Below are 144,179 nucleotides of genomic sequence, written 5' to 3'. Positions count from 1 at the left end.
TAGTCAACAAGGCTGCTTTGACAGAAAAGGAAGGCCCTATACAGTATTAGTAATTTTCCTAATTTGTTACTTGTGAATATACAAAGTAATTCATAAAAAACAATGAATCATATGTACAGGTATTTATTATAACTACATGATGATGTTTATCCATTTCCGTATTGATGTTTAGCTAAAAGAAATGATCAAGAAACCTGTTTCAAAAAGCAATAGGGGTGGGTTAATATTATACCTTAAAGTTGAATTTCTTTACAGACCCTTCTGTTCCTTTTGGGCTACAATTTTGCTTTCAAACTGATTTCTTCATAGGCAACAAAATTTCACTAGTAATGTGAACCATTCTGTGCTCAGTGTCAAATGCTTTCTGAGTGATGATCGGTTTGTGTTGGTTTTGTGGTGTCATTTTGTGCTGGCTGGATTTGCAATAGCAACTTAACTAAGCCAGTTTTGCCACTGGGGGGATGGTGGAGCTTTATAACTGTGGGTTTCTTATAAAGGCCAGCCTTTAAAAATTGTTCCATTTTTTGGCCTCAAAGAATTGGCTGTTTTGAGTGTTATTTGTTAAATTTCAATGCTTAAAATGCTTCCAATCTTGGTGTTATAAGATGTTTATTCTTGATTTCTCACATGAATGTTAGTTCCTGTACTCTGTTTGAGAAAAATCACGTTTTAGCTTTTGGGCCAAGACTTTGGTGTTTTTTCCATTCGTAACAACTAAAGTGATATTTTTTTGTTCTGCTATTTGTTCTTAATATGTCTTTTCTATGTTACACTTATTGATATTCGTCTTAGATACAGCATCTAATACAGTAGTGCCTTGTACTGCAAATTTAATTCATTTCAGGAGGCCATTTTAACTTGGCATTGTTTGAAGTTTGAATCGGTTTTCCCCATTACAAATAATTTAAAGTGAATTAATCCAATCCCAGACCTTAAACAATACCAATTTCAATAAACCTAAATAGTAAATGCACATAATTTAAGGTAAAAATAACTAATTTAAATGCCCCAAATTATAAATTAAAACTTGAAAACAGTAAATAAGTAAATACTGTATAATAAAATTAAAATTGCATTTACTGTACCTTCATGCTGCATAAGTTCCTTTTTCACCTCAATCGATACTTCCTTTCAGGCTTCATTTCTTCAACACTCTTCTTGGATATTATGGTTAATAGATAGGGTTTTTTATATTTTATATATATATATATATATATATATATATATACACACACAGTGGTGTGAAAAACTGTTTGCCCCCTTCCTTATTTCTTATTCTTTTGCATGTTTGTCACACAAAATGTTTCTGATCATCAAACACATTTAACCATTAGTCAAATATAACACAAGTAAACACAAAATGCAGTTTTTAAATGATGGTTTTATTATTTAGGGAGAAAAAAATCCAAACCTACATGGCCCTGTGTGAAAAAGTAATTGCCCCCTGAATCTAATAACTGGTTGGGCCACCCTTAGCAGCAATAACTGCAATCAAGCGTTTGCGATAACTTGCAATGAGTTTTTTACAGCGCTCTGGATGAATTTTGGCCCACTCATCTTTGCAGAATTGTTGTAATTCAGCTTTCTTTAAGGGTTTTCTAGCATGAACCGCCTTTTTAAGGTCCTGCCATAGCATCTCAATTGGATTCAGGTCAGGACTTTGACTAGGCCACTCCAAAGTCTTCATTTTGTTTTTCTTCAGCCATTCAGAGGTGGATTTGCTGGTGTGTTTTGGGTCATTGTCCTGTTGCAGCACCCAAGATCGCTTCAGCTTGAGTTGACGAACAGATGGCCGGACATTCTCCTTCAGGATTTTTTGGTAGAAAGTAGAATTCATGGTTCCATCTATCACAGCAAGCCTTCCAGGTCCTGAAGCAGCAAAACAACCCCAGACCATCACACTACCACCACCATATTTTACTGTTGGTATGATGTTCTTTTTCTGAAATGCTGTGTTCCTTTTACGCCAGATGTAACGGGACATTTGCCTTCCAAAAAGTTCAACTTTTGTCTCATCAGTCCACAAGGTATTTTCCCAAAAGTCTTGGTAATCATTGAGATGTTTCTTAGCAAAATTGAGACGAGCCCTAATGTTCTTTTGCTTAACAGTGTTTTGCGTCTTGGAAATCTGCCATGCAGGCCGTTTTTGCCCAGTCTCTTTCTTATGGTGGAGTCGTGAACACTGACCTTAATTGAGGCAAGTGAGGCCTGCAGTTCTTTAGACGTTGTCCTGGGGTCTTTTGTGACCTCTTGGATAAATCGTCTCTGCACTCTTGGGGTAATTTTGGTCGGCCGGCCACTCCTGGGAAGGTTCACCACTGTTCCATGTTTTTGCCATTTGTGGATAATGGCTCTCACTGTGGTTCGCTGGAGTCCCAAAGCTTTAGAAATGGCTTTATAACCTTTACCAGACTGATAGATCTCAATTACTTCTGTTCTCATTTGTTCCTGAATTTCTTTGGATCTTGGCATGATGTCTAGCTTTTGAGGTGCTTTTGGTCTACTTCTCTGTGTCAGGCAGCTCCTAGTTAAGTGATTTCTTGATTGAAACAGGTGTGGCAGTAATCAGGCCTGGGGGTGGCTACGGAAATTGAACTCAGGTGTGATACACCACAGTTAGGTTATTTTTAACAAGGGGCAATTACTTTTCACACAGGGCCATGTAAGTTTGGATTTTTTTTCTCCCTAAATAATAAAAACTATCATTTAAAAACTGCCTTTTGTGTTTACTTGTGTTATATTTGACTAATGGTTAAATGTGTTTGATGATCAGAAACATTTTGTGTGACAAACATGCAAAAGAATAAGAAATCAGGAAGGGGGCAAATAGTTTTTCACACCACTGTATATATGTACACACCAGAAATAAAGAGAAAAAAGCACTGAAAACACAAGCAAGAGATGACTTGGGTGTACAACAGATGGTGTTTGGCATTTATGCTTGCTGCGTAAACTTCATCTGTTGCTATATTTTTTTACTACGCACATAGTTCGAATGTAGAAGCATTGTTCGAACTCTTGATGAAATTTCTCTCGAATTTACCGTTTGGACTATGGAAAGTTAGAATCGTTAAAAGTACGAATCAACTGTACTTCTGTCTTCCATTCAAGAAAGTGTTTATTATGAACTGGACTCAAGTCTATACTTTTTTTTTTTTCATTATAAAGAAAATTCATGTTGGTTCACAAATATCTGTTGTGGAATGGCAGTAAATAAAGTAATTGGAAGTGTGTGTGCATTGTTCAGTAGCATATGTATTTATTTGCTTCTTATAACTTTATTTTTAAATATTTTATTCAGTGTGTCTAACATAAAAGTAAGAGGTTTAAAGGCCATTACTATAAAATAAGTAATGACTAGAAGCAATGGATCAATAGTCTTGTTGAAAATATTTTGAAAACCACATCACAGGGGCAGAGTATAATGTAGGATAATGTTTTCCAAAGAGAATATAAATATTGAACAATACTAAAGGAGTGTTTCACATACTGGCATTTTTCTGCAGGCAGCTTCCTTGATAAATAATATTAATGTTTGCTGCAATTTACATACATTTTTGCAAGTACAATACAAGAATGCATGTGACGTTATTTCTTTCGTTTACAACAAATGCATTGCCTTGATCTAATACTAAGCATTGGTAACATACTGATTAACTAAGACCCTAGTAAGACAAAGAGGAGAATACTAACAGATGTATAGTTACAAAATTTGGGACCAGTTTTTACTTTTACAGAGTTGCCAAATACTGATCCATAAGCTGAACAGTAAAGACATCTAAATAGCACATGGGTAATTACCAATGTCTTTAGCAAAAGAAAGCTTAAGTCTTAAGCTTCCAGATGGGTATCATCCTTCACCTCGGGCAACCCCCCCGAAGCCCATGAAACCTGTTACATATTTGTACTTTCCTTTTGTAATCATCATTTAGCAGTGGTGTTGTGTTGAACATGCATCCTCTATCACATAACTGGCATAATGGATCCTATTCCATAAGCATCACAGCACAGATGTCAGCTTAAGCTGAAATTATGCATACAGCTTATACAGTTATTTTTTAAATTTTAGCAAATGTTATAAAATGGCATATACAATAAATGACATACAGAATTCATAATATAATATTTATGGATTATATAAGTCTTTTATAATATGAAATATGGAGAAAGGAATATTTTAATACTGGTGCCAAAGGAAACTTGTAAATTTGTAAATTGCTAAATGAATAAGGAGTTGCCCATAGGAAAGGATAATGCAGTTATCAAATGATTTTAAAACTAAAAAAAAGAAATCTAGTCTTTAATTTGACAGTATGTTGCTGATTCAAAATTTGACAGGAGCGAATGAATATCAGTTACAATATCCTGTTCCACTGCCACCTAAGTTTATATATATATATATATATATATATATATATATATATATATATGTTAATTTTTTTTATATTGGTGTCATGGTATCCTGCCAAATTCAAAGCCATTTTGTTGTATATGTCTGACTTTTTTTTTTCTTTTTGTTTAATCAGCTTCTGAATCATTCCTTTGTAGTCCCGCTCATTATAAATTATCATTTCAAAGACAGAAAAAAGAAAAACCAAAAAGCCATTGTTTCTCTTGTAGTACCCTGTAGGCACAAAGCCTGAGTAATTATTATTGTGAAGGATAGCAAGACTTTGATGTTTCAGTTGTGGTAACAGATTCCTTTGCAGAAATATTTTATATTTACTTTGAGTTTATGAAAAGGAAAAAGTACAGAAGCTGTTAATTGTCTCTTGGTAGGCTTATACCTTTCAGGCCACAAGAGATGGCTTCTTTGGCATTGTATTAGACATCATAACATTGTTTTCTTACATGGATAATTGCCTATTTTAATGTTTCTTTTTCAGGTGGTAGCTAATAAACTACCTTTATGCTACATTTCTATGTCACCCTGGGAGAAAAGACTAAAGAATAGGTACATACATTTCTGAAAGTCTTTAAAAATGTTTAGAACCCCAGTCCAGTATTGTAAACTATCTGGAGATAGATCATTTTTACTCAAACAAGCATTTTTGTATATTGACATGTCAAGGCTAAGACCAGCCAGGTTGCTTAGCAGAAATCAATCTATTCCGACTAAATTTGCAACAAGGTCTGAATAAATGTGCATGAAGGGGGCTAACACAGTGCCTCCTTCATTGACCACTAAGGTAGTAGCCTCAAATTGTATGCTTTTTTTAATATACTTAAGTAAAGACTAACAGAGAGGTTTCAACTACTAGTATTACTAAAATCTAACTGTTGTATGAATATAGTCACAAGAATGAAAAAAGGTCTTTATGCCCTGTAAAGTTTAGAGTTTCTGATTTTTAAGGACATATACTAAATGTTATTTGAATTGAAGAAGAATAGTTTTTCCTTTGTGTGCTTTTTCCAAAATTTAAAACGTATTTACAATAACCTCCCCTAGTTTTTGAACTAATGTCGTCACTTGATACTGCTTGTACAACACAAGGATTTTATACTTATGTTTTGTTGCTGCCTTCTTACTTGTCCCTGTTAGGGGTCATCATATGAGAAAACCTGCAAGTATCAGTCAAATCTTAATATTTTTTATTTTTAATCTTTGTGCTATTCTGTTTCTAACACTGAGCAGAATTTCTCTTAATTTTCTTTGATATTTTACATATCATTCAGACCGATCTAATATCTTCCAGATGGAGTACTGAGAAACTCGGTTAGCACATTTAATAATTCCAGAGGTTTTGTTGTAACACTTAATTATTTATTCTCTTCTGAAAGTCCTGAGAGGTTTGAACTGCAAAGGTGGATTTTCTAATAGAGTAATTAGTCCAGCTTGTACAAAGGAATGCCTGTTGCTCATTCTGTGCAGGCTAATACAAATGTATGGTCATGTTTCTGTTGTTTCATAAGAAACTTTCATTGCTTTGAAATGTACTGTACTTAATGAATACATTTATTTTTTCTCCTTAGACACGCTGAGAGTCCAGTTTCCCTAGGTCAGTTACACTTTTTCGTTGTATATGAATTAAAGAGCCCTATTTCCCAAAATCTTTTTCTTTTCTTTCTTCTACAGCCTTGTTTCCTTGAGGTTTGTTTTTTTCTCCTCTTTTCCCAACTGACAATGTCTTAGATTAAGTTAGAATTATTTTCTTGCTACCTGTAAGGAATTCCTATAACTTTTGGAATGTATTTCTAAATACCCTGAGTATTTTGATAGATGTGCATGTATATTTTAGTTTTCCATCTTCATTTTATCTTACATTCACATACTGTATTTCTCCATTAATCTAGTAACAGCAGTAGTATTGTCATATAAATTACCATCCATCCATCCATTATTCAACCCACTATATCCTAACTACTGGGTCACAGGGGTCTGCTGGAGCCAATCCCAGCCAACACAGGGCACAAGGCAGGAAACCAACCCTGGGCAGGGCGCCAGCCCACCGCAGGGCAAACACACACACCCACACTCTAGGGACAATTTAGGATCGGCAATGCACCTCACCTGCATGTCTTTGGGCTGTGGGAGGAAACCGGAGCACCCGGAGGAAACCCACACAGACACGGGGAGAACATGCAAACTCCATGCAGGAAGGACACGGGATGCGAACCCGGGTCTCCTAACTGCGAGGCAGCAGCGCTACCACTGTGCCACCCATATAAGTTACCTGTAGTTTTTTGTTTTAATAAAGCATTTTGAACTCTATTCAAAAGACAAGCGATATCTAAGTAAATTATCCCTTTCATGTTATCACAATAATTGGCATTGCTGCTGTCCTCCTCCTGGAGACAGGATTTGAATCTCAGCCTGGCAGTTCATAGTGTAGATTCTGCCAATGCCTTCCTAATCTGTTTGAGTATTTAAGATTTCCAGCATAAAATTATACCATGCAGAGCTACCTTCCCCTGGTGACAAAACTAACCCAGAAAAGGACAGGAACACTTTTTATGCACTATGAGCCCCCAGTGAATTCACGAACGAACTGCATAAATTCTACTACATGCTGGGTTTTATACCTGACCAGCCACATGTTCATGAACCCAATCCCCCTGACGCCCTCAGATGGCATTAAAAAGCAAGCTCTGTGCCTTGCAGAGTCAGCAGATTTGAATGTAGGTCTTAATGGGGAGTTCCAGGAGCTTGGAATGCAACTCGGAGAAAAAAGATATCACGTTTCACTAAATTTAACATGAAAACACCTCAGCACTCTCTGCATGGCTGTGGCCTGTCACAACGCTGTGTGTCGCCAAGCATTAAGGATTTTCCAAAACCATTACCAGGGAATATCTTGAATGCTGAACGGTTTTCTTTTTAATAGAGGTCAGTACAAATGTTACTCAGGAAGACACTGCACAATAAATGGCCATTTATTCTCTGTTCTTTCAGGTTCTTGTGAAGGACAGTTCCCCAGAGTGCATGTCCAACAGATCATTAATGATTTCAAAGCCTTTAAATAACATATTTGGTCTTATGATATATTATGAACACTAAGACAGATCTAGGGAAGCTCACACGCGTTTTGTTAAGCAGCACCAGCGAACTGCTTATTCCCAAACAGTGTCTGCTTCAGTTGACATCATGCAGAATTTAAGGCCCCTCTGCCAAATTTCCTTGGAAAGTCTCTGGACTGCTGACATTAGCAGAAGCCTGACCTGTGGAGTCTGATGCCAAACAATGTTTGCAATTTCTTTAATGCCGGGGTGCTGTTAACCTCATCATTCCTTTTGGACTCCGAGCTGTCTTACCTGTTCCTCTGACCAGATTCACAGGTATAGCTCAGATAACTAAAATCAGTACTAGTGGTGCTTTGGTGGTGATCTTACAATCATTTTCAATAATCATGTAAGATTTGGAAACAGGAGGGGAAAATTCTGGTAGTACAATGAACTTGCAGTTTAGAGTCAATATGAGACAGTTTTGTAAAGCTTAAATCTGTCAAAACTGTGTTGGTTTGATACAGAATGAGGAAATCAGTTTTCTACCATTAACCACCCATTCATTTTCTATATCTACTTCATCCCAGTGGGCCTAGCTCATCCTGACAGTAATATAACTTGATTTAATTTGACTTAATTTAAAAAAATAAGGAACAAACATAAGTTTATAAACTATCTTCACAATGCTTATTTAATACTCGAGTAATACTCTCAGTTTTGGACAATGAACAGATTGCTTAACCTCACCTAATCTATTGAAAATTGAATTACTATATAGTCTGAGTTATGTATATTGTAATCTGTTACTTTAATATTTTAATAATGACTTTTTGAAATGTAAAGTTTGAAATTAAATATTTCTGGAAAATACTAACAAAGTGTAACACTTAAGTGTTATATTGTAATTTAAATTTTCTATGGTTTATTTCCTTTTTTAAAGAGATTCTTATGGTGAATCAGTGGTGGGGACTGACCTAGCAACCATATACTGTAGGTGTTGTTGCCTGTAGTGTAGCCACAGATGCAGTTCCTGCCTGTTCTTTTTACTGTATCTCGCTTCACTAGATTGCACTCCACTCAGGAGTCTGTGCAGGGCAGCAGCCTTCTTAGGCGATGTGCATTTCCTGAATCTTCTGTAGGTTACTGCAAAGTCATATGTAAAATGTATATTCAGTTTACACTTCTACAAAAGAGATTTCACTTTTATAATCTGGCATGCAGTGCTACAGGCTTAAATAGTAATTTGAATATTCATTAACCTTCCACAGCCACTTATTTCGATAAAGTGTCATGGGGATGGAACCTACCAAGAGCATACACACCCTGAATAGAGTGCCAGTATGTCACACGGCACAGTCACTCGCACCCACTTTACAGTTATACTTTTGTGTCCATTATACAATTCCTGTTTCATTAAAATAGCTTGAAAAGTAAAAAGAGAGGGTGTGAGAAATATCAATCTGCACTAGTCTATGGAACATTATGAAATTGTCACTTCTGTATGGTTTGACAGAATGTGAACACTAACAAACCCTTAGACTTACATAAAATGTTTAATTAACACCAAGAACGGACACCTAATTAAGTTGTAGGTGGAAGCAAAAATGGTGACCCTCTAGGAGTATGAGACCCTCAGATATCTGTTCATCTGCTGGTTCACTTTGTATGTCATTGTTTAGGTGCTGGTTATGGGGAAAAAGAATAAGAGTCCTGAATCTTAAAAACCAAGTTAAATCAAGGTAAAAGATGTGTGTTCCATTAGCAGTAGTAACTGGTTGCATATTAAGCAAGTAGCTACTAACTATAATAAAAACCTGCAGCCACTCGTGCCCTATAGGACTTCACCCGCTGTGTAACCTGGACTTTTCAGGAAGCCCTACGCCCTGTTCTAGGAGCGGAATCTCTATGCCCCAAACATTTCACACCATGGTTATATATTCACTAACATTTTTTTAATGTAAATATTTAACTTTGTATGGCTCCATATAAGTGATACTTTTATTATAACACAGGTATAACACTATATAAATGTCATAATACAGTAATAATGCCTCCTTAAAGGGTGGCGCAGTGGTAGCGCTGCTGCCTCGCAGTTAGGAGACCCGAGTTCACTTCCCGGGTCCTCCCTGCGTGGGTTTCCTCCGGGCGACATGCAGACATGCAGGCTGTGCTTGGTGTGTGGGTGTATTTGTGTATGTCCTGCAGTGGGTTGGCACCTTGCCCGGGATTGGTTCCTGCCTTGTGCCCTGTGTTGGCTGGGATTGGCTCCAGCAGACCCCTGTGACCCTTTGTTTGGATTCAGCGGGTTGGAAAATGGATGGATGGATGGATGCCTCCTTAAACTGAAATATAAGTTCCTAGGAGTTTAGTCTAGTATTACTAAACCAGAATAAAGACAAAGCAAGGAGCTTAGGAGGAGCAAAGCAAATGAATAAAGAAAAAGTGTCTCAGAACTAAGTTAGAAGAAGTTTGGAGGTCCTTCAGTACCTCAAAAGTGCCACGGTGGTTCTTTAAACCACAGAGGCAGATAAGTCAAGTTTGTGTAAGTCTTTTCAGCTTATTGCACTTTTGGCATAAGTTGCTGTTTTCTTTGTTTTGAGTTATAAGTATAGACATATTATGTACAGTATTTCAAAAGTTTGACTTCTTGCATATTAAATATTGTTTACTAAGAGAATGGAGAACAGAATCTCATGATTAATGAGTCATTCTGTAATGAGATTGTATGTCTTAAGACATAAGGATGTTTAGCTCACAAGGCAGCTGACAGAGCTTTTAAGAACCCACCAGCTAACTCTTTGGGCCCTTCTGAACAGCCATTATTTGGGTTTAATTCCTCCTACATTCAATGTAAGAACTTGTATTAATGCAGTCAGTATAGTCTTGAGGTTTTAAAAATCCACAAACTGCTGGCTCAGTTCATGCCACCTAAGCATCTCCCTTAACCTGTTTGCAGCCTAGCTGTCAAAAGGATTATTGACTTGTGGCACCACACCAAAGGAAGGAACCTACCTATTCATCCCGTGCACACTCATTTGCACATCTACTGTCACTCATGCATGGCTAATATATAGTAACCTTACATGAACAATATATCTTTGGGATGAAAATTGAAGTGTCTCCAGAAAAATCTCACACAGATATGGTGAGTAATTAACCAGCTCAACCCCAACAGTGTCCTATTAAATGTGTGATTCTAAGATTCTAAACTTCACCACTGTGCTGCCTTTCCGGTTGAGTAAAATACTACATATGGAACTAACCTGTACTTGTAAAGACACTTGGAGTGGTTTCCTGTATAGGGTGATAGTGACATAACATTTTCAAACCTGCTTAACATAATTTAGGATTGTGAGAGGCAGGACTGAATCCTTGGCACAAGTAGAAATTCCTGGATGGGATGTTGGTCCATCTAAGGGTCCACTCATACACACACAGAGCCAAAACCTAAATCTCATCTTTGGGTTTGTGGGAAGGAATGCCACACAGAGCTGGGGAGCACTGACAAACTCCGCTCAGAAATGAAAAGAGCATGGGTTTCAAATCCACGAGACAGTACCACTAACCAATGTGCTACTGCAGTGTGCATTAAAAAGATATAAGCAAATTCTCCTTTGAGATTTCTGTCAAACTCACTTGTTTGTTCAGCTGATGAGTATTACACAAGTATACCTGATTGAGTTTGGGAGCAGTAAAAGTTCCCTTAAGTTTTGGTAGTCTAAACCCTGTCTGATTATCAGATTTTTTTGGTGAGACCAATGCACTGTCTTTTAGTGTAATCATGAGCATGGTGGCCATCAAAATCTGGTCATACCAATCCCCAACCCCTATTCACATGCATAACCACTGCTTTTGGGTACAACTAATATTTTGGAACCGAATACATAAGTGTTTTGCAGACTGTGAAAGCTAGTTTGTTGGCATCTGCCAAATTACATGTCAAATAGACTTGTTTAGACGCCAAAGTAAATTAAGCTGCAAACTTGTGGGTCTTACACCCTGTGGAAGAAAATTAGGAAAAAAATGTCTTCTGGCTTAGTCACCTAGGGTGCTACATTTACAATACCATTTCCTATGTATCGGTGTGACACAACCTGGTTAGACACTGAAACTGATGTCATGTATTTAGAGGAGTTAAGGGCACAATGAGATATTAAAGCAGTTTGCTGTACTTTAGCTCTTGTCTTGGAAAATAATGTCTGATCTTTTTTTTATATGCTCTTAGAATTTCTTGTGACATATACCCTTATGCTTCCTAATTCAGAGATTTGTTTGTGATAATCACTCAGTAATAACCTAAAAACACTCATATTTTGTCCTCTTTCCTGCAGTGACTGCCGTGATTTAGAAATAATTATTCGTACATCTTTGAGTGTTTACTGGGTCACTGGAGTGTTATACTGTGGCATCACGCACAAAGGCTGGAGTCGGCCCTGTATGGCTTGTCGTTCCATTGCAGGGTTCAGTCTTCCTCTCATGGACAATTAGATTTTTTTCAATCTTTGTACCTCAAACTGTTCCAGTGTGGTGCTTAGGTGTCACTTGCTGCATTCGGGTCCTAATCCAGGTTGTTCATGGTGTGGTGGGTGCAGCAACGAGCTATCTGCGCACTAGCACACGGACTAGGAGAGAACATCTACACTCCATAGGGACAGTAACCAGGCAGGTTTTTAAACCTAAAGGTCTGGCACTGTGAGGTCAGCATACCACCCCAGAAGGACTTAACATTCTTGAAATTACCTTGGGAATTAAGTGTACATTATACGTGTTTGCACAAGGATATATGATGGCAAATTGTCATGTAAGTGTGAAGCTTTCGTGCTGTTGTCATTTTGACCTAAGTACAGTTCATTACAAAACCGAGCAAAATGGTGTGATAACGTTACTATTTTAAGTTCCTGGCAGAAAAACACAAAAATCTCTGCTGCAGACCCTCTTTAGGGAACGACGGCATCAACAACCTATGGCTTACATTGTAACAGCCATGCAAGTCTGCCATATTTCAAAAGCTTTTGACATTTAACACTCTTTGCCTAGTTTCTGTGATGCAATGTTCACATGTCAGGCTGGTCACCCCAGCTTCTGTTTGGTAAACATAGCTGGCTAGACAGTCCCTTTGCTGAAGGGTAACGTATCATGTTTCTGAGAAAATGAATCAAGATACTTCAACAAACAAGTACATGGAGAGCTATCAAAAACCTGAATCTTTCAAGTCCTGCTAATGCTTTTTTAGAATGTGTTTTTTTTTTTTGAAATCATACTTTTTAAATGTGATGTAAGAAAAATAAATGTTTTCCGAGAAATATAGCATCATTCTCACACCTTTTCAGTCCAGTTTAGAGGTGCAAGGAGCTAGAGACTATTACAGCATCACTAGGTACAAATTACGCTGAGTGGTGTGCCATTATACAGTGCATAGCTCTTAAAATGTCAGTCGGAGCAGAGCTGTGTGCAAAGTAATTGTACAGTACAAGGTTCTGAAACTAAAACACAATCCAGTAGCAGAATATTAATGTATAAAGCTGATAATGTTATACATTACAATTTTTACAATGTTTATATAGATTCACATGTTTACAAATTATTTATTTATGCCTTATACAGTTTTAATAGGACATACAGTATGTGCACATTCAGTACATTTTGTTATGTACTTTATATTTAATGTGGTCTGCTACTGTTTTAGGAGGTTAAAAGAATACAGACTTTGTATAAATAGTCCTCTGTTTCCATTGAAGTAGCCAAAGTGGACTTGCCTATCCTCCACTAACTCTTGTGAAGGAGTGTGAACTTCAAATGGCCAATATAGCTGTGGTTCATGAAGTTGAAATCAACCAGATGGCTGAGATTTCTGATATTCAGTCAAACCAATAATGCCAGGACTGCCTGTCTGGTGATATGACATGTAAAGTGTTAATGGAAGCACATAATACTAAAACAGTATAGTAAATTGCTGATAAACAGCAAACAGCCAAATTTCTGTCATTCATTTGGGTTTTTGAAGGCTAAATAATGTTTATTAGTATAACGATTAAAATGTTATACGCAAACACCGGCCACTCAACTGCTTGTTAACGTAATTATCTAATCGGCCAATCACATGACAGCATTTCATTGCATTTCGGCATGTAGACATTGTCAAGACGACCTGCAGAAATTCAAAATGAGTATTGAAATGGGGACAAATGGTGATTTTAAGTGACTTTGAACTTGGCATGGTTGTTGGTGCCAGACGGGCTGGTCTGAGTATTTCGGAAACTGTTGATCTACTGGGATTTTCACACACAGCATTCTCTAGGGTTTACAGAGAGTGATCCAAAAAAGAGATAATATCTAGTGAGTGGCAGTTCTCTGGGTTAAAATGCTTTGTTGATGCCAAAGGTCAGAGGAGAATGGCCAGACTGGTTTGAGCGGATAGAAAGGCAACAGTTACTCAAATAACCCGCTTGTTACAACTGAGGTATGAAGAAGAGCATTTCTGAACATACAAGCAGGTGGGCTACAACAGTCAGAGACCAAACCAGTTGCCATTCCTCTCAGCTAAGAACAGGCAACTGAAGCTATATTTCACCCAGGCGTGACAAAATTGGACAATAGAAGATTGGAAAAATGTTGCCTGGTCTGCTGCAACATTCAGATACTAAGGTCAGAATTTGGCATCAACAACATGAAAGCATTGATCCATCATACCTTGTATCAGTGGTTCAGTCTGCTGGTGGTGGTGTAATAGTGTAGGGCAGGGGTGGCGAACTCCAGGCTTAGAGTGCCACAGTGGCTACAGGTTTTCATTCTGACCCTTTTCCTAATCAGTGACCAGTTTTCATTGCTAACTAACTTTTCCCCCATCTCTTTAATAGCCCTTTTAGAAGAGATCAGAAATGAGATGTGAAACGAGCTAACAGCTTCAAACGCCAACCAATTTTGCTCTAATCACTTTCTTAATGAGAAGCCAGTTCTTGCTGTTAATTAAACCCATTATTTAATTCCTTGGCTTGTTGCTGCTCTCATTCTGCCACAACACACATTTTGAAAACTGTTGTTTTTCTGTTCTTTGTAAGAGCACCGTCAAAATGTTCTGGTGACCTGAGAGATCGAACTTACCAAGACCATCACCTCTCTTTAATTTCAGATATTGTGTAATGGGCACAGGGAAGCTGGTCAAGTGGTGGCTTGTTTTGTGTCTTATTATTGTTTGGCTGCTAATTAAAGAAAAAGAAACAACTATGGGGCCCGAGTCAAGTTAATTAAAATCAGCAGAAAAATCTGATCACTAATTAAGAAGATGGTAAGAATAAAAACCACAGCCAGCCACTGCAGCACTCTAGGCCTGGAGTTCGCCACCCCTGGTGTAGGGGATATTTTCTTGGCACACTTTGGGCCCCTTAGTACGAACTGAGCCTCGTTCAAATGCCACAGCCTTCCTGAGTATTGTTGCTGACCATGTCCATCCCTTTATTCCTGCAGTATACTCATCTTCTGATGGATTCTTCCAGCAGGATGATGTGCCATGTCACAAAGCTCAGATCAACTCAGACTGGTTTCTTCATCATGAATATGAGTTCACTGTGCTCAAATGTCCTCCAGAGTCACCATATCTTAATCCAATAGAGCACCTTTGGGATATGGTGGAACGGAATCCTGGTTGTGGAGCCGAGAAATCTGCAGCAACTGCTTGATGCCATCATGTCAATATGAATCAGAATCCCTGAGGAATGTTTCCTGCACCTTGTTGAGTCTGTGCCAGAAGCAATTTCAGCAGTTCTGAAGGCAAAATGGGGTCTAACCTGGTTCTAGCAAGGTATACCTAATAAAGTGACCGGTGAGTGTATATCCAGCATATATTTGAATGGTACAGTGGTGAATGAGATGGTGTTTCTAATTAGGAGTTATTACTGCTCGTAATATTCACTTCAGTGGTTAATTTGAGATTAGCACACAGACATAATCAATAGAAAAGTCTGATCTCATGTCCGGGAGCTTGAATGCCACAGAAATCTGAAAGAATAATAATCCTAAATTGACGTTTGAAAGTGAGTCCCAATATAAAAAAGGTCTGACTGATTTGGAAAATTAAAGCATCAGATCTATGATACCATAAATGTGATTTAATTTTACTTTATACATTCGATATTACCCTTCAGAAGTTTTATTATCCAGCTAATGTCTTCCCTAAATATTGTTGCAAACATAAATCTTTCAACAGTAAATGTCACAAACCTGACAAAGTGATTTTCTAGGAAATCTGATTGTTAAAATGTGTTGCTAGAGAAGAGTTTGTGTAAATGAAAATATCCCGAATGAGCTTGGTCCTCAGTGACACATGTAGCAATGATATAACAATGTTATAATTTTTTTATTATTTTTAGCACTTTAGCATTTTAAGCAGTATTTATTAGTTACTGGAGAAAATATTTCAGTGAATAATTTTTAAGAACACACGTTAATATTAATCAGGTAGCCCATAATAGTCATAGCATTCTTTATAAACCATATGCTAAAATCCCCCTGAAGCCAATACATTTCTCCCTAAATATTTAGGTACATCAGGGGGTGGATTTAAGCCTTGAGACAATCATTTTGTTGGATAAATCTTAAAAGTACAAACCTACCTGTAGTGATGTGAATTCACTGGGGATTCTCCATCACTGCATTCATATTTAAGAGTATATATTTGTATCTCTCTATTATTTTAAAAAAAAAAAAATCCTGGGAGGGAGACTAGGGAGACGAGACGTGACAGTCTCAGAAGACAATCTGACGTTCCACAAGACAAGGCAGTGAGACAACATTTAAAACAAGTTCATGGACATGTGCAATGCTTTTGGCAGACAGACATCATGTGCTCCCAGCTCAACGACAAGCAGAATACGCAGGAAGCCAGCAGATGATCTGACTGCAACTCCTTACCATGCGTTCAGCCAGCCCCCTTCACAACATGAGTGGCAGAGAAACGTAGTGGCAAAAGGACAGGTGCTGTACAGGCTTTTAAATGATTGATGTGCAGCGCGACAAAAAGAACACACAGCTAACCAGCAGCAGAAAGACAGCAGATGATCTGATGGCATCTCCTTAGCGTGCATTCAGCCACATCCCCTTCACAACACGAGCAGCATTATACATCCTGCAAGAAAGATTTAACCACGCCCGGGGCCAGAAATAAAGGACAAGTGTTGTTTATACAAAGGTTTTAAAGTAAAAGTGAAAATAATGCATATGTAACAGTTCCCATGAAAATAACAATCTCTTTAAATTGTTTATCCGGTAAACCAAACCCTGGGGTGGGCGAGCAAAGCAAGCAGGGGTCGGAGCCCCCTAGTAGTATATAATATTATACTTTTTTTGTTACATCTTTTGCACTGCCTGGCTTCATTCAAAGGGTATTCCCAAATAAATATGTTTCTCTTGAATCCACACAGACACGAGTCTCATGTAGATTCCCGCCATTTACAATTTAACTAGTCCCACTATAGCAGAAGAAAAAGAACAAGTGGCTCAGCTTTATGGCAGTCATGTTGTCAGTCGTGCTGTTGTCAGTCGTGCCTAGTTTATACTGTATATGAACTGTGTTACTTTTTATTATCCCTCGCAAATTCCAGTAATGCTGGAATGTTATATTATTAATATTATTATACTCCGTTGATTACCTGAAAACTTCTGTTTCAGATGGGAACATTTTAATGTTAATTTTATAAGCGCCATTTCTTAAAGGAGGAGCTCAGAGGACTTGACATTAAAGTTTTTTGTTTCAGTCACTTTCCAACTTATATTTGAAAATTGGCTCACTATTTATATTGCATATTTTTTGCATTTTTACCCTGCAGCAGAGAACAGACTCACTTTTAAAATTTGGTTAAAGGCCATGTCTTTAATTATTTGTCATTTTTCATTTGAGGTGTAACCTGTAGGAGACGTTGTAGCACCCAAAACCCCCAGACACAACTTCACAACACAGTCCTGGGTTTGAGTAAAAGGCGTTTATTTCGATAATACCTTCACAGGGTTTCAGTTTCCTTTCTTCTATAGCACACAGCAAACTTTAAACCTCTCCTCCTACCAGCCCCATGCAGTCTCAGCCTCCTTCTCCCTACTCTGGCTCCTCAGTGGACAGAGGTGCCACCCCTTTGTGCCGGACCCTGGAATACTTACAGTGTCAAGGAGGCCAAATACAAGCCCCTGAAAGTACAGACAGCCCTCTCTTGCAGCTCCCCCTGTCAGTGCCAAGGGAACCCAGCAGGGCTGCCAGATGGGACCACAATTCCCAACATTCCTTGCAGATACAGAAATGGGCATAATGGCCTAGGAATGCTGCCATCCAGTGTACTGGGGGAGCTTGTGCCCTTCGGAGGCAATCACCCTGTGTCCATCCATTACAGTGGCCTCCCTGCCAGGTAAAGATATGGAGTTTTGCTAGGCCCTGCCATACACCACAAAGGAAATTAAAATTTTACTTTACTTTGTTATACTACACCACAAATACAACAAGGTACAGAAAATTTCTCATAAAACTTTAGTTCCAAAACTACCACCATGAGTGGCTCATGGGTTACAGTGAACTTTACAGAGACACACCGATTTTGTGTGTGTTTCTAGATACAACGGAGCTGTTTTTTGTATCATGTACATACAAGGATTATATTTATTTATACAGTAGGTAGCTTAGCGTTCTCAGTCTCTGAGTGGAGTTTGCATGTTCACTGTAAGTGCTCTGGTTTCTTCTGACATTCTTCCTACACATTTGCCCTAGTGTGTTAGAGGTATGTGTGGACGTGAGTGTGCCTACAGATAGACTGGCATCCCATCCGGGGTTGATTTCTGATACTCCTAACATAGGCTTTGACCCTAACATCCTGCACCGAAATAAGCTGGTCTGGAAAATGAATGAAAGAATATCTTGAAGTCTTGATGGATACTGTATATTACCTCACACCACTTTTGAGCATTTGGAAATTATTTTATTTCTACCTTTAGGAACATTTCAGTTTAATCTCATTTTTTACTTAAGTGAATAATCTTTTGATTTTGTAATGGTTACAGATTAACATCTAGTGCAGCTGTTCTAACTACTTTCTTACAAACACAGTGTGAACCTGTCACTAGTAAATCAGTTATTGGTGTCCTCAATTTTACATGTATTACCTTGTAACTCGGTAAAACCACCTTTTAAAATGACAGAGCTATACTATTCCTTAGCATAAAAACAAATATTGTGCTGTTGTGTGCTCCTGTGCTTTGATCAGACCAGATCAGACGGTTAGTAGCAGTGTACACATTATAGCACTGTGGTCATGAGAAAAGCGAATCTTCCCAGATATTTATGTACTTGAAATTAAGAGTTATTTGAGGTGTACTTAACCCAGAACGTGAGATGCTTCTCATGTGTCTTGAGGCAAATTGGAGATTACTAGCAAGCCATGACGCCTATTACACCCCACTTAATGACAATCTTGAGATGCAGGTTGTCTGTGCATGTTGTACTGCTGCAAACTTGGCAGGGATTGTCTTTCTTGAGATTCATATAATTTAAAGCAGGCATTTACAAATGGCTGTCACTAAATTAAACTAATGATGAGTTTAATATGCATTGTAAAATGTGTGTTCAGACCAGAGTATGGTGTGTATAATTGTTTATCTATTGATTTACTTACTTAACTTATCAACCTATTTCTGTGTTTTGGTATTTTACAGAAGCTCTTTAAATAAATAATTTCCCCCTGGGGACAAATAAAGCTCCATCTATCTAAAATAACTCAGTTGGGAAGTGAAGATTTATAGATTAACCAATTGTTAATGTGGCATTGCTCGCTTTCGTTAATCAGAAACCTAACCTGTGCTCAAGTGAGATGAAGTTTTAGAACCACTACCACATGACTCTGTAAATCTCACACTTGCTTCACTTTCCTTAATCATTTTAGTACAAAGGACTAACACTGATGCGTAGAACTGAAAACAAATGCCAACTGGCAATCATGGAACCGTCCAAAGAGAGTGGGATTCTGCAGATTTCCCTTGTAGTAACTTGTACACATAATATGATAGATGCATGTGAATAAAATGGAGGATTGGTAGTTTGTGTTGAAGCGTAATTATTTGGTGAGTGCATCTTTAAACATAAAGACAGTTAACAGTAGAAGTGCTGCCTTATGATGTCTTTACCTGTGTAGTAATCTAAATTATTGTGTGATTCAAAGCTAAAATTAGTGATTTGAAAGTGTACATCTGTGAGGCAATAATTCTCACAGCCAGTTAATCCAACTTGCAGAAGGGATGGAGCCACACTGAGCACCTGAGGGAAAGTCTGATCAATTTTAGGGATCACTAACCATCACCTTTTAACTTAACACACACGTTTTTGGAGATGTGGAAGGACAATATGTCCACTGGAGACAGTAAAAGAGCATACAAACTCAACACAGACTTCAAGTAAGTGTGAGATTCCAATCCAGGACACTGATTACACTGACACTGGTTTCAGAATGTTCAGTTCTTATCTTTCACCTATTTTCTGAACTTGCTTTTCCTACTTACAGGGTCGCAAGGAGGAAAAAAAACTATTCTGGCAGGAATCAACTCTGGTCTGAGCCAGCAGCCTTAATGTTTTAAAGTCCAGTTCTTCTGCCAGTACACAACACTGCCCGCTGCTAGGCCATACTGTTCCTCTGCATTGAGGGAGAGGGTGTGGAAAGTGGTTGGGAGTGTAGTAATAATACATTTTCTTTATAAAGTGATTTTCCACTTTTCAAGATGGTTCACGGATAATTTAACTGAGAATAATAAAAAGCTTCACTGCAAGGCAGCAAATGAGATCAGTCCTGTCCTACTGAAACAGCATAATGGCATACAGACTTCACTGAGGCCTCTTTTGTGCCAGGATCAATGCAGCCAAGATCATTCAATACCTTCTGTAGGTGACAAAATTTGGACTTTAATACAATTTTAAAACGCATTATGTTACAGACATTTTTATAAGTATAAAGCATTACTTGAACAATATACAGTACAAAAATACAAATAATTACATAGAATCTCCTTCACCTGCTCCCACAATCCTTAGTTCCAACATAATGAAGCCATAAAGCCATGCAATATGAAAGAGAGGAAATCCTCACGTCCTGAGCTAATGTCTTGAGTTCCTGAAGGCATTAACCATAAACTCTTTTTTCATTGCCAGCCCAGCTTCTGAGCTACTCGGCATAGATACAGGACAAAGACCGTATGCTTCAACCAAACCGTTTTCCCTGAGAGGTATCCTGAAGAACAAAGGAACTGAAATCTGAGACGTCCTTCTGATTGTGATTCAGACCTTCCATCTAACTACTTGCAGACGACATCTAAACTGTGAGTGTCCTGAGCGCAATTAGCCTGTTTCATTTAATTTTTATTAGATACACCCCACCATCATAAGGAAATGTACTACTGACCAGGTGTGCAAACTGCTATAACAATACTTTACAAATTGGCCCAGTTGTTGCGCTGCTGCCTAACAGTAAAGGGTCCTGGTTCCTTCCTTCGCAATGCTTGCATGTTCTCCCTGTGTCTGGGTGGGTTTCCCCCCCACCATCCAAAGACATGCAGGATAGATGAATGGACAGATTGAGAGAAGTTTATTTGTCCCCAGGGAAAAAGTTGGCTTTTTTTTTTTTTGCAGAAGCTCTTTAAATAAATACATACATAAATAGGTAGATAAGTAAGTAAATAAATAAATGTACACACACCAGAATGACTATAAAGCAAAAAAATGAAAAAGAAAGAGATGCTCCGACATGGCTGTTACAGTCAAAGTGAGGCACCATGCTGCCGTGTTGCTGTTGGAGCCCTGTAGTGTTTCTTGACACAACTCTGCTGAACAAGTCTTTGGCTAAAAGTCCTCAGTGTTGGTGTGTCAGAACGAGGATGTGCAGCATTGTTCATAATGGCACTCGGTTTTATCTTCATTTTCTTCTCTTCTACTATCTCCAGGGGTCCCAGAGTGTATCCCATAACTGAGACTGTCCTTTTAATTAGCTTGTTGATTTGGTAGGCTTCTCTTGAAATGATGTTACCAGCCCAGCACACCACATTGTAAAAGATCACACTGGCCATCACAGAGTTGTTGCAGATGTGTAGGATGTCACTATGCACAATAAAAGAACACAGTCTCCTAAGGAAAAAGAGTCTACTCTTCCCCTGCTTCTATAGTTCTTCTGTGTTCTGAGACCAGTCCAACCTGTCATTAATGTGAACCCCCAAGTACTTGTAGGAGTAGACCACCTCTACATTAACTGGCGTTGAGACTTTCTGGTGGGGTGAAAGACAATAAGCAATTTCTTGGTTTTGCTGATGTTAACATGCAGTCAATTCTCTTTGAACCAAGAAATAAAGTTCTCCACCTGACTCCTCTCCTCTGTCTCATCCCTATTGTCAATAGACCCCATAAGTGCAGAGTCATCTGAGAATTTCTGCAAGTGACATGAACTGTACAGAGTGAAGAGAAATGGAGACAAGATTGTTCCTTGTGTTGCTCACATCCACACCAGAGACATTTTTACAAACTAAGGTATGCCTGACAAATAGTTCCTTATCCTGGACACCACAGACTCATCCACCTGCATATCTTTGAGTTTACTCCTTTGCAGGGATGGCTGGCTGGTATTGAAGGCACTGGAGAAAGCAAAATCCTTACAATGCTGCCAGCTTTGTGGCGCAAATAGACAATTGCATCCTCTACTCCAATCTTTGTCTGGTAGGCAAACTGCAGTGGGTCCAGGTGGTCTACCACAATTGGACTCATATAGTCTAGGATGAGCCTCTCAAAGGTCTTCATGATGTGGGACACAAGCGCCTCTGTTCTGTATTGGAGGTGAATTGGTGTGTGTGGGTGTTTGTTCACTCTGTGGCGCCCTGTCCAGGGTTTGTTCCTGCCCTATACTAGGTGGGATAGGGTCCAAACCCCACAACCTTGGTCTGTATGAAGCAGGTTCGAAAATAAGATAAACAATTGAAAAGTCATACATGGAAGGAATATTTGAGATTTCAAAAGCAGTGAACACTATAACCACATTTCTAGATATCAATCCATTTTTCTAAACTTCAATTCCTTTTACCGGATTGTTGGGAGCTGGAGCCTGTCCCAGCAGCCTTATGTGCAGGGCAAGAGCCAAACATGGACTGAAACACCAGAACAGACAAAGTAATGAAAGAAGAAAGGTTAAGAAAGACTAGTGTGTGTTATGTTGTGTTTAGGACAGGGTTTTTAAGGCTTTTGAGTGAATGGAATCCAGCAACTTCAATGCCTTTTAGGGTGTGTTTCATAAAGTCATTTCATAACTGTCTGATTTGAATGCCCTATCACAAATGGAAAAGAGGATTATTTGAGGGTGCAATAAAAGTCCCTGGACTAATCCCTGGATAAGCAAAGGAGTGTGATGAAAGATTTCACTAATATAATCAGTTATAATTCATTATAATGTTTTGCAAGCTGAAATGTGGATTTTCTACTGAATCAGAAACTTCTGTAGTAATTCCTGCTTGCTTTGCCTCTGCTATTTCACTGCTTTTCTTTTTTGCAAAACTTTCATGTTCCTTTTGAGGTTTTAACAGGTCCTATAAGTGGCCAGTTTTTTTTTCTTAGAAACTGTGTGTACTAACTCTGGACAGTGAACAGGGAGAGAACATGAAATCAAACCCAAAGACCTCCCAAGCTGAATGGTCACCCTCTTCCCCAATTCAGAAACTTCCTTTAATTAATAAGACTGTGTTTTAAGGATTAACATCTGCAATAAATCATGTTCAGGCTGGCAAGAGAGGCAGAGACCGCTGCCTCACCCAGACAGAGAGAATTTTTTCCTCTGCCCTACTTAGACAATGGAACATTAACTTATTAATGGGGCTCGGAGGGCTCCTGAGGTCCTCAGCCCTCAGATGTATGTACAAACTACCAGGCCAAGGTGAGCAGAGCTCCCATGTTTGCTACAAGAGACACGGACAACAGCAAATTAATGAAAAACGGCTGTTCTTTTCCACAAAGAATGAAGGTCTCCCCAAAGCAAGCCTCTCTAAGAGTCACAGCAGCTTTTAATTCATTCTTTGGCTTCTTCTTTAAATAATGTGAATATAAGTAGCCATTTGCAGTACGACTCATATCTCCTGTTTGTTTGCCTCTGCTATTTCAGCATCAACCAGGAGCGTCAGCCAGTAAGGACAGCTGTGTGTGGAATCTGGGCAATAAATTAACCTTCGCTCGTCCTCGCCCTTTAGGAACAGCCTGCTCACTGATCACAACTGAATACAATGGTATTTTTGTTACATACAACTTTTCCTTTAGCCCGTGACATAAAAAAGTCCTAATATTGCTTACTGTGCTTGATCTTCATTACCAGAAAATTACTTTCTGCTTTCCTGTCCGGTCCATTATTCAAACACATGCCTGGTTTTGAAATGTAACATCCTCCGTGTCCTTTAGATGAAGCACAGTAAGACAAACTGAGTCTTAAACATGTAGTCAAAGTTCCTCTTCATTATCACATTCTCTCACCTGCTGAGTCTTAGGATCTGTAGATACCTTTTTAATGTTCATTCTCAGCCTTTCTTGAAGATAAGATAAACTCTTGCCCAGTTGGTGGGGGGAAATTACAGGCAGGCGTAGTATCTCAACAGTAAACCACAGCTGTTTTTCCCATTAATTTGCTTTAATGAGATTTTTGCATGTTGTTGCACCTTCTGACCACTGGAGAGCAGACTAAAGCTGTTGCTGCATAAAAAGTTGTTGTAGGGGAAGCTGTTATTTTTCATGGAGTTAGTTTACTCACTTTGCGTGCATTTGGGGTTTTTTTTTTCAGGTAATTAATTTTATGCCAGCAGTCTAAATCAAGCAGTTTAGGTTAACTGAAAACTGTAAATCAGCTGAATGTGAACGGGCTTGTGGTCTGCAACAGCCTGGTACTCTTAAGGGCTGGTCTCAGATTTGTTGCCATCCTTGCTGGACTATGCCTCATCTTCCCACACATTATATATATATATATATATATATATATATATATATATTGTGAACGCTGGCCCCGGCACAGACAGACGGACAGCATATTTTGCCCAACACACTGTTTATTTACAATTATTATTATGTACAAAAGTCACGTGCACTCACAACCCCAGCGCCCTTGGCACTGATTCCCCCAAGTCCAGGGCCCACAGTCCTGTGCCTTGCTTCCTGGCCGCCTCCTGTCCTCGCTCTCCAGCTCAGTCCTTCTGCCTCCCGACTTCCACCAATCACTGGAGGGAGGCGGCCCCTTAAATAAGGCTCCCGGATGAGCCCCAGGTGCTTCCGCCATCTGTTCCTTGGCCACGCCCCAGCGTGGCGGAAGTGTCGGCTGCCTTCCTGGCAGCTCTCCGGCGCCACACAAAGTCTTCCCCGGCACTTCCTGGTGTGGCGGAAGTGCCGGGCTCCCGGATAATCAGGCACCGGGCGCCGCCTGGCGGTGGCCACGGGTCCCTACAGGGCTGGGCTTCAAAGCCCTGTACCCGAGGCCCCTTGCCTAACCAGGACGGACGCCCCACTCTGTCTGGAGGAGGCACTCGCCCTCCTCCGGTCCTCCAAGGCGTCCCGGCCGGGCTCCTGCCCGACCGGCAACCGCACGGGATAAACCGGCATCGGGGCGCCGCCTGGCGGTGACCACGGGCCCCTACAGGGAAGGGCTTCCATGCCCTCAACCCGTGGCCCCCAACAGAACCAGGACGGACGCCCCTCGCGGTCTGGAGGAGGCACAAGCCCTCCTCACGTCCTCCTGGCGTCCGGCGGGCTCCGCCCCAGCCGGGGGCCACAGTGCCCCACCGCTAGCGAGGACACGTGGGTCCGAACGGCACAACCGAAAGGGCAGCACGTCCCCAGCGAGGGTCCTACTATGTCCCCAGGGTCCAACACGGCACCCTGGGACATCTGTCTTCGGCACCCTCGCCGGCGCAACGTCCCCTGTGGTCTGCGCGCTCTACTTCGCTGTTCCCCAGCGGGTCACTGTAGGCCTCCCGGCGTGGAGCACTCCAGCGGGCGCCCGTTCCAGCGGGCAGGTCCCGTCGGCGTCGGCCTCAGCTCGCCGGGGCTTCGGGCCTGTAAAATAAAGGAAAAGAGGGCCAGAAGCACAGCCAGGACACTCATCCCGAGCGCCCCGCCGGTCTCCGTATCGACCGTGCTCCTGCCCACCTCCGACAGCCCCCAACTTGCCTGCTGAAGTCCTCCGCGCAGGTTCCATGCCCGTCCGCTCGGCGGCCTCGGCACCGCTCGCAGGCAGCTCGCCCAGCCGCCCAGGGGATCTCCTCTGTCCATCCAGAGGGCGGCCCTTCTCCGGACGCGCACCCAGCGCGCGCCCTCTCCCTATCGGAGGAACCGGCATTCACCCTTCGGTTCCTCCTTCTTTCTTGGACGCACTGACGGTCTGGGTCTGAGCACAGCAAAAGCTCAAATCCAGCCCGTCTGCGTCCAGGCAAGCGACAGGAGACAGCTGCAGGCTTGAAGCGCAGGGCGCTAGGACCCAGGGCACTCAACAGCCCCGATCCTACCAGCCCTTGCGTGTTCGAGCTCCTCGCCTCGCTAGCTGTCTGCACCGCCGCATCCGCTGTTGGGAGGTTGCCTACCGAGCCGGTCGTCCCGTAATCGGTCACGCCATGTTCGCGAACCCCCACTTGCTCTACGGGAACGGCAACACTCACCACTCCCGCCGTGTTCTGCCTGCCTCGGTTCCAGCGCCGCGCCCGATCCTCCGTCTCACTCGGTGGCTTTCTCGCGACCGCCATCTCCATCAGCTGCTCACACTGAGCGGCGAGAACACGTAGCAGCTCCTCTAAAGGCGGCTTGGCGGGCGAAGGGACTCCTCCGACACACGCCGAGCCGCTGGTGGAGAGAGAGAGACGTCGGTGGGCTTACCTGTCCATCAGCTCCACGCGACGCCTGCCTCCTCTGGGCCACTCCCTCTGGCCCAATCGGGTCTCGGTTTGGCACGAGACTGGCATTCCTTGGGCCCGCCTCTATCCAATCATCGGCGGCACGCAAGACACACCGCCAATCCCGTGCCTGTCAGCGGGCGGGACATCCGGCCCGCGGCCATCTTGCCTTCCCAGCTCCGAGTGCGGAGCCTTGCCTCCTCGCCGCGTTGTGGCTGCGGCGATTCCTTGAGCCGCAGCGGCTCCGTTTCCGCAGCCTTCTTTGCTGCCGCCGACGCGGATCCGGTTCGTCCCTCCCTGTAGAAATGAAGGTAAGACCGACCCCGAGGGGCCGATGAATGCAGGGCAGGGCACTTATCTCCGGATCCCGTCATGCGAGGCCCCGCCGGTGTGGCCTTCTGTGCTGCCACGCCGCCTGGCTGTCTGTCTCGACAGCGCGACTGGAGCCCGCTGCGCTCGGCGATGTCTGGTTCTCCTCCGCACCCGGGGAAAGCAATTCCGCTGTCCGGCGGCGGTTTCTTAGGTGAAACGCTCCGCTGGTTGTGCACGGCGCTCCGCGCCAGTGTGGGTCCGCTGCTGCGCCGGGCCGTTCACAGAAATATTTTGATTGAACTCAGGTCCCCGCCTTGAACCAGGCGGAGTATCCTGCCGACTACGCCACTGTGAACGCTGGCCCCGGCACAGACAGACGGACAGCATATTTTGCCCAACACACTGTTTATTTACAATTATTATTATGTACAAAAGTCACGTGCACTCACAACCCCAGCGCCCTTGGCACTGATTCCCCCAAGTCCAGGGCCCCCAGTCCTGTGCCTTGCTTCCTGGCCGCCTCCTGTCCTCGCTCTCCAGCTCAGTCCTTCTGCCTCCCGACTTCCACCAATCACTGGAGGGAGGCGGCCCTTAAATAAGGCTCCCGGATGAGCCCCAGGTGCTTCCGCCATCTGTTCCTTGGCCACGCCCAGCGTGGCGGAAGTGTCGGCTGCCTTCCTGGCAGCTCTCCGGGCTCCACACAAAGTCTTCCCCCCGGCACTTCCTGGTGTGGCGGAAGTGCCGGGCTCCCGGGATAATCAGGCACCGGGGCGCCGCCTGGCGGTGGCCACGGGTCCCTACAGGGCTGGGCTTCAAAGCCCTGTACCCGAGGCCCCTTGCCTAACCAGGACGGACGCCCCACTCTGTCTGGAGGAGGCACTCGCCCTCCTCCGGTCCTCAAGCGTCCCGGCGGGCTCCTGCCCGACCGGCAACCGCCGGGATAAACCGGCATCGGCGCCGCCTGGCGGTGACCACGGGCCCCTACAGGAAGGGCTTCCATGCCCTCAACCCGTGGCCCCCAACAGAACCAGGACGGACGCCCTGCGGTCTGGAGGAGGCACAAGCCCTCCTCACGTCCTCCTGGCGTCCGGCGGGCTCCCGCCCAGCCGGGGCCACATATATATATATATATATATATATATATATATATATACACACTGCTCAAAAACATTAAAGGAACACTTTTTAATCCGAGTATAGCATCAAGTCAATGAAACTTGTGGGCTATTGATCTGGTCAGTTACATAGCAGAGGGGGTTGTTAATCAGTTTCAGCTGCTTTGGTGTTAATGAAATTAAGAACCGGTGCACTAGAGGGGAAATAATGAGACGACCCCCAAAACAGGAATGGTTTAACAGGTGGAGGCCACTGACATTTTTCCCTCCTCATCTTTTCTGGCTGTTTGTTCACTAGTTTTGCATTTGGCTACAGTCAGTGTCACTACTGGCAGCATGAGGTGATGCATGGGCCCTACAGAGGTTGCAGAGACAGTCCAACTTCTCTAGGATTGCACATCAATACGTGCCATTGCCAGAAGGTTTGCTGTGTCTCCCAGCACAGTCTAAGGGGCATGGAGATGATTCCAGGAGACAGGCAGTTACTCTAGGAGAGCTGGACAGGGCCGTAGAAGGTCCTTAACCCATCAGCATCACCAGTATCTGCTCCTTTGGGCAAGGAGGGACAGGATGAGCACTGCCAGAGCCCTACAAAATTACCTCCAGCAGGCAGGCCACTGTTGTGAATGTCTCTGACCAAACAATCAGAAACAGACTTCATGAGGGTGGCCTGGAGGACGTTGGGCCCTGTGTGCATTGCCTGGCACTGTGGAGCTCAATTGGCATTTGCCATAGAATACCAGAATTGGCAGGTCCACCACTGGTGCCCTATACTTTTCACAGTTGAGAGCAGGTTCACCCTGAGCACATGTGACAGACGTGAAAAGGTCTGGAGAAGCTGTGGAGAACGTTATGCTGCCTGTAGCATTGTTCAGCATGATCGCTTTGGTGGTGGGTCAGTGATGGTCTGGGGAGGCATATCCATGGAGGGACGCACAGACCTCTACAGAATAGACATTGACACCTTGACACCATTAGGTATCAAGATGAAATCCTTGGACCCATTGTCAGACCCTATGCTGGTGCAGTGGCTCCTGGGTTCCTCCTGGTGCACGACAATGCCTGGCCTCATGTGACGAAAGTATGCAAGCAGTTCCTGGAGGATGAAGGAATTGATCCCATTGACTGGCCCCCACACTCGCCTGACATCAATCCAATAGAACACCTCTGAGACATTGTTTTGGTCCTTCCGACGCCGCAAGGTTGCACGTCAGACTGTCCAATTGTATTGCTCAGTGATGTCCTGTTCCACATCTGGGGGGGAGATCCCCCAGGACACCATCCGTCATCTCATTAGGAGCATGCACCCCCTCTGATGTTGTCAGGCATGCATACAAGCACGGGGGGTGTGGGGGCCATACAAACTACTGAGTACGATTTGGAGTTGCTGCAATTTCGGCAAAATGGACAAGCCTGCTGCATCATTTTTTCACTTTGATTTTTGGGGTGTCTTAGAATTCAGCCCTCTGTAGGTTGATCATTTTCATTTCCATCAAACAATGTGGCATCCTTTCATTGCCAACACATTTCCATATCAGTCCATCGCAGTAGAGATATCCAGGAGGATTTTTTCCCCATTGAGATCTGATGTGTTTTCAAAGTGTTCCTTTATTTTATTTTATTTTTTATAGATATGTAGTTGTCACAAGGAAAGAAAAATGGGCAGGCGTAGTGTGTTATTTACCATGAATATTTTAAATATTTATTCTGCATGGTGCTGCATTATAGGTTGCTTCCCATATTGTGTCCAGGGCTGCTGGGATAGGCAGCAGCTTTCTGTGCCCTTCAACTTGATAAGCAGATTGAAAGTAGATGGACGACATGCTGTACCTCCAGAAACTATAATAATAAAAATAATAATAGTAATCTTAAGCCCACTTAATTCAGTTCATATAATAATATAAATAATAAATGGGTTCCTATTGGTCACAGATGTGCTATGGTTTCCTTGAATTACATGCTGCTAGTTTCTTTTAAAATGGCAAAATGCTTTTAATTACATGTGCAGATTTTTCAGTATGCTTTTGTTTGTTAATAGTTTTTAATAGAAATAACATCCATTTGTGTCTAGTGTTCATTTACCGTATGTGCTTTCTGTGACTCTTATGCAGGGGTCTCCCAACTTTTAAATATTATTACACATCTATGCATCCATTTTCACACTTTATGGCAGAGGTCTCCAACTCCAGTCCTGGAGGACTACCGTTGCTGCAGATTTTCAGACCTTTTCTTAATTAGTGACCAGTTTTTTCTTTCCCCTTCATTTCAATTGTATTGTTTTTTGAGATTCAGTCCTCTGAATTGCTTCATTTTTTCCCTTAAACAGAAATGAGATGTGAAGCGAGCCAGTAGATGACCAGCTAAGCCAGGGCCTCAAACTCTGACCACTTTCACCATAACCAGTTTCTCAATTAGAAGCCATCTCCTGCTGTTAATTCAACTCATTCTTTAATTCCATGGCTTGCTGGTGCCGTCGTTCTGCCACAGCAGACATTTCCAAAACTGTTGGTATAGTTCTGATTGATTGACTGCTTTGATTGATGTAGGTTTGATTGTTTGATTTGATTTATATAGTTTTGATTTTCTTTTTTCTAAGAACATCATCAAAATGTATTGTGAACCTGAGCACATAACCATTACTGAGACCTTCACCATTCTTTATTTTCAGATATTTACAGGTGGTACAATGGTAGTGCTACTGCCTTGCAATAAAGAGATCATGGGATTGTGTCCCGGGTCTTCCCTGTGTGGTAGCACTTTGAATAGTGAGAAAAGTGCTATATAAACGTAATGAAATATTATTATTATTAGGGACACAGGTTGCTGTCCATGTCTTGGCTTGTTTTGTATCTCATTATTGCTTGGCTGCTAATTAAGACAAAAGAACTAGCTAACAGGGTCTGAGTCTTAAATAGCAAGTCAAGTAAAATGAAAGGTACAAGAGGTAATGATCAGCAAAACTGGGCACTAATTAAGAATAGAGTTAGAATGAAAACCAGTAACCACTGTGGCCCTCCAATATCGATGGATTAGGATACCCCTGCTATATTGAGTGAAAATATAATAGTGTGTATTATTTAAGAGGTTAGGAAAAGTTTCTAGCCAGTGCCAATAAACAAATAAATCAATCAAGGAGGTTTCTAGCCTACAGCAAATTTCATAGGTCCAATATATGAGGAGGCAACACTGGTGACATGGGGCTGGATCATTTTTAGTTATGTTTAAGATGTATACACTCCATTAATAAATGATGATAAATCCTGCTGTTTTAAGCAATACATAGTCACAGTAGTTGTAAATCATCTTTAAAATGATTTAAGCATTAATGATCACAAACTTAAGGTAGTGAGCCTTGCAGTAGAGGAAGCTGCAGCACCCTCAGGTTACAATGAATGGCAGCTCTAAATCGGCTCTGTATGGCAATGTGTGTGTGTGTGTGTGTTTCTGTCTGCGTGCTCAGTAATGGACCATCCTGAGTGTGTGTGGCTGTGTGCTCAGTAATGGACCATCCTGAGTGTGTGTGTGTCTGTGTGCTCAGTAATGGACCATCCATAGCTGCTTCTGGTCTGGTGCTCAAAGCTGCCAGGGAGAGCTTTGTGTCCCAAGATTAGAATAGCAGTCATAGGAAAAAAATAGTTTTAGTTTTTCAGAATTTTCAGTCCAAACAAAGATGAAGTACTGTATGTCTTTTTATCATTCTGAATTCTCCTTACAGTAGCCTTCCACATTAATTGAGTATGATCAATTCATTGACTCCTGAGCTAATCTCCTTAACTAATCAGAAAAACAGGAGAAACGACTTACTTGTGAAGCTCAAAAAATTACCACCAAGTCTAAAAGTATATCTGAGAATTCCCATGTGATGTGAGAATGACAAGTAGGGCGATACCTTAGTTAAAACTTTCTTTGTACATACCCATCAGCAAAAAGAAACTTCATGTAGGTAAAGTGCACTGGTCATCTTTGTAAAAACATGCAGACAGACTCAACCTTTGTTTCCCTTAGGGCCCTGTTATAATTCCCAGCTTCCTGGTTTTATCGGTTCTTCTCTTTACCATGAGCGTATTTATTGTTCCTTTATGTTTGTTCAAGTAAAAATGTTAAGTTTAAGCCTTCTTGATGGTGCTCACCTATGCCAGTTGTTGCCAGCAGCATTACCACATCCTAGTTTATATTGTTTATTCAGTCTGGCTATAAAACAAACAAAATGGCCACGGGCACACTCTATGTGTTTAAGCCTCCAGGTGTTGTCTAAATGCTTGTTTTTAGCTGGGAACTGATCAGATCTTCATTCTCTCTCACGGGTTAAAGAAAAGCAGTAAGCGCTGAAAGTGATCACTGGATCAGCATATGGATATCAGCTTTACAAAGAAAGGTAGGGTGAAAACAAAAGTGCCGAAAAAGGCGTGGCAGCCAAATCCTGGCATCCATATGGCATTCAGAGGGTGTTTGTTAACTGCTTCAAGCAGAAAGGCAACATTTGTTTCTTGTCATTTAAGAAGCCAATTGAGTATAACAGGGAAAAGAGAATTGCTATTTATTAATATGTAACTTTTTTGAAGCATAGGCTTTCTGACTGTTTGACAAATTTATCTCCAGGCTAATGGAGTCTCATCTCTTTTTTAGTGTTGGATTCTGTATTCTCATGCAAAAATGTCAAACTTTCACTTTTCCCTGTCTCTGCCTTCCACTCCTAATAGATTACTGTACTGTAGGTCTACCAAAGGTGTTAAGATAGAGCTGTTTTTCTATATCATATCACAGCTTTTTTTTTTGATGGAAGCAAAATTGGTGCTGCTGATGGAAGATAATGGAGTAGCATAGCATATTGAAAAAATGTGCACAGCAAATGCAGTCATTTTATGACACCTTATGACTTATGTGCTCAATAACTTCTATGCCCGGCCTTTTCAAATGGCAGCCACATACAGCCCAGAAGCAACCTCCTGGAAGCCCAGCCTGTGGTCCTGTCAGAAACATGGAGGAAAAAACAAGAAAAACACATCTTGGGAGCCTTCCTGCAATAGTTCAGTGCATGAATGCAGTACTTTGCATAGCCTAGTAACATTCAACCCACAATGCAGTGTGTTGTTGTGTGTCTAGAAGTGATGGTAGTAGTCTGTGATACAGTGATTAACCACCCCAAAAAACGTTACATGCATTGTACCGGCACCTTGGCTGTGACAAATGGTCATGGCATCGACTACATATTAAAAATTCTATAATCAATTGTGTGCTGAGTCTTAGTTGTATTCCAGTTTCATCAAATGAGTGGAATCATTGGTTTTTGCAAATGAATCTGAATTGTTACTCCAATGAGAGCCTCGTTAACGACAAGCACCATCTCTGCACTTCTCTTCATACGATTGGTTGGCCCTCCACTCACACACTTCGATCCTACAGATTCATGGATATTACAAGGACGACGATCAACCATTTACACTCAAAGCAAAGAACAAATTAGAAAGACTGCATTTGATGAAAACTTGCAAAAAGTTTGGAATTCTTTTTAAAACTCAATCAAATTAAGCACCGATTGCTTTGCGGGACTCCATAACAACTTTTTTGTAGAATGTAGGGCCCATTATTAATCTGCATTTGATATTCTTTGATTTTGGAAATTCTCTGTTTGTAATTTTAAATTATCAAACACAATATTATCTAGTACATCAAACTTATACAGGTGGCGCAATGGAAGTGCCTCTGCCTTGCAATAAGGAGATCATGGGTTTGCGTCCCAGGTCTTTCCTGTGTGGAGTTTGTAAAGTGTTTAGTGCTGTGTAGATGTTAAGAATTATTATTATATTTGATGATTTCTCAATTTCCAATTTTAAACGTTATGTTTTTTTCATCAGATAAACAAAACATGTAGTTCTAGGATGCTGAGCCTCTATATATCTTCACAGTACCTCAAACTTGATCTAAATGCAACATATGCCTACTGCCACCTTTTTTATTTACAAAAATGGCACTGCTAATCACACGTGTGGTGATTTAAAACTAACTTATGTTCCTTCAGTGTGCGGAAGATTCTCATGTGTGTTACTGTTATCATATCCAACCCGCCATATCCTAACTACAGGGTAATGGGGGTGTACTGGGGCCAATCCCAGCCAACACAGGGCGCAAGGCAGGAACAAACCCCGGGCAGGGCGTAAGCCCAACTGTTTTCACTTACTATGGATTTTTACACTGATAGCTTTGATAGTATTGATAGTATGTGATGTGATTCAATCAGGTTTTAAAAAGCTTCATAGTACTGAACCAGCCCTGCTGAAGGTGACAAATGATATTCTGTTACATTTGGACTCAGGCTCTTCTCCAATCTTAGTCTTACTGGATCTCAGTGCAGCATTTGACACAGTGGACTGTTTCTGTTAAAACGGCTTGAGGATGAAGTAGGCATACAAGGGTGTGCATTGAAATGGTTCAAGTACTACCATAAAGGTAGATCTATGTCTGGTAACATAGACGGGAATTTCTCGCACAAGGCTCTGTCCTGGCTCCCCTTTTATTTTCCCTTTATCTGCTCCCCTTGAGGACCATCTTTCACAAACATGATGTTTTGTATCATTGTTATGCTGATGATACACAGCTGTACCTCAAAGTTAGTCCTGACATCACTTCATCTGTAAAAAAGCTGTTGGAATGCTTTGAGATATTAAATATTGGATGGGAAAATTTCTTACAATTAAACGAAAATAAAACCAAGGTCATTTTTTTTGCTCCTACCACATCCGCAGTTGAAATCAGCACTCAGCAATGATTCATAATGACGTCAGAAACTTAGGTATCATCTTCAAGTTGTCACTGAGTTTTGAAAAACAAATCTCCATGGTAGTAAATTCCAGTTTTTACTAACTGAAGCAAATTTCTAAATTAAAATCCTTTCTTTCACAGAAGGACTTGGAAACAGTCATTCATGCCTTTATTACATCTCAGCTAGATTATTGTAATTGCTTATATATGGGACTGCCAAAATCTGCTCTGTCGCGCCTTCAGCTGGTTCAAAATTCAGCAGCAACTGATTCTTAATGGGGTTGAGAAAAAAGGATCACATCTCCCCCATTTTAGCCTCTCTGCACTGGCTACCTACCGGTGAGGTGTCACATTGATTTTAAAATAATCTTGTTGTTTGTTTTTAAAGCCTTGCATGGTGTCACTCCAAAATACATCTGTGACCACCTTCACCCCCTATGTGACACCAAGAGCACTGAGGTCTTCTGGACGACTGCTCCTTGTAGTTCCAAGATCTCAGCTGAAGTCCAGGGGAGACGGAGCTTTCTCAGTTATTGCTCCTAGGCTTTGGAATGACTTGCCTTTTCACATTGGGTCTTCATCCTCTATCGAGGTTTTTAACAGTCGGCTTAAGACCTCCTTGTTTTCTTCCGCCTTTCACTATTTATAATGGCATTGTGGAGGATGTTATAATTGGTTGTTTTATTAATCTGCTTTTGCATGATTGTTTGCATTGTATTTATTTTAATGCTTCTTTGTACAGCACTTTGGTACAACCTCTTTTGTTTTAAATGTGCTCTTATACAGTGGTGTGAAAAACTATTTGCCCCCTTCCTGATTTCTTATTCTTTTGCATGTTTGTCACACAAAATGTTTCTGATCATCAAACACATTTAACCATTAGTCAAATATAACACAAGTAAACGCAAAATGCAGTTTTTAAATGATGGTTTTATTATTTAGGGAGAAAAAATCCAAACCTACATGGCCCTGTGTGAAAAAGTAATTGCCCCCTTGTTAAAAAATAACCTAACTGTGGTGTATCACACCTGAGTTCAATTTCCGTAGCCACCCCAGGCCTGATTACTGTCACACCTGTTTCAATCAAGAAATCACTTAAATAGGAGCTGCCTGACACAGAGAAGTAGACCAAAAGCACCTCAAAAGCTAGACATCATGCCAAGATCCAAAGAAATTCAGGAACAAATGAGAACAGAAGTAATTGAGATCTATCAGTCTGGTAAAGGTTATAAAGCCATTTCTAAAGCTTTGGGACTCCAGCGAACCACAGTGAGAGCCATTATCCACAAATGGCAAAAACATGGAACAGTGGTGAACCTTCCCAGGAGTGGCCGGCCGACCAAAATTACCCCAAGAGCGCAGAGACGACTCACCCGAGAGGTCACAAAAGACCCCAGGACAACGTCTAAAGAACTGCAGGCCTCACTTGCCTCAATTAAGGTCAGTGTTCACGACTCCACCATAAGAGAGAGACTGGGCAAAAACGACCTGCATGGCAGATTTCCAAGACGCAAACAACTGTTAAGCAAAAAGAACATTAGGGCTCGTCTCAATTTTGCTAAGAAACATCTAAATGATTGCCAAGACTTTTGGGAAAATACCTTGTGGACTGATGAGACAAAAGTTGAACTTTTTGGAAGGCAAATGTCCCGTTACATCTGGCGTAAAAGGAACACAGCATTTCAGGAAAAGAACATCATACCAACAGTAAAATATGGTGGTGGTACTGTGATGGTCTGGGGTTGTTTTGCTGCTTCAGGACCTGGAAGGCTTGCTGTGATAGATGGAACCATGAATTCTACTGTCTACCAAAAAATCCTGAAGGAGAATGTCCGGCCATCTGTTCGTCAACTCAAGCTGAAGCGATCTTGGGTGCTGCAACAGGACAATGACCCAAAACACACCAGCAAATCCACCTCTGAATGGCTGAAGAAAAACAAAATGAAGACTTTGGAGTGGCCTAGTCAAAGTCCTGACCTGAATCCAATTGAGATGCTATGGCATGACCTTAAAAAGGCGGTTCATGCTAGAAAACCCTCAAATAAAGCTGAATTACAACAATTCTGCAAAGATGAGTGGGCCAAAATTCCTCCAGAGCTCTGTAAAAGACTCATTGCAAGTTATCGCAAACGCTTGATTGCAGTTATTGCTGCTAAGGGTGGCCCAACCAGTTATTAGGTTCAGGGGGCAATTACTTTTTCACACAGGGCCATGTAGGTTTGGATTTTTTCTCCCTAAATAATAAAACCATCATTTAAAAACTGCATTTTGTGTTTACTTGTGTTATATTTGACTAATGGTTAAATGTGTTTGATGATCAGAAACATTTTGTGTGACAAACATGCAAAAGAATAAGAAATCAGGAAGGGGGCAAATAGTTTTTCACACCACTGTAAATAAATAATCTAATCTAATAGTTATTTTTGGTTCTGTTAAATCCACCTTGTGATGTGCCTAGGCAGATGTGAGTAAATTGTTAATTATATTTCAAAAGGGAAACAAATATTTCTAACTAGCCATGTGCACCCAACTACGGTGCGCGCGTTAAAGTTGTCTGTGTAGGGCTCCCTGTTTAAACGCGGCTGCCAGTCGTGAACTGGGCCCTTCATTGAACAGCATTATGATTTTTTATAAGGTAAACAAAGTTACAAAAGAAAACCCTTGGGCATTGATTCGATAGGAACGGCCTACTCGGAATCGCTGTCCGAATAGTAATTATGTGGTGGTATAGGAGCATTTCTGTTTCTGTCCGTTCACAGTCCATTTCGTTTTCACGACGCTATCGTTTCCTCTTACGATGTCTTCTCAACCTTTCTCCAATCTCGCAGGTTGGTTTGTGGCAATCCAAAGAGTAAGGCAATATACACGGAGCAATGGTTATAAAAGGGGGACACATACGAGTAGGTATCCAGGCTCTTTAAAGCATAAATAAAGATCACTTCACTGACATGTGAGCAAGCCACGGTACAACTGTGAGACACGCAGCACTCGCCGGCTACAATGTAACAATAATAATTTCCAGAACGTGCTGTTACGTTGTCATTCATTTTACCCACTGTCTTTCTTTCATCCATATGTTACATAGGCACGTACCTTTTATCTTCGGCAATCTCATTCTCTAACCGGGCCTCAGGAGCTAACCAGCGTAACACTGTTCACCACCCCTTTCGTTATTCCAGCACATTGTTGACATCCGTGAGTAACAACAAAGTACTAAATTGGTAGGTAGTCTACGCATGCATGGAATTCGCGGACAAAGATCAAGATCTAGATGAAGATCTCTTTAGTTAATTTAAAAGCACAACAATTTGTTTATTTTGAATGTCTGTGTTTTGAGGTGTGACTGGAGTACTACAGTCTTCAGTAGTATAAGCCTGGAGGAGATTCTTAATGCAATGCCTATGTTTTAGCTGTCTCTCTACTGCCATCTAGTGCTTCTTCTTCTAATTCATTCGCGGGCAAACAAAGATCAAGATCCAAATGAAGATTATATATAGAGATACTGTGCACTATTTTGTTTTTATGCACATTGGGATGTGCCTAGGTCAGATATGACCAAAATGTTTATTTTTTTATTTCAAAAGTGAAAAGAAGTATTGCTACTACCTCAGATTCTGTTCATTTTCAGCTTTTTATTGTTTTTGTAAACACTGTTTGATGTGACTCTGTCAGATGTGACCAAAGTTAAAAGAGAAACAATGAACAAAAATTGCTTCTTTTTCAACACATTCAATTGTGTTGGTTTAATATTTGTTTGTACCTGCTGCTTACTGCCCACTGAGAATGTCTGGCCCAGCTGAATTCCTTGGTTTGAAAATCTGGCCCAACTGAATTTGTAATTGAATGGACCTGTCTACACCCTCACTTTCACAGAACCATTGTGTTCTCCCTGCTGTGATATGATGAAGATGTCCCAGGTTCAAATACCACACCCAACTAATCTGGTAGAGTTTGCATCTTCTTTTCCGTGTGTCTGCATGTGTTTTCCTTTCACATCCCAAATATTTAAGGAATATGTCTTTAACTAAATAGAAAATCAGCCCTATAGGTTTATTGGGTCCTTATTGTCACATGTACAGAATACAATGAAATTCTTACTTACCACTTACATATGGCACCATGATTAGTAAGTCTGACAACCTTATCTCAAAACGTTTGTCTTCCTTACCTGATAAATCCCAAAGCAAATTAGACATAATCAAACAGCAACAAATTATATACCAAATTGTGGTAATTACATTCCTCCCTTCAATAATGGCAATACTGAACTACTTTAGAGTGGCAAAAAAAAAAAACTAAGATGTGCCTTATCAGGATATTATTTGTACCCAGAGCAAACTCACTAACGCTAGAAGAGTGTTAAAAAGTTAGGTCCAAAAAATTCAACTCAGAGTTTCAGAGTCTGTGAGACAAAAGTGGTGATAAAGAAACCAACATACTGCAAACTAAATTGTGTAATATATGACTGAGTCATCATGAGATAGTCAGTTGGGCTCATCCAGGAAGAACTGGTCTCAGATGAGGGTGACACCCAAGCTCTGGTCGTCAGCTTCAAGAAAGCAAAAGAAAAAAAATGGCAATTTCAGGAGTTTTAAGAATAGAAGTAGACTAGTACAAAATCAAGGCAATTAGGCAACATCAGCAGGGTCGCTGGACAGACTGAGAGGGGTTAGTCAACAGAGCCTTGTGTTGGAGTGATGCGTGAAAGATACCACTGGACAGAATGGACTGTATGATTAGAGCTACCTATGATGTTTCTCTAAGTCCCAGTAATGTGACCAAGTGCTATGGCTTTAAAACAAAGTGCACCCTCCCTCTGCTATGCCTCAACATACCTTTTGATAGTACAGTCTGTGAAGTTTCAAGACTGTGCTATCAAAAGGTGTGGGAGAATAACTTCAGGGTAACAATAGTTATATATTTTGGTATGTTTTCCATATTAAAATATAGCATCTATCTTAGAAGTACAAATGGGTCAATAATTGTTAGAATCCTGTTCAAGTATATCAGGAAACCAAGTAAAGGGCAAGAGAACAACAAAACCCAAGGATATACCAGAGGAAGGTTGATGGCGTACACAAAATGCACCAAAGATGAATAAGAGATCAGCAGATGTCCTGTAAACGACAAGAATGGACAGCCAACTCCCAAGTTTTCCTTTCTTTAATTAATTTGTTGGATTTCTAGCACAGTTTTGGCGTCTAACATGTGGGGTGGCCCACTTCCTCCAGTGAGGAAGATTATTAATTTATATCTACCACAAAGATCAGTGGTGGTGTTGGTGGCACGATCAAGTTATATGGAACCTAGCAGAGGATCTGGAGTTATCAGCAATAGAGGCAATGAAGGATTATCCTTATCTACAAAAATAGCTAATTCACTTTGTCAAGCAAGAAGGGACAGGACAATGAAGTCTGTGCTGACCTGCTTGGCCTGCTGTCACCTGTGACCCTTGCCAGAAAAAGCGGTTTCAGAAGATGAGATCAGGAGGGAGAGTGAAAGAAACAGTCTTTGTTCCCGCAAATAACTGGTTAAAGAGAGTAGACTTGAATGACAAAATGACTTGAACCATGTTAAGGCCGGACATCATGGTGCTTTCTGCATCAGCCAAAATGGTCATTATGACTGAGCTAACTATCCCATGGGAAGAAGGAGTGGGGGAGGGCCATAAGAAGAAAATCCAGAAATATTTAGAGCTTGCAGCTAAGTATAGGGAAGAAGGATGGAAAGCGTAATGGAGGTGTGCTGAGAACATTCATTTACCATCTACGGAGGGGTGTTGGAGTGTGTCAGGAGCAAAGCAAAGGAAGATCATCTGCAATGGAGGCAGACAAAGAGTGTTTCTGGCTTTGATTAAGGAAAGAGAGATAAGAAGTGGGGCGCACAAGATTTAATAAGTAGTGTTAGAGAGCCAAGTGGTGGGTGCAGGGCAGGATTAACATCTGGAAGAAATAGATCTGGAGGCCATTAGCGGGGGGTGGCAAGGTTTACATCCCTGCCACTGCCTCACCACTAGGAGATGATTAAAGGGGCAAAATATCAATGAGAGGGGGTTCCTGTCTCATGACACTGAAGATGGCCAGAGGTACAAAAAGCAATAATGCCCAGCGGGTAAGTATGCCTATCTGTACATCAAGTAGGGGTTGGGCTCTGCCATAGACCGAGTGTTTTTTTTTTTTTATTTTCCACCAGCCAAAGGCACCTGTTCAGTTGTTCAAAAATGTTTTTTTAAATTCATACATAAACTGAGATTGAATTTTGTGGTTTAAAATCCGTTCCTTTAGCCTTTGGGCTACACTTGGTGATTTATATATTAACATCCATCCCTTCATAATTCCTATTTGTTCTTGTTTCAGCGTGTATGTGAGTGGGCCATGTGATAGATTGGCACCCTGGACAGGTGTGCTTCTTGTTTTGTGTCCACATCTGCTTTGGCCAATGTCACATTATGTGACTTCTAGTCGTGGGATATGTCAGAATAGCTGATAGTCTCACCAGACTATGTGAATTTAAACTACTGAATATCATGGCTATGTTACATTTAGCAATCTTGTTCCAACCATCTAGCACAGTTATGCACACCCCTTTTTCTGACAACCAATAGTGTGCTGCCACACAAATCAATGTTGTGCCAAATTACCTCCCTCCCATGTGTGCACAGGTGTCACCCAAGCAAAAATTGATCATTTTATCATTCTTAAGGTAAGTATGCAAGTGCTATTCATTGATCCTGTCGTAATATGGTGATCATAAGATGACATTTATTTGGCACTGTACAAAAGGTTTATAGTTGTGGCAACTACTATAGAGAATATAAATTTATGTGTCAATGTAATCTCAATCAAATTAAAGTAAAACATGTTGTGATAGCTACCTTTAGGTCATGTAAGAGTTAATTATTAAAGGCTCATGCCTGCACTTTTTTACTCTTCTAAATAACTACAAAACCACAAATATTTATGAGCCCAAGGGTAGCAATGTGAAAAGTAATTATGTGAACATGGAGAGGTGATTAGATGATGGTCACTTCCTGGGCCAGATGACAAGTGTGTCTTTCAATTCAAGATAATAGTGGCAATAAACGGAAAGAAAGCAATTATGCCTAATGAGTATAAGAAAATATTGGTGCAGTTAGCAAACCAAAAGGATGAGGGAGTTGTGTCTTAGGAGTCAGATAGTAATGAAGAATGCTCAAAGCAAGGTAGTTTTGTGATAAGAATTGTAATAAATATGAGGCTCACCCAAACTAAGGAGCTCACTTCATTGAAATGAAATGGCTGTGTGCTCTAAAGTCTTATTATGATTGCTCATCCACAGACTCTGGTGTTTTTTCTGAAGTGAGAATAAGCTTTTTCACCACAACACTTCAGCCACAGTCTTGGCCCATTTTTCTTTTTTTACAGTACTTTCAGTTTTAGTATGGAAAACACAAGACATCATACACACAAACCTCTCTGTTTGTGAGACCCTAAACACCCGTGTTAATTATTCATCATTGTTGCATTTTATTCATTGTACTTCCAGATGAGCATTCATTACTTGTCAGCTGTCGTGCGCACAAGCCTGTCACTCAAAGTCAAGCTTGTTTGATTTTATGATGGCGAACTGCAGATCAGTTGTAGTGAGTCAATGGGTATGTCACATTAGGCGATCTGCTTCACAGGAGTGTACCTCTAAGATACAGTGGAACTTCGGGTCACGACCGTAATTCGTTCCAAAACTCTGATCGTAACCCCATTTGGTTGTGACCCGAAGTCATTTCCCCCATAGGATTGTATGTAAATACAATTAATCCACTCCAGACCGTGCCAACTGTATGTATATATATTTTTAAAGATTTTTAAGCACAAATATTGTTAATTGTACCATAGAATGCACAGCATAATAGTAAACTAAATGTAAAAACATTGAATAACACTGAGAAAACCTTGAACAACAGAGAAAACTAACACTGCAAGAGTTCGTGCTGTAGCACTACGAACCACTCGCTAAAAACACTTTTTTTAATGAGTTTTAAGTACAAGGGAACAAAACGAACATTTGAAAAATCTGTAGTTTAATAAATCACCAAGAAAAGTAACATTGCAACAATGCACGCTACAAACTGATCGCTGTAAACAGAAGTGAAGTGGAGGTTAAAATCCAATAGAAAAAAGTCTTCATTAAATACGAGGTTAAAACAATGCTCGAATCTGTCTCTTTAAAAACAAGCCTGGTGCATTCTTTAACTGCCTTCTTAGCCTTATGCAGCCAGCCCCCTCTCTCTCTCTCTCTCGCTCGCTCACGTGTGTGTGTGCTTGTGTGTGTGTGTGTGTGTGTGTCGGTCTCTCGCTCTCTCTCGCTCACTGCACAGGGAATGCACAAAGAGAGACTGAACACGTGCAGAAATCATCGGCGCACAAACCGAAAGGGAAACTGGCTTGTTCGTATACCGAGTGTGTGGTCGTGAACAGATGCAAAAAATTGGCGAACTTTTTGGTCGTAACCCCGATTTGTACGTGTTCAGAGACGTTCATGATCCGAGGTTCCACTGTATGCAAATGAAGGCTGCAACTTTAAATCACTGGAAAAGTTGTATAATGTGACATAGACTTTATGATAGGCTCCAGCCTCCCTGAAGACCTGAATTACAGTGCCCTTCATAATATTTAGGGCAAAGCCGTTTTTCCTTGAGATTTCCTCTACAATTCAAACCCTACAGACATGATAATACTCTACAAAGCCAACGTGGCAGTTTTCAGGTATGAAGATAATTCTGATGAAACTCCTGAGTTTACAAAGACTACACAAAGTAGTTGTTTTTTTTTCAGTGTACTTGAAATAATTCAAAGGAAAGGTAAGTCTTTTCTTTTTTCTTGACGTAAATTGGGAAACAGTTTCACCCAGGTAAAACTCCTTAACTGTATTTAATTTATCTTTTTATTTCAGCATTCCATTATTATTTGTAAATTGGCCAATTGATATAAGATATACAGCGCCCTCCATAATGTTTTAAAATTACAAATCGATCCACTCAGAAGTGATTAAAGTACACATTGTTGACTTTAATTTAAGGGCATTTGCTTACATATCGGTCACAGTACTGTATATAGAAATGACACAACTGTTTCTACGTGGTCCCCCGATTTCCATGCACCATAATGTTTTGGACACAGCAATGGCACGCCTATTAAAGTCGTCAAAGTTAGCACTTATCCCTTGTCGTCCTCATATTTAACACATATCCCTTGCATGCAATGACTGCTTGAAGCCATGCCATAACACTCCCAGCACCATGTTTAACAGATGAGGTGGTCTGCTTTGGAACTTGGCCAGTTCCTTTATGTCTCCACACTTTGCTCCTGTCATCACTGTTTCATCTTTTTCTTGTCTGTCCACAAGACCTTTTCCCACAATTCTGCAGGCTCTTTTAAGTTCTTTTCACAAACTGTATTCTGACCATCCTGTTTTTGTGGTTTGCATCTTACAGTGTGGCGTTCTGTATTTCTGTTCATGAAGTCTTCTACTGATAGTCGTCTCTGACACTTCCACTTTGGCCCCCTAAAGACTGACTGATCTGTCGAATAGGTGATTGGGGCTTTGTCCTTAACATAGTAAGGATTCTTCTGTCATCAGCAGTGGAGGTCTTCCTTGGCCTACCAGTCCTTTTGTGATTACTGAGCTTACTAGTGTGTTCTTTCTTCTTTGTGATAGTCCAGACAGTTGATTTAGATAATCCTAAGGTTTTACTGATGTCTCAAATAGTTTCATTCTTGGTTTTCAGCTTCATAATGGCTTCTTTGGCGCAGCTCATGTCCTCATGTTGAACAATGGCAACTACAGACTCCAAAGGGTAGAAGCAAGATGAGATATCTAATGAAGTAATGAAACCCACCTCAGGAATCCCAAACACCTGTGATGCCAATTGTCCAAACATTATGGTGCTCTTAAATGGGAGAACCATGTAGAAAACATGTGACTGAAATGTATGCAGATCCCCTTAAATGAAAGTCTGCAATGTGCACTTTAATATCCATCCATTATCCAACCCACTGTATCCTAACTACTGGGTCACGGGGTTCTGCTGGAGCCAATTCCAGCCAACGCAGGGTGCAAGGCAGGAAACAAACCCTGGGCAGGGCACCAGCCCACCGCAGGGCACACACACACACACACTAGGGACAATTTAGAATCACCATTGCATCTAACATGCATGTCTTTGGACTGTGGGAGGAAACCGACGCACACACGGGGGGAGAACATGCCAACTCCACGCAGGGAGGACCTGGGAAGAGAACCCAGGTCTCCTAACTGCGAGGCAGCAGCGCAACCCACTGTGCCACCATGCCGCCTGCACTTTAATATCAATTTCTGAATGTTTTGATTTACTAATAGGGGGGAATCAAGGAAAAATGCATCTTTGCCCTCAAACATTATGGAGGGCACTGTAAATTAAGCATGTTTGAAAATGCTGTGTTGTGCATTCACCCATTTTGTGAGTCAGCGGAAGTGAATCAGGTCAATGAAGCATTTCTTATTTATTGCAAATTTTATTGACTTTTTTCAATCAGCACAAAAAATCTTTCATCTAGTTGCCCATAAACTTTGTGGCAAATTTAGGGGCAGTTCTGAGCTGACACATGTGCATACATGCACTCTTCTAAGCCGCCAGCTGTGTCTATATTTCTCACCAATGCCCACACCTTTTTTCTATTTTTTTTTTTCCTATCAGTGCAGCAACTTGCCTTCTTTGTGAGCAACTAAGGGAGTCAGAGTAGGTGACAAAAAATGCAAATCCTCCATAAAGTTACTTTTGTTCTTTAACATGGTCTTTTAACTTCATTGCCAATTTCAGAGTTTCAAGGAGTCAGAGTGTTGGTTACAAGGAAGAAAGCAACACTGAACAAGGCCACTAGTCCATCATAGGGACATCAACTAACCTAACATGAGTATCCTAGGGATGTGAGAGGAGAAAGACTTCAGTCAGACATGTGGAGAACATGCAAGATCCACACAGTAAGTGAGTGAGTAAGTCAGGATTTAAAGTAAGAGATGTGAAGCTACATGCCACCATTCTGTCTTTTAACAGATTAAAGTGATGGATTATGATATAATAACATTTATTTATATAGCACATTTTCATACAAGAATGTAGTGGTTTACAAAATGACAAAAAGATGGTTATATGAAATGAAGAAAAAAAAAATTTTAGACAATAGTATTAAAGAATAAGAAACAAAATAAAACAAGATAAGGCCAGGAGGACAGAAAAACAAAAAAAAACTCCAGTTAGGCTGGAGATTAAAAAAAAATCTGCAGGGGTTCCAAGGCCAAAAGACCCCGCATCCCACACTGGGCATTCAAACTAACATAAACGGTTGTAAATAAGTCTTCTTGGTTTTCAGGCTTTACACGATAGTATTTGATGAGCTTCGTCTTGTAGACTGATGAGACACCCACCTTCATTCCATCAACGCAGGGGGCTGCATGGTGCCTTGATCAGGTAGTAGTGGCCACAGCATAAGAACCAGAAAAGAAAGCAGAGAATAGTAGAAATATGTAAAGATTTCTGAACCTTAAAGAATATTATAATTCCATGCCCATATAGTCTATCAGGAAATGTAATTAAAATGTAGCTACGAAAAAGCCCTATTAAAATAATGGGGTTTTAGCAGTTTTATTAAAATGATCCATATGTCAATGTCAATTTATTTATATAGCACATTTAAAACAACATAGTAATGCTGTGGCCAAAGTGCTTTACAGTAATAGAATAAAAGAAAAAACAAAAACAATAAAACATAAATAGTAATAAAATATATGAACATAAAATAAGAGAGATAATAAATAGAAATAATGTTATATGATCACAAAGAGGAAACCATCAGTATTACTGAAGGTCACTGAATGCAAGAGGTGAGTCTTTAATCTTGTTTTGAACAGTTAAATTGTAGACGACTCCTTTATGTGACGAGGTAAAGAGTTCCACAGGCGAGGGGCAGCAGCTGCAAAGGCCCTGTCCCCCTTGGTTTTACACTTGGTACGAGGGACAACAAGAGACAACTGACTAGAAGATCTAAACACTCTGGATGGCTAGTGTAAAACACACAGTTCAGATAAATTGAGAGGAGCAAGTCCATGTGAAGATTTAAAAACTAGCAGCAAGATTTTAAAATCAATTCGAAAACTGACAGGCAGCCAGTGTAAAGAAGCTAAACTAGGAGAAACAGAGTCATACTTCCTTGCCCTAACCAGAAAGCGAGCTGCAGCATTTTAGACCAGCTGTAACCTGTGTATCAGAGATTTGTTAATCCCAGAATACAGCGAATTGCAATAATTGAGGCGAGAAAAAATAAAAGCTTGAGTTACTTTCTCAAGATCTTTAGAAGGTAAAATAGGCTTGATCTTACCTAATAGACGAAGTTGGAAAATGCAACTCTTGACTACAGAATTTACTTGTTTCTCAAAAGAGAGGTTACTGTCAAAGGTAACACCAAGATTGCGGACATGAGGTTTGCAAAAGACAGAGAAAGAGCCGAGAAGTCCAAGAGCAATTTGGGCTTTAGCTGGTGGATCCACTATAAGCACCTCTGTTTTATTTTGATTTAGATCAAGAAAATTATTAGCCATCCAGGATCTTAGTTCAGACAGACAGTTGTGCAGTTGATTCATTATAGAGTTGCAGACGGGAATATAAACCTGAGTATCATGAGCATAGCAGTGAAAAGAAATGTTTAATTTCCTAAAATTCGCTCCAATAGGGTGAAGGTATTTCAATTGGTAAAGTATTCCAGATTTTGCAAAAGTCCAACTCACCACTTCTTTTATGTTTGGCTCTTAGAATTATAAGCAGACCTCCATATGAAGATCTAAGGTTAAATAGACACGCAAAGTGGCCATTCAAGTCATGTCATATTTTATTTATTGAGTACATTTAAAAACAACAGAAGTCAAAGTTCTGCACAGCTTCAATAAATACACCAAATACATTCTCTCTCTCTCTCTCTATATATATATATATATATATATATATATATATGCCAAATACCACTGACTCAATCATCACGAAATCTCCCGAACCATGAGGACTTGAGACTTGAAATTTGGCCCATAGGTGCTCGCTAAGAAACAGTTTTAAAAATTTCGTGGTCCAAAAGCAAAATTTCTTAAAGTTTTTTAGACTCTTTTGTCTGTCTGTCGACTTTTCACGAAAGAACTACTTAACGGATTTAGATTGGGTTTTTTTCTATAATTTGCTTGAACGTTCTGTTGATTTTGCAACTTTCTCATCACGCTAAGTGTCATCGTTCGCTTGCGGTACCGATTTATTAACGCTAATCTGAGACAGACTCATCAGACTGCAGGGAGGGGGCGGGGACCTCCTCACTCACACGTCTGTCTCAGGGCGTAACCTTAACTCCGCTTAGTTAGCGAATGAGAGAACTACTTAACGGATTTAGATCTTTTTTTATATAATTTGCTTGAACGCTCTGGTTGATTTTGTGACTTCTCTCATTGTGCTGAGAATCATAGTTTGCTTGCAGGAGTGATATACAGTATTTGCACTAATCCAAGACAATCACTGTGGGCCGAGGGGAGGGGGAAGAGTGACATCAGGAGTAGAGAGCTGGGGTGGGGTCCTCCTCACTGCCCTGTTTCACTAATACGCGGGCGAAGCCACAGGGGATGGCTAGTATATATATCTTATATCTAAATGTCTATGCCTGGAGGTGCGTGTGTCTGTCCAGCCTGGAGGTTAGAGGTGGAGTTGGGGTAAGGGCTCCACCTCCGAGGAAACAGAAAACTTGCTTTCCCACTAATAACACGAACAAGGCCAGCACATTAGCCAAACAAAACTCCCAAAGAAAGACAAAGTCGCTTAGCTGCTAACATCGGCAAAATGGATCCTACCAAGATAGAGACGCCCAGAGTATTTCCTGTCAATTACTAGATATCTCTACATTTCAATTTTTTTTTTATAACGATTTCAATAGTTTCTAGGACCCTGGGCTTTTTACATCATGGGCTTACACAGATAGTATAAAATGTGATGAACAGCAATTGCCATTACCTGGCTGGGACACCAGCTGAATGGAAGGACTTGGGGAGAGAGCATCCACAAGACAGAAGACCTCAGTGATCATGAAGGAAAAGTAAAGGTGTAAGAGGTCAGTTAGATAAAAGGTGCCTAAACTATTTAGGGACTTAAAACATCAGTAAAAGTTTAAACTCAATCCTGTCATGAATGGGAAACAAGTGATGAGAAGCTAAGACTGGTGTGATGTGATTCTGTTTTCTTGTGCCTGTTAGAAGCCTAACTGCAGTGTTCTGGACAAGCAAGGGATGACTGAATAACTCCAATGTATAATTAATTACAATAGTCAAGCTGAGAAGAGACAAAACACATGAATTGGTGGTTCATGTACAGAAAGAAAGAGCCTGACCTTAGCCAATACTTTGAGCTGATAGAAATCGGCTTTAACAGTGGAGTTGATTTGTTTGTCAAATTTGAGGGTAAATCGCCCAAGATTTTTTGCAAAGGATTTACAGTAGGTTGTCAAGGGGCCAAGATAAATTTTCGTAGCACAAGTATGATCGGAAGGTCCAAAATACTGCTTCTTTAATATGCATGCAGTTACACCCATTCATTGTTTTTCAGGCTGGAGTTCATTTTAGATTTCAGTTGTGTCATTTGTCAGATTTCTAACAGTCTGGATTATCAGTTTGGTGCTTTGAATTTTGAGGTGCATAGTCTGCACACACTTATGGATCGGATTTTGGCAGCAGTAGGATGACCACACTATGTGAGTGTAAAACTGATAGGGGCTGCCTGACGTCACAGGAGGTTGAACTCAGGATTTAGGTCCCAACTGTCTATAATGACTTTTTGTTATTGTGCCCTGTGAATTCTATATGTACCTTGGAAAGATGATGCATTTTATTCTTGACATTTTTTTGGAGGAAATGATGACAGGCACAATTCTGATTACTCTTCACTGGGGCCTCCAAAGAGACAGTCTTGATATTATTTACACCTCCGAGGTAATCTGTTAAAATGTTTACCTCAAACAAAGGAAACATGCCAAGAAGCCGGTACCTTATATCTTTGTCATTTCTGGTGTGGGACAGCAATGTTTAAATGCCTTAGGCTGTTGTTTGGTTGCCTGGCTTGCTAAAATGCACTGCTGGCCACATGCTTGACAGTTGCTGAGAATTCCTTTACTAAATTAAGATCCCAATTCATCAAAAACATCCTCTTCTCTCTCCCATACAGGATGTATTAAGTTATGTCGAGGTAAGCGACCTGCTTGTCACATTGAAATATCTGCAGCTTGCCAAAGAACTGTCTGAGGTTTGCTTCCCCACAGCTGTTCCACTGTAGCAGAGCCCCTTGAATGCTACACCACAATACGTCAGTGTGAAAGAAAAATCGCTTGTAGTCAGGGAGGGATGCAGAAGTGGTGCAGTTGAACTGTGGGAAGTGGGCCTGGCCTCAAGAGGTTCCAGTAAGGATAAACTTAACCTTATGTTGGCAGCCACCCGCTTTGCAAACTCCATTAGAGAGCACGGGGTGAGACACACTGGGCTTGCCAGCCTGAGATTGGTGCTAGGAGTGCCAGTGGCTTTATTGCTGATTACTGTGTGTGGCAGACCCACTTGTCCTGTTCTTTTCGCCTCCAAGAGGTTCGTCTGGACACGAAACTTTGTTCACTTACATATAATAGCTACTTAACACTTAATATAAAGACCTCAATTAAAAAAAGAAAAAAAAAAAGCTGAACACTAAATGTTTTGTAATTTTATCGTGGCAAACAACATATTAAAGTTTACAAATGGGCTACCAAGGCCTTTGAGAAGGAACCAGCAGGCTGGAATTAGCAACACAGTAGTATATCATATGCGTCCATGGACATGCCACATGTCGCTCACACTCTCTGAGCCAGTTGCTTGGATTTTGCATTGCTGAGAATATTTATCGCTTCACCTTGGACCTGTGTGGCCCTGCTGAGTGGACATTTTCACCAGCTTCAAATTCACTCGGGGGCTCTCAAACACAGCAATGTGAAACCTGCCTCTCGCTCCCCAAAAATAGAAACTGGCTCCATTGCATCTAAGACTTTCTCTTTACCCTGCCATGCCAGCAGATCTAGCACACTTCCTCACCTTGCGCTGCCGACTGAACAAAAAAAAAAAAAATCAGCCCTCCATCTGGATGCATTTTCTTTATTTAACTGTGTTTTAATTACATAAGAATGTTGGTTGGCATGCTAATATTCAGAAAAGGAAAACAAAATGTATCAGCATATTGAAAGCAAAAAGTAAAAAGTAACCTCCTGTTACAAAAATACAGAGTTCACTGCTTTGCTTTAATTATTCCCCACCATACTAAATGAAACTTTCCTGAAATGGATCATCTTAACCATAGACACTTAATGCCCGCCTTAAAGTGGCTCCCGTGTGCCCAGCTAATCTCCACTTCATCAGCCCTAGACAATTTCAGCTGTGCCAACTTCCATCAGTTTCCAGGATCAACCACTCTGCCAAAATCTAACTGACCCGTGGGAGTCTTTGCTTGTTGTTTCGGTCTCCACCAGATGAACCCCTCTCAATCCTGGTTGGTCTCAATTATGCCAGCTTCCATCAATTCCAAGCAGTTTCCAGTGTGCCAAATCTGATTCTCCTTTACAAATCAATGATCTTGCCAGCTTCCCCACACTAACAGTTAGTCTCATCTGTGCCAGCATCTGTCAACCCAAGTAGTCTGAAGAATGTCAAATCCAACAAGCCTCCATTGACCTTTCAATGCTCCACTTTGCTAATTCTAGTCAGCCTTGCCAGTTCCAATAAGCCCCCATTGACCTTTCAGTGCTCCACCATGCTACATCTAGTCAAACTTTCCAGTTTCTATTAATCCCAAGTAGCTTTTGCTGTGCCTAATCCAACTGACCTACCGTTTTTTGATGTTTTCATCAATCTTTACTCTGCTAATTGCTTGTTTCTGCTTTGCCAGCTTCCATCAATATCAATCAGCTGCTGCTATGCCAAATCCAACTGACCCAGAGAAGTCTCTTCTGATCTCAGTGGTCTCTACTATACTGGTTCAAATCAGCCTTTCCAGTTTCTGCTGTCAAACAGCTTCCACTCTGCCAAATTCAAAGCCCCTTACAGGTCTCCTCTGGCTCCAGTGCCCAAAATCTGTCCATTGACTTTGCCAGGGTGCGTTATGCCAGCGTTCTAGGTAGCCTCCCATTTTGTCAGTTATTAGGCCGATCCAGCTTCCCCTGTCCTAGGTTTATTAAGACTCCGTTCCAATCCGTTCTACTTAGTCGCCACTGTGCCAGCTCCCCCCGACCCCTACCAGTTTCCACTGACCACACTAGTCACCTCTGTTTAACATCTCCAGTCAACCTAAGCCAGTCTTAATCTTTTTTATGCAGAATGTTTGGTTAATCCAACTATCAGTTTTCCTAAATATATGTGAAACAAGTTGCCAAGCAATGCAGTTCCATTTGATTCCATGAACTCCACCATCTTGGGTCCTTTGGATGTCCACATGTGATGGATATTTCAGGATTTGGTTCTTCGTCACTGGCTGCTTTGATGCTACTATACCATTTGCCAAAAAAAACTTACAAGATAAAACTTGTTTTATTTGTTACAATATTAGCTCCCTTCAGGAGATGCAGCCTGGCAGCCAGCATTGCATTGCATTCGAGTCCGGCCTGAGGCTTAGTTATAAAAGATGATGATCCATCATTTTTTGAAACTTTATTTACCCAACTTTTAAAAAACCATATTCACGTATTACCTGAAGCATGTTGCTAGACTGTGACAGAAGCTCAGGTGTACAAACTGCCTGAAGCTGTAAGGCTCGTAAGATGTGTACTCTGAAGGTTTCTCAACACTGTCAGGAGACTGGGCTTTGCTTTGAATTTGTTTGACACACTAGCGTGGTATCCCCTGTGCACACAGCATTTTTCTCGACCATCAATGTTGGCCTGGCTACCATAACAGAGAAACACAGATCCAAAGTCAGGAGCAGACTGGGCAGGCCTGAGCCACATGGCCCGATTTAATATCTAAAATCAGAAGGTATACTCCTGGAGGCCCCTGTTTGGACCACAGCATATCCAAGATCATATACACATACATGTGTGCACACACATACACATACACACACACTTTTTATGAATTCTTGACTGACAGCCAGCTCCCATTTCATTTCTGTCAGCAAATCCAGCAGCCTCAGTCTTGGACACTAAAACCAAAAGAAAGTGAGTTAGAAAGCCGATGCGGGCGCCTGCCCATTCTCTGATCCAGGGTGAGTAATTGCAGCGTCCTCCCTGTGTGTGCGGCTGTAGAGCACTGCTGACTCATTCGCCGCCCAGCTTCCCAGCCTCAACGTTAGTAACTCCGTCCGGGAGGAAACTTTTAACACAGCCAGTGAGTCATCTGGGAAGAAATCATGTAGAAAGTTAATCTATTGGCATTTCCCTTTGATTGTAGTATGCCTGCCAACAGCTAGAAATATTGGCGCAATGACCGGCAGAGAGGCATCACGGAAGCCGTCTTAACAAGTTCAGCAACTAATAAAAGAAAAACAAGAAAGACGTTAAAATCTCCAGAAGACAAGCCAGTTTGGCCATACTTGCAGCATGGGGAAGATTGCAAAAGAGGGATTTAGACTTCACCTACAATCAATCTATCTATCTCCCTCTATTATATAGCACCTTTCCTATCTATCTATATATCCATCTCCCTCTACTATATAGCACCTTTCCTATCTATTTATCTATCAATCATGTAGTGCCTTTCATATCTATCTATCACATTTCTTATCTAACTTTCTATTATATACTGCTTTTCCTATCTAGCTATCTATCTTATAGTGCCCTACATCTATCTGTCTATCTATTATATAGCACCTTTCATATTTATCTATCTATCTAGTGCATTGCCTATATATCTATTTATTACAGGGCTTTCAAACTCGGTCCAGGGGACCCCCTATGGCTGCAGGTTTTGTTCCAACCAGCTTCTGTTTTTAATTGGACTCCTGGGCTAATAAAGTGAACTGTTATTTCTCAGATTCTGTGTTTTGGGAACAATATAGAAATTAGAAAACAAGTTTTGTAAAAAACAAACATTTATTAACCAGTTATATGGAAAAATCTTTTTTTTTTTTTTTCTTTTTAACAATATTTTCATCTTGATTTTCCTTCTACTTTTCTAGGTTTTCTAATTGTTTAATGAATTCACTATTTACTGGGTTAATGGGTCTGACGCTGAAGTATTTGCAGCCTTTCATGATTCAGTGATGTTTGCAGTGTCTGCTCTGCTCGTTTTTGTCATTTTTAAGATGCAATGAAGGGAGGAAACTGCACAAGGAAAGGTGAAAATATAATAAAATCAACAAAACAGAGTTAAGCATTTCAAAAACAGAAATATTTGTAAATGTCTTATAAATGTAAAAATATATGCTGCTATGCTTTTCTGAATGCAGAATAAGAGAAGAGAAAAAAAATACCAGCTAATTAATTGAGATTAGTGTTATCACTTGTCGACACTGATTATGAATCTGACTGGAACAAAAACCTGCAGCCTCAGTGGGTCACCAGGACTGAGATAGATGTAGGGCACTATAAGATAGATTGATAGGAAAGGCACTATATAATAGATCAGGGGTTTTCAATCTATCTATCTATTATATACTGCATTTCCCATTTATCTTATCTATCGATCTTTCTATCTATCATATAGTGCCTTTCCTATCTATCTTATAGTGCCCTACATCTATCTATCACATTAAATCTATCTTCCTCATAATTGAACTGCGTCTTTTTTCTCAGATATGTAAGGAACATAAATGTCGGACTTTGCCTATAGACCACGGACCCCTCTTCAGCAGCCAGACATTTCCTCAGTGAACAGAATCCTAGAAGCCCTCTGTTTCTGAGGAACTGGAGGGGTATGGTGCTTCAGTGCTTACAATACCACTTTGACAAAAAACTTCTAATCACCTCATAACGCTATATGCACCGCTTCTTTGTATGGAAGGCAGTTTGGCCTTGCCACTCTGGATGCACTGTCTGCTGCTGCTTCTTCCTATTATGTTTCACATGTCCTTGTCTAGCCACCTGTTATTTCCTTTCATCTTTGCATTTTTGTTAATCTGTATGAAGTTTGTCTTTCCATGGTGAGGTCACTGCTGACCCCTGTGTCAAGCAAACTTCCAGATGGCATCCTTCCCATGACGTGACCACGGTCTTTGACATTGGACTGGACAGTTTCAGACTGTATTGGGTTACTGCAGTTTGACCAAGGAGGAGATGAAATTTGACTTTGGACCCCCAGAGGTTTATTTTCTCCAAAATTAGCATCATGTTAGAATTTTTGCTACTTCAATTGCTTTTTGCCCTTGTCAATTGGCATTTGTTGTTAACTGTTTATTTGTGTGCTATTCTGCATCTTTATAATCAATACTATTTATTTAGCCTGCTATCTAAAATAATAATAAATTCAGAAATTTGCTATTCAGGATTTTAGGAGTGAGTGAATGCAGGAAACAGCACTGGATAGGGGAAATGTTGAAATATAATGCAACATGACACTGTCGTCAGATCTGTCCAGTTCATATCAGACTTGAGAGAAGCAGAGCCTGTCCCAACAGCACTGGGCACTAAGTAGGAATCAACCTTGAAGGGCTGCCACACCATCACCAGACCCACTCACACCCACACAGGGCAGACTTAGAAGTGGCAATTAACCGTAATGTGCACATCTTTAAGAATGTTTAGAGAAAAAACTTGCATAGACAAGTAAAGAAGATGTGTATTCTACATAAGGCACAAGAAGTAAAACCAGGACACCAGAGCCCATGAGGCAGCAGCGCTAACTTCTGTCCCACCAATTCTTTAACTCTTTTTAATGTTCTGCAATTTCCGTGACTTTAAAGCCGCTCCTATCATTTGGTTATCTTTCACTTCCATCACATTTTTCTCTTAGGTTACCAACTAGACACGACACAAAGTCCATTATACAATTAGGTCTGCTGACTTTTTCCAACACCACCACCACTCTGCCATACTTCACATTTCCCAGTCTCTCTACTTTTGGGCTTTTCCTCCGTCAGTATTGTTACTCTCAGTGGTTCATGTTAATTCTTTCCATGTGGAAATTTCACCTCTGTAATTTCCAAATATTCTCTTGCTTTCGTCCAATTATAACCTCTGTGATGTTTCACTACATGATCTCTAATTTCATTAATGCATGCTTTTTTTAAGTTAAATCCAGTCATTTCAGCCTTGTAATGTACCAGTTTCTTTCTCACCCACCATAAGGCTGTCTTCCCAGAATTTATAACCATCTTTGATCTTTGTCGCTTTTTTCTTATTCCATACATTACCACATCCTTTGTCTTCGTCCATTAGCCTTTTTTAATCCTTAGCCACCCTCTTTCATAATTCTTGAGCTACTCTACACCTCCATAACGCAGTGTGTGTGCCACAGCTTCTTTAGAACATTAGAAAATGTTTGACGAGAGCAGGCCCTTCAGCCCAGCAAAGTTTGCCAATCCAATCAACCTAATTTCCCCCAAAGTAACATCAAGTTGAGTTTTTTTTATCTCATCTTATCTTATTATACTTTTTTGATGGTCTCTAAAGTTCTACTCTCTACCACATGGCTTGGTCATTTACTCCATGTCTATGATTATCTGTGTAAAGATAAACTTTCTAACATTGGTACGAGTGATGCCAATGGAAACGAACCAACAATACCAAGATTCGCATCTTCTGGACCCTAATCCTGCTGGTCCTCCTCTATGAATCTGTAACTTAAACCCTTCTGAAATCAGACCAGACCAAACTAGAGGTCTTCAAATGGGCTAAAAATCTCGCTTCAAGACTGCCTTTGAAATGATGATATTCAACACCAGCCGACAATCGAGGAGTAGATTCAGAAACGACATATACAATGGTTCGGCCATGTTTGTACAATGAATAACAACTGGCTACCACACTTACTCCTCTGGTGAAAGTGACCCACACAGTGGGTTCGACGAACAGCACCAAAGAAAACGTGGATGAAAACAGGTCGAAGAACACAAAGTATCGATGTATCACTTTTAATGAGGCCAGAACTGCGGCCATGGACTACTAGGCATGGAAACGCCTCATTAAAAAAATCTGCCATTCACAGCAGTGTATGGCCTTAGGAAACAGCCTAAACCAAGCACCAGCTAGGGATCAAAGTAGGAGAACATTTGCATGAAATTTACCTGTAACAGTGTCCCCGTGTTCTTGTTGGAATCATAATAAAATAAGTCTCAATCCATCCATCCATCCTCTTCCGCTTATCCGAGATCGGGTCGCAGGGGCAGCAGCTTGAGCAGAGATGCCCAGACTTCCCTCACCCTGGCCACTTCTTCTAGCCCTTCCGGGGGAATCCCAAATTGTTTCCAGGCCAGCCAGGAATCATAGTCACTCCAGCATGTCCCGGGTCTTCCCCGGGGCCTCCTCCCAGTTAGACGTGCCCAGAACACCTCACCAGGGTGAATTTCAGTCATCCCACCTCTTTGTCTCCATTTGTGTCTTCTTGAAGGTTGTGCAGTCTTTGCCAGCCTTTTCTTGGGTAGTGTTAAACGTGTTGAAATCTGCTCACGTGCTGCCATCCACCCTGTCTTTCTTTTTGTACATTTCTATTAACTCTGCTTTGGCGTACAATTTTTTGTGAGTCACGTGAATAATTTACCCATATTCTTTAATCCTCCTCGTCCAGTGTTCTTTTTATCTCTTCCCAACTTCCTCTTAATTCTTTCTTTTGTTTACCCCTTCCATAAATCCTGAACTTATATACCGTATTAGTCCAATCATTTAGTGGCTACTGGTTTGTTTCTTGGTAAGCTACATAGCTTTCATCTCCTGACACCCAAAGATGGTCTAAGTGAAAGTAAAAGTGGTAAACGCATCCAATGAAGAGATTTTACTTTTACAGTTCAGGATGCACTGTTTCAGACAAATAAATAAATGTATTGTGAAATGTGACAAGTTCAAAATATAAATAAAAACACAATGATATGTGAGCAGACATTTGTCATGAAATATGTTTTTTGTTGCTTATTTATGTTTTTGTTATATTATTTATTTCAGCAGAACCGCACCCAACATGAAATGCATCTTAAAATGAAAACTGCCTTTCCCACCCATCAAAGTTGAGAAGGTAGGCTTTAATGAGTTTTGTTTTTTGATTGGTGAATCATCAGTACAGAGCATCTTCAATCATCAAGTACTGCATCTATGATAGATGCTTCACATGCAGACTCATGAGAGGATGATGAATTCAGGGCTTTCTGTATTAATGTAACTTTCTTTGTGCAGTAACTGTGAACAACTTTTTTTTGCACTCATATCCACTATAGACGCACACACTCATAATTCTGAGCATGCGCTTTGCTTGCCATGGGAAACCTCAGGCTCATAGACATTTGCAAAGTTTCAAATGTGTATGCCCCTTCTACTGACAAATCCGTAATCAAAATACAGTGCAGAACTTGATGGTTGAAGATTAATGTGCACTCTACTGACAATTCACCAATCAAAATACAGCATTTGATGATCGAACGTGCACTCTACCGACAGTTCACCAATCAAAATACAGCATTTGACGGTCGAATGTGCACTCTACCGACAATTCACCAATCAAAATACAGCATTTGATGGTCGAACGTGCACTCTACTGACAATTCACCAATCAGAATGCAGTACTCACTAGAGCCCAGCCACTCAACTTTGATGGGTGAAAATAACAATTTCCATTCCAAGGCATATTTCATATTGTGTGTGGTGTTTCCAAAATAAATAAATTAAGTTACAGTTACATAGATAACCAACAAAAATATATTTATTGAAACATTGAATTATTTATGCTCACGTATCATTGTTTTTTAATTTATTTATTGTCATATTTGAACAATTATTTATTTTGGTTCAAAACATTCCTCTATAGCTCTGTGCCAGTAACAGTGCACAAGAAAAGGGATTACAGAATATTACAGTTACTATTTCATACATTATTTTAAAATTAAGCAATGCTCTCGCGTGGCTTGCGTGTTTACGGCCCAGCCCTGCTTTCTGTCCAAGTGCACCCCAGATACCTATATACTGAATACCTGAATCACCCCAACTTCTGCTTTCTGAACAGACATTTAAATCTTTGCTATTTCTTGACTTGTCACACTTGCTAATTACGATACAGCAGCATGGTGACATGTTACATACTGGTTAGAAGTGCAAGTTAGAATTTTACAGTGCTGTGTCTAGGCTTTTGCTGAATTTGGGATGCTATAAAATGGCGTAATGATTTTTAACTTTGGAGATGGGGCATCCAGGATAAACTAAACAATATGTGTGAGATGGCCCTTGTCATTTATGTATGAAAAGTTGCCAGCAAATATGATTAGAAAAGCAGCACAAATTTTATTGAAATATAGTAGATGTGATCTTTCAAAATCCTACGAGACATAAATAGTATAAGCAATATAAAAACAGCAGAACAATAAGAATACAGTAAAATAGTGTAGAGGGTCAGGTGGCTGGCAAAGCTTTGCCAAGCAGAGATGGCACAAAGAGGGTGCAAGTCAACACTCATGGACAACAGCAAGAATAACAGTCAATTCTGTAGCATGTTTTAATACAAATGATGTAGCACAAAGTGCTTTACAAGAAGTCAAAGGAGTAATTAAATGCAAAGAAAAACAAATTAAAATTAGATAAGAAAAATAATGTACACTTACATATGAGAGGCAGCAGAACCCACTGACGTTCTTAGAGTAAATGTGTGCAGATCGATGTGGAAGTGAAAAGGGGTGGTGAAAAAATAAATATACACTGCTCAGTTTTTTCCAGTTTTTCTTCATATTTAATCAGTTGACCTAAAGTGGTAAAAAGGTAAGCAGTAAACTTGGCCTTCTTCAGGGAACAACTAATAGTTTACAACCTACTGATGTTCTGCAGCAATTAAAGTACATGAAGGCTTGCAAGGTGAAGCAAGCAATTTGCACAGGTGTCCCAACTTCTGTTGATTACTTAAAAACCCTCAGTCTGTCTTAAATCAGAGTTGAAACAGACTGTGTTCCCTCTGCAGTACTACCTGGGCAATATTCCAGTGATAATGACAAGAAAACGGTAATTAACAAATAAAATGAGACAGAGCATTGGTACCCTTAGATGTGTAGGCCTTTTATTTATGGAAATTGGGAAAAAAAATCAGAGTGTGACTGAGTCCAGTGGTGCCAAACACAATCCAAAAGCAACTGGAAGAAACTGGTAGGAAGAGATCTGGCAGAGCCAAAGTCACAACCCAATCAGAAGACATGTTTCTGAGGATCACAGGCACCTCACAGCACAAGAGCTTCAAGCACAGCTTAATGGTGCTGGTCAAAAAAAGCAAGGTGTCAGTTTCTACTGTGAAGAGGAGGACTTTCTGCTGCAGGTTTGACAGGGCAAGTTGCAGTAAGAAAGATATTCCTTAAAGTACAAAGTATGGCCTTGAAATTCCAGCTGTGGACTACTGTAGACTGGACAAAGTAATCAACAGACGTTGGGACACCAGTGCAAATTGTTTGCTTCAACGTGCAAGGCTTCATTGACTTTAATTGCTGCAGAACATCTGTAGGTTGTAACCTATTTGTTGTTCCCTGAAGAAGGCCCATTTTATAATATTTTGATAATTCCTTTTTTTTAAGTGTATGCTAACCTAAACTTTAAATTTTAACCCCAGGCAGTTTTCTACTTACTTTTTCAGCATTTTAGGTCATTCATTGCATTTCGGCTAATTAAATTTGAAGAAAAACTGAGGTGTTCTGAAACGTATGGCCGGTAGTGTAACTGCCGTAGGTGTCCCAAGATTATCATCCAACCCGCTATATCCTAACACAAGGTCACTGAGGTCTGCTGGAGGCAATCTCAGCCAGCACAGGGTGCAAGGCAGGAACAAACCTTGGGCAGGGCGCCAGCCCACCACAGGGCACACACACACACCAGGGACAATTTTGGATCCCCAATGCACCTGACCTGCATGTCTTTGGACTGTAGGAGGAAACCCACACAGAAACAGGGAGAACATGCAAACTCCACACAGGGAGGACCCGGGATCTCCTTACTGCGAGGCAGCAGCGCCACCACCCCGCCCAGAGAATATCAGTCGTAACAAAACATTTTGAAGAACCAGGAGTCTGGCCAACCTATTCCAGGCCACTCTGAGGCTGCCTATTATCCTTTCCCATTTTACAGTAGAGAACAGAGAGTTTAGCATGTGGTTTTTAGACTTGACTTTCTTCAGACCGAGTAAAACTTAGGGGCTGAAAGAAGGCACTTTGTCGAGGTGCCCCCAGCATTTCACAGACTCAGCCGTAATGCCAGAAGAGGCTTGGCTCAGGATAGAGTTTAGAAACCATCTCTTACTGGTGTGAGTTGGGTGATGAGCTGTTAGTGCCAGAGATGTGGGGAATAAACATATATGTTTAGACTCTTAACAACATTATTTTGGAGTTGCCCTTCTTATTTCACAACTAAAAGGACTGTCATGTTTAAAATTGAAACAATATTAATTTACCAAGCAGACCTAGAAAGTCTAGTCTTGTAACCCAAGTGAGGCACATCCACATCATCTCCATTTAAAAATGACTCTTGTGCTAGACTTTTTTTTTGGTTCACCCCCTGACTCCCACCATCCCTCCAAGGAGTGTTTGTCTATGCAGGAAGGAAAGAGCTTGAGAAAATGTTTGCATCTCCTTGATTTGCTGGATTCTTACATTTTAATGTCAACCAAGCACTTATTTTTTTTATTAAACTAGGGGGCTGTGCCCCCTGCTCGCTTCGCTCACTAACCCCTGGGGGCAGGCACTGGTTGCCCGGTATTTCGCAGCTGAACCACTTGAAGGGAGTCTGGGCGCTCCTCCGTTACAAAAAGCGATTTTATTTAAAGTGATGGTATATAGAAGAGTATGCGGGGCGTCGGAGGAAGACTGTTTGCTCCTTAGTTATTATAAATAGGAAATCAGTAACTTGAGTATTTAAATAGAACTGTCTATTTTAAATTCCAATAAATAATAAAACGGTAAAAAGTAGAAGTAAAAAAGACGTAAAAAAAATATAAAAAAAAGTAAATAAAAAATTAAATTACTTTAATGCATCAAAAAAATATGAATAACTTATATTCTATAAACGTTGCTTTTTTGCATTTCTGTTCACATATTGTTTGGGATATTTTTCTCTTTCTTGTTTATTGGATGATTCTCTTTGTTCTTGAATTTTATTATTTGCAGCTCTTTTTTGTTTTTCTTTTTTTTTCAACGTTCTTAATCAGCTCTTCTCGCTCTTCTATTGCGATCTAAAATTCAACATTCTTGAATAGATCATTTGGTTTTCTGCCTTGCCATAATAACTGACTGCATTGAAGGGCGACTCAGCGATGAGAATGTCACGGGGTGGGATGAAGAGAGGATGTGCGCAGTAGGGAGTAACGATTGGGTGAGCGGTGGGGAGGGGAGTGGTCAAGGCTGAATAACGCAGACACGATGGAAAATTGGGAGATAAATAAGCTTTCAATCCTCATCCTAAATTATAATAAAATATTTCTTTCATCCTCTGAACGATGTACATGGGTACAGTCATTAGCGTCATTTCTATTCACAGTGGAAAGGGCATACGTGAACAGACATTTATGAAAAAAATAGCCAGCATTTCAGGGGTTAAAAAGTTCAAACCATATTGGATGTGGAAAAAGTTCTAAAGTTTATTACTGTTCATTATTTAGTTAGTTAGCAATCCAGTACCACTCATACTAAAATGTGTAAAATGCTGTAGAAGGATCAGCAGTCCATGCACTCCCACTTTTGGGTACCCTCTGGTGTATCCCACTCCAGGGAAAGCAAGTGAGAAGGCAAGAAGCAAACACAAAAATTGTGCTCACTTCGAGAACTTTTAAAGTATGACAGTAAGTCTCGAGATTTTTTCTTTCCCCCAACTACTCTATTAAGATAACTGAGATCTGTTTCGTATTAAAAAGAGACATTTTAAAGTCTCAGCCATCTTTTTTCAGCGACACTACACTTGTGCTGCCAAACAGTGCAGTCTACCCTTATATTTATACTGTATGTCTGTTTAAAAGTCAAGATAAAAATGAACATCAACTAAATGCATCAGATGTCCTCAGATCCACACCATCCTCGTGATCAGATTTAACATAACATTCTCAAAGCAGCGAAGCTTCAGAGCATCTTCTGGACCATAATCCTGCTGGTCCTCCTCTATGGATCTGTAAGTTGAACCCTTCTGAAATCAGACCAGACCAAACTAGAGGTCTTCAAATGCACTACAAATCTCGTTCCACGACTGCCTTTGAAATGACGATATTCAACACCAGCCAACGATCGAGGAGTAGATTCAGAAACGACATATACAATGGTTCGGCCACGTTTGTACAATGAATAACAACTGGCTACCACACTTACTCCTCTGGTGAAAGTGACCCACACAGTGGGTTTGATGAACAGCACCAAAGGAAATGTGAATGAAAACAGGTCGCAGAACACAAAGTATCGATGTATCACTTTTAATGATGCCAGAACTGCGGCCATAGACTACTAGGCATGGAAACGCCTCATGAAAAAAATCTGGCATTCACAGCAGTGTGCGGCCTTAGGAAACGGCCTAAACCAAGCACCAGCTAGGGATCAAAGTAGGAGAACATTTGCATGAAATTTACCTGTAACCGTGTCCCCGTGTTCTTGTTGGACTCATAATAAAATAAGTCTCGTGTTAGGCTCCCAGGAAAGGAATGAAAGTGCAGTACATGGAGAAGAATGTCACTCGGACACGGTGAGAACATGCAGACTCCAAACTCAGAAACCACAGAAGCCAGAGGTAGTGCAGCAACAGTGAATCTACTGCATGACACCCTGTACAACCGTACTTTTGTATTTATTGATTTATTCATTTACCTTCCTACACACCTCTTGTGGCATTGTTACAAACAAAATAAAAAGCAATTACAAATTTGAATGCACTGATAACACGTGGCAAATAAAGTTTTAATTTAGTTAACACTGAAAAGAGTATCTTCACACTCGAATCATTCACATAAAGAGTCTAAGTTCTCCAGTTTGTTGTGCTGGCTCACAGTTTATGAAGTGTGTGTTTCTTCTTCCTTGTTATAGATTATTAGATTAGATTAGAAATATTTTATTACTAGACAATTCATCTAATTAGAAAAAGAAATTCCTGAGTGAAACTACTTGCAATTAATTATTAGATGACCATTGCAAGAGCAATAAGGATTTTTAGGGGCATTATGACTGAGTTAGTGAAACACAGCTGCCCCTAAAAGCCCCTCATTTTTCTTGCTGCCTTTCAGGATCTTTTCCATTATTATTATTTTTTTTTTTATTTTGCTATTATACTACCTTATATCTCATAATAAAAAATACATTTGCACAACCTCATAAGCTATTTTCTCCCATTATTTAAAGATGCAATCCATTCATTTTGTGATCTTGCTTTTTCATTATAGGGTTTCGGACAACAGAAGCTTATCCCAGAGCGCATCAGACAAAAGGCAGAAATCCTCCAAATCCCCACCCTGGGCACACTGACCTTGGCTCATACAGTATCAACACTGACTCAATATACAGTCACCAGGTAAACCAAAAACCTTTTAGGTTGTTAGGACACGTGAGATCAAATCAGCAGATGCACAGGGAGAACAATCAGTCTGCGCACACAATGTCTGGGTTTGAATCTCCCAAAAATATTTGCATGTATATAGATAGGCTAATTCAGAAGTAAAGGTATAAAACGTTCAGTTGATATTAATTAGAAACAGCTGCAGAAGTAAATGCTTTGCTTGTATAAAACAAAAGAGAGCTCTTTGACAGTTGGAGGGAGGCCATTACTGATGCTCAAGAGGTTCACAGACAGCTAAAACAACTGTAATAAAAGCCAAGAAGCTGCCTGAGCCCACAGATCACTTATTGGTCAGCTGTGGTGTCATTTACTTTCATTTTATTCTCCTGATTTTACTGATCATTCATAAGCTTAATCTTGTCTTTTATTTCCTGCTTTCATCCTACCTGATACTTAAAAAAAAAAAAAAAAAACTTTGTACAAAAGTAATAGCATATATTCGGAAGCCTTGTACCCAAACATTTTCTTAACTTGCTTATTCCATTTTGGGGTTGTGGGCAAAATTAAATGAAAGGCAAGAACCAGACCTTAACCGGGCATAATCATAGGCACACCAACACCCAAGTAATTCAGAATTCCCAGTTATGAGGCATTATACATCTTTGGAATTTCAAAGGAAACATAGAGAGAGAGGACTCTAAGGCAAACTATACAGATTTGGGGAAGGTGGGGAGAATCCACACAGACAGTGTGACCAGACCACAGTGTGGACCGAGGGCTGTGAAGCAGCAGTGCTAAGCATTACAACACTGTGCCGTCCCTGTATGTAGGAGGACTCGGTCTTCAGGTCATTCTCACAATCAAGTTATTTGATCGACTGCTAACAATGTGCTAATGAAGACATGGCAATGTGAAGCCCTAATCTGAATTTTGTATCTTTCCATAAAAGGAAAAGGTGTGCTCCTATTATGATGTTAAATTAATCAAATAAGTAGATGGATAGATAGATAGATAGATAGATAATGGAAGGCACTATAAAAAGTAGATTAACTTTTTTTTTTCTTACATTTCACTCTGAAAGGATTTCATATGAGTCACAAGCAAAGTTCCCCTAAAGTCATAATCCTGTTTAAAGCTTTTGGAACGCTGAACTTTTTTTTTTTGGATGATTTAAGTCACTATTTCTAGTTGGCACAGATTCATGAAAACCACAATTAATAGAAGTACTTTATCACTTAAAAATAAATCTTTTTTGTTTTTAATCAGCAGTGCAGATTTAACTGTATTACAATAAAACAGAATAACCTTTTCACAGTCCAAGTGGGACCATAAAGAGTAAGGAATATACGTAACACTAGCAGAGTGAATGCTTGTTCACGCTGAAAGCTTTTCTTTCACCATTACATGCCATTTGTTTTGCTACTCATAAAGTTGCATGCGTTTATAACTTCCTTGCATCTAATATTTTCTTTTATTTATATTTTTTAAAATGTGCAGAAGCAATTTTGTGCTCTATAAAGAATATCCTTATTAGATCTTGAGACAATTAGTGCTACCTATCTGTCTGTTACTGTAGTACCATTTCAATATCTTAGAGGGCTTTCTTATACATGGCGGACTTCCAAAAAACAAAAATAGTTATGAGAGAATCCCATGCTTATAGAAGAGGGCAGGCTAAGGGATGCAGTGTATGGTCAAGGGATTCTGTACATTGTCCCCTGAGACATTTATTCTGGAGAATGTCTTTTAAGGCCTAGGTTTAAAGCCAGGCTTAAAATGGCTGCTATGTATCTGTCTATTAATTATACTGTATAGTGTCTTTCATATCTATCTATCAATCTATCAATTATATAGTGTCTTTTATATCTATCTATCTATCAATTATATAGTGTTTTTCATATCTATCTATCTATTAATTATATAGTGTCTTTCATATCTATCTATCTACTGCATCTCTCTATCTATTAATTATATAGTGCCTTACACATCTATCAATTATATAGTGTCTTTCATATCTATCTGTCTAGCAAGCTAGCTATCTATCTTATCGATTTATATAGTCTCCTTCATATCTATCTGTCTAGCAAGCTAGCTATCTAGGTAAGGAAAACACTATATAATCAATAACTATCTATCTATCTATAGTGTCTTTCATATCTATCTATCTATCTATCTATAGTGTGTCTTTCACGTCTATCTATCTATCTGTCTAGCTAGCTACCTAGTTATTGATTATATAGTGTTTTCCTTATCTATCTTTCCATCTTTCTTTATATCTACATATTTATCAATTATCTTTAAAAAATGCTTTCCTTAAGATGTGCCTAGCCCAGGTTCATCAGCAGAGTGTATTTATTATATTTTCTCTATTACTGAAATTACATCAGAGAATGAGGAGGATCTAAATCTTACCAACTATTTTTTCTTATTTATTGCCCCTGACAGAGATTTAATTAAAATGACAAGTGCTCATAGTTAAAGAAAGACATTGCCAGATGGCTCGCGTTGAACTTGTGGCTCTGGAGTAAATCCTCACTTTTTCCACAATGGAATGCAGGAGGTAAAGATTATGATGGCGGCATCAGAAACAAGAAGGGAACCAACCTAGCATGGGATGGCCATGCACACTACAGGACACGTCCACACATCTTGAGCTAGTTTTTCATTTCCAGCACATCTTTGGGATGTGGAAAGAAAACTAACACACAGATAGAGAGAAGGTTAAACTTTACACAGAGAGGGACAGGGTGCCTGGAGTCAAACTTAAGTCTCCACAGCCGTGAGTCAGCGTCGGCAAGAAATATGCCCACGTGGTCTGAAGTACCCAAACCCATGTTTAGGGGGCTCGGGCCCTGTACTAGTATGAGGCACAATTGAAATATCACACACACTGCCAAAAAAAAAAAAAAACCAGCCTAAAAGTGTATGATTTGCAAAAGAGTCCTGGCAGCAGCCCAGAAGAGTGGGACTGTTCCAGAATTGTGTCCTCCACATGATCGATTGCGAGAAATAAAATCTACATGCAACTGACGGAGAGTGAACCAGAAATTTGGAAATGTGGAACTTCTGGGGAAAAAGACTGAAGCAAACGTTTAAAAATAAGCTGTTTTATAATTAGTTTTATTTTAGGAAGAAATAGTACTTTTAAACTTCATAAGTTCATTTACGAGTTTATCTGTAGTAATACTGATTTTTTTTTCCTTCAAAATATTTTTTGTATCACATAAGACAAAGTAGTTTTGTTGAATACAAGAAGGGAAAGAAAATGAGTTTAAAAAAAAAATATATATATATATATATTTTGTAGTCTGCTTAACCCTGAGCAGCGTCATGGGGGGCTGGAGCCCATCCCAGCAAGCTTAGGGCACAAGGCAGGAATAGCCCACGGGATGGGGCGTCAGTCTGTCGCAGGGTGAATGAACACGGCACAGACACACTGTTTACAATTATCCATCCATTTTCTAACCCGCTGAATCCGAATAGGGTCACGGGGGTTTGCTGGAGCCAATCCCAGCCAACACAGGGCACAAGGCAGGAACCAATCCTGGGCAGGGTGCCAACCCACCGCAGGACACACACAAACACACCCACACACCAAGCACACACTAGGGCCAATGTAGAATCGCCAATCCACCTAACCTGCATGTCTTTGGATTGTGGGAGGAAACCGGAGCGCCCGGAGGAAACCCACGCAGACACGGGGAGAACACGCAAACTCCACGCAGGGATGACCCAGGAAGTGAACCTGGGTCTCCTAACTGCGAGGCAGCAGCGCTACCACTGCGCCACCGTGCCACCCTGTTTACAATTACAGTATATAAATCTGAATTATATTCATAAACTGAATGCGTACCTTGGTACTGTAAAACTATAATACACTTAAGTATGAACTATTATTATTTTGTAAGAGACCTGAAAAATCGTCACATGCTGTATTTGACCCTTTACGACACTGCAGACTTGTGTGCTCTCATATGGCTAAACCATCCATGGCACTTACTATTTAACAACATACGATCTAATGTTGGTTCACATTTCTCTCCAGTTATTGTCTGCTCTCTTAAAAATAAAGTTCCCAGAGAGGTTCTTCAGAAAGAATCATTTTTGGTTCCCAAAAGACCCCTCCATATGAAGGTTCCAGAAAGGGCTTTTCTTTATTTAGACCTGTAGCAGACTCCATACAGCGAATAACTACGATGGCAACACATTTGTAAAATACCAGTGGATCCTGATTTTCAAAGCACTCTGCTGCGTACAACAACACAGGCTAAGCTCAGGTTGAAGTCCTGCTAGGGAGCCTACAAATCATTCAAAATTTCAGGTTTTTATTCTACATTGTAGGACATTTTTTCAAAGCACAAAGAATCCAACTTCATATGCAAAGAACCCGTCGCAGAATAAAATGATGCTTTGTCAAGCAGTGGCTCTATGAGGAAGCACACAACCCAGTAAAGAACCATAAAGTGCCAATAAAGAACCAGCATTTTTAAGAGTGTGTGTGGCATTTTCTTGTTCTCCCTGTGCTCTGCTATTCCTTCCAAGTGGCAAAGACGTATAAGTTTACTAAACTACAGAGCAAGTTTAGGTGTATGTATGCTAATCATTCAGAGAATGACCCAAAAAGACTGACAAATATTCCTTAAAAAGAATGGCCTGAACCTGGCACATGGTGACTGCTACATATATTCAAAATTGGGACCTTTTGGATCGTTAGAGAAACTGTTGACGAGAACAAAGCCCTCCAGTCCTTTCCCCACTTAATCTTCTAAAGTAAAACGTGAAGTCGGGTTTTTAAAGCCGCCGAGGTCTGACTGGCCATCACAATACTCGGTCACTTATTCCATGTGGCCCTCCCGCTCTGTGTGATGAAAAACTTCCTCCCGTTTGTGCGAATATTACCTGTAACTAAAACAATGTGTCAGTATTGAGTGTGAGATTACATCTGGGTGTTACGAGCAGTCGGCTGACCGGTCATCCATCCATCCATTATCCAACCCGCCATATCCTAACTACAGGGTCACGGGGTCTGCTGGAGCCAATCCCAGCCAGCACAGGGCGCAAGGCAGGAAACAAATCCCTGCTGACCGGTCATTGATTTTTAAATGTATTTTCGTGTGAACACGGCACGGGGCACACACGGCCATGACTGAACCCAGTCATCGGCCTATCGGGGTCCAGTTATAAAAAACGAAGCAAACAACGGCTTTTCAAAAGTCAATATGCTGTTAAATTTAATACGATTATAATTCACAATCCAATCATTGGCCGCGGGGAGGCGAAGCCTATCCCAGCAACACTAAGAGCAAGGCAAGAACCAGTCCTGGATGGGTGCCAGTCACGCATACAACCGGGCAAAATACGGTGCCAGTATATCGAACCTGTCCGCGGTGAAATAATTTGTGCGGCAACTCCTTAAATTGGCGGGCGACTCGTCCCTGGTAGATCGATGGCTCCGTCTAAAAATGAACTGACGGGCTAGTGCACCTCTGCCTCGTGTGAAGAAGCCCATCATGGGAAGACACGTGTCAGCAGGCGGCATGGCATCGTGTTCGCCAGCCCAGTAAAGTGCTTTGTCATTCGTCGGTCTGCTACAAAAAAGCAAGCACATTCTCGGGAGCAAGGGGCGCCCCAATGAACATCCAATAAGTATAATATTGTATTAAGACAAATGCGAACGTGGAAGTGTTCAACAGATTTCTTATGTTAGTGACTCGGGAGTCAGTCGTCAGGCAGTTCCTTAGCTTGTCGTAGCTCAGGTGAGCCATGAACTGGGACTTTGAAGGCCAGTTGATGCCAATGCGGACTCGCCTCGCCCGCAAAGACCCAATCCCTGACTCCCATTCAGCATCTTGCGGGGGTCGTCTTCATCCCAAAATGTCAGAAACGATGCCAGCAGGACAGAAGGGTGATCCTCGTTTCTAGCTAAAAGAAAAACTTGACTTCCAACGCGACGTGAAATAGCAAGTTAAAACATCATTCTAAATAAAGTCCTGCTCCTGCAGCGTATCTCTTTTTTTTAGCAGCTTGCCTTTTCCTATTCGCTTCATCCATCCAGCCATCCATTTCCAACCCCGTTTATTTCTAGTTATTTGCTGAGCCCCGTAAAATGTTCGGAATAATCGAAAATTCGATGCTGCCCCCACTTTAGAAACTTAGCGTATTGTTCAAACTCCCTTCTAACCAAGCACTTAAAAACTGTGCCGTTCTCTTATCTCCATATACGTTACCTTCTTTACTGGGTCTGTCAAGCAGTACGATCCGGAAAGTGACGGCTGGTGGTGGCAGAAAGGCGTCCTTCGGCAACGGCGCCCAAAAAGAAAGCAGGGCTGAGGCGCAGCTCTGTCCACCTCAGATTGGCTGTACTAGCCTTTGTAATGGTCATCCCGGGAGAAAAGTTGCAAAACGTTTCTTTTTTTTTTTTTTAAATTCCAGAAACATTTCCACATTGTTGCAACAGCGCAGAAGGCGGAACTCCCGTCCAAATCCTTAAAAAAAATCCTACTGGGAAGTTGAGCGCGATTCACCTGGTCCGTGCCTCGAATCGCGGCTTCAGCCCTCCCCAAAACGGGGCGCTGTTCGCCTCCGCAAATAAGGGTGTGCTGCCACCTATTGGAGAAAAATAGAGCTGCGTTTTTTTTTTTAAGAAGTAACTTAATAGAGAGAGAGGTAAATACCATACCATACCATACCATTTTTATTTGTTGAGCGCTTAAAAACACAGCATTACAACTGACCGAAGCGCTGTACAGTTAAAAAGAAGCAAGACTAAAAACAAAATATTAAAACAAACATTAAGAGAGAATTAAAACAGAGATACTAAAAACAGGTCAGATGACCCAATAAAATAGAGAAATAGGAAGAAGCAAGTGGAAATGAGACAGGTTAAGAATTAAAAGCCAATGTGAAGAACTGTGTTTTTAGGCGTGATTTAAATGTGGCGACTGAGGCGGCTTGCCTAACCACTAAAGGTAGGGAGTTCCAGAGCCTGGGTGCACAGACGGGAAAAAGCCCTATTATTTAAATGTTCTTCTTAAAATATCAGTCAGGAGAAAGAATTGGCGGTCCCTACAATCGCGACCAAGAAGGCAGCTAATTAAGGTCGCCTTCCTGTTCCGGCGGTGGCGCGTTCTTCAATCGCTCTGCAGAATTCAAAATTGAACTTCGCTGTATACTGTGAATGGGCGTCCTACACTCTTAAAAATAATTGTGCCCTAATGGCATTTTACTGGGTTGTGTGGTTCCTTGTGGAACCTTTGCTTGACAAAAAACTGTTTTAAGTTTGGAAAGTGCTCTTTGCATGTGGTTCTATGAGCTTTATTTTTCCTAATATGTGGACTATGGATACTAGCAGGTCAAGAAAAGCTTAACTCAACCTGTTGTTGGGTGTAGTCGAGTTATCATCCAACCATGGTTATATATGGAATTTGTTGTGGATCTAATTAATTATTTTTTCTGGAACCGCCCTGCTGGATGCCACCCCTGTGGCATCACCCAGAAAAAACACTTTGGCACCTATATTTTTAAGAGTATTGAATTTTGGCAGTTCTGCTACCCAGACCTTTGCTTTTGCAGTTATCCGCTTTGCTTTTTGCAACTTTAAAATGGCCTCGATGTGGGTGGGTCTGCCTTAATGTCCAGTCCCGAGGTGGTGCCTAACGTGTAGCCATTTATTCCACTACAATGGAGGCGGTGTACAGGGCTGGATTAAGGTGGGTGCTATTGATGCGGCAGCATTAGGCCCATTCCTGAAATAGGCCCAGATGTAAACAGACGAGAATTTTCCAGAAGCTGAACAATTTTCCTTTGCTATTTTACCCTCAAAATAATTCACAGAATGAAATTTGGAGTCCGGCTTTCGGACGCCTAGACACAGCGTTAGCCTACTTATTATACAGTTACTATTGTTCTTTGCGCTGTGACGTAATTGTAACGTCGTTGTGTTTATTGTTAAACGAAGATTTCAAGTTAATGCTATCAATTTTACGTTAAACAGTTTACTTAGTAATTTAGCTGCGTTTTTTTGCAATATATTGAGGGTTCTTGACACTTTATTATTGTCCGGTAAGTGCCACGTAATACATTTTTCACCTTAAAAGTTAGTTGTGCAGTAAAAATTGATGGCTATTTAAATGGTTATCTGTAAAGGTAAAACTAAAAGCCGGCCCGGCATAGATGTTTAGAATTTTTTAAATCCTCGACAGGATTCTGGTCTATTATGAAATTTAAATCGTGGACAAATTTTTACCCTCAAGAGCCTGAACTGAGGCACTTTGACCCAATGTCTATGCAAATTCATTTTTTCTTACACTGTTTTGTAAGACAATTGCGAAAGTTTGTGTATTTCATTGTTAGGTTTTCTGCATTAAGTGCACTTTTCAGACAATTGCTATTGAATGTTGATGTTACGTAGTTTGATGCTAATCCCGAGTTGTTACGATACTACGTCTTTATTGTTATTATTCATGTTCAATAAAGGCTGGCTGGTTGCGTCGCAAGCAATTAAGGCTCCTTGGTCGGTCTGAGTGCGCATGTACGGTGAGTGTCGAGTGCACCAATGCCGCGAAAAAATAGGCCTTTTTTGCGCTGCGGCATCAAGCCCAATTTCGTGTTAATCCGGCCCTGTGTGTGTATCGTTATTTGGGGTCATTGGAAAGTGTTGGATTGTCTTTTTTAAACATTTATATATGCATTTATAAACAATCAACAATTCTATCACCGAAACAATAATAATATTGATGGTACATGTACAGTATATAGCGCTTTTAACGTCCCCAAGGACGACTGTGACCTTAGGATTGTTAAAATGAGCTAACTTGTACATTTCTGCCTGTATCCAATCAATAAATCCTCATTTTCCCGTCATTTTATTCTCACATTTAAAGCTGGAACTGGCGCAGGCAATACAAATTCAAGTGGGTCGGGTTAATGAAGAGCGGCCGGTTTACCTCACACGAACTTATCCGTATTGAAACTCGACACAGTGACAGTCGCCACTCGTTACACTGACAAATGACTGCAGTGTGCTGCACAACGCCACTTTCAGTGTAGTGTAAACTTTTCTACTGGCAAAATAAAACGGAAGAGCGAAAAAACAATGGATTAATATAATGGCGTACTGTCAAAATTCATAACGAAGCATTGTGATTCTGTCATAAGTATTCGTTGACAACAGATGTATTATATTGGGTGGTCCAGATCTAATTATGCAATTTTCATTACGCTATATCTTATTAAGTTTATTACATAGAAAATCACCCGAAAAATCCCGGACCATCGAGAAGTGTGCGAACTGACGACAAGAAGAATCGTCTTCACGCCGAACTGGAATCGTCCCCGCATAAATCAAAGTCATCCAAACGATCTGGATCTGCATAATTAGATCTGGACCACCCTGTATACGTGATTGGCGTCATTTGAATCACTGAAATCGGCAAATGCAATCAATTCTAAAAATCACGATTGTGGGGATAATAGAATGGGTTCTGCCTGCGGTTATGGTACGGACTGGATTACTACATCATCGATTATCGCAAACCATCCATCGTTTTATTAAACCTGCAAGTGGGGAGCTGCAGGAGCTCGGACCGGAAAGGTGCAAACGACAGGAGCTCAGCCGCGGCCAAAATCAACAGAAGCGAAGTCTTAGTGGCGTGTAGTGTGTGGAAATCCGGCATAATGTGCATCAGTTTGTGTGTTAAAATGATGCAAGTCCATGTATACAAGAACGTATCCATCTAGCTGTCCGGACAGGAAAGGGGAAAGAAGGCACGCGCCTGCCCAAATACCATTCAATTGGTGGGTGCACAAATACGCACTGTGAGTCCAGTCTAGCGTCGGAGGACAAATTAAATATTATCTACCACCTTGATCAGAACAAAAGAAGGCGATATCTTACGAGATTTTAACAAACCGAACATTATTATTATTATTCAGAAAAGTCGGGTTTTCGCGTATCGGGCCTATTCTATGGACGGAGTTTTGGGATGGCCAGGAGATTTGCACCCCTCTATATGCGCGATGTTACTAAAACAGGTCTCAAATAAAGTTTTGGTCACAGCCAATGTAAATATGTTAATCAGTGGCGGATTTACGTATGGGCGATATGGGCAGCATGTGACCGGAGACGGCACATGGTTACCGCACCAAAAACTTTTGGAATGGTAATTACAGCGTAAACCGGCCAATCCATTCGGAATGCCGTTTATGAAAGTTTAAGGGTCGTGCTCTCCCGCAAAGTCCGCGCTCCGGACAACGAGGGGGCACTGAGCTGCGAATAAGTAACCAACTTCAGCCTTGTGAGGGGGAACACTGGTAGTCGAAGTCTAATCTTCCCGCTATGGACATCGAGGGGTGCCGTACCCTCGCCTAGGGCTCCAAATGGGCTTCAGTGGCACTGATGTTAATAATTAACGAATGTACTGCAGACGCAATGGTAGCCTTCCGTGGGTCGCGTCCCGGGTGCACCATGAGTGGCCTTTCTACGGGGGTCTGCAGGGGTTGGCTCCAGGTCACCCTCACGGTCTGCTGACATGCAGGTTTAATGAATTGATGAGGTTAAATCGGCCCTTGTTATGTGTGTATATGTGTTCACTCTGCGACGGCCAGGCACCCAGTCTAGGGATTGTTCCTGCCTGCGACGTTGCCTAACGGGATAGGCTCCATCTGCCACGTGACCGTGCCCTGGTAAATGGGCTTAGAAAATTGATGGATCAAGGAATACTATAATCCGCCCTGCTCTACTCAAATCTCTCTGACGAAATCAAATCTCTCTGAAGAACGTCGTCTGTCTTTAAAACACAGACGCATTCTGTAAAGTTTCATCTACATATTCCTGTATTGTTTGTATCCCGTATTTTCCACTTTTGCATGTCCGACAGACGCTCCTATCGTTTTAGAGATCATCAGTAATCTTAGCGCCTCACGAGTGCTCGACACAGTGCGCGTGCGCAAGACGTATGCCGGCCTGTATAAATAGCGGCGTGGCCGTCTGAGCAAATCACATCACACTTCATTGTGTGACAAAATAACTGAAAAAACAAAAAAGTGATATCTGCCTCTTTGAGGAAGCAAATGAGTAACCGAAAACGCGTCAATCAGTTACAACGCACCCGAGTGTTACTCGATGCGTACATTTTCTAACATGTTAAAAACGAAGAAAGGGCTTATTTTACCACAAGTACAATACCTAGACAAACTGACTAAAATAAGCAACCTTTTCTGTGATTTAAATATGGTTAACGCTATTCGGGCACTTACTTGTAATTCTGTAGTTTTAAATGTGTTGATGTCAGTAGGACTTCACATTGTAACTTTATGTTAATAAGCAATTTACGATACAGGATTTGCGCAGTGGTAGCGCTGCTGCCTCGCAGTTAAGAAGACCCGGGTTCGCTTCCCGGGTCCTCCCTGCGTGGAGTTTGCATGTTCACCCCGTGTCTATGCCGGTTTCCTCCCAAAGTCCAAAGCCATGCAGGTTGGGTGCACTGGCGATTCTAAATTGTCCGTGTGTATGCATGCCCGGGGTTTGTTTCCTGCCTTGTGCCCTATGTTGGCTGAGATTGGCTCCAGCAGACCTCCGTGACCCTGTAGTTAGGATATAGCGGGTTGGGGGACGGATGTAAATAAGTAGCCATACATGCATACGCTATAATTGTAAATGCAGTTATCTTTTGTGGTTTTTCCGGTCCCTCTACACCTAAATGTCAAACTCCACCCCTGGCCTACATTTAAAAGGTGCCAGAGTGGCTCTTCAGAGTGATGCCATTGGGGAACCATTTTTGGTTCCCAACGGACTCAACTACACAAAGATTTCAGAGAGAACTTTGATTTATTTTAACCTGTAACAGGCTTAATGGAATACATAAGCATGACTAGATGGTAACAGACTTGTGAAATACCAACGGGTTTCTGATTTTAAAAGGACTCGCTGTGTACAACAACACAGGTTAAGTTGAGGCTTTCTTGATCTGTTGGTGTCCTGCTAGGTAGCCTGACATACATTAAAGGTTTCAGGTTTCTTCTTCATATTAGGAAGTTTTTCAAAGGATCAACTTCATATGCAAAGAACCCTATACGCAAAATGAAATGGTGCTTTGTGAAGTCGTGGAGCCACAAGATAACAAACCATAATGTGCAATTAAAGAACTGTTAATTAGAAGAGTGTACACGCTTACAAATAAAGGTGCCAGAGTGCTTCTTCTGAGTGATGGGGAAACCAGTTTTGGTTCCCAAAAGAGCCATCCATATTGGAGGGTCCAGAAAGAACCTTTCATTTAGATTCCTAACAGTTAAATAGCCATGAATATATTACTAACAGATTTGTGAAGCATCAATGGATTCCTAAATTAAAAGGATTCTTGTTGCATACAATAATACAGGGTGAGTTTGGGTTTTCTTGGTTTGCTAGTATCGTGCACAGCATTTTTAAGAGTGTAGGCCAAGACAGGACGCTTTCTTGTGGCATGTATACGTGTTTATGTTTTAGGGGATTGAATTTGTGTTAAGGAATTACCTTACTATGTGGCATGTATTTAAAATGGCTGATTTCTGTAGTTTTATGTATGTGTATTGCTTCACATGCTTTTGTGTAGTGTATGTGGGGCGACACCAGTGGTGGGTACCTCTTCTGTCAGCTCTGAGTACTTGTGTGTATTTTGTAAGTTGTGAAGGCAAAGTCAATAATGTATGGAGTTTTATTTAGTTTGTCTGCCACCACATTATGTTTGGTCTGGCATGGAGGACAGTTGTGTCTGGCAGTATAGTTCTGCCTCAGTTAAGTTTATGTGTGGCCTTCTCTGGTACTGTAGAGGGGCTGTGTATGTATGTGCCCGCTAGTTTGAGTTCAGTGCCACTTCTTGATGTTTAAAGTTTGTCATCTGATTGTGTCTGTCATGCTGTCTGTTGGCGTCAGTAGTGAACAGCCTGCCGTGACGCGTTGGCATGTTTTGTGTTCCTGGTGGCAGTGTCTGCATGTACTGTCTGTAGTGTTAGCATCCATAACAGCATACTTACTGTGGCTTCTCATGTTAATAATTTGATCTTGTGTGGCCAGCAGAAACCCTTCTGTCTTGCCACATTATTATTATTATTAGTAGTAGTGATAGTACTAGGAATAGTACTATGTTGCTATTATAATAATAATAGTATTAGTAGTTCTATTACTACTACTACTACTAATAATAATAATAGAAATAATTCTAACAATAATTAGTAGTAGTAGTAGTAATAGTATTACTACGATTATTATTATACTGTAAAGTTGCTGTTATAATAATAACAATAGTACTTACTACTACTACTAATAATTATTACTATTATTATTAATATTAGTAGTAGTAGTAGGAATAGTACTATGCTGCTGTTATAAATACTACTATACTATTACTATTATACAATTTTTAGTAGCTGTAGTAGTAGCAGTATTTCTAATAATAATATTAGTAGTCATAGTAGTAGTATAGTTACTACTATTATTACAACAGCAACATTATAATAATATAGATAGATAGATAGATAGATAGATAGATAGATAGATAGATGCTTTATTAATCCCAAGGGGAAATTCACAATAACAATACAATAACAATTGTATAATAGTAATAATATATTTATAACAGCAACATAGTAATATTTTTACTACTAATAATAATAATTAGTAGTAGTGGTAGTATTTCTAATAATGATAATAATAATAATATTATTATTATTATAAGTAGTAGTAGTAATAGCACTATAATTACTGCTGTTATTACAACAGCAACATTATAATAATAATAGTAATACTATTACTAATAATAACAATTGTATAATAGTAATAATATATTTATAACAGCAACATAGTAATATTCTTACTACAACTACTAATAATAATAATAATAATTAGTAGTAGTGGTAGTATTTCTAATAATAATAATATTATTATTATAAGTAGTAGTAGTAATAGCACTATAATTACTGCTGTTATTACAACAGCAAAATTATAATAATAATAGTAATACTATTACTAATAATAACAATTGTATAATAGTAATAATATATTTATAACAGCAACATAGTAATATTCTTACTACTACTAATAATAATAATAATTAGTAGTAGTGGTAGTATCTCTAATAATAATATTATTATTATAAGTAGTAGTAGTAGTAATAGCACTATAATTACTGCTGTTATTACAACAGCAACATTATAATGATAATAGTAATACTATTACTAATAATAACAATTGTATAATAGTAATAATAAAATGGTATTTATAACAGCAATATAGTAATATTCCAACTACTACTACTAATAATAATAATTATTAATAGTATTTCTAATATTATTGTTATTATTATGTCGCTGTTACAATAATAATAATAATAGTAGTAATACTTCTACTAATAATAATGATAAGAATGATTGCTGTCATTTGGTTTTTATTATTATCGATAGTTCATACTCTGTCTAGATGACGAAGTGATGGATTTCATGAAGAGTCCCAGGTGTCCTTTCAGCTCTCCCTTTTCTCGAAGTGCTGCGTGTCTTTGTGTGTCGGTCGGTGGTTTGTGTCTCTGCAGTAAACATTTTGTGGACCCTTCAACTCGAGAACAGATGAACCGATTTGTATGAAATATTGTGGCCCGCTGCACTCGTTAGTCATAAAAGCCGATTGATTAGGTTTTGGGTGAATCCCAGCTATTCATCTTCAAGCTTTGAAAGTTCAAAGTTTTTAAAAGCCGATACCAACAACAGCCAAACCACTGCTCGGAAGTTCCCAAAGTTTGGCACGCACATTTAGGTCTTTGAAAGAAAGACTTTTGTGAATTATTGAGTTCAATCCAAAACTCCAGCTTTGAGCTTTTAATGTTCATAATTTCCAAACGTAGACGTCATAGCAGCTAAATTCTAATTACAAATAAACATTGGTTACATTGTGTGCCTTTATTGAATTGCCAGATTTTTTTGTTTGCTTGTGGCAGGTACGTACGTTTTTGTTAAAAGTTTCCTAATTGTAGTTTTGACCTCGGCACATGAGGTGTGACAGCTGGACTGCTACATAATGGAAGGCGTGGGTGAAGCACGGCTAGAGGAAGGGGCACAATGGAAAATTCAGGTAGTTAAAGCCAATCGATTCACTACTTTATCAAATATGGGGTGAAAAAAGTCCAAATATTTCAAATTTTGAGTTACATAAATTACGTGAATAAACAATTTCTTATAACAAATTTGCTGTTAGATTAATCCAAAATGTGAAAAATAAACTGAAGTATTCTCTGAAAGTAATGTCAATTTAAGGGTTGTTTGGTTCTTCTTAGCTCCAACCATTTAATTCTGGGAAGGGCTCTTTGTTTTTGAAATCAGTTCTTTGGGCTTTCAAAAGGTTTCTGATGTGTGAATTCCTTAAAGTGTAGTCAGAAGGATACCAACAGAGTAAGAAAACTCTGTTATTGTGTGCAGTAAGAGACCTGTTCAAAAAAAAAAAATGCAGTGATCACATTTCACAAATCTGTCTTCATACATCCATGCTTATTTATGGAGCCTGTTACAGATCTTAATAAATAAAAGTACTTTCTGGGGCTATCATTTTTTTTTTGGGGGGGGGACTAAAACAGTAAAACTCTGAGGAAACACTTTGGCACAGGTATTTATAACAGAGTAGCTCCTGTAAAATGCATATATTGAGAATATACAAACCTGATGTTGATTATTACAGATATGTAACTGTAACTGTACTTGTGCCCCGTCTGGGGTTTCTTCCCATCTTATGTCCACTGTTGCCAGGACAGGCATAACCCTGAACTGGATAAACGGTTTAGAAAATAAAATTATGAATTGTGATGTGGTTTTAACAATATGTGCATTTGGAAATCATTGGTTTACCATTGTATTATGATAAATTCATGTGGAATTCCATCTGGGAGTAATTCTGCGTGTTAAATTACGGGTGGCGCAGTGTGTAGCGCTACCACCTCACGGATTGGAGGTTCCAGAACGGGGCCCTTTGTGTTCACTTCGTGGGTTGCACTCCGGTTTTCCTTTCATCAAGACGGGTCAATATGTTACAGTGTGTTACGGAGTCGCACCCTGTCCAGGGCTCTGTCCTGCCTTACGTCCGGTGCTGCAAAGACCCCGCCGCGACCCTGAACTTGGTTAAGCAATCCTAAACTATTCTTGTGTTGGGACACACCGCCCTACTTTAACTTACTAAGTGAACGCCTCCGCTCGTCGTCAGATCGTCATCGCTGCGAATGATGGCAAATCTAAATTATAGTTCATGTTCAAAAGGACAATGTCGACTTACAACCGTGATATCATAACGGGCTCAGGCCGTATCCGCTGCGGATCGGTCATCTGCGGGTTTCAAACCTGCCAGTTCGCTTGTAAAGCCGTGGGCAGCGGTCAGTTTTCATTTACTAAACGACACCCTTCACGCTTCGTCCGTATATCACAGTATGCTTACCTTCAAGCCTAATAACCAATCCGCATATACAGTGCAGTACGGTATACAGTATTTGAGTTACTTGTTTGACCCAAACGACGCTCCATACAAGTCGTTGCGCTTCCGACTTATGCCACGGAACTGCAACAGCGACCCCGCGTAGTCACCCGTCGGTATTACCGTTACAAGGGTGAAAATTCCATCTTTATCGCAATATGTGAGTGAGGTAGTGCGATTTGAAGGTTCCATATTCAGTCCTTAGAACTTCACGACATATCCACAGGTCTGCTGTCCTTCTCTTTACGGGGTTAATGGTGTGGGACAAACGAGTGAAGCGACAGGGTGCTTATACATATAAACCGCGTTCAGACCCTCGACCTTCTGCAGTGGGCCGTGCCGCCTACAGAATCTCCTACCGCTTATAGCGTTAGTGTTAAAAATATCGCGAGTATTCACCGACTCGAGAGGCACGGACGGGGTTCGAACCCGCGATCTTCGGTTTACGAGACCGACGCCTTACCACTTGGCCACCGCGCCGCCTGAGAAAACCCGTTCTGCTGCTCTTCACTGGAAGGCTAATGGCTTTTAAATTAATTGAGTTGATCTGGAATTCCATTGTTCTTTTGTTTCTTTGTTAAGCAGCTGAGCGATTCTTACACACGTTTTATTGAATAGCGTGCGGCTGTATCCCGCAGAGGCCATAGGACACAACCAACTGCGTAGCTGGCGATGTGAGACTGTCATTCCTACTATCAGGCGCCGGGGAGAGCTCTTGGGCTGGAAATACGTTAGCTTTCAAGTGAGGTCACCGGAGTCGTCTTTTGCCGGGCCCTAACACGGGCCTTCAATGGATCAAAAAATAAATGGATTAGAATTTATGAAGTGTGTAGAAACGTTCAACATTTCCTATCAGATGCTCTAACATTAAGAAAATGAAGAAGAATTTAATTATTTTAAAACACGTTATCAAAACTAGTGTATGCTGCCCAAATTCAGCGAGTTCATAAAGTATTCAATGATTTATTTCATGAACCAAAAGCATTTAATAAACAAGTTGCGTCATATATTTCACATATTCAAATATGTGCTTCAGTGTAATTATTTAAAGTCCAAATATTCATGATTGTAATTGAAATTTGACATTTTCCCCCTGGGTCATGGAAGGCTAGTTCATAGTAAAGGATCAAAAATCAAAAATAGTGTTCATAATTGTAATCACAGATCTTAAAATAGTCTAAAATGATGCTATTAATATTTGTAGAGACCACTGGTACAGAATATGGACAGAGGATTAGGAATTATTATTGCTAGCCACATTACCTAACAAAGATGGTAGTAAAAATAATCATCAAAATATTTGTTATCTCTTGCCAAGCGTGTGCCCTCAGCGTTCCATCTACGCTTTTCCTTGGTATCCTTGTGTGTCTGAATCTCTCTTCACCGGCGTTCCCACTGTTGATGCACATTGCCATGAAGCCTGCTTCTCAAGCTCGGTCATTTCGAGGCGCCTTGCTCGCCTCCTGTCCAGTTTTATACTTCCCATCTCTGAAGGCGACTCTCAGCGTCCCTCCTACACCCTCACTACTCCTCATGTGTTTCACACTTGCACTTCCTGTTTCGATTGCGTCACCAAAGGTTAAACTGACCAATCAGATCGCTCTGAGGATCCTGACACACACTTAAACCTTAGCATTTTATTATACAGTTTTGCACCGCATGACATCCGTTCAGGCAACATCTCGTCACATATATGTCCATGGTCCCAGTAAGGTTAGATTTCTGAAATCCTTATCGGAGAGCCGTATATAGCAGACGTAACCAGAAGTACCAAACGCAACAACTTCCCACATGGAGCACGTGGATCTCATGTGAGATTGCGCAGCCAGTATTGTACTGTACATTCGATCATTATTTTAAAGTGAACTCTCCCTACTTACCTATCCATCCATTATCCAACCCGCTATATCCTAACTACAGGGTCACGGGGGTCTGCTGGAGCCAATCCCAGCCAACATAGGGCCCAAGGCAGGAAACAAACCCTGGGCAGGATGCACACACATGGGACAATTTAGAATTGCCAATGATGTCTTTGATGTCTTTAAAAAGGGGGACCGGAGGGTGTGTTCCAACTATAAAGGGATCACACTCTTCAGCCTCTCTGGAAAAGTCTATTCGGGGGTTCTGGAGAGGAGGGTCCGTCGGATAGTCGAACCTCGGATTCAGGAGGAACAGTGTGGTTTTCGTCCTGGTCGCGGAACAGTGGACCAGCTCTTCACCCTTAGCAGAGTTCTGGAGGGTGCATGGGAGTTTGCCCGACCGGTCTACATGTGTTTTGTGGACTTGGAAAAGGCATTCGACCGTGTCCCTCGGGGAATCCTGTGGGGGTGCTCCGGGAGTATGGGGTACCGGACCCCCTGATAAGAGCTGTTCGGTCTCTGTACAACCGGTGTCAGAGCTTGGTCCGCATTGCCGGCAGTAAGTCGAGCCCGTTTCCAGTGAGAGTTGGACTCCGCCAGGGCTGCCCTTTGTCACCGATTCTGTTCATAACTTTTATGGACAGAATTTCTAGGCGCAGCCAGGGTGTTGAAGGGGTCCGGTTTGGTGGACTCAGGATTGGGTCACTGCTTTTTGCAGATGATGTTGTCCTGTTTGCTCCATCAGGCCGTGATCTTCAGCTCTCTCTGGATCGGTTCGCAGCTGAGTGTGAAGCAGCTGGGATGAGAATCAGCACCTCCAAATCCGAGAGCATGGTCCTCAGCCGGAAAAGGGTGGAGTGCCCTCTCAGGGTTGGGGGAGAGATCCTGCCCCAAGTGGAGGAGTTCAAGTATCTCGGGTCTTGTTCACGAGTGAGGGAAGAATGGAGCGTGAGATCGACAGGCGGATCGGTGCGGCATCCGCAGTGATGCGGGCTCTGCATCGGTCTGTCGTGGTGAAAAAGGAGCTGAGCCGTAAGGCAAAGCTCTCAATTTACCAGTCAATCTACCTTCCTACCCTCACCTATGGTCATGAGCTATGGGTAGTGACCGAAAGAACGAGATCGCGAATACAAGCGGCTGAAATGAGTTTCCTCCGCAGGGTGTCTGGGCTTTCCCTTAAAGATAGGGTGAGAAGCTCAGTCATCCGGGAGGGGCTCAGAGTAGAGCCGCTGCTCCTCCGCATCGAGAGGAGTCAGATGAGGTGGCTCGGGCATCTGATCAGGATGCCTCCTGGACGCCTCCCTGGTGAGCTGTTCCGGGCACGTCCAACCGGGAGGAGGCCCCGGGGAAGACCCAGGACACGCTGGAGGGACTATGTCTCCCGGCTGGCCTGGGAACGCCTTGGGATTCTCCCGGAAGAGCTGGAAGAAGTGGCGGGGAGAGGGAAGTCTGTGCCTCTCTGCTTAAGCTGCTGCCCCGCGACCCGACCTCGGATAAGCGGAAGAGAATGGAGAATGGATGAATGATGTCTTTGGACTGTGGGAGGAAACCCACGCAGACACATGGAGAACAAGCAAACTCCATGCAGGGAGGACCCAGGAAGCGAACCTGGGTCTCCTAACTCCTACCCACTGCGCCACCGTGCCGCCCACTTACCTATAAAAAGTTTATTGTATAACAGTGTATGCTTCGACTCACAAGCAGCAGCACTCAGTCTCACGTATCGCACGTCTCTTGAGTGTGGTAGCGTTATCTCTGTGTGTATTTAATCCAAACGGGTACCTTACAGTATCCCTCACAGCTTTGCTAAGTACTGTATATAATCTGGTGTTCGCACAACGTCCAAATCGCATAATGTGTTGTGGACGTTAGGCGGCACTTACCTGTATAATAGATGATTATCGTGTTCATAAGAATTAGTTAAGAACACTTTGAAATGACTTCAGTACAGGAAAACCCTTACTTTATGATGTGCCGTTTGACGGCTCTTGAGGTCTACTTACAGACATCAAGCTGTTTTGGTCTCTCCCTTATTTTTGTTCCTCAGAGGCATTAGGGTTTAACCTCCCCCAATAATGCCATTACCCCCTGTGATACTAGAGGGCGCTGTCGCTCCTCCAAACCCACAGACAAGACGTCCAGACGCCAGGTAAAAGTACCAGAAATAATTTTAATTTCTTCTTTCTGATATTGTGCCACAGTAGACACCACAAACACCGCAATAAACAAATGAATCAATAATACAATAAATCCTCCTCTCCTCCCAGCAGCTCCGTCACACTACCACCCAACTCCGGCTCAACTCGCTGGGTTTCCCAAAGTCCTTTAAATAGTCCGTGACCCGGAAGTGCTCCTCTCCTTCAGACCACGTGATTCAATAGCACTTCCGGGTCAGATGAAGACTTGTATTTTTTCTTCTTCCTGAAAGTTCTTCTGTTTCTCCATCCTCGTGACTACCGGGAAAATCGAAATCCCAGTGTCTCTTTGCAGCATCTCACGAAGGCACCCACGACACCCAGCATGGCTGTGAAGCCGAACTCCATCTCCCATGATGCCCTGCAGGAATCCGGAGCACCTCTAAGCTGCAGGGAAGTCCCCATCCATCCGTCTGGTTGTGTCGGCTGGGATGAGGTTCCCGGCCGTCCACCACACCCCACATATATGTTAGATGGAAAAGTGGGCAGGGAGGTGGGTCCCCCCTGTGGAGCTTTTATACAGTCAAAGAGTGAGAAGCATGTGAGTATTGTCTTAGACTATTTCTAGGTCAGCGAATTTGAATATGGTGTATTTTTTGATTTTTTATTCAATTACAATCAAGAATATTTTGACTTGAAGCACACGTTTTAATATTTCAAACTAGGTGGCTCCACCCCCTGCTTGCTTTGCTCGCCAACCCCCTACCTGCTCATCATTTTCCGGATCTGCCGCTTGTGACAAATCGTTCTGTGCTTTTGGATCAACACAAATATCAGCTCTGTCTTTGATATCTCCGTCTTTTGAAACTATTATCGCTAACAATTTGTCACATGTTGGTTTATTATATATGTGACCGCGATCTTTTGGATACATATAGAAAGCCAAGTAAACTTCTTTGTCCGTGCTTTGCAGATAAATTTTGTGTAAAGTGCGATTCTTTTAGACGTATGGATTTGTATTCATTATTGGCTGTAGAATTTCTAATACGTCTGCTCGTTTAACTTTTTCGATTCTATGTTGCATCGCTTCTCTGGATCATAAATATAAACCTGACCGAATTGTGGTTTCTTTGAAATTAAACTTGTAGTAGCTTTAATTGTTGCGGGACCACAGATTCTCATAGCGTGTTGTCCCGAATCATGTAAATCTACGTTTTGAGCATTGACTGATGCAAACAGATTATTGTAGATTCGGATATTTTGCCTGTAGTGTTTGTGGATTTCACTTTCACCAAATAACAAATCTTTTATTTCTCGCGGATACGCTTCTTCATTGGGAAGTAACACTACTTTTCCCTGATGGCAACACGAATTAGACAATCTACAAATCTCCGACTTAAACTTTAAAGCCGAACAATATCGACATACTTCTGTCATATCACCCATGTCCATATATTCGATCTCTTTTCGCTATTGTGTTATTTCACGAGTAATCATTTCCGTTTGTTAGCGCAAATGTGATCTTTACTAATACTTTTTTTGAGACTTTCGAATTTTAGTACTTTCATAATGTCAAACCTGCTCTGCATGTGTATCACGCCAAAATTTTTGAACGTTCTACTTTGTCTTCTACTCTTTGTCTTTTCTTCCTCTACTCTTTGTCTTTTATTTCTGCCCCTGCTTGGACCGGTTAGGTTTTCAATTCATCTCTTGGCACAAAGTCTCATCTCGCGGGACGTGAAATTATCTCTCTAAAAATGTCTTGTCTCGTCGATCTGAAAAAGTCTTGCCTCGTCCCAATATTTTTTTTATATAATAGAGAGATATCTAACACAATTAGTCTTGTCTTGTCTACCTTATGAAGTCAATTATTACATTTCTTAAGCATACAGTACCCCAAATTAGGGCGGCCTACACTAACTCTGACTTTTTTCTTTGTTGTTTTTTTGTGGGGGTGTTCTGTCGGGAAGTCAGTGGTGGTTCCTGGCGTAGGCAGTATAGGCAAATGACTGGGGAGGTACAGATGACCCCACACCCTCAGTGCAGTGTGGCCCCATCTCCCCAATCTACATTATCCTAATGGCAGTCATGGCTGTTGCCGGGGTCCTCTCTCACTGTTCTGCACTGCTCGGCCTTCCACTACCTCTGCTGTTTGGTGAATATTCCGAGGCGTGGCTGTCCAGGGTTGCCATTTTTAAACTCACTCACTGTAATGTACAAGTCAGAATGTGCACATGTGCCCCTTATGCACCCAAGCATATTGAATAGCACCCCAGGAAATGAGTACATAGTGCATTGCCTGTCATTTTGCCTGATTTACAATTAAATAGATAAAGCAATATATTTAGTCAAATAAATAAAGAAAAATCCATTAATAGCAAGTTCAGTTGGTTTAGTATTTAATCCAACATGACCTTTCTTGGACGTGGTTGGAAGAATGGGCAACCACTTAGTGACAAAGCCTTACAAAAGCTGAAAAAAACGTTTGATTATGAAAAAGTCAAAGTCCGTCTGCATTATCGTTAGGAGAAATAGAAAGGAAGAAGAGGACAAGAGAGCTAATGATAAAGGCAAATCATGTCACAACACAATCGTAAACATTATAGAAGGTTTTTGGATTAGCGACCCCAGTGCTAAATGAGGATAGCAGTGAGTTAACATTAGGAGTTCTGCATTATGGGCCTATGGGGCACAGCCCACCAGATGTTGTGCAAAAGTACTAAGCCTTCCTCATTCATTTATTATTAAAATGTTTGTAACAAAAGGCTTTGTCTACTTAAGCATTTTTTGTCCAATTTTCTACCTTATGTACAATATAATTACTTATTTAGAAAAATCTTGCTTCATGTAATATGTGGAATTGGTGCTGCAAGCCAGTTTCCTGTTTTGAGGGGTTGGGCCAATTGGCCCTGCAGTGTCCTTTAGAACATTAGAACATTTTTGATGAGAATTCTCAAAGCCACTGAATTTCTCCAAAATACCATCAAGTTGAGGTCTGAAGGTCCCTAAAGTCCTACTGTCTACCACGCTACTTGGTCATTTATGTGTCAAAAAATTTGTAACGTTTGTGCAAATGTTACCGGTAATACATTTAGGCGATGGCGCTTGAATGTCTTTGTCCGTATTAAAATGGTATCCACCTGTTGGTTTTTTTGTTTTTTTTTAATTACGGGTTACACCAAAAAAGATAAAAAATATAAAAATTTCTCTACCTAATTTCCACTGTGGACTGCAGGGGGTGCCCCAGCTCCCCAAACTTGACATAGACAGACGCAGACACAAGTTCTTTCACACACATACTGGCTTTTTAGATCTGCTTTGAGAAACTCTTTCCTTCGTTTTCCACCTTCCCAACGCAAAAATACAGCAATAGAAGCACAAAGCAGCACCCTCGGCAACTCTTTGTCTTCTCCTTCTCTCTGTCTCTGTGTCAGTCTCTCTTTCCACCTCCACTCCTCCAACAGCAAACTTCGTCCCAACTCTGGCTCCCCGAATGAAGACAGCTGGCTTCTTTTATGCTGCACCCAGAAATACTTCTGGTGGCCCATTAGTGTGTTTCGGAAGCACTTCTGGATGAGGTGAAAGCCCATCAAAGTAGGGCTCCGTAGTCCCTGCAATACCCCCTTGGCAGCATCCACAAAACCCAACAGGGCTGTGCTGAACTCCAGCTCCCACGTAGGCCTGCGGGAGTCTGACACCGCTGCAACCCAGGGGGGCTGCCATCTAGCACTCCAGGTTAGGTTGCTCTCCCAGTTCTTCCATTAAGGAGGCATCCCGGGCAGAAAAGGGCCCAGGCCACCCATCACAACACCTTAAAGGAAAAAAAAGAATATCAGCATCAGGAATGCATCAAGCACAAGACATTACTGTGCATCTTGATTTTCACCGACCACTGAGCAATTGTTTTGTCATGGATGACCCTATTCTCGTCTTTATTCTCTTTATCACATTACGCACAACAGAGAGTGTTGATGGAGGAGTATAGAGAAGGCCAGAAGGAGTCTTTGTGGACCTGGAGAAAGTTTATAACAGGGTGACTAGAGAGGAGCTGTGGTATTGTATGAGGAAGTCGGGAGTGGCAGAGAAGTACGTAAGAGTTGTACAGGATATCAATGAGGGAAGTGTGACAGTGGTGAGGTCTGCGGTAGGAGTGACGGAGGTGGGATTACATCAGGAATCGGCTCTGAGCCCTTTCTTATTTGCAATGGCGATGGACAGGTTGACAGACGAGATCAGACAGGAGTCCCCATGGACTATGATGTTTGCTGATGACATTGTGATCTGTAGTGAGAGTAGGGAGCAGGTTGAGGAGATCCTTGAGAGGTGGAGATCTGCTCTGGAGAGGAGAGGAATGAAGGTCAGTAGGAACAAAACAGAATGCATAGGTGTAGATGAGAGGGAGGTCAGTGGAATTATGAGGATGCAGGGAGTAGAGTTGGCGAAGGTAGATGAGTTTAAATACTTGGGATCAACAGTACAGAGTAACGGGGATTGTGGAGGAGAAGTGAAAAAGAGAGTGCAGGCAGGGTGGAATGGGTGGAGAAGAGTGTCAGGAGTGATTTGTGACAGACGGGTATCAGCAAGAGTGTAAGGGAAGGTCTACAGTAGTGAGACCAGCTATGTTATATGGGCTGGAGACGGTGGCACTGACCAAAAAACAGGAGACAGAGCTGGAGGTGGCAGAGTTAAAGATGCCAAGATTTGCGTTCGGCATGACAAGGATGGACAGGATTAAAAATAAGGACATTAGAGGGTCCACTCAGGTGGGACGGTTGGGAGACAAAGTCAGAGAGGCGAGATTGCTTTGGTTTGGATATGTGCAGAGGAGAGATGCTGGGTATATTCGGAAAAGGATGCTAAGGATAGAGCTGTCAGGGAAGAGGAAAAGAGGAAGACCTAAGAGAAGGTTTATGGATGTACTGCGAGAGGACATGCAGGTGATGGGTGTGATAGAACAAGATGCAGAGGACAGAAAGAGATAGAAAAAGATAACACACTGTAGTGACCCCTAACAGGAGCAATTGAAAGAAGAAGAAGATACCCTTTATTACATTAGACCTTAACAGAATGCCTCGAATCCCATACTATAGTCCTCCTATGTTACCTTTTACATCTACTGAATATTTTCTATGACTTCAGGTAAATAGACAAATTACCAGAACAGGTATGAGAAAATGATACACATTTATTTATAGACAGCTTCAATTAAGATTCCAATTATGCCTAAGTATAAGCAAAATAAAAACGTGTGACCATAAGACCATTACAGCCTAAGTAGCATTTCACCTTGCATTCATATGCTGACTACCAGGATGCTCTCGGTTTTATTAGTCTCTGGTTCAGCTTGGTCTTTGATTCAGCATGCCGTCAGCATGGGGCTCAGGCAACATAGCCCTTCTGAATATGGTGGCCATGAGAGATAGTCTTTTCAGGATGAAGAATTGGCAGAGTAAGAGCTTCTTTGTTACCCCCATCTTTATGTCAGTCCGGCTTCCTTGATGTAACCCCCAGACCAATGGGACATCATAGTACAAGGCGACCCCCTGCTTATTTCCAGTTCTATTTCAGCGCAACTCAGCTCACTTCCCTCCCCAGCTAGACTGCCCATTTCATTTCTGCCTCCTGTATTCCCTCAGGCTAGCTGGCCAGTCATTTTCTACTTTGCATGCAAAGGTCTCATATAACTGTGGTGGTCTGGCACCCTGCCCGGGGTTTGTTTCCTGCCTTGCACCCTGTGTTTGCTGGGATTGGCTCCAGCAGACTCCTGTGACCCTCTAGTTAGGATATAGCAGGTTGGATAATGAATGGATGGGTGGGTCTCATATGATGAATGGACTGGCTCAAATGTAAAATAAAAGTATAAAGACAATTTTACAAATGAAGACAATCTGCAAAATTATTTATCATGCTAGATATTACCAATTTTTTTTCTCTCCATTACTAAAATTTTAAAAAGTCATAGTCGCAAGCCAACTGTGGAACACATGGCCTGTTGGTAGTTGTGGACCAACCAGGATGAAAGGGAAAGTGAGACCCAGAGGGAAAAAGACATGACACAGCGATGGCAGCTGATGTTAAAATACAAAGGGTGGATTTTATTCACCAACATAGGATAGTTCTTGAAGTGATGAATATTTACAGTGCAAAATTTTTGATTTCATAAATACAGTTCAAGTACCAATAATACTGTAGCATCGGCACCGAGCGCCACAATGGATGGATTCTTTGCTTCTTACATGGCTCTTTGAGGTGGCTCACTATCCGTAAAAGGACTGCTCGCCTTTTACCACACTAGTTGGAAAAGCACACGCGACTATACAGAGCTGGCATTTTTATAGGCGCTCCTGCTTTCCTATGAATTGTACAACAGAAATGGGTGACACTGTGCCAGAGAAAATCTCTTGAGCATCAAATCGACACCAAAGTAGACATGGAGGTGCTCATCCTCAATCATTTTTATGAAGCCTTTGTAACAGTGACCATTTCAGAAATGAAGCAGGCCCAGCAGGTTGTGGAGCCCATTGTTGGTGAACTTGTAGCGGAGCTACATAATAATTCGATGTTTGTGCCGAGTGCGTTTTGCTTTCATCTTCCCGTTTACTGTCCGTTATATGTGCGTCAGTAAATGTTGTCCCCGTAAGTGCAGAGGGGAAGGATGATGGAGAGAGACCGCAGCCCCGAGACGGAAATCACCTGTTGGATCCACCCGTTACATCCGGGACATTCTGTAGGTAAAAAAGACACACGAAGGCGAGGAGAGAGAGAGGAGAGACAGGATACAGGAGACAAATCGAGTGAAAAAAAAAAGACAATTTACCCATCCGTTTATCAACTCATCACTGCCGATCACTGCTTTAGTCCACTGCTTGCTTTTTTCAACATCCGATTCTACATCACAAAAGCCAAAGCCGATAACCCCGGGGTTCAGATTCATACCTGCCATTGCCAGGACCTTTTTACGGCGAGGTTGTTTGATTGTCGGGAAGAAGCACAATATCACTACAGTCAGTTTCAATACCGCCGGACTTTATTTTATAGTCACTTTTCACCATATTTTCAATTGCTGTGTTTATCCAATCCATGTTTGTATTTGTGTTACATGCTTTTGTTTATTGTTCAGAGGCAAGGGAGGGTTAATGTAAATATTTATATATTCGAGTCTCATGTAATAATCAGTCACTGGTGTTTTGGGGTTAGTGGCCTTTTCTCGCAGACTTTGTTAAACTTTAGAATGCATGGCGTGACTTTCAGGAAGTGCAAATGACGTGCAGGAGGGTGGCCTGAATTTTGACGTATCTGATAAAGAATTCAAAGGAGAAAAAAAACTGACGGCCAAGAAAGTCTCAGGAAAGCGAAACTGATTGTTCATAAAAAAAAAAAGTCAGTCATCCCTAGATTAGCTAACGAGTGACAGTATGGACGAGGGCACCTTGCATGCAGGCGTGTGAAGCATACAACAGCCAGTTTAATACGCTCTGCCATGGTGGCCTCATACAAACAGTAATTAATGTAAGTGCTACTGGTATTGGCAGACTGACACCTAAAATGAACGCCTTTGCCTGAGGGGCGAAACCTTTTTATGCACAGGGCTGCAACTTAACGATGAGCTCTGAAAGAAACGCAGAGTGAACAACCTCCCTGACTTAGGCTACACCGTCTAGATGCCGTCTATGGTGAGTATTGCCATACTTTTTTTATGACAATCTCCTCTTCCTTTATTTCGCCATAAGTGAAAATATAAAAGCGGCACAGCGGTTAGCCATGCTGTCTCACACTCCCGGTTTTGAGTCCCAGTCTGATCGCTGCATTTGCAGAGTAAACTGACCTGAGCTAATAAACACTTTGAGTGGATGTACTGTATGGGTTCACTCTTTCCACATGTACGCTTGTAAAGATTAAAAGTGATCAAATGGAATGACAGGAAGGCCAGGGCAGACTGAGAGGAAGCTTGCCTTGTTCCTCAGTGCGTTAGCTGATACAAGACAAGAGCATCAGGGAACAGGACAGCACCAGCCCCCATAAATCCTAGAGGGTTCAGGGGTACAGTTGCTGCTGCCATCGCTCGAGTTTTCCAGGATTCTTCTGGAGTGGAGTGGAGCTAAACGGAATGGATATGATGGCAGTGCTGGCGCCCACCCAGATATACGGAGCCTATCAAAAGTATCCACCATATTAGAATTAGGACTTGAACAATATGGACAGAAATTGATATTGCAATTATTTTGACCCAAAATGTGATTCTCATTATGCTCTCAAAACACATTAAAAATTGACGTTACTGTATTTACACATTTTCCAGTATATACTCTGACACCATTATAAAATATTAGTAATGGAAAACCTTTCTTCTTCTTTTTAAAATAATAATTTAATGAATAGCTGTGCCTCAAGGAAGCAAGTTCAAATACCATGTTTTTCTTCCAGTCCGTTTGTGTTTATATCTCCTGTATTTATGTCTGCCATTCAATAAACATCGCTTTTCCTCTCTGACTCTTTTACCTAAGTAAAGACAAAGCTCTTCATTCATTATAACGTTACTCGCTGCTCATAGTACATCTGCATACATATGCACACTTTTATGATTAACATCATTTCCAAATTATGCATGTATGTTTTGGCCTCTAGAGGGCACTAATCTCCCTAAACACCCGACACAAAGGCTCGGACACAAGTGTATACAATAAACAAGAGGATTTATTGTGTTAAACGCCTTCCCCAGAAAGCGTTTCCCACAGCACAAACACAAGTCCAAAGTACAAACACACTTTGTCTTCCTTCTTCCTCTGTCTCTCTCACTGCCACCACTGCTCATCCTGGCAAGCTTTGTCTTCTACTTCCCAACTGTGGCTCCCTGAATGAAGGCAGCGGGCTGCTTTTATGTTGCACCTGGGAGTACGTCTGGTGACCCGTTAGCATGGTCTGGAAGCACCTCCGGGTGAGATGGAAGCCCAACGTAATACGGCTCTGCAGTTCCCACAGAACCCCTTGACAGAGCAAATGGAACCCCAGAGACCTGAGTCTACAAACTCTACCTCCCAGTGTGCCCTGTGGAAATCCGACGAACCGCTGCACCCCAGGAAGGCTGCCATCTAGCGATCTGTGGAATATAATGCCCTGTGCATGCTCCCTCCCCTGGTCTTTCCACTATGAAGGTGTCCCACACAGGCAAGGTTGCTGGCTTTCCCTCACAATGTATAGAATGAACTTGTCGTCTCCGGGGGAAATTACGCTTTCTACATAGCTCTCTAAATAAAGAAAGAATAAATGGAGAGAATGAAAACAAAACTAAGTGTCATTTTGAACAATGCTGCACATCCTCTCTCTTTGACACACTAATACTGAGGACTTTCAGCTGATGAATTTTTCAGCAGAAGTGTGTCAAGAAACACGATAGGGGGGTCCTTTATACCAACAGCAATACATCTGCATAATGCCTCATTCTGACTGTATATGCATATTTGTGCTTTTTCTTTTTAGGAAGAGTCTATGATATGTGCAGGCATCTAGTTTATAATGTTTATAAATGGAGTAAGTGCTGCTTTTGAGGTTGGGCAGCTCATATTTTGTATCCATTGTTCTTAAAAGCTTTGTGATCCCTTCTTTCTATACGGTATACACAGGCTGGTGCCAGGTAAGAATTTGTACGGGGCACTAGAAATTCTGAGGTGAGCAGTGATATTTCGGTGGACACGGAACCTGAAACTTTACTTTCCCTTTTAATCTGAATAGACAAGTGAAGTAAAGTCTTCCTATTAAAATCTAGCATAGAATCGCACCCAATTTTTCAATAATTAATTGATATTGTAATAACACTGGAGGTACAAGAGATAGGCAAGCACTCTAAAAAGAACCATTTGGCTTCTTCAACGCCGACTACGCCATGCCACTCTGGTCTTCAGCAGCAAAACATACCCCCGGCTACTGTGTTCCTTTTGCCGTTCATGCGTGCAACCCGTCTCTGTCTCGTTATGCTCACCCAGGGTCAGAGTCAACCTGAATTCCACACTCTTTCCCTGGCTCTATGTGAGCTCAGGGTCCACATCCAAGACTCGCTAGCGGTTAAGCATCTGGTCATTGGGCTAGCTGCCAGAAGGCGCGTCCGAAGTGTCAGGTGGTGTTCCTTTGCCCCCACTTACCTATTCCTGTGTTATAGCTGGCTTCTCCAAGTATTCCCACCTCATCAGGAAGTCCATGGTGTGGTGGATGGGACCCGGATCACCCGGACACTGGATCCAGGGGAGCAGTCATGGGATGCACACTACGTCCCCCAGAACGCGTGGTGGCAGCCCTCCTGGGTTACACCAGGGTTACAGGCGTGGGACTTAAGGGCTCAGCCCTGTTGGGCTCCGTGGCCACCACCGGGAGGAGCTGCACGGCTTAATGAGGCCATGTGGGCTGGAATGCAGCCATACCCGGAAGTGCAGCCTGAAGTAGGTCAACAAGCATCTGGAGCACCTCCAGGGGTGCTATAAGAGGAGCCTGCAGCCACTACTCTAGGCACCAGAGTTGGGAAGACGACGACGACGACGCTGCCTGGGAGAAGTAGTGGAGGAAGAACAGTGTGTTTTTGGGACTTTGAAGGGCCTGTGGGACATGGGGAAGATGTCCCCCATGGCTGAAGAAAAATAAAATCATTTTATTTGTTTTTATACGTGCCTCCACTGTGAGTCTGTCGGGTCAACGCCAAGAGAGCGCTTCTTCCACAGTGGCTACCTTTGGGAGCGTGACCCTCTCAGGTCCAGACCCTGAGCTCACTATAGTAATTTATTATCCGGTGACTAACCTCTGCTCACAAAGTAATATAACGGTATATATGACTTCCTCCTATAGTCTTAAAGGATCCAAATGTCTCCAGACCTGAGAGGGACACACGCCTGATAGAAAGGGCGAGGATACGTGGAGAAGCCACCTATAAAACACACTCACAGGAGCTGCAGACACAGCACTTAAAGAGAACTTTGACTCTGTGTGCTCATGGAGCCCGGTTGACCTCAGATGAGCAGGGTGTGGTGAGGCTGGCGGTGTGTGTGTGTGTGCAGAGGCTTTTGAACAAAGCAGTCAAGGGCAGATGGAACCACAGAAGACGTGTGGTGTGGAGGAGCTGCAGAGTTAGGTGGTAGCGGGTTCAGCTTTTGAAGAAGCTAATGGCTCTTTTCAGAGTGAGCTAGCACCAGCTTTCCAACGAGTGCTAAATCTATTCCCCCATCACCAGCAGCCCCCAGGTCATTACAGTATTTATAAATATTGATTCAAAATTAATGCACCACATGTTGAATAGCCATTATTGTAATCAGGAAGCTGAATTCACCTACTATGCAAAAATACAAACTCAAAAGTGAAAAAGAAAAACAAAAAATGGCCAGGATACAGTTTAGCCCATACCTGGTAAATGAACTTGTAATAATTCACAGAAAAGGCTTCTGTGTTTATTCCCACTTGTAACGTTTCAATAATGTGTTCACTGGATGGATGAGGATTTATGCTGCGCAGGCCTCTGACTTCTGGTGTGATGTGAATTACCGGTTAGTGTAATTATTGTATCTGACTGTCATCATTTTCAAACAGCCTCAACCACCCCTCACTGCAGCCTGCAGCATAAGGCGGAGCTAAACCTTTAACTCCGCCCCTAATATACAGGCGTCACACATTTGATCCTCACAGTGGGTCACAGGATGAAACACAAAGTCCAGTATCTTTATGTTAGTCGCAACGAAGTACATAGTTTCTTAACCATTGGCCATAGCCATAACATTAATACACAATACTGTGCAAATTTATCTTTAAAAAGTGAATGCCTTACAGTCCAAACCTTCACATGCAGAGAACTATGTGAAATAAAGTAACGTTAGTTAGGAGGTACCTTGGTTCAAAGCCCACGAACTATAATGATGTAGCAACAAGTTACACAAGTACACAAACATTTCCGTAGAAGGGAACTCCTTCATAAATGGGACTCAAATTATTTAATAACATTTCCCTTATTCAACAAACAGTGGACGAAAGAAAGTTGACTCTGTCGGAGAAATTCTTCTTACAAAGTACAATTTTAAGAACGTTTCATGTGTGGAGTTCCACGTCGATTTTGCAAGGAACGATAAACTGTTGCCGAAATTCGCCTCATCTGAAAAAGATGAATCTGCATAGTTATACTATAACATTTTGTGACCTGTCAAATTAGTTGTTTTTAAAGTTCACACTGTGTTTCGTGAATAGAACGGGACGTGTTCTCCTTTGTCCTCCTTTATTACCTTTGGTATCCTCCTTTGGTTTCGCCGGTATGTGGTAACCCTACGCACAGCCATGTGATAAAGTCCGCGTTTTAAGGTTGAAGGCGTTATTACATTTACTGGGATGCTCTGTGATTGACGGTGGATAGTAAACTTTCTTAAAATGGTATCAAAAATGCCACTTTGTTAGTTGCAACATCAGTCGTTTTGGCTTGCATGCTATAAGTTCTGCTACCAATAAATTCTTCAATGGGAGCTCAAGAACAAAGAAACATAAAAAATAAGATGTCTCTCTATTATAAAAAAAAATCTTGGAAGGAGACGAGACGTGATTTTCTCAGAGACACTTTAACGTCCCACGAGACAAGGCAGTGAGACAAAAGGACATCTGCTGTACAGGCTTTTAAACGTTCAAAGCGCCGCACGATATGCAGATCACACAGCACGGCAGCAGCAGCAGCAATCCAGCAGCTGATCGAGCAAAGAGGAGGTAACAAAAATGTATTTTTTTCCCAATTGTATCACCATTTAAGAGCGGGTTTTGGAGGAGCGACCGTATCTCCTTAGCGTGCATTCAGCCTCCCTCTTCACAACGCGAGTGGCAGAGACGCAAAGTGGGTGGTGCGTAGCACACCCCTGTATAGAGAGTGGGTGCATAATGCGAGCAGGGGGCAAAGCCCCCTAGTAGTAAAAAAAAATAATAATTGTAATAGTTATAATTAATAATTCATGACCTGACACCCAAGAACTGTACTGACATTTTAAAGACAGATCATTAAAATAAATGTACCAATCGACTTTCATGCCATACATGGTGCCTCGCTCTTAATCATTTACTCAGGTAGTTTTTTTTTCTGGGGGACAGGGAAACAATTTCAACAGGAAAGGCTTTTTTGTGGAACTCAAATGTAACCTCCATCATATGAGGGGTTAAAACCGTGTGAAAAGACAAAATCCCTTGTCTGTCACGACCACCCATTTAAATTAGGGGAGGATCTCATAGTTCAAAAGGGAAACTAATCTTATTGCTAATACTGTGCACTTGTTTGATGTTAAGCACTTTGAGATGCGCCTGGATCAAATGTGAGCAAAATGTTCACTTTTTTTATTTCAAAAGTGGCAAAAATGTATTGCTACTATCTCAGATTCTGTTCAGTTATCGCTTTTTTGTTAAATATTTTTTTTATACATTGTATCGGGCAGCTAGGATTCTTAGCCGGCCATGACACCTCCATAATGGAAGGAGCTTAAAAGGGGCAGCACCTCCCCCAGAACAACAGAGGGCAGCGACCCTGGCTTGCTACAGTGCCACGGAGCCGGGAAGCTCAACCCTGCTGTGGCCATGGGACATATGGAGAATGGCTGAGCCCTCAACTGCAGGGCTGCCGTCACACCCGGAAGTGCTTCCGGAAGGAGACCATGTAACACCTGGAGCACTTCCGGGTGCTCTATAAAAGGGGACAACTGCCACAACTCGAAGCGCCAGTGTCGGGAGGAGGGAGACGAAGCTTGCCTGGAGAAGTGGAGGAGGAAAACATAAAGAGAAAGAGAAAGAAGAAGAGTCGTGTCTTGTCGTGTTGTGCGTGTGCGAGATGGGAAAGACGTTTCCCACAAGGGAGAAGAAAAATAAAAAACATGTGCTTACACTTGTGCCTTCTGTGTCAGGTTGGGGTGGCGGTGTCCTCCTTGGTGATCCACAACATTTTTGGTGTGCCTGTGTCAGAGGTGACCAAATGTAAATGGAAACAATGAACAAACATTACTTGTTTTTAAATACATTCATTTGTGTTGATTTAAAATTTGTCATTACCTGCTGCTTACCAGCTGCAGAAAATAACTGGCCCAGCTAAATTTCTTGGTTTGAAAATCTGGCCCAACTGAAATTAGGATATAGGATAGAAACTGGAATGGCCAGAAAAAAAGCACCAAATCTCTAAGCACCGATACAAAACGAGTCTCCTGAAGCTGCGGGTCTACAGCACCAACCAATGTGTCCTCCATCTTGAAATATTAAAAACAATTTTCTGTTTTGCAGTGCTTGCTGAACGCTGGAACGGAGAATCATTGCGGCTTCTTCAAGAACATCAATCTTAATTCTTTCACGATTGGTATTTCCCTGCAGTAAGCACAGAGGCACAGAGTTCATTTTTTCAGCAGACGTCTTCCACAATCTGAACTGACCTTGGACTGAATGCTCGAGGTTTCATGCAGGATGATGTTAGAAATTCTCCTAGTTCTTCAGTGTCTGACGGTTCTCCTGCTGCTGGTCCGTCTGCACATCTGTGAACGTGAAAGATCAAAGGTGACTTCAGAATTGCAAGATGTTAAGAAATCTGAGCGTAATTTACACTTCCTTCTGAAAATCCATGAAAATGAAAAGTCACAACTGGTGTCTCAACTGCAAGAGTTGAAGGAATCCAATGAGATAGTGAAACATGAACACCATGGTAATCAACTTCTTTTACTGAGGTTCTCCGGGTTTTTGCTTCAGGTATTAGAAATGAACAGCTGGCTCACTGCTCGAAATGCCCAGCTCGAGACTGAGGTGGTAGAGTTTCGTCAGACCACCACAGCTCAATCATCAAGGAACACACGGATTTCTGATTACAACAGACACCAAAAAGAAAAGACCAAGTTAGTGTTAATGATCGATGCTCTTCGTGCCGAAAGTAAAGTTCCTGATCAGCCTTACAGAAGAAATGAAAGGAACTATGACCGAGAAAATCTCTTGCCAACGAATCGACGCCGAAGTAGACATGGAGGTGCTGATCCTAAATCATTTTCATGAAACCTTTGTAACAGTCACCACTTCAGAAATGATGCAGGCCCAGCAGGTTGTGGAGCCCATTGTTGGTGAATGTTTTAAATTCATGAAAAGCAATCAAAAATCCACCCAACCACAGTTGTAAAGCTGTGCCTGAAGATGGATATTTAAGATATGACTAGTAGATTGTAGCGATCTGAAAACGAATCCCCCCTGTTGACAGTGATTTATTTGTTTTTTTGGTGGGGACCCCAGGAACACACCCAGCTTTGGCCTGACTGATGCACACAACCTCAAAAAAGTCAAAAAAGCAAACGGCAATAAAACAAATTGACAAATGTAGTAAACAACAAATGAAATCTAACATAGACTAAAACGATCCCTTTCCAGCGAATACACAATAAACATGAACTTAGAAACAACAAATAACTAACGAAAACTACACACAATGAAGTCCATAACAAAGTCCATAGGAAACGGCAACCAACGTAGTGAAATGATGGAGACTGAATAATCCAGAGATACATGTAAAGAACAGTCCTACCGGTATATCCTGATGATGAAGAGAGATGGAATCGGGAGCGCTCCTTCTCCGATGGTCGACGAACAATCCAATTCAGTCCTCACGCAGCAGGCAGACACCAGACAGTCCAGACCCACGAACAGGAGATAATCCAGGACAAGAACAATAATCCACATGAAATGAATGGGAAGTCAAAACAGATGGGTAGCTGCAGACACAACACGGCCTCCTCCGTCTCTGTATAACCGGCCTCCTTTTAAAACACACGCTAGCCTTCTTGTCCCCAGTAGCCCCTGCACCCTTAGAAGGCATCTAATCAGACCCACTGCTGGGAGATTAAGTTTTCACTCCCCGGTAGCGCTGCTAATAAAATAATTTTGCAATCAGTTATCATCTATGGTAAATTACTTTTTGAAAATTAATGCCTGATTCATGGAGGAGCCAGAGATCATTTCAGAATATGTGCAAGGCTGCCGCTCATCTACATTCTTCTAAACTTTAGTTATTCACCTTGAGTCTAAACTTTTTGTGTTGGAAAAGACCTGGCCTCACTCAATGGATGACGATTATGAAGTTAAAGTTTCGAACGTCACAAAGGAATTAAATACATTTCTACTGTAACGAGTGGAGTTAAAAAAGAAATGCACATGTTATTAAGTGTAAGAGGGTAAGCCCGGCAAGCCTTTGGGCCTCAATTTTTATGAATCATCCATCCATCCATCCATTACCTGACCCGCTATACCCTAACTACAGGGTCACGGGGGTCTGCTGGAGCCAATCCCAGCCAACACAGGGCGCAAGGCAGGAAACAAACCCCGGGCAGGGTGCCAGCCCACTGCAGTGTAATGAATCATTTACTACTAATTTCTCCATTAGAACTGAATCAGGTATAATCATTGATAACCCCTTTTTTTTCAATAATTATGCCAAATTGTTTGCTGATGGGCCTGGTTTGACTTTTGCAGATTTTCTGGACCCCCTGAGTTTGTATCGCCTCACAAAAGACGAACCTTTGGATATGGATGTATATATTACAATGGAAACCCTAAAGGAGGTTCTGGGTTCTGTGATTAAAGGGAAGGTCACCAGGCTTCATGGCGTTCTGCCTGAACTCAATCCTGCCAAGCTAACACTCCTGATGAATGAAAGTCAAAGTACTTTAAATGAATACTTTTGTGAAATTTCAACGAAACTATGGTTATAATTACAGATAGATGATTCAAATGTTGTATCGATATTTATAATGATAAAAAGCAAACAGAGATGACATTTGAGAAAAATTACTCAACCGGAAGTAGCATTTTATTTAAACAACCATATGTGTACACAATATTAAAAACTATTCAGTATAACACATATTCTTTCAATATCTATTATTAATTTTATTTTAATTTATACATCATCAGTTTAACAATAAAGTGTAAACATTGAACATGCCATGTAAATATAAAGATGTAATGGGAACAATAAACTGCTATATTCCTGTCATGTTCCTGGTAATACATTTAATTTTATGATTTTTCTTTTATTTCCACCATCGTTATCATAATTAAATGTAGCTAAATGCAGTTTTACCTATAGCAATTTATTGCAACAAATATTATATAGTACTAACACTTTTTCTATATTTTAGGTGACTATAACTCGTTACTTTGCACGTAATCAAGGTAATGCATATGTAATTATGAAAAACTTCCACCACCGTTTTCGACCTCCCTAAGTACGAAAATATTATTTTAATATAAAGTTTGATGATGAATAGAGGTAAATGATTGTGTATCGATATTGTCAATTAGTTATGATGAGAAACAAAGACATATGATATTTGAAAAATATTGTGCAACTGGAAGTGGTTCTGAAGACCTTCTCCTCTATCTCAGTACAGTAGAAAGTTCTCTCATTGTTTTTTATTGTAGAGGTTGTTTTTTCTCCCTAAATATTGAGATATCAGAATGTCTTTTCTTAATGGACACTGTGATGGTCCAGGTCAGCTCCACACTAACACAGGCCAGAGAGGCCACACACAGTCAGCAAGGGCTTGGTGCTAAGTGTTGAGGTGCTTTTATTAAAAATCAAAAAAGGGGTCCAAAATGCAGTGCAAAAAGATTGTCCATAAATATATCATCCATAAAATCAGCAAACAGTCTGAAAGTTAAAATTCCAATAAATAATCTGACGGTAAACCCAATACCTTCCGCAATAAAACACAGTCATCGGATCCTGACTCTTCTTTCTCTTTTCACTGAGTCCACCTCAACTTCCCCTCTCCTGTTTCCCCAGCTCACCCAGTGCATTGCTCACCCAGCAGAGACTCCAGCACCTGCGTCCCTCACTTCTGATCTCTGACTTGGCTGCCTCTGTCAGTGTCTGCCAGACCACTGAGAGTTAAAATTGTAGTCAAAAGTCAGAGAAAATACGTAGCTGTTTTAAAGGCAGAAAATTCAAAGTGGTGTGTCATGAATGTTCTGTTTTTTGAAGTCGAGCTGCAGGCTCTCCAAACTGTCTATGCTGATACTTTGCACTTTTTTAGTATCAAAAAGACAGAAACATCATGTAAGTAGTAATAAATCTTTTGTTATTAATATTATTTTATAGATTTTCATGTGTTTGATGGGGGGAGTGCATCAGACTCGTTCAAGGTTAGTTTTCTCTCTCGCCGCACCACGCACTTGGCTAATTAATAAGCCAGCACAGGGCATGCACCTCCTGCTCTTATATTGACATGGAACTTGAAGATCAACCTGCACCTTTGGTTACAAGCACAGATAACTCGTCTCACAGAGTCTGTAAGGCAAGTGGTCAGGCTTATATACCCGGGGGGCAGTCCCATCAACATTGGCTGTTATAGCTTTGGGTGATGTCACACTGGCCTTGCAAAACATTATGGGGTGCTGGTTAAAAAAAAAAAAAATTCTTAAACCGGCCAAATTATCAATAAATAATTTAACGAACAAGGGTAAACGCAGCAGATTCTCTGCGATTAACGCTTTGCCGAATTTCACTGATTAACACTACTGAAGAGGATGTAGTGGGTTGGATAATGGATGGATGGATATCAAATCAAAAACTTCTTAAAGACCTCCTCAACCTTGCTTTCTCCAGTTCACCTCTCTGAACCCTGCAGCTTCCAAACCTCTCCCTGCTTTTCGATGACTAATGAGGTGTCCTCTTCCTCCTCCTCCTAAACTCGGAGTCTTCACAGTGATGTGCATTACAAATTAGAGGGGTGTCCAGTGGGTCCATCCAGAACTGGATTAGTACGCTTGTCTGGTGGGATGTTTTACTGCTGAAAATGTGTGATGTGATGGCATCCTCGTTTAATTTGGTGGATGTGGTGGGCTGGCCGCAAGTTTCTTCCTGGTGGTATGGCACCAGACTTGGCAGGAGGAAGAAGGAGGTTGCTGTTTGACCTCATTATTTCTTATATACAGGTAGTTGCATTCTTTACTGTTAGGTGTTGATCACGTTTTGATCATATTAATGAAATTTTAATCACAAAAAGGAGTCCACATGGGTGTCTTGGGTGAGTAACAACAACTCCATCAGAGTTCATTTTAAAGGTGAAGAGTGAATTAAATATTTATTCAGCTGATCTGTCAAGGCTTTAATCCTTCAGAAAAAATAATTGTATTAATGAAATTATCATCCACCCTTCAGTTTTTGAACCCACCTCATCCAACTGAGGGTCAGAGAGGCTAGAACCCATCCCAGCATAGGCAGGAACTTATTGTACCATTGGCCAGATGCCAGTCCATCAGGGGGCACACATGCGCACACATACACTCAGTTTAGGATCACCTCTGGAAATGAATTAAAAACTAGAGGACCTGGACACAGAAATGCGGAGAACATGCAAATCTCATACTGACCAGCTGGAGCTGTGAGGTGGGAGCACCAACCACTGCAGCACCATACAGTAATCATGCACAACGCATTCCTAATAATATCAATCTTTTTATTTTTTTGAAGCCAACTTCACACCCTTGGCATACGCAGGTTATGATGCATGTCATTGTCCAGCCCGCGGCCTACGTTTCTTGTTGTTTCACCCAGCAGTAGTCTGGCTTTTCTGGTCTCTGCTTACTTAAGAGAAAGGTACGCGTACTGAATCTCCTGACGGCCTTTAATATTATGGGATGATTTTTATCAAGACGTGTTAACTATCTGGTCTCAGTTAGTTAGTAAAGAGCAACATTTCAACTGTATTTTTTGATTTTTTTTCCCCCAAAAGTAGAAGTTTATATTATGTCATAAGAATGAGTCATAGACATCATGAAGGTTTGGGGCAGCCACCCGCATATTGTTTCCTGGCTGCAAAACGTTGATTTGAAATAAGCACGATGTGCATAGAAGAGTCCAAAACAGAACTGACTGGCCTTGAGACAAAATGGCCGTTTTAAGCAAGAGTAGGGGAAATGACATCATTTGCGCCCGAACCAGAAGTGATATCCTTGTAACTGTAAGTGACATCACCATTGGCGCCAGAAGTGATATCTTCAAACCTGGAAGTGACATCTTCGTCACAAGAAGTGTCATCATCGTTGGCGCCGGAACCAAGCAGGATTGGTCTGTGAGAGACTGAGAGAGACAGTCAGCACACTCCATCACCCCCTGGTCTGGCGTAGAATTACTATTATTTAGGCCCTTTAGCTGTTTCCCATGCGCACGTGTGTGACAATTGAAATAATTGAAACTTCTTGTAACGATTGTATCCACTACACTTCACTACGTTTACACTGAAAAATTATACTGATGATTTGCAGGTCAATCTCAAACTTCCTTCAATCCCTTTGCACAGCGCCGAAAGATGATTTATAATAATAAAAGTGATATCAACTACACCACACAGAGAAAAATGCAACAACAAAAAAAAACTATTATTAATACATTTTTACAACACCCCCACTTCCAATATATACAATGAACACAAAGCATAAAATTATATATACCCACGAATTTTCCCCTCCGTCCTTTCGATTTAGTCTTTTTTCCGTTTTCCTGTTTCCCCATAGTTCAGTTCCTTGGACATGCCAATCCCAGAATAAAAGATTTACGGCTCGCACTGCGTTTGATCCCTTTCACGGTAACTAACCTTAGTGTATACGGAATCTTCGAGGTGGCCACCCCAGATTGCGATGGACTTGTGGTGCTCCCCGAAAACAAATATCTCTCCAGGACTCAGATGGGTCATGTCCTTTCCTCCTTCGCCATAAAAATTCGGGCTGCCTTCTCTTCCTTCTCTTCCTGCCTTTTCGCGCCCCTATTTAAATAGTGCGTCCGTTTCCATGGCACTCCCGGAAATCGTAAATGACAGACCTGTACCTCCCAAAAGGTCCTCTCTATCCAACCCGCCTATCTTATCTTCCGTATTTTCAAATGACAACGGGATTTGACATAGAGAGACGAAGAAAACAAACATTTTTATGTGCCAATGCCACAATCTAAGGCTGGTAATTTGTTCTTTTATCTTTCCTTCGGCTGATGCATTTAAGACGTCGAATTTAATATTTAATACAACAAAATGTAACTCCATTAGGCAGCAAAAAAGCATTTGTTGGTTTTGAAAGATTTAAGTAAGGATGCCGAAGAAATGCCTAGCAAAAGAATGGAAATGAATTGCCATCTGCATCACAAGGTGCTTTAAATTATACGCAACTTTATAAATGAAAATAAAGCGGAATCAAACACTGAACAGATCATGCGGAATCAAACACTGGAAAGGTTGTTTTAAGACTGACGTCACCAGCTTTTATTCTCATTTTTTATCAAACTTTAGAACACATGTCATGGATCATCCAGGATGGGATACTTACTGCCTTGCATCAGATACTGAGATCAGCTTGCAGCTTGTATCTATCCACCCATCCATTATCCAACCGGCTATATCCTAACTACAGGGTCACAGGGGTCTGCTGGAGCCAATCCCAGCCAACACAGGGTGCTAAGCAGGAAACAAACCCCGGGCAGGGTGCCAGCCCACCACAGGGCACACACAAACACACCCACACACCAAGCACACACTAGGGACAATTTAGGATCGCCAATGCAGCCAAAGAGGAAAAGAAGACTTGTTCCCAATCGGCCATTCATGAAGCCACACGCACTTTTCAAATATAATTAAGGCGAGTCATTTCACTGCAACTGCAAGAGAAGCGGGCTGCAAAGTAAAAAGTTGACAGTGGAAATGTCTCTTACTAGCAAGCTGAATGGTGTAAAGATGAATCGCATTCACGTATTATAGGGCGGCATGGCAGAACAAATGTTACCGGTGCTGCTTCATGGATCTGACGACAGGGGTTTGAACCGTGGGCCTGGTTGTTGTCTGTGTTCTCCCAGTCTTAGCGTGGTGCTCTCCCTAACAAATATACAAAGACATAAAGATAATTTGAAATGGCGATTCCCAGGTAGCATGGGTGTGTTTGTGCTTGAGCGGGTATGTATGTGTCCATTGTACTTGTGATGGGCCACATAGGGAGAGAAAAGAGCAGTTGCAGAACTGGTTTTCTAAAGCAGTCAGATCTCACAAATAGTCTATTTACTTTTTTATTATCTATACTAATAAAAGGCAAAGCCCTCACTCACTCACTCACTCACTGACTCATCACTGATTCTCCAACTTCCCGTGTAGGTAGAAGGCTGAAATTTGGCAGGCTCATTCCTTACAGCTTACTTACAAAAGTTAAGCAGGTTTCATTTTGAAATTCTACTCGTAACGGTCAACAACGTCTGCCATGTTAAACTTTCTTATTTATGGCCCCATCTTCATGAAATTTGGTAGGCAGATTACCTGAGCTAACCAAAACCGATGTACATACTTATTTCGGTGGTATGATGCCACTGTCAGCCGCCATATTGAACTTTTCAACAGTCTTTGTTACTTATGGGCCCATCTTCAAGAAATTTGGTACGCGGGTTCCCAACGCTAACTGAATCCTACTTACGCATATATATCGTCCATAGCCTGCAGCTCGGTCATCGTGTGAGGCGGCGTTGGGTCTCCCATCCCAACGCCTCCCACGTTGTTGGCTGCCTGCCTATATAAGGCCGTCCGTCACTCTGGTCTCTACATTCCCTTCCTTGCTTCGCCACGGGATTCACGTCTCCCTGCTGATAACTACAGCCTTTTAATTTAATCCACAGCTTCTCCTTCTCTATTTTATTGTTCATTTATTACGATTATAGTTATTGTGTAGGTATTTTAGACCTACTTTACACTGTTCAGGTACCCATTTCCTTTATCATTCCAACCGTACCCCCATTAACATGTCTATCGAGGTGATCACCATCGATCAAAGAACTGTCACTTACCGAGTGGGTTCCATGCCCGGAGATGGCACCTACCTTTTCCATTCTCTTTGTTACATATTGCACGGCCATATCAGGCTCACTCTTGATATCCGGAGGAACATTGTGTCTTATGTATTGAATGACAGGTTCAAGGTGTGGACTGATGGCGGTACAGGAGATAATTATACTACACAGGAGCACTAGAAGAGTGAAATGCTTAAGCCCTTCACCTATGGACCTGCATGTGAGTTGATGACTGCCGCTGAATCGTTCGGTTGTCGCTTTCAAGTGAACCGAAATGGCCAAATATTTTACACCTTTTGACAACCGCTAATGCCTCTTAAACATCTTAGATTCACGGGTGACGATTTCAGTAGTGGACACTTTGATGTTTATGAATATTTAAACTCTCAATAGCTGGATGTGAAGTTATCAATGAAACCGGTTGTATGCTTACAACTCTTGACAGATGCCGAATGTCTCTTCAACACAAGTCCTACAAATACTGTCGTAATTGAAACAAACCATGAAACTCAAACCGATTATGACAGCAGCAATCCAAGCTGTGAGATTTGAGACACGATTACTGTTCACATGGCCAACTGTACGTTGCATGATCAAGAGTAAGCTCAGCACACAGCTTGGTCATATTACAACCGGAGGGCTGAACTGTGTGGTATACAAAGAGATCCTTAACAAATAATTATTGGTATATTTTCCCTCAGTTTTAAAAGGTTTCATTTTCTTCTTAATAAAAATTTTAAGGCAGTATCACGCCAAGCTGGTATTTTGCTAGTTTTCTCATATACGAAGTATAGAGAACGTATTGTAATCATCCAAAAATTCGATGTCGTGATTTTGACGAATCGCGACATTTCAGACCTCCCTGACTTTCTCGTATACAAAGTGTAGGGAAAGTATTGGAATCCTCCAAGTATTCCATTTCAATATTTGGATGAATCTCGATGTTCTAGACCTCCCTGCGTCTGAAAATACCATTTTTGGAATTATGTCTGTGTGTCTGTGTGTGTGTGTAAATACAATAACCTGAATACACTTTCACTTTGGTCAACCAAATTTTGCATACAAGTGTTAGGTACAATATGTATATTTCTATCAACTTTTGGGCTATTTCTGCTAACCAGACGTGGTACTTTACCTTTTATTCTTGCAGCTGCAGAGTCCGATTTATTCAACTTTACTTTTAGAATAATTGTTCATTGGATTTGATTTGTTGTTGATGGTTCTTTAATGTACATAATATAAAAATATAATTATTGTCTTGCAGTTTACTCCTCAAATATCCATCCCCATATCTGAGTATACGAGAAAGTCGAGGGGAGACCCAATTTTTTCCTTTATAAAGTGATTACTATTTTACAATATTTATGCAATCTCAAGATGAAAATTAATATCAGATAACATTCTTGGCTTGAAAATGATCATATTTGGTAACTTTAAGCCTTTTTTCCATGCTTAGACCCTTGTACATTCCAGCTTCATTGCAAACTGCAAGAGCAGACCAGGTAGTTTTAAAATGTATAAAAAACACTGCACTTTAAAACACAATTTAATGAGGCAAATGAATATAAACCAAGATTGTGAAGACATACTAAACTAATCCTTTAAGATAATGGGGGAGTGTAAGCTTACTCAGTTTGAGTGTCTCATCCAGGGTGGGCTACTGCCTTGAATCAGAATCTTGAGATCAGCTTAATGTTTGCAAAGGAAAAAGAGTTGGAACTGAACATTTAGGGGAGGACAAATAGATAATTTAGGATGAAAAAATAAAGATGTCATTAATGCTAACTGGGTTAAAATTGACGTATGCAACTTCAAAATACTCCCAGAACCGTATCCATGGTCAAAACGTCCTTTAAAAACCTCCTGGATTTCTTACCGAGTGTCCTCTCTCTTTGTTTTAGGCCTGACGTCAACAGTCTTTTCCCGCAGTCTTTATTAAAGTTTAGAACGCATGGCGTGACTTTCAGACCTGGTAAAAACAAGGCCATCACACTAGCTGAGAAGTGAAAATGACGTGCAGGAGGGTGGCCTGAATTTTAAAATATCTAATAAAGAACTCAAAGGAAAATAAAACCAACGCCCAAGAAAGTCTCAGGAAAGCGAAACTGATTGTTCAGAAAAAAAAAGTCAGTCAGCCCTAGATTAGCTATCGAGTGACAGTACAGACGAGTGCACTTTACCTGCAGGCATGCGAGGCCCACAACAGCCAGGAGTGGTGACATTGGTGCTGCAAATGCCATGGTGGCGTCGCACAACCAGTAATGTAAGTGCTACTGGTATTGGCAGACTGACACCTAAAATTAATGCTTTTGCTTGAGGGGCGAAACCTTTTAACACTTGACGATGAACTCTGAAAGAAACGCAGTGTGAACAACCTCCCTGACTTAGGCTACACCGTCTAGATGCTGTCTAAGGTGAGTATTGCCATATTTTTATTGACAATCTCCTCTTCTATTGTTTTGCCATAACTGAAAATATAAAAGCGGCACAGCAGTTAGTCCTGCTGTCTCACACTCCTGGTATTGAGTCCCAGTCTGATCGCTGCGTTTGCACAGTAAACTCACCTGTGCTAATAAACACTTTAAGTGGATTTACTGTATGAGTTAATAATAAGAATTCTTTACATTTATAATATTTATATAGTGCTTTTCTTGCTACTCAAAGCTCTTTAGTGAGTGGGGAGCTTTTTCCACCACCACTAATGTGCAGCACTCACCTGGATGATGTGATGGCAGCCATTTTTGCACCCGTACGCTCATCACCTATTAGCTGTTAGGTGGTGAAGTGGTGAGAGAGACTGGGGATGATTAGGGGGCCAGAATGACTTTCCATTCCTGATGATTTTGCTGTGTGTGTAGTTAGCACGATCGCCTTCTGTTTATTTGAGGGTTTTCTGGATACTCCAGTTTTCCCTCCACATCACATTGAAGAGATGTGTGTGTTCGGCTAACTGGAGACTCCAACTTGGCAGGGGTTTTGGTGAGAGTGTGCCCTGTGATGGCCTTGCAGCCAATGCTGTCAGGATAGACACACCGACTCCCCAGTGACCCAGAACTGGGCAGGCTGGTTACTAAATAAATAAAGAAATAAAAACTGAGAAATAGCAAATGACTGGTCACCTTGTACCCTAGGATGGGACAAACTTTAAGAACAGAGGAAAGTAGAGATTGGATTTTATTTTGGCCAGAGAAGGTTGGCGTCCATCCTAGCACACAACAAATTAGCTCAGATGATGAGAGGACTTCAACCATCGTTGTTCTACACTTGTATGCTCCTGCCTGGAGGTGAGGGGAGTCGTACCCCACTGCAACATGCAACAGTATGAAGATGACAGGCACAGCACCGTCACTTAGTACATTACAGATAAAGGGACACCCAGCTTGTTGTGTTCTGCTTGTTACTTTACCTGAGTTTCCTGTACGATGATTGAGTTCTCCTTCGTTTTCCCTTGGAGTGCACAATCTCGCTGTATTCATGCAGATACTATGGAATTTGCAGTTAGTATATGATAATCTTTTACAATTTATTACACATGTGTGTGTATATATGTATATATAGACAGTATATATGTTACCGGAAACGTGTGAAAAGCAGGTATTCTATAGAGTGCGTGATGTTTTTAGGCAAAGCATGAAATGTCTGTGTTACTTATATATTTTCTCTAGGCATTGTGTATAATATGTAGGCATTGTACAGAATGACTTGCCGGTTTTCCTTTTGGCATTGCATAGAATGCCTAGGAATGTTTGAAATTTGAATCATTACATTACTTTAACGTTCTGTTTTTGGCATTCTATAGATTTCCTAAGCATTCTATACAATACCTAATTTCACACATTAACAGTAACATTTTACTGTTTACTGTGTATATATATATATATATATATATATATATATATATATATATATATATATATATATATATATATATATATATATATATATATATAGTCCTGCGTGGTTGGCACCCTGCCGGGATTGGTTCCTGCCTTCAGCAGACCCCGTGACTCTGTATTCGGATTCAGCGGGTTAGAAAATGGATGTATATATATATATATATATATATATATATATATATATATATATATATCTATATATATATATATATATATACAGTATATATATATATATATATATATATATATATATATATATATAGTGGGCTGCAGGGGGCACACCAGCTCCACAAACCCAAGACAGACAAAGGCAGACACAAATCCAGCAACACACACAGCTTTCCCCACCGATAAAAGCCATCCATGGATTACTTTGCTTTGAGCATTCACTTTGGTGTATCTCCACATGCCATGTCAGAAGCTGTTTGCTCTTCACTACTCATGCACACGCAGGGACTCGGGGTCAAATCAACAAAGCTAACTTTCCTTCTACCAAAAGCGTATCAAAAAGCACTGTAACAAGAAGATCACTGATTTCTATCGATTGCTAGCGAGACTGAGGCTTTCAAAATAATAATAATAATAATAACAAAATCTGCATTAATGCACGATAAAATAATTGTTGGCTTTAATTAATTAATGTGTTCACGCAATAATAATGTGTTAACTTGCCCAGCCCTGCCAAAAATGTAAAAAATTGGCAAGGTATCTCTGGCCAAGCAGAAGGCAGGTACGCCCCAACGTCAAACGTTGGCACTGTATCTGATCATATTCAGCTCTGATGGGAGAGCGTCCCCCATGTGAGAAGAAGAGCAAGTGGCCGTGATATCAATGAGCAGATACCCTTGTGACAGTTCAGGTGGCTATCACTCCCTTGAACCCGTGTCCAAGACTCCAGACACCAAATAAAAGTCCAAAAGTTGACTTTATTTTCACAGCACAGTACACAAAGCACCCTCTCCTCCACAATACTCATTCAAATATACAATACTACACAATAATAAACTCTCCACCACTCCCAGACGCGTTGCCCTCCTACCACCCGCTCAGCTCGCCATCTGGGAGCTCCCACAGCCCTTTTATAGTTTGTGACCCGGAAGTGCTTCTTAACCTGCAGTCCATGTGACTTCCTAACACTTCCGGGTCAAATCAAAACTCTTCTTTTCTTCGTCAGCCTGGAAGCACTTCATTTCTTCCGTCCTCGTGACCTGCAAGTACTTACGGGCTGTAGGAAAACCAAATGTCTCTGTGTCTCCCTGCAGCGTCCCCAGGCAGCCCCAACGTTATCCAGCAGGGCTGTGTATTACAACTCCATAGTCCATGATGCCCTGCTGGAATTTGGGGCATCTCCACATTGCAGGGAGGGCTCCATCTAGCGGCTTGGAGGTGTTGGCCATGGATAAGCTGCCGGCCATAGTCCACACCCTCTAAAACACACATAGCTCTGATCTCTCTCTCAAAAACGTCAAACGTTACTCCTTAATCTCTAGATGATAATGTCTGCTGAACAAACAGGTATTCCTAGCTAAGCGGAGGCAAAGTACACTCCAACAGGTGGCGAGAGGTGGAGTGACTCGAACAGAGGCTGGCACGTGAGTAAGGAGGGCACCGCCAGGCTCCCTACATCTGAGGTCCCGCCTCATCCTCCCATCAGCCTGCTGGGTCTCTCTCGGGTTTGCATGAATAAATCGGTGCCACAACCAAACTATAGTACTTAGCGTGATGAGAGATGTCACAAAATCAACCGGAATGTTTAAGCAAATTATAGAAAAAAACCCGATCTAAATCCGTTAAGTAATTCTCTCGTAAAAAAACGACAGACAGACAGACAGACAGACATTGGATTTTATAAAAATAGGTTTGGAGTACCATTAACAGTTTTGTCTTGGGCAGTAAAAATACCACAGGTGACCCACCATGCACACACTCACCCACATCTCCACTCTCAGATTATACGGGACAATTTAAAGTTTGTGACTAACCATGAGATGTGGGACAAAAACTGGATTAGCCAGAAAAGTCAACAAGAGAACATGCAAACTCCAAGCAGTGATCAAGCTGGGACACGGATCAAGTCTCCTTAAGTTGTGTGCCATCCATCTTGAAATATTAAAAATAATTTTTTGGTTTGCAGTGCCTACTGAAGGTTTATAAGGACCCTGAGAGAGAGACAGAACAGGCAGAGGTGCTCATTCAGAAGTTTTGTTGCATCAAAGGACTTGAAATCTGCTGGAACAGAGAATCTTTGTGGCTTCTTCAACAATGTGAATCTTAAACGACTGTTGTAATGGAATTCCCTTGTAGTTGCCATTTTGTCAGCAGATGTCTTCCGGGTGACAATCTGAGCTGATATCGGACTGAGGGATTGAGGTTTTATGCAGAATGGTTTTACAAATACTTCTGGTTATTCAGTGTCTGGCGGTAATCCTGCTACTGGTCCGTCTGCACATCTCTGAAAATGAAAAATCACAGGTGACTTCAGAATTGCAAGACATGAAGAAATCTGAGCTTCATTTACATTGTCTTCTGAAAATGCGTGAAAATGAAAAGTCACAACTGGTATCTCAACTGCAAGACTTGATGGAATCCAATGATACGGTTGAGGAGACCATTGAAACCTTGAAGCATGAACTTCAGAACGAGAGGGCCCTTGTAGTCCGACTCTCCAGGTCTGTACTTCAAACATTAGATAGGAACAGCTGGCTAACTGCTCGAAATGCCCAGCTGGAGACAGAGGTGGTAGGGCACAATCAGAACACCACAGCTCAATCTTCAAGGAACACACAGTTCTCTTATTACAACAGACATCAAAATGACAAGGCCAAACTAGACCTAATGATAAACGCCCTCTGCTCCCACAGTAAAGTTCGAATGATCAGTTATATAAAAGAAATAGATGGAGGGATATCAGAGAAAATCTCCGAGCATCAGATCGAAACCAGAATAGACGTGGAGGTGCTCATCCTCAATCATTTTTATGAAGCCTTTGTAACAGTGACCACTTCAGAAATGAAGCAGGCTCAGCAGATTGTGGAGCCCATTGTTGGTGAACTTTTTAAATTCATGAAAAGCAACCAAAAATCACATCAACCAAAGTTTGTGGGAGACGGTCCTTTAAAGAGTGGAAGTATAGAGGAGCAGCTGAAGGTTCTCCAGGCAGATGAGTTTGATTTCATGTTTCCTATTGAGCTGCCTGATGGGATATCACCACAATTTCAAATGTGCCACCTGCAATCAAACTGTCCTAAAGATCAGTACGGGTTTGGGAAGATTAGGGTTCAGCAGAATGTCTTTAATGAATCAACCAAGATGTTCATGGAGAAATTTGTGATGTTACAGTATCTACAGGCTGACAGGATCAAGAACTGGTTTAAAGGTGCCGTTCAAAAAGGTCTAAATCACATCAATGCACATATGACAGAAATCTGTGAGAAAGCAGGTCAGAAATGCTTAAAAATCAAACAAGTCAAGCTGAGCGACATGAGTGCCGGAATATGCCTGGTAATCGAATTACGAGAAGAATCCATCCAGGTGGATGTAATTCCTGCAGTTAAAGTAGACAACAGCAATATGTACCTCATAACCAAGTCTTTAAAAGCACATTTACCTTTACTATGGCGTCTGTCATATTCCCTCTATGAGATGAAGCTGATTGGCCTACTCGGTGAGTTTTTAGGCTCAACTCAACACACAAAATGTTTGAAGATCCTCAAAGCACTAAGAGATCTCGACATTGACATGAACTCTTCTTCTCAGCTCTCCTCTGTGCTGACTTCCTACCACCTCAAAACCATGCTGCTTCACATAATGCTAAATGACCTGAAAAAGAAGTGTTCAGATAGCAAGTGGAAAAGTCGGGCCCTTGTTTATGAGATGAGGAACCTCCTGGAAGTGGCTGAAACCACCACTGACAACAAGGAGCTTGAAAATGTCTTTTTCAGCCCCTTAATGAGAGAAATTTCATTTCGTGGAAGATCTCTGCAGGAACATTTAAACATCCCAGACTGGGCCATCGCCAAGGACCACAGTCAGGCCCTAAACCTCTTCTCAGAACACTATATTGACCATAATTCTCTCAACCAGGTCAGTGCACGGATGGAGAAGATCCAGGAACAGTGGTTAAATGTGATTCATCAGCACGTTTACCTCTTGGTTATGGAAATTGTTTATTAACAGTCACCCTGGGGGTTCTGTCTTCTTCACTTTCACATCATAAAATTCTCACAGTTGAAGATGAAATTTTAATATATTGCTGGTAGATAGTAAACAATTTTGTAATCTATTATCTGCTACAATAAATTCATTTTTGGAGATAAATAATGGATTTGTGGAGGAGTCGGAGATCCTTTCAGAACCTGTGAAAGGCTACATCTATAGAAAAATGTATTCTTAAAATTGGTAATACTATATTTTATTAATTATTAAGATGTGAGAATTAGGAGTTAAAAGGCTCATGCTTATATATTTTTTATTACCCTGTTTAAGCCAAAGGCCACCGTTATCTCACAAGTTACAGATTAGACGTGCAGGAGGGCTAAGATGAGCTGGGCCCCTTTTTTAGAAGTGAAATGTGAACTCTTAGGCTGTAAATAATTGATAAGCGCTAGGAGAGAAGGGGTGTGCAAGTAGGGGCTGTCAGACAGACATGATGGGTAGCAAAGAGTTTGGCATCCACCCAGCCAAGAGGTAATGGTGAAATTAATTAGGGGCAGACTTTGAGCAGTGAAATATTGAGGAGTCAGATGAGGATGAATAACGACTTGTGGGATAAGAATTGTCATAAATGTAAGAGTTACTTTTAGTTGTGTGCTCAGTACTTTTTGGAATTTGGTCTGTACGTCGTACATTAAATCTCAATTCTGTTGCCTGTCCTGAGACTCCGAGCGTTGTCTTTTGGGGCTGAGATCTTTTTTACATCTCATCTAAGCTGATGGACGTTGTAGAAACTTGGGAACTTATCTAACATTCCCACCACAGAGACTTGGGCCATTTGTAGTTCCTGCAACCTTTTTTAGCTCCTGCTCCAGGGTATGTACTTTCCTTTCAACCAGGAACTATCATGGGTGGGGCTTAGGCAATCCTTTGTACTGATTGGTTGACCACAACCATTGGAGTCATCTTAAGAATCTGTTAGTAGCTTGAACTGGACAGTTGTCGATGAAGATGGAGTGACACACTGGCACTACATCACTAGCTCCATGGCAATGCAAGAACATCTGGAATTAAATATCAGAAAGGGCACCATTGCTAAAAGTGAAGTTACTGTTTACCAACAACTGTTGCCCAGATGCTTCACCACCTCCAGCTTTATGGGAGAAAAAAATGCCCAGAAAGCACATAGGAGTCTCTGAAGTCAGCTGCAAGAAGGTTCAGTGGTCTGATCAGACCAAAATTGCGTTTTTTAGTTATCAGACATTATCAAAAATGCATGTGTGAAGCATGGTGGTGGTGGCATCAGGCTGTGGGAATGTTTCTCTGCAGCAGGCTCTGTAAGAATTATGAGGGTAACATGCATGCAGCAAAATATGGCAAAATCATGGAAGAAAATCTGATAGAATCTGCAACAAATCTGAGCCTTGGAACAAGATTTGTTTTTTTAGAAACACAACAATCCCAAGCATAAAGTCGAAGCTACACAGCAATGGCTTCAAAGCAACAATGTAAATATCCTGAAGTGTCCGAGTCAGAGTCCCGATCAAAATCCAAAGGATGAACATGGAAAGGGCCGTTCACTCATAATCACCATGGAACCTGAATGAGCTTGAGCAGTCTTACAAAGAAGAATTGAGGAAAATGGGAGTCCAGATGTGCAGAGCTGGTTGAGAGAGACCTGAACATGCAGACTCATGGCTGCCAAAGGTACATCTACTAAATACTGAATACTTAGGCAATCACAGTTTTCATAAAAGCCAAATGAAATCCACATTGAGTCAATGATGTATAACAATAAAAGGTGAGAACTTCCACCTGAATACTTTTTAAAGGTACTGTAAGCCAAAGCCACAATCACTCTGCAGATTTTGTTCTCATTCATTTTCTGCTTCTGTTCATTTCTGCAAGGATTTGGACCCCTGCATGTTCAAGTAATGTATTTTGGGATTTTAGACTGGCTTTGTTTGCTTTAGGCTTTAAAACAAATTTTTATGTTTCTTCATACACCATGTGGAAGAATAATTTTAGGGTAACATAGCATTCATCTTAAAAAATAAGACATGAAGAGTTAATAAATGGCAGAAACCTTTGCAGACATATCAGGAAACCAGATAAAGGTCAAGTGAACAACAAAATCTACTGAAAGATGACTAAGAAATCAGCAGCTGTCCTGTAAGACAACCAGAATGGACAGTTGTTATATGCACAGCAATGTCAAGGGTGCTGGCTCAACTCAAAAGGTATAAGAAGAATCAAAATGTAATAGAACAGACTTTTATTTTATAGAAGTCATTTGAGTGTAAACCAACGAACCAACCAGAATAAAATGGATGCTTTGATTGACACTGTATGTAAATATATATATAAAATCCAACATCCATCTGTCTGTCTGTCTGTCTGTATGTCTGTCCACTTTTCACAAGAGAACGCCTTAACGGATTTAGATTGGGTTTTTTTCTACAATTTGCTTGAACATTTCGGTTGATTTTCTGACCCCTCTCATCACGCTAAGTATCATAGTTTGCTTGCGGTACCGATTTATTTGCACAAATCCAATAGAGAGGCTGTGGGCCAAGGGGGGCGGGGCCCTGCTGATTGGCAGAGATATCACGGCCACGTACTTTTCTCCCCATGCGGAGGAAGCTCTCCCGTCAGAGCTGAACACGATCACATAGAGTGCCAATGTTTGATGTTGGACCGTAACTTTTTCTTATGGATTTTTATTGTTTGTCCTGTTTCACTACTACGTGGGGCAGAGTCACGAGAGACAGCTGGTAGTTTATAAAATGAACCTCTCTTCTTTGTTTCTCTGATCATGCTGCCCGTGCCGTAACAGACTGCTTGTGAAGAATGCTCCATCTAAGGTATTTTGCCGAGGAGTAATTCAAAGATACCATGAACAGCTTTTCTCCTGCCCGATAACCGATTTGCCCTGTTAGAGGATGTTTCTTTCTTTAACAAGATGGTAAATTTCTACCACAACCAAGTGGTGCAACTTGGACACATCATTGGTGATGATTCCAGGGTCGTAAGGTGTTTCATGTCTTAGATCATCAGACACCCTCACCCGGGTGACCCCAGCTTGTGTCCAAGTAGCGTGCTACACCATGGATTACCCCTTGTGATCCACAACCACAATGACACTTTTCTGCAATCAATGATGTTATCGGTGGCTTTTCTTTCCTGCAACCCTATAATGCCAAGGAGACAAAGTGACCGATGTAGAGACCACCCTGCAACAGACCTCAATGGGCTCGCATTGGGCATGCCACCCATGCCTTCTACATTCCTCTACCAGCTTGAGGTATTTTGCCTTCTTGTGCTCATGGGCCTCAACTATTTGGTCTTCCCAAGGAACAGTGAGACTCGCTTAAAATGGTCAGATGTTAAGACCATATCTGGGCTTGGTGTCATCCTTGCAATGTGTTCCGGAAACTTCAACTGCTTTCCTGGGTCATCCTTCAGCTGCCAGTCCCACACTGAGGATAGCAGCCCATTTGGGGCCCTGAGCTCCACCTGGAGTTTTCCCAATAATGTTGTGCCTTATTGGAGATTTTCAATTCCCTAATAAATTCTCTAGTAAGTAAGGAAATTTGTTTTGTTGTCCTAAGGGAGCAGTGGGCATCTTTCAAAGGCATTTTAGGACTCTGCTTGATATTTAAAAACCTTAAGCCCATTAATTGGGCCTGTGCATTCAAGAAGCCTGCCATTTGAACAGGGGTTAGCTGGCCATGGGGTGAGGCCAGTTCAGTAGGCCCAGACCTGAAAACCTTTTGTGTGTTTGTGTTTGAGGCCTGCTTCCAACTGTATGTTGCTGAACTGGGAAGATTGTATGAAGTGTTCACAAAGATATGCGCAAAGAGGCTGAGAGGACCACTGGCAGAGAACATTTTGAATCATCTGTAGTGGTTTGGTAGGACCAGTCAGTAAGGAGCTGCAGATGTCCAGAAATGATAGAGCTAATGCCTGGCCCTAAAGTTGTGCTGCACACTCTGCCAGGTTTGCTCTGATATATAAAGATTAATGTTTGCTTGTCCACTGTTCAAATCCACACTGTTAGAAGCCTAGTGAGGGTAAAATGAATGCAGGAAAATACAGCCCCACTTTGTGCAGGGTGTCGTGATCTGGAGAGTCCCAAAAGCACAGGTACAAAATACTTACAAGGTTGCCCACTAGGGGGAATAAACACTGCGAAAATACCCCAACTAGTAACCGAAAGGGCCAAGACGAATCTTGACAAAAATTTTAAAAATTATTTTAGCCAAGGCTGTGCAAGCACAAATCTCCATAAAACACAAAAGGAGATGCCTGAGGAGGCAATGCATATATGGCGAATAAAGTCCCAAATACACCGTAATTCATTCCAAAACTCTGGACGCGATCCGAACGTAATTTCCCCATTAGATTGTATGTAAATACAATTAATCCGTTCCAGACCGTACAAACTGTATGTAAACATATATTTTTTAAGTACAAAAATAGTTAATTATACCATAGAATGCACAGTGTAACAGTAAACTAATGTAAAAACATTGAATAACACTCAGAAAACCTTGAACGACAGAGAAAACTAACATTGTAAGAGTTTGCGCTAGACCCTTTACGAACCACTCGCTGTAAACACGTTTTTTATGAGTTTTAAACACAGGGTAAAAAAAGTTAAATGCTACTTCTCTTGCAAAACTTTTCAAACCATCCTCTACTGGCTTGAAATTCCTCACCTTCGCCACTCGAAGGATTTTTTTTTCAGTAAATCGCCATAAATCTTCCTGGCTTTCTCGCATATGATCGCCTCGCTTAAGCTCTCCCCTGCAAGGTGCTTCTCGTTCAACCACACTAGCAACAGTTTTTCGACCTCTTCCAGCACTTGAGGCCTCTGCTTGGTTAAAATTGTAACTCCTTTAGCAACATCAGCTGCTTTGTTAACAAACAAAACAAAATGGAAAACGGAGTATGGGAAATCATTGGCGCGTACGAACACGTGTAGGGAAACTGGCTGCCAGTGTTTTTGTTCGCCACCCAAGCGTATGGTTGTGAACAGATGCAAAATTTTGGCAAACTTTTTGATTGTAACCCGATTTGTACGTGTTCAGAAATGTTCGTGACCAGAGGTTCTACTGTACAGAATCCAAAACAGAACAGAAGTTCAAAAGATTCAATAAGCACAGTCCCAAAGGTGTAGTCGAAAAACAAAGCAAAGGGTCCAAAATCCAGGAAATCAAAAGGCACAGTAACACAAGAAACATTCCACTCCAAGCACGTTCAATGAACCACCAGGAACCATGGAAGGTCCTTCCATAAATAGGGTGGAGGGCAGCTCTCTGTGGTGATTGGCATCTGTCATCCCAACACACACGCATAGAAAAATGGACATTGCTAACGAAACATCCATCCATCCATCCTCTTCCGCTTATCCGAGGTCGGGTCGCGGGGGCAGCAGCTTCAGCAGAGAGGCCCAGACTTCCCTCTCCCCGGCCACTTCTTCCAGCTCTTCCGGGAGAATCCCAAGGCATTCCCAGGCCATCCGGGAGACATAGTCCCTTCAGCGTGTCCTGGGTCATCTCCGGGGCCTCCTCCCGGTTGGACGTGCCCGGAACACCTCACCAGGGAGGCGTCCAGGAGGCATCCTGATCAGATGCCTGAGCCACCTCATCTGACTCCTCTCGATGCTCTACTCTGAGCCCCTCCCGGATGACTGAGCTTCTCACCCTATCTTTAAGGGAAAGCCCTGCGGAGGAAACTCATTTCAGCCGCTTGTATTCTCGATCTCGTTCTTTCGGTCACTACCCAAAGCTCATGACCATAGGTGAGGGTAGGAGCGTAGATCGATTGGTAAATTGAGAGCTTTGCCTTACGGCTCAGCTCCTTTTTCACCACGACAGACCGATGCAGAGCCCGCATCACTGCGGATGCCGCACCGATCCGCCTGTCAATCTCACGATCCATTCTTCCCTCACTCGTGAACAAGACCCCGAGATACTTAAACTCCTCCACTTGGGGCAGGATCTCCCCCCCAACCCTGAGAGGGCACTCCACCCTTTTCCGGCTCAGGACCATGGTCTCGGATTTGGAGGTGCTGATTCTCATCCCAGCCGCTTCACACTCAGCTGCGAACCGATCCAGAGAGAGCTGAAGATCACGGCCTGATGAAGCAAACAGGACAACATCATCTGCAAAAAGCAGTGACCCAATCCTGAGTCCACCAAACCGGACCCCTTCAACACCCTGGCTGCGCCTAGAAATTCTGTCCATAAAAGTTACAGAACAGGTAAGGGATGAGCCAAAGAATGGTTCCAAACCTCCAATGAAGAATAAAAACTGTGGACGACATTTTCCCTTGCCCGGACGCGGGTCACGGGGCCCCCCTCTGGAGCCAGGCCTGGGGTGGGGCTCGATGGCGAGCGCCTGGTGGCGGGCCTGCACCCATGGGGCTCGGCCGGGCACAGCCCGAAGAGGTAACGTGGGTCCTCCTTCCCATGGGCTCACCACCTATGGGAGGGGCCAAGGAGGTCGGGTGCAGTGTGAGTTGGGTGGTGGCCGGAGGCGGGGACCTTGGCGGTCTGGTCCTCGAAAGAAAAATTAATATGAATAAATTTAAAACAACAGACAAGAAACAAAACTGAGAACAACATCCAGGGGGGAAAATTCTGGCTGAAACCTGACATAGGGGAAGATTGTAGGCCATGTTTCGTTCTGAAATTTGACCACACCTGTACTTTAAGAGTGGTCCCTTGGAAGAAGGTAAATAAAGTCGCTCCCCTTTGATGGTTAAGTTGGTTTGGGGCTCAAATTGTTTCCGCTATGGCCCTTATTTAGTGACCACAATCTGTATTGTGTCACCCCTGGCAGTGCTGGGTACCCCTACTAGTACTACATACATAGCAGGACATCTCACTACTAGAAACTAGAGGGCTGAATGACAGATCAATATCCGACTGACTAAAGCTCTACAACCTAATCATGCAGGTTTCTAACCCTTTTATATTTTTTCAAGATAGACACTTCAGAAAAACTAACTGGATGCATAATTATATACTGAGGCGTTATTACATGCTGCTGTGAAGCGCCCCCATAGCCTGATGCTGCCTTCACGCTTCAGCGATGGTATTAGGCGGGTGATGAGCAGTGCCTGCATGGTCTTCGTCGCTCATAGTACTTGGAGTTCTGCCCAAATTGTTGTCTCAGCAGCCCAGAGGATCTTTTTTCCTCATGCGCCACTCTTACAAATACTGGCGCTTTAACGGCACTTTATGGTTCTTTACTGGGTTGTGGGGTTCCTCATAGAGCCATTGCTTGACAAAGCACTATTTCATTCTGGGACGGGTTCTCTGCATATGAAGTCGGTTCTTTGTGCTTTCCTAATATGAAGAAAAAAGCTGAAATCTTGAATGTATGGCAGGCTGGCAGGACACCTGAACTTAGCCTGTGTTGTTGTATGCAGCGAGAGTCCTTTTCAAATCCGGCACCTGTTGGTATTTCACAAATTTGTGCCCATCTAGTCAGGCTATTTACTGCAGGGAGCCTGCTACAGATCAAAATTAATCAAAGTTCTTTCTGGAACCTTCATGTGGATGGGTGTCTTTATGGAAACAAAAATGGTTCCTTTATGGCACGGGCTGGCAATGTCGGTCCTAGAGGGCCACAGTGGCAGCAAGTTTTCATTCCAACCCAATTACTTAATTAGAAACCAATCCTTGCCATCCTCAGACCTAATTGAATTTTAACATCTTGTCGGTCTGCGATGTTAGGTTCTTATAGCTTAGATTTTTTTTTCTTTCCAAGGATATCATCTAAATGATTTGAAGCCTGAAACAGATCATTTCTAGTCTGTCACATTTTTCTCTTAAGTGTTTTATTAAAATAATGAACCCACGCAAGCGTAAGAACTGCTGGCTCCTTTGACATTTGCATCTTATTGCTAATAAGGAGGAGGAGGAGGAGGATGGGAACATGTGCTAATTACAGTGTGTTGCTGCACCCACCACACAATGAACCACCTGGACTGGGACCCAAGTGCAGCCATTTAACAGGTGACACCTCAGCACCACACTGGAACAACGTGAGGTATTTATTTGGTTTTGTTTTGGTTTTTTTTTTACAGTGGCTGGAGTGCCAACCCTGCCGCCAACCACCAAGTTTTCCCTGCAAGTTGGAGGACCTGCTTGCAGGGCTGGATGCACGTTAACGTCACACCCAGGACGGAGCAATTGTGGGTTAAGGGCCTTGCTCAAGAAGCTGTTAAAAACAGTGAATGCAGCTGTTTAAGCAAGCTGAAACAAACAATTAAGGGTGGGGAACCCTTAACAAGCAAGACCACCAGAATGTCACTTGAGCAATGAGTGCTTCATCAGCAATAATTGAGTTCTCATTAAGAAACTGGGCAACCACTGCAGCCCTCCAGGACCAATGTTGTCTACTCCTGCCCTGTGGCATCGCTCTGAAGAACCGCTCTGGGGCCTTTACTTTTAAGAGAGTCTCAAAGTCCTTTACATGACATTTAGCAAACTGAAACGGCCTGTCCTATGCTCCGGGTGGATGGAGTGCTGCTGAAATGGTCATCCTTTCCAACAGGTTCTCCATATGGCGCTTTGCCACTGCATAGTACGGCACAACATGGTTCAGTTCAGCTCACTTTTGGGGGGTTTTCCACTGGGAACAGTACCTGGTCCTTTTTTTAGTACCACTTCAGCCGAGGTTCCAAGCACGCCGAACCGTTACCAAAACGTGACGTGTAAACTCTGCTGGTCACTGATTGGCCGGAGAAAATCGTCATTACTGCGTCACTGAACTTGCGACACGAGACACAACAGACCCGCTAGATTTTTAGTACAGCCAGCGAAGGTTCGGACGCACCATTTTGTTTTAACCAAAAATGGCTGTTCCACTCTAAAGCGGTACTAAACTGCAGTCGAAACGCAAACCGAGCCGAACTGAGCCGAACCAAGGTGAGCTGTACTGGACCGCGCTGTGCCGTACTATGCAGTGGAAAAGCGCCATTAAAGATCTTGACTCAAACCGCTCCACTTTTATAGACAGCCGCCCACGCGGACACGCCCCCGCTGGCCACGTGATTTAAACATGCGAGGGGAGGGGCGGGCCGGGGGCCAGGCCGCCGTCGACTAGGCGGTCGCCTACTTCGCCTACGCCTCAAGCCAGGCCTGATGTGCGGGCACTGGGCAGAGGTTTCTAGTTTGTTTCTAATCTTATATATCAGTATAAGTGTAAATTTCAGTTCAGCTATTGATGTCTGATTGTGGGTTGACACCTAGTGATATGATTGGTAATATCTTGCACATTTTGCTAGTTGTTGTTCAATAAAGACAAGAAAGAAAAGACACACGCTGTCTGCGACGATAATGTACTGCATTACAAATACATGACATCTAATATAACATTTATTATTACTTATTTGACTTTTAACGTCCACACATTTACTGTGTTTTACGGGATGATTTGTCTACTAGCTGCGCTACCCGTCTATGACGGCGTGAGATCTATAAAATCAACGCAGACCTCGGCGTAAACGTTCGCAGTGGGTATGCCTCTGTTGTAAGCTGTTTGGTATGGGAGTCGTAAAAGCAGTGCTGATGTTTGTGATGCGCCATCTGTTCAAATGGCCCAAATTAGCATACCGGACGGACAGACACTTCTCCTTTGGGCCGCACTTTGTTTTAAAGCACAATTTGTTGTTGACTGAACGCCGTGTGCCGTGTTTTACACCATCTCTTGCTGTGTTGCGTCCTCATTCACCCAAATGATTTCGTGACTATCGATGATCTGGGTTCAAGGGGTGTGTTCCAGCTCCGGCCAGCCCGGGCATCACGATTATGCATTATGGTCAGTTAAGAATGATTTATGTCCTAAAATGCGCTTCATAAAGCAATGTGAAGGATGCAGATGAAATCAATACTAAACTGAAAAATGTGCAGCAAGTGATAAAACGACTGGGTCGGTGGTCAATCGCGCTTTATCAGTGATAACGCAGCAGCCTCGTTCAGCTCCAGGCAGGTTAAATCAGACACTCAGCTCTGACGTCATACCAGCTCTTAAAGATAATCTGTTAAAACCCTGGAGAGAGAGAGAGAGAGTGTTCGATTATGCAGTAATGGTCTAGCTCCCCGTACCCCGATTCAAAAGCCACTGAAGGACAGGCCTCGCTACATGCTAAGGGGTCTGACTTCTATCCCCAACCCTGTATGATAACACTTCGACTTCGACACCCAGCCTGCCAGATGATGCTAACAGCGCGCTGGTGACGCTTAAATGACATTAATTGCTGCCGGACCACAAATCGAGCATATCCAGACCCCATAGTTGCAGGTTTCATTGTACTAAAAAGAATCGGGCGCAGGCGTCAGCGCGGGCTGGGTGGAAATTTCCTTGAGCCAAAATAAGGCATTGACCCCTCGACTGAGCTGTCCTACCCCTACAGTTTTAGGTGAAATGTTGTTCGAACTTGCACCTTGAAACCAGTCGTCCATCGTCAGTGACACCCCAAGAGCGCCGCGCCGGCAGGCACAGCTTTCAGCGCTCGTCAGTCTCATTTACAAGCGGGAACAAAAGCAAAAGCCTTCAGACTTTTATAAACATTTTCTGCGCTAATTTCTTAACTTTTATAAATCAGTAATGTGGTCAAGTGCATTTTTGCGGGAGTTTTTTTTTTTCCTTTTCAGGCTGTATTGTTTATATGGTGATTTATTATTAGGCGTGAATATGCCACGTGTACTTAAATACGCTGTCCCGAGGATCTGTTAAAGTAAAACCATATTTTTATTCCAGAGAAGTTATTAATAGGATAATTCAGAACAATTTCCACGTAAAAATCCAAGTGATATGATAACCCCATAATGTTAGAGGCGAGTATTCGCCGTTACTCGACTGGGCTGATAGTGGAAGTAAAGTTTTCTGAGTAGCTGCGTTAAGTTTCGTTTCCATCGAAATGTCACCACGTCCGTCTCCTCTTCCTAGCGCCGGCCCTGAATTGGCATAAAAGCAGGATGTTTAATTTGATTTAAGAGCTGAGACGAAGGAGCCGACCTGGAGGTAATGTAATGTGCCTCTTTCTTCCCTTTGAGAGTTTTGTTTCAATTCAGGTTAAGAGATATGCATTTTATGATAGAGGGATTGAAAAGAAAATCACTTTATACTTGATGGGTGGGTGGGCAAAAGTGTCACAATTATCAGCTAATTTTTAATACCAGCTAATTAAATTAGATCAGTGCTATCAGGTGTTGTTATTGATTATGAGTCTTCTTGAAATAAAAGCCTACAGCCACAGGGGGTCCTCAGGTCCGAGTTTGGGAAACATTGCACTAGATCGAGTAGATAGATAAGGAAGACGCCATATATCAAATAATGTTTTTGGTCTTAAATGGAAATTAAGGCTTTGCTAAATTTCAAGAAAAATATACAAATGTATCAAACAACAACCCTTAAAGGGAAACAGGAACTTCTGACTTCGGGTGTGGCGGTAATTGCATATTATTTTATACAGTACATTAATTAAAGGAAATTGAAGCCTTCCTTTATGAGGAGGCACAATTGAGGGTGTCCCCTAAAGGTTATTGGCTCTAAACTGATAGTAAAATCCCATTCTGTCTGACTGATCGACACCCCCCCCCCAAAACTCCTAAAACATATAGGCGCTATATATATATATATATATGTATATACTAGCCGAAGCCCGTCATAGCATACGGCGGTGTAAGAATAGGAACGGAAAACGGTGAGAAAGGAATTCAGAAATCAAGAAGAAATAAATACTTCCTGAAAGACGCAGTTGTGAATAGGTGTGTTTTGGTGGGGACGACAGATGAGTCGAAAGATCTAACCCTAGAAAAAGCCACGTACAACTGACTGAGGCTGAAGACTGGTTGTCAGAATTATTGTGAAGAGTAAACAGCATATGCGGAAAGCCGCGCTTCTGAAATTCGATTACGTAAATATAATCAATAACAACCTCAAAAAGTTGTTGTCTCAAAGTAATTCCTGCATCTTAATCCAAAAGACCCGCACTACAATATCAGGTATGTGCTCCGGTGTTTGGGTATCCGACAGTGCATGTAGAATTTCCGGCCAAGCAGGATTACATGTGAAAGTGATAAGTAAATGAGGTTGTCCGAATTTACGTATTATGGCCATGGCATCCTGCTAGTTTTGTTGCATGTATCTTGGACTTCCTGGAAATGTGGACGGTAATATGATCATTTTGCCCACACGAACGTTGTTATTTTCAGCGTTTGCTTGCAGTGCGTCGGATAGTCCTTTGTATTGAGATAGTTGAGACGCACGCCCTCTGTTTTAACATACGCATCTACGACGTACTGCTGGAATAGTTCGCCGCTGGAGTCCAAAATACTAAATATATTCCTCATTGTTAATCTGTACGCATAAAATTGGCATTGAGTAAGCCTTATTCGCATGGCGGTTCTTTTAACGGGAACATGTAAATCTTTGTGCCAGCCAATGTCTCCGTAAGGGAATAAAAGTGGATAAACCATAGGATCGCAATTCATATTGAGCGTGGAAATCTGTTTACAAGAGTTACCTATGGGACAGATGCAAATGTCCCTTTCGGGTCTTCTCCGACGAAAATCGTTGCGACATTGGTGTGACATGTCGGGGAATTGTATCGTCGTAAATCCTGCCTAGGGTTTTCCTCGAAATGCATTCGTACAGATGCTGTTGGATTGGACTGAGCGATTTCATGCATGTGTTTGTAGGATTTAGCGAAGGGGTTGATGATTGTGAGCATGTAATGTGGCTGGAGAAGTAAATTTTCGCTGCATGTAGAGTTTGCTTTATTTTGTAAGTGTACTTCAGAAGTTGGCGAGAAATGCCGTGTCGGCTGGACCAGTTTTGAGGAGGAGCCGCTGGCAGCATGGGGCGGGGTTTGAAAGAGGACGAATAGGAATCGAGAAATGTCGCGTCGGCTGCGTGTGAGCGGGAACGGTTCTGAGGTGGAAGCAGGACGAACCAGAAAAGAAATATATATGAGATAATGGGGGGCTTTGCCCGCTGCTCGCTTCGCCCTCCCACCCCGGGGCGTGCTACGCGCCAGCCACTTTGCGTTTCTGCCACTCGTGTTGTGAAGGGAGTGGCTGAATACACGCTAAGGAGATGCTGTCAGATCTGCTGCTGGCTTGCTACGTGATCTGCATTTCTCGCGGCACTTCGAACATTTAAAAGCCTGTACAGCAGCTGTCCTTTTGTCTCACTGCCTTGTCTCGTGGGACATTAAAGTGTCTCCGATAAAATCACGTCTCATCTCCTTCCAAGATTTTTTTATTATTATATATATATATATATATATATATATATATATATACTGTACTGTATAAATTAAGTCTTAGAAAATGTATATATTCTTTATATATTAAGGATTCTTAAAAATTCTCCAGATAATTCAATGCAAAGAGTAACAAAGGTGTGGAAAAACAAGCCAAGTGACAGCTGAATGTGGGAGTCATGGTAGGTCCAATTCTACTGAATCAGCTGATTCAGGTCCGACTCCGCCCCTTGGGTTTTTGGTTCAGCCATGTGGAGCGCCGACAACTGCTGTGCCCTAGTGGCAACGTGCCTCTCTTAAAGCAAGCAGCACCATCATTAGCATATCATACTGAGCGGACACAGAGACGCGGTCGGGAGTTACGCTTTTCCTCGTCAAATTTAGTTCTTAAAACATGTCAGATATAAGGGAAAATTTTCTAGAAATTCCTTTTTGAATCCTTGTGTAAAAGATTTATATGGTGCAACTTTGGAGGTAGTGTATGTAAAATGATGAGTACATTTCTTTCAGATTCAAAACTATACAGATTGGTTAATCATACAAAGGGTTGTGAAAACAAGGACCAACACCTACTTGGATGGGAGGCCAGTCCAACCACAAGGGCACTTGGGCTCAATGTGCTCTCGGTGACATAATGCATTTCTGTTATATGATAAAGACAGATGTCACCTTATATTGTCAGATGATGACCCTGAACTTAATCATTCACTTCCAGCTATGCATTTGCTTGCAGTCCGCTATTATTCACACAGCATAAGCAAATCAGTTGGTTATTTAATGTTTACAGCAAGACAAAATATTCTGAAACATTTGTATTAATTTATATAATAAAAATTGATCCATTATTTGTAGAAAAAAAAATCACATTTTTGACCTGTATGAGTTATTTACATCATTTTAGGCCACCTTCATTTTCACAGTTTTGGGACAAGATATGCGACTGTGCCAACTTTGTTGCGCTTGGCAAAGCTGGACTGCAATTTAACAAAGGCACCTGTCTTGTCACTGTGAAAATTAGCGTGGCCCAATGTGATTTAACCCTTAATGGTGCCCCATCAAAGTTAATCAAGTCGTTGGGTATAAGAGCATGCCAACTTTGCCAGTCAGTTTGACTCCTGTACCCGCATTGGGCCAGGCAGAAAAGAACTGCAGTAAAACAAAGGTGCCTGTCTATACTGAAACCTAAGGTGGTCCAACATGATTTACAGTGCTCATTAAACATCACAGTTAATCTCATTCATTTGTTATGGCAGTGTGCCAATGTTGCCAGTCTGTGTTCAAGGTAATCACGTTGGGCAGGGCACAACTGAACTCCAGAACTACAGAACTTTGACAATTAGGGTGACTCAATGAGATTTAACCCTTTATGGTGCCCATTAAATACCTTAGTAAATTCCAATAATTACATATGGGAGTGTGCCAATTCTTCAAGTCCATTTAACCCAGGTAACCGTGTTGGAACGGGCAAAACTCAACTGTGTTGTCACAAAGCCATAAAAATGAAGGTGACCCCACATGATGCAACTCATTTCACAGTTTTGTGACAACACAGATGCCTTTGTTAAACTGCAGTTCAGTTTTTTGCGCGCACATGTGCATAATTCGGTCACATTGATGGGCAAATTTGACAAGGTCTCGTGTCTTGTCACAAAACTGTGAAAACTAAGGCAGCCCAACTTGATGTAACTCATTTCTACCTGTGTAGGGCAAAAATGTGAAATATTTATATTTTTCAAATAATGGATCAATTTTAATGATGTGAATTAAGATAATACATTACAGAAGAAGGAGTTACATTTATATAGCGCTTTTCATAGTGAGTGGGGAGCCACTTCAGTCACAACTAATGTGTAGCATCCACCTGGATGATGCAATGGCAGCTATTTTTGCACCAGTACACTCGCCACACATGAGCTATTAGGTGGTGAAGTGATGAGAGTTAGCCAATAAGGGGCCGAGGATATTCAGGGAACCACAATGACCAAGCCATCCAGCCTAGACATTGGAAAACACCCCACTCCTTATAAAGGATGCCCAGGGATCTTTTCTGATCACAGAGAGCCAGGACCTCGGTTTAATTAAGTTTTACTGCACATTATCCCTGTCTCTGCACTGTGGCATTAGGATCCACACACAGAGTAAGCACCCCCTGCTGGCCTCACCAACATCTCTTCCAGCACTAGCCTAAGGTTTTTCTAGGTGGTCTCCCATCCACATACTGGCCAGGTCCAAACATGCTTAGGTTCAGGTGGATGACCAGTTCTGAAGTGCAGGTAGACTATGTGGCATGTAGTAGAAGATGTTGTCTTGCTGTTAACACAGAATGGGTAAGTAGCGGGCTGCAAGCAACAAAATTAGCCAAAAGTAAGTAATAAGCAGCCTCATGCAGGATGAAACAAACTTAATTTTGGGGTCTTTAACATTTAGCTCAAAAAGACTTCCGTCAATTTGTTTAGCTGCTGGTTCAAAAGGAGAACAGAGCTACAGGCCTCCTTTTCTAAAGTGGTCTCCACTTTGGCATACAATGACCACTAAACTCTTGGACTCTCTTGCCTGCCCTTGCCCCTTGTAACCCATCGTGTCTGTCTCATATAACAAATCAGCTTCTCCCCCATCTCCCGGCAGCATGATACCCCAGGAGTCATCAGGCCTGCAGTTTGCTTCTCCCAGCCTTTTGCTAAACTCCTGTTTAAATACACACAATTAAAAGCAATGCTAGTTTTCTCTTTTAAACTATAATACAGTTAAAGTCTTGGTCCCACTGTTTATTTTACTTAAAAGCCGTGTCTTATCTAAATTATCCTAAAATAATAAAAAGTCATCTTTATATATAATTTAATACTATCCGCATGTATGGTGTTCGCATCAATACCCCGTATGTATGGTGTTTGCGTCAATACCTCGACTCAATACAAGTTAGAACCATGCAATGGGACTCTGTCCCTGTAGTTAGAACATAATGTTGTAATGGCAAACAAGGACGCAGTATTGCATGATTGGCTAAGAATGTTTGAATGCTTCAGTGACACCGCTGGACAGCCGAGTATAGTAAGTCGGTGTTGATTCGAGCAGGTAACAGTAAGTTCGGTTGGTTTTTGGAACGTTGGTTTGGTGGGGTGTACTTTCCAGGACTAACATCGTCGACTGACTTAAACCCTTTGACAGCTCCGGAACCGTAAGTAATTTAGAACATATCGCCATTTGCTTGGTACGTCGAAATCTATCTTTGGGCAGTTCGGTTTTGGCATCTGTCCTTCTGACATCAATTGGCAAACTGAGTAATGATGGCTGGGTATTAACAACAGTCATCGTTTAAATTTGATCCGATCTCAGATGTAAAATGACCACAGCAACATACAGTAATTATTACTCCGACTCTGATTAGAGTCATAAAATACGATTTGTTTTGAAAATTTGTTTGCTGGAAAAAATCAAATGAGGTGCACCGAAGAGCTGAGTTCACGTCTCGCAGCCCCGTTTAAACAGGAAGCTCTTCATTACATCGGCCGAAAAGGTCTATTTTACGCAGAAATCAGTGCCATGATAACAAAATCATTTCAAGGACTTAACAAAACAAAGAATTATTTGCAGAGAAAGTATGGATTTAACAAACGTAGAATTTGTAGCCCGATTCGATCAGGCTCACAGTCGCAAGTATTTAATACGTTTACAAGTCTTATTAAATAAACTGAAAAAAAAAATATCCTTACTACAATCAGCACTGTGGGAGGAAACTGGAGTATCTGGACGAAATCCATGTAGACGCAAGGAGATGGTAACCAAACCTCAGCCATTAACCGAGATTTCTGGGGCCGTGGTAGAAATAAAGATCTTAATTAAAGAAAGGAATTTATTCTCTAACTAGACATTAAGCCCGTTACAATAACGGGCGCTAGAACAGCAGTGCATAAACATTAGTACGACCAGTCTATATTAAATGGCAAGGGACCTTGACCTCATTCTGTTTCTTGTCTTAATTTTTTTTTGTCAAAAATATTTTTGCAAGAAGCCTAAAGTAAAATAATAATAAAAATAAAATAGAAACGTATATGACAATACAGTAAATATAATTAATATTGCCTTAGTGTAAAACTTTGTAACAATCTGTAAGACACAATATCTGAAGAAGATATTTAGGTAAAATTTTCTATTTTTTTACCTCATGAAATTTTTCTATACAATTTCATTACAGACAACATTTCTTTTAAATATTCTGTCTTAAGTTTGGCAACAGTTTGCCTTGTTCAGGACCATCTACAACCTTGACAACAACATCTGGAAAACTTCTAACTCTTGATAATGCAACATATAACTGGCCGTGGCTGAATACTGGTTCTGGCAAGTAAATGCCAACTTTTTCTAAGGTTTGCTCTTTTAGTGTTTTTCTGACGCTCATTTTCTTTTTCTTCATTCGATCTATTTGCTCGTATTTTTCTTTGTCTTTCAGCCTTTCTTTTGTTGATGTTTACTTGCTGAGCTGACCGTTCTTCCAGGAGATGTTGCTTATATACGATTTGATTGTTTGTGTCTTTTGTCCTACTTGACGTGTCCTTTTATTTTGGGTGGCATGTTGTTAGTAGATACAGTACGTCTGTAATATTTTCTCCTACAGTAATACTGGCTTGTATGTGGCTGTAATATGCATCACTGTATTGTGTGTCTTTAATTTTCTCTCATAGTAATATTGGTTTGTATTTCCGTAAAATGCCTGTCATTTTCTCTGACAGTAATACTGGCTTTGATGTCCGTAATATGACTTTAATTTTCCTTCACAACAGTGGGCAGTCAGCAGAGTGTCCCCAGCAACTGATGTAATGTGTGGCGTGCAGCTGATAATCGTGCCTGTGGTGTCTCCCCAGCAAGTCCTGTGCAGTTCCCCAGCAAGTATTTTAATCTGTGGGGGTGTGCAACTGACTATTATATGTGTGGCGTCTCCCCAGCAATGGATTTTATGTGCGCGGCCGCGACTACCCAATCAGCACTCTCCCCAGGAATGATGTCCTTTATTTGCTTATCATGTGCGGCTGTGGCAAGGCCATTCACTGTGCGCCCAGCTTTCAGTGTGTGTGCGTCCATGGTGCTGAGCGCATGGGCATGGCATGGTGCAATGTGCGGCGTGGCCCGCACATGCGCACTTCACCAGAAGACACACACACACACACGGACACCTGGACGCACACAGGGGTTTTATTAAAGAGGATAAGACAAGTCTGATAAAAATCCTCATAAGTTAATCAGTCAGGAGAAAAGCCGATCATTTATTTTTTTGCAGGACCAGGCTGAAGAGGGAGCATCCTACACAACAGAATGAGCACAGAATAAAAGCAAAAGCTCATACTTATTGATACCTGAGTTAATACAACAGTGCTGATCAATGCTTACATGTCATACTCTCGTTAAAAGACATGAGGTGTTCAGCATGGAGCACAACCAGCCTAAATAAAAGCCATTCTCCATTATGTTCTTGTTCTTTAATATCTCTTAGTTTAGATATTACCCTTGAAATCTGTGTCTGTCTGTGTGTGCGACAACTGTCCATCTCTTAATCATACATTTGGTGTAATACATCGATCTGCTCCTGGTACATTCTTGTTTCTGTTGTTCACTTGACCTTCACCTGGTTTTCTGATATACCAGAACAGGTTTCTGACATTTATTAACCCTTTTATACTTCTAAGATGGATGTTATATATGGAAAGCATATCAAAACACTTTATCCTAAATGACCACGACCCATACGTCTATTTTTAATTCCACAGAGCTCCAAAGCTTTTTGTGTTTCCCACTGAAACAAACTCATGTTGTCTTCCAAAATAAAAAGAACAATGTTGTCATATAAATCACATGCCGTTTCTGTTGTCGGCATATCATATTGTAAAACCCTTTGCAGTGATCTCTGTTTTTAAGAAACATTGTCTTTGTTGTTCACAGAGTTTATCATAAAGGAGGCGATCGAGACTGTGAAATCTGCACCTCCTAGCTGAAAGAAAATTAGCAATTTAAAGGAAACCTGACCTACTTCTCCGGGGCTCCACACAAAAGAGAGAAATGGGTCAGAGTGTATCAAGTGAACAAGAAAAGGCCAGTTGGCATGGAAGCAAAGTGAGAATGATCAGCTGCATCAAAGATGATAACGGGAAGACGGTAGACTTGAAGTCCGAACACCCCATCCGTGACAGACAGGATGTGGAAGTGCTGATTCTCGATCATTTTTATAAAGCTTTTGTTGACGTTAACTCTCTTGAGCTGCAGGTGGCCCAGGAGATTGTAGAGCCAATCGTTGGCATTTTTCACAAATTTATGAAAGACCACGAAGAACCTAACCAACCAAGGATCATTGGAGATGCCCCTCTAAAAAGTGGCAGTGTAGAAGAACAGCTGAAGGTTCTCCATCCCGACGAGTTTGATTTTATGTTTCCGATTGCGCTGCCTAGTGGGATGGGCCAGAGTTTTAAGTTTTGTCATTCTGAGCCAGATTTACCCCAAACGTCTTTTGGTTTCGGGATGATACAAATCCAAGATAAAGGGAATGAGCGGTTTGTGAGTAAGTTTGTGGAAAATCAGTACCTTTTGCCTGACAAACTCAAAGACTGGTTCAAAAGTAAAACTCAGAAAGCCATGGAGTTTGTTGAGAAAAACAAAAAGGATATATTTAGAAGCATAAATGTGAAAAATTTAGTTCAAATCAACCCAGGAGACATCATTATTAAAATGGCCGAGATTGGAGCTGGGGTATGTCTAACAATCAAATATGATATTGGGATTAATACAGTGCATCAAATACCAGGAAAAGAAAAAAACATTTTCTCCTATAGTGTGGACCTCATTCCCGCTATTCAGGTGGAAGCCAGTGATATATATCTCATACCAAAAAGTTTCAAGTCTGAGCTCCATCATAACTCCAAAGTCAAAAAAACGTACCTTTGGCGTCTATCGTTTTCTTTGTATGAGATGAGCCTTATTAGATTCTTGGGACAGAGAATGCAGTTGTCCTGTCACACAAAGTGCTTGAAGATCCTTAAAGCTTTGAGAGATCTTGATACAAAGAACAATCCATCATCCCAGCTCTCCTCGGTGTTGACCTCATACCATCTGAAAACCATGCTGCTGCATATAATGGTGAAGGACAAATTCTCCGTGGAGAAGTGGAAGGGTAGCCTGCTTGTGGACAGGATTAAGGAACTGCTAGAATTCATGCAGAAAGCCACAAAGGAGAGGAGACTTGAAAATGTCTTGTTTAGCTATGAGCTGAACAGCATTCCTTTTGATGGCAAGCCGCTGCAGAAGCACCTAAAAATCCCAGACTGGGCCATCGCTAAAAAACAACCACAAGCCATCAACCTCTTCTCTGAGAATTTTATTGATCACAACTCGCTTGATCAGGTGCGTGCCAGGGTTAAGGAAATCCAGGAGCAGTGGCTGAATGTGATTCACAAGCATGTTGCTCCTTTGTACCTGGAAATTACTCCTTAAAAACTGCATGTTGGAAGGTGAAGGGAGGAAAACCGAAGCCCACAGGCACCAAGAGAAATTAGTGTGACTTTATTAGCGTATTATGAAAAAAAAAAAAAATGGCCGAGTCCTTATTTCGGAACCCTTTGTAATCATATGAATGGTGATGTGGATCAGTTGGGGGAAAATCTGTATGAAAATATGTATGCTATACAGAAAAAGATGTTAACACAATTTTGTCTTCTTTTCTTAATATAAAATAATTAGGTTAACCTCATTCCTATGTCCTCAGGCTACATGCACACTACAATAAATGCTGTATCTGATATATATCAATAAATGAATCTTCTTCAATTAACCTTGATGGGTTATTGTTATATGTCTGTCATATAGTTACAAATAAAAGTGATCATGTTTCTTAATTGGATTGTAAATTGGCCCTATGTGGATGTGTGTAAGTGTAGGCCGTGATGAGCTGGCACTTAATGCACAATTGGTTCATCCTATGCACCCAATACCGAGTAGACTCGGCAGCCCTTAATCAGATTAAGCAGGTTTGAATCTGGTATTTTAAAGTGATTTCTTTCTAGAATTACTTTTTGTTAATTAGGTATCAAAATCGCTTCTCGGAGTTGGGGGGGCACAATAGCCGTTTGGTGAGCTCTTAGCTACAGGCACTTAACTGCTTTTAGGCAAAATGTTTGCTTATTTTTTTTTTCTTATTATGGGCCTGTAAATTTTAAGCTTATTTTTTATTTATTTAAAAAACACCATGAGCAAAGCAGGCCAAAATCCCTCACACTAAACCCCACAAGGCAGAGTGACCAGTGACGTGATAACAAAACACACAGAACGAATCAATAGCTCCACTCTGTCTAACAACACAGGCTCGTCTGTCAGGTTGGGTGTCCATTATTCTACAACAGGGTCCTGCCTGATCCACATGACATTACTTTGTTTGTACCTAATTATCTAAGGCGGGGTTCTTTAATTCTTTGCTTCTTTAATTAATGTACCGTATAAAATAATACACAATTATTGCCGTACCCAAAGTCAGAAGTTGCTGTGTTTCCCTTTAAGTGTTGTTGTTTGATATATCTGTATACTTTTCATGAGATTAAGACTTTGCTAAATTTTCCTTTAAGAACAAATACAATATTTGATATATGGCGTCTTTCTCATCTATCTACTCGATCTATGATGTAATGCAGTGCTTCCCAAACTCACTCCTTGGGACCCTCTGTGGCTGTAAGCTTTTCTTCCAACCAGATTCACAATCATTGATGATAATTGATCTCATTTTATTTCTGGTCTCTTTTCTTATCTCTTATTCTACATTCAGCAAAGCATAATAGTATTATTTTTACATTTATAAAATATTTAGAACTATTTTTTTTTCAATATCTTCAAAAGATTACCTCATTTTTTTCTATTATTTTTGACCTTTTTCTGTGTAGTTTGCTTCTTTCATTGTATCCTAATAATGACAATTAAAAAGACGCAGAGCAGATACCTGGGAAAAAACACCAAATGACGAAAGGCTGCAACTATTTAAGCGTCAGACTTACTAATTAGTAAATAATGGATTAAATAGCCAGGAAACCTGGCTAAAGAACAATGAAAATCAGGATGAAAATATCTCTCTATTATAAAACAATATCTTGAGACGAGACTATTGCCAAGAGATTTTTTCAAGTCCCACCCAGCTCTCAATCATTTTCGGTTTACAGCCCACGGCCACAGTCCTCTCACCTCTCATTCATGTGAATGATTTTGTCAGACTCAGTTCCTGCGTTCTCAACTCTTATAAATGTTTACGTTCCCCAATAAAAGAAGACTTATTATGTCCAAACCTCTACAACCGTTAACACCATCTGGTCTTCCACCAGCTGAATTACTGTTGAAAGAAGGACGTATCGTAATGTTATTACGTGATTTATGTACGAGTAATGGGCTATGCAATAGAACAAGATTAGTTGTATTCAAAATTTGTTATCAATTCTGACATGTAAAATTTTATCAGGCAACAAGAAAGGTAATGTAGTACATCTTCTGCGGAAAACATTAGAAACCTAAGGAGATCTCGATATGCCATTCATATTAAAACATTGAGAGTTTCTCGTTAGAATAGGTTTTTGCTATGACAATTAACAAATCACAGGGGCAAATATTCCAAAAAGTTGGTTTATTCATTAGAGAGAAAGAAGGGGCAGTTATACGTTGAGTTGTCACAATGCATATCAAAACATGGGATCAAAATTCAATGCAATATTGACGGAAAGTAAATTCAAAAAATTGTTTTTACTGAAGATTTAAAGTAAAAGTGTAAGTTTAAAAAGTATTTGCTTGTTAATTTCAAAGCCAAACAGAACAAAATCGTATAACACAACGAATACCTCTAACGCAACATGAAACATAATTTACTTTCAAATTATTATGTTTTACTATTTTTTACTGTGGTTAATTACTCGCTGTAATGTAAAATAATGAGTTCTATTATGCATATGTAACAATTCCCATGAAAGTAACAATCTGTTTAAATTGTACATCCGCTTCCCTATACGTGAGTGGCTACTGCATAGTGCCTGCCCAGGGGTTGGCGAACGAAGTGGGCTTCAGGGCCTCCTAGTTTTTAAAAAGTAAAAAAGTAAATTTCCTATATAACTGCTTAGTACATTTTAATAAAAAATTACCAAACTCAGTTTCATATTTTTTACAATGACTCCAAAACACAGAAATTGGGCAATAACAGATCACTTCATTAGGTTAGCAGTCCAATTAAAAACAGAAGTTGTTTGGAACAAAAACCTGCAGCCACAGTGGGTCCCCAGGACCGAGACTGAGAATCACCGATCTAAGGTACTCTCGAGTGCTGTGCCCATGACTAATGACCTCTCTTTTGTTTCAATAGCCATGGAGCCACCAAAACTCACCATAAAAACACTCCAGGGCTTTCTCTGGTCTGCCCAGAGAGGTTTACCTCAGAGTGAGTCAGTCCCCAACTACTATCTACTGGCTTCGGCCTAGCAGGCCTCAAAAATGGAGAACTGGCTTTATCTGTTCAAAAATCACCACAGAGTCTCAAGAGTTATCAAAAATGCCCAACAAGGAAGAGGAACTGTGAAAATTCGAACTTGTATTCAAAATGGCAACAAGGAATCTTCGTAAATATTTATTTAACCGAAGCAAAGAAAAGTAACTAAAATGCACACAAAAGTGAACAGAGGTTACCTAAAAGGCAATCCAAAATAAACAAGTCCCAAAAGACACTAATTCAAAGGTTAAACCAAATATAAAAGCAAAAAAAAGTCCATAAACCAACAACTGTCAAAGAAAACAGTAGCTACAAAGAATTCAGAAAGTCTTCAGATCCCTTTATTTTCTGTGCACTGTATTGTGTTGTAGATTTAATATTAAATGGATAAATTTGCCCTTTTTGGCCCATGAAATCTACACTCAATAAACCATAATGACAAAGTGAAAACGTGTTTAAAGAAAGGTTTGGAAATTTATTAATAATCACAACTAAAACCTCTTTAAGTATTCAGACTTTTTGCTGTGGCACTCCAGACTGGAATCCAATGCATCCTGTTTGCTTTAATTCTTTTTAAGATGCGTCAAGAACTTCATTGGGATCTACCTATGGCAAACTGGACAGCATTTTTAAAGACACACACATGTATATCATCTACTGTGAAATTCAGGTCCGTACTTGTACAATTTTTATTTTTACACTGTCTTGGGGATTTGTTCTGATCTGTGTATTGTACTGTATTGTATTGACCCCCGTCTTTTTGACACCCACTGCACGCCCAACCTACCTGGAAAGGGGTCTCTTTTTGAACTGCCACTCCCAAGGTTCCTTCCATTTTTTTCCCTACAAGAGTTTTTTTGGGAGTTTTTCCTTGTCTTCTTAGAGAGTCAAGGCTTGGGGGGCTGTCAAGAGGCAGGAGGGCCTGTTAAAGCCCATTATGGCACTTCTTGTGTGATTTTGGGCTATACAAAAATAAATTGTATTGTATTGTATATAAGGTCCCACAATTCACACTGCACGACAGAACAAAACTCAAGCCATGAAGTCCAAGGAACTCTCTGTAGACCTCCATGTTCAAGTTGTGGCGAGGCATTGATCAGGACAAGGCTAACCAACTATTTGTAAAGCTTTGGGTGCCCTCAATAATTGTGACCATCAAGCCAAACAAGTAACCAGACAAGAAGGCTGTTGGTCAGGGAGATGACCAAGAACTCAATGGTCACTGCAACCCAGCTTCAGGAGCTGTCGGATTGACAACCATTTCATCAGCACTTCATTAATCAGGGGTTTATGAAGGTTTAAAAGACTCCGTGCTTGGGGGAAAAGATTTTCACTGCTCATGAGCTGCCTAATACAGGGAGATTCACTCAAAAGAGGTCCTGAATATTCTGTAATAACTCTCACTGGGAAAAAGCAATCTGAACAAAACAATGTGCTCCTCAGTATATAGAGCTTCAAACACGCCGGGATTCCCCTGCATCTAAGTAATGAGGTAGGCGCCGGACAGCCATTGTGACATTTAACCTCGATTTGCAACTTCTGGGTGTATACCGGCCCTACCCCTTCACTCAGTCATTCGACTCCTCATCAGGAAGGTGGTGTACCGTATTGAGCAGCTTGTCTTCATGGTGCAAACCTATTGGGTCACCAATTCGTTTAAGAGATGTCAGAATCAACTGGATATAGTGAGTTAACACAAGGCTACTTCCAGCAAGATGGAGCAACGTGTCACATATCGGCAAGGAGCTTGGCAGAAATTGAGTTCTTCTTTGGCAACAAGGTAATTTCAAAGGGGCTTTGGCTTCCATGGCCACCGGATCTGACACCACCAGACTTCTTCCTTTGGGATATGCTCAAAGGAAAAGTCTATCGAAACAAGCCTCACACTGTGGAAGATTTGAAGGAAAAGATCCAATGTGAAATTGCTGTTATTCACCCCCGAGACGCTTGCCGATACATTCAGGAACATGGAGCTCCACGTCGAAATGTGTCTGTCAGAAAATGGAAACCACTTCCAGCATCGCATGTAATGCAATCAATTACACGTATGTCAAGATATATAGCGTGGTTTTTTTTTTTTTTGGTTCAGATTGCTTCATCCTAACAGGAGTTACAACAGAATATTTGGGGCCTCTTTTGAGGGAATCTCCCTGTACTATCCCTATGGTGAAGTGGCTATGTCATACTCAGGGGGTGCTTCTAAGAGGCAGTGACAGGGAGACTGGGCAGACTTGACGGAAGAAAGAAAGCAGCCAAATACAGAGAAGTCCTTAAAGAAATCGGTCTGAAGAGTGCATTCCTCCTCGCACACAGGCAACAGCTCACCATCCAGCATGATAATGGCCCGAAGCATACAGCCAAGGCAATGCAGAAGTGGCTTCAGTATACAGTGGTGTGAAAAACTATTTGCCCCCTTCCTGATTTCTTATTCTTTTGCATGTTTGTCACACAAGATGTTTCTGATCATCAAACACATTTAACCATTAGTCAAATATAACACAAATAAACACAAAATGCAGTTTTTAAATGATGGTTTTTATTATTTAGGGAGAAAAAATCCAAACCGACATGGCCCTGTGTGAAAAGTAATTGCCCCTTGTTAAAAATAACCTAACTGTGGTGTATCACACCTGAGTTCAATTTCCGTAGCCACCCCCAGGCCTGATTACTGCCACACCTGTTTCAATCAAGAAATCACTTAAATAGGAGCTGCCTGACACAGAGAAGTAGACCAAAAGCACCTCAAAAGCTAGACATCATGCCAAGATCCAAAGAAATTCAGGAACAAATGAGAACAGAAGTCATGGAGATCTATCAGTCTGGTAAAGGTTATAAAGCCATTTCTAAAGCTTTGGGACTCCAGCGAACCACAGTGAGAGCCATGTCCACAAATGGCAAAAACATGGAACAGTGGTGAACCTTCCCAGGAGTGGCCGGCCGACCAAAATTACCCAAAGAGCGCAGAGACGACTCATCCGAGAGGTCACAAAGACCCCAGGACAACGTCTAAAGAACTGCAGGCCTCACTTGCCTCAATTAAGGTCAGTGTTCACGACTCCACCATAAGAAAGAGACTGGGCAAAAACGGCCTGCATGGCAGATTTCCAAGATGCAAACCACTGTTAAGCAAAAAGAACATTAGGGCTCGTCTCAATTTTACTAAGAAACATCTCAATGATTGCCAAGACTTTTGGGAAAATACCTTGTGGACTGATGAGACAAAAGTTGAACTTTTGGAAGGCAAATGTCCCGTTACATCTGGCATAAAAGGAACACAGCATTTCAGAAAAAGAACATCATACCAACAGTAAAATATGGTGGTGGTAGTGTGATGGTCTGGGGTTGTTTTGCTGCTTCAGGACCTGGAAGGCTTGCTGTGATAGATGGAACCATGAATTCTACTGTCTACCAAAAAATCCTGAAGGAGAATGTCCGGCCATCTGTTCCTCAACTCAAGCTGAAGCGATCTTGGGTGCTGCAACAGGACAATGACCCAAAACACACCAGCCAATCCACCTCTGAATGGCTGAAGGAAAAACAAAATGAAGACTTTGGAGTGGCCTAGTCAAAGTCCTGAGCTGAATCCAATTGAGATGCTATGGCATGACCTTAAAAAGGCGGTTCATGCTAGAAAACCCTCAAATAAAGCTGAATTACAACAATTCTGCAAAGATGAGTGGGCCAAAATTCCTCCAGAGCTGTAAAGACTCATTGCAAGTTATCGCAAACGCTTGATTGCAGTTATTGCTGCTAAGGGTGGCCCAACCAGTTATTAGGTTCAGGGGGCAATTACTTTTTCACACAGGGCCATGTAGGTTTGGATTTTTTTTTCTCCCTAAATAATAAAACCATCATTTAAAAACTGCATTTTGTGTTTACTTGTGTTATATTTGACTAATGGTTAAATGTGTTTGATGATCAGAAACATTTTGTGTGACAAACATGCAAAAGAATAAGAAATCAGGAAGGGGGCAAATAGTTTTTCACACCACTGTAAGTCTCTGACTGCCCCTGAGTGGCCCAGCCAAAGCCCAGACTTAAACCCCATAGAACATGTGTGGACAGACCTGAACATGGTAGTTTGCAGATGCTTCCCATCCAATCTAATGGAGCTTGAGAGAATCTGCCTGGAAAACTGGATAAAATTCCCAGGTTCAGGTGTTCAAAGCTTGTAGGGCTTGACCAAGAAGACTCAAAGCTGAAATTGCTGCCAAAGGGGCTTGTACAAAGTAATGAATTAAGGGTCTGAATACTTCTGAGAGATTTCAGTTTTTGAGTTTTAATGAATTTTCACACCTCTCTAAAAAGCTAAAAACAAAATGTCCTGACCTCAAGATAGAGGAGCAGAAGAGGATCGCTTGTCAATGGCAAAGTGTGAGTGCAGCAGGTGAAGGGTAAAGCATGCCTACAATCTACAATCGGCATCTGTAAACGTCATATTATGTGCCATTATGCCAAAGCAGTCTGAAGGTACAGACATAGCAGATGAGACAGCTGCAGAGGAATCAAGTAAAAGATTTAGTGAATGCCTTTGAGTGAAATAACCACGCTAGCTGTCATACCTTTAATGACAATCTTTATCATGAATGCCACTCAGGACGACTCCAGGATATGTGGTATCCGCCTCCACAGCGGTTTTGTCCTCACAGATGCAATACTGCAGATATCAAGAGGTAAAATGACAGTAGGGTGAGCCAAAAACAAAATAACAGGTTCATGTTCTCCACTAGGCTAGTCTTATTCTTAATTATATTTATAACAAACACAACATTTTCATGAAAATAAACCACATCTAGAGGTAACTCCATTGGCAATGGCAGTGTTTATGTCATCTGAACTGAACAGCAGACAATTGTTCCT

At 41.4% G+C, this 144,179-nt stretch overlaps 2 protein-coding genes, 1 long non-coding RNA gene and 1 other non-coding gene across 7 annotated transcripts; 2 read left to right on the top strand and 2 right to left on the bottom strand.

The window, feature by feature from the left end:
* Positions 1-52,268: 52,268 nt before the first annotated feature.
* Positions 52,269-70,728, bottom strand: LOC120517543. The gene is made up of 2 exons (XR_005631049.1): positions 70,426-70,728; positions 52,269-53,101 (listed from the first exon to the last, which is right to left on the bottom strand). It is a non-coding gene; the product is annotated as an uncharacterized LOC120517543 (long non-coding RNA).
* Positions 70,729-81,086: 10,358 nt separating this feature from the next.
* Positions 81,087-81,158, bottom strand: trnat-cgu. Its single transcript has one exon. It is a non-coding gene; the product is annotated as a tRNA-Thr (tRNA).
* A 10,856-nt stretch (positions 81,159-92,014) lies between these two features.
* On the top strand, positions 92,015-117,716 carry LOC120517635 (inositol 1,4,5-trisphosphate receptor-interacting protein-like). Of its 3 annotated transcripts, none has more exons than XR_005631070.1 (2): positions 92,015-92,345; positions 98,935-100,572. XR_005631070.1 is itself a non-coding variant. In XM_039740058.1 (2 exons), exon 2 carries the CDS (start codon positions 113,776-113,778, stop codon positions 115,564-115,566), a length of 1,791 nt encoding a protein of 596 aa, XP_039595992.1. In that variant the 5' UTR covers positions 92,015-92,345; positions 113,528-113,775; the 3' UTR covers positions 115,567-117,716. The 3 variants fall into 3 exon arrangements, 2 of the variants coding, with proteins under 2 accessions (XP_039595992.1, XP_039595991.1); XM_039740058.1 differs by lacking the exon at positions 98,935-100,572 and adding an exon at positions 113,528-117,716; XM_039740057.1 differs by lacking the exons at positions 92,015-92,345; positions 98,935-100,572 and adding exons at positions 109,647-109,911; positions 113,528-117,716.
* An 8,723-nt stretch (positions 117,717-126,439) lies between these two features.
* LOC120517637 (inositol 1,4,5-trisphosphate receptor-interacting protein-like) lies at positions 126,440-136,623 on the top strand. Of its 2 annotated transcripts, none has more exons than XM_039740059.1 (2): positions 126,440-126,588; positions 134,765-136,623. In XM_039740059.1, the coding sequence occupies exon 2, from the start codon at positions 134,882-134,884 to the stop codon at positions 136,304-136,306; it is 1,425 nt and encodes a 474-aa protein (XP_039595993.1). In that variant the 5' UTR covers positions 126,440-126,588; positions 134,765-134,881; the 3' UTR covers positions 136,307-136,623. The 2 variants fall into 2 exon arrangements, with proteins under 2 accessions (XP_039595993.1, XP_039595994.1); XM_039740060.1 differs by lacking the exon at positions 126,440-126,588 and adding an exon at positions 127,442-127,571.
* Positions 136,624-144,179: the final 7,556 nt, after the last annotated feature.

Source organism: Polypterus senegalus, chromosome 17 (assembly GCF_016835505.1).
Source record: "Polypterus senegalus isolate Bchr_013 chromosome 17, ASM1683550v1, whole genome shotgun sequence".
Taxonomy (NCBI): Eukaryota; Metazoa; Chordata; class Cladistia; order Polypteriformes; family Polypteridae; genus Polypterus; species Polypterus senegalus.
This window is presented reverse-complemented; position numbering and strand designations above follow the sequence as displayed.

What these genes read in the sequence shown, in the direction of transcription:
- LOC120517635 (XM_039740058.1), top strand. Translation starts at nt 113,776, where the DNA reads ATGGTTTTACAAATACTTCTGGTTATTCAGTGTCTGGCGGTAATCCTG.
- LOC120517637 (XM_039740059.1), top strand. Translation starts at nt 134,882, where the DNA reads ATGGGTCAGAGTGTATCAAGTGAACAAGAAAAGGCCAGTTGGCATGGA.